At 33.4% G+C, this 109,640-nt stretch overlaps 14 protein-coding genes, 1 non-coding gene and 1 pseudogene across 20 annotated transcripts; 10 read left to right on the forward strand and 6 right to left on the reverse strand.

Moving 5' to 3' along the window:
- The first annotated feature begins 6,101 nt into the window (after positions 1–6,101).
- LOC144548226 (U1 spliceosomal RNA) lies at positions 6,102–6,261 on the forward strand. The gene has a single exon (XR_013509297.1). It is a non-coding gene; the product is annotated as a U1 spliceosomal RNA (small nuclear RNA).
- Positions 6,262–8,582: 2,321 nt separating this feature from the next.
- On the forward strand, positions 8,583–25,099 carry HOT5 (GroES-like zinc-binding dehydrogenase family protein). 2 transcript variants are annotated; one of them, XM_078296687.1, is made up of 10 exons: positions 8,583–8,723; positions 8,837–8,973; positions 9,823–9,869; positions 10,964–11,289; positions 11,628–11,710; positions 11,789–11,864; positions 12,177–12,334; positions 12,683–12,844; positions 13,447–13,539; positions 25,012–25,099. In XM_078296687.1, exons 1-10 carry the CDS (start codon positions 8,690–8,692, stop codon positions 25,033–25,035), a joined length of 1,140 nt encoding a protein of 379 aa, XP_078152813.1. In that variant the 5' UTR covers positions 8,583–8,689; the 3' UTR covers positions 25,036–25,099. The 2 variants fall into 2 exon arrangements, with proteins under 2 accessions (XP_078152813.1, XP_078152812.1); XM_078296686.1 differs by lacking the exon at positions 25,012–25,099 and having other exon boundaries at positions 13,447–13,775.
- A 4,096-nt stretch (positions 25,100–29,195) lies between these two features.
- Positions 29,196–31,092, forward strand: LOC144547926 (uncharacterized). Its single transcript, XM_078296614.1, has 2 exons — positions 29,196–29,782; positions 29,997–31,092. The coding sequence occupies exons 1-2, from the start codon at positions 29,269–29,271 to the stop codon at positions 30,869–30,871; spliced, it is 1,389 nt and encodes a 462-aa protein (XP_078152740.1). The 5' UTR covers positions 29,196–29,268; the 3' UTR covers positions 30,872–31,092.
- Positions 31,093–37,653: 6,561 nt separating this feature from the next.
- LOC144547770 (putative F-box protein PP2-B12) lies at positions 37,654–39,846 on the forward strand. Its single transcript, XM_078296465.1, has 3 exons — positions 37,654–38,014; positions 38,117–38,238; positions 39,372–39,846. Exons 1-3 carry the CDS (start codon positions 37,751–37,753, stop codon positions 39,844–39,846), a joined length of 861 nt encoding a protein of 286 aa, XP_078152591.1. The 5' UTR covers positions 37,654–37,750.
- A 425-nt stretch (positions 39,847–40,271) lies between these two features.
- On the reverse strand, positions 40,272–42,789 carry LOC144547971 (uncharacterized). Its single transcript, XM_078296657.1, has 2 exons — positions 42,528–42,789; positions 40,272–40,728 (listed from the first exon to the last, which is right to left on the reverse strand). The coding sequence occupies exons 1-2, from the start codon at positions 42,758–42,760 to the stop codon at positions 40,383–40,385; spliced, it is 579 nt and encodes a 192-aa protein (XP_078152783.1). The 5' UTR covers positions 42,761–42,789; the 3' UTR covers positions 40,272–40,382.
- Positions 42,790–47,462: 4,673 nt separating this feature from the next.
- LOC144547975 (diphthamide synthesis DPH2 family protein) lies at positions 47,463–50,324 on the reverse strand. 2 transcript variants are annotated; one of them, XR_013509193.1, is made up of 3 exons: positions 48,930–50,324; positions 48,201–48,359; positions 47,463–47,671 (listed from the first exon to the last, which is right to left on the reverse strand). XR_013509193.1 is itself a non-coding variant. In XM_078296660.1 (2 exons), the coding sequence occupies exons 1-2, from the start codon at positions 50,269–50,271 to the stop codon at positions 48,331–48,333; spliced, it is 1,371 nt and encodes a 456-aa protein (XP_078152786.1). In that variant the 5' UTR covers positions 50,272–50,319; the 3' UTR covers positions 48,006–48,330. The 2 variants fall into 2 exon arrangements, 1 of the variants encoding a protein (XP_078152786.1); XM_078296660.1 differs by lacking the exon at positions 47,463–47,671 and having other exon boundaries at positions 48,006–48,359; positions 48,930–50,319.
- Positions 50,325–51,259: 935 nt separating this feature from the next.
- Positions 51,260–57,251, forward strand: LOC144548000 (Peptidase S41 family protein). 3 transcript variants are annotated; one of them, XM_078296688.1, is made up of 13 exons: positions 51,260–51,501; positions 51,926–52,268; positions 52,828–52,977; positions 53,451–53,533; positions 53,916–54,124; positions 54,798–54,866; positions 55,055–55,173; positions 55,539–55,614; positions 55,721–55,762; positions 55,906–56,014; positions 56,227–56,324; positions 56,435–56,528; positions 56,935–57,251. In XM_078296688.1, exons 1-13 carry the CDS (start codon positions 51,376–51,378, stop codon positions 57,061–57,063), a joined length of 1,647 nt encoding a protein of 548 aa, XP_078152814.1. In that variant the 5' UTR covers positions 51,260–51,375; the 3' UTR covers positions 57,064–57,251. The 3 variants fall into 3 exon arrangements, with proteins under 3 accessions (XP_078152814.1, XP_078152815.1, XP_078152816.1); XM_078296689.1 differs by lacking the exon at positions 56,935–57,251 and adding an exon at positions 56,639–56,739 and having other exon boundaries at positions 51,264–51,501; positions 56,435–56,550; XM_078296690.1 differs by lacking the exon at positions 51,260–51,501 and having other exon boundaries at positions 52,161–52,282; positions 56,935–57,182.
- Positions 57,252–57,307: 56 nt separating this feature from the next.
- LOC144548002 (Nucleic acid-binding, OB-fold-like protein) lies at positions 57,308–59,499 on the reverse strand. The gene is made up of 7 exons (XM_078296691.1): positions 59,275–59,499; positions 59,090–59,164; positions 58,852–58,940; positions 58,656–58,740; positions 58,437–58,518; positions 58,193–58,316; positions 57,308–57,501 (listed from the first exon to the last, which is right to left on the reverse strand). The coding sequence occupies exons 1-6, from the start codon at positions 59,461–59,463 to the stop codon at positions 58,228–58,230; spliced, it is 609 nt and encodes a 202-aa protein (XP_078152817.1). The 5' UTR covers positions 59,464–59,499; the 3' UTR covers positions 57,308–57,501; positions 58,193–58,227.
- Positions 59,500–60,564: 1,065 nt separating this feature from the next.
- LOC144547703 (large ribosomal subunit protein eL21z/eL21y) lies at positions 60,565–62,052 on the forward strand. The gene is made up of 2 exons (XM_078296407.1): positions 60,565–60,888; positions 61,601–62,052. Exons 1-2 carry the CDS (start codon positions 60,652–60,654, stop codon positions 61,856–61,858), a joined length of 495 nt encoding a protein of 164 aa, XP_078152533.1. The 5' UTR covers positions 60,565–60,651; the 3' UTR covers positions 61,859–62,052.
- Positions 62,053–63,226: 1,174 nt separating this feature from the next.
- On the forward strand, positions 63,227–67,047 carry LOC144547970 (glutamate receptor 2.2-like). The gene is made up of 5 exons (XM_078296656.1): positions 63,227–63,551; positions 63,708–64,975; positions 65,146–65,467; positions 65,985–66,349; positions 66,602–67,047. The coding sequence occupies exons 1-5, from the start codon at positions 63,314–63,316 to the stop codon at positions 66,968–66,970; spliced, it is 2,562 nt and encodes an 853-aa protein (XP_078152782.1). The 5' UTR covers positions 63,227–63,313; the 3' UTR covers positions 66,971–67,047.
- A 1,112-nt stretch (positions 67,048–68,159) lies between these two features.
- LOC144547771 (receptor-like serine/threonine-protein kinase ALE2) lies at positions 68,160–68,807 on the reverse strand. Its single transcript, XM_078296466.1, has one exon. It carries the CDS (start codon positions 68,805–68,807, stop codon positions 68,160–68,162), a length of 648 nt encoding a protein of 215 aa, XP_078152592.1.
- A 330-nt stretch (positions 68,808–69,137) lies between these two features.
- Positions 69,138–70,533, forward strand: LOC144547772 (large ribosomal subunit protein eL21z/eL21y pseudogene; annotated as a pseudogene). The gene is made up of 2 exons (XR_013509148.1): positions 69,138–69,341; positions 70,075–70,533. The product of XR_013509148.1 is annotated as a large ribosomal subunit protein eL21z/eL21y pseudogene (transcript).
- Positions 70,534–71,893: 1,360 nt separating this feature from the next.
- LOC144547701 (glutamate receptor 2.7-like) lies at positions 71,894–75,345 on the forward strand. The gene is made up of 5 exons (XM_078296405.1): positions 71,894–72,264; positions 72,396–73,666; positions 73,788–74,109; positions 74,219–74,583; positions 74,803–75,345. Exons 1-5 carry the CDS (start codon positions 72,027–72,029, stop codon positions 75,166–75,168), a joined length of 2,562 nt encoding a protein of 853 aa, XP_078152531.1. The 5' UTR covers positions 71,894–72,026; the 3' UTR covers positions 75,169–75,345.
- A 468-nt stretch (positions 75,346–75,813) lies between these two features.
- ALE2 (Protein kinase superfamily protein) lies at positions 75,814–81,948 on the reverse strand. Its single transcript, XM_078296406.1, has 8 exons — positions 81,445–81,948; positions 80,443–80,586; positions 80,268–80,354; positions 79,334–79,720; positions 78,600–78,881; positions 77,780–78,169; positions 77,245–77,485; positions 75,814–76,787 (listed from the first exon to the last, which is right to left on the reverse strand). The coding sequence occupies exons 1-8, from the start codon at positions 81,500–81,502 to the stop codon at positions 76,118–76,120; spliced, it is 2,259 nt and encodes a 752-aa protein (XP_078152532.1). The 5' UTR covers positions 81,503–81,948; the 3' UTR covers positions 75,814–76,117.
- Positions 81,949–98,340: 16,392 nt separating this feature from the next.
- On the forward strand, positions 98,341–100,457 carry LOC144548153 (putative disease resistance protein At1g59780). Its single transcript, XM_078296854.1, has 2 exons — positions 98,341–98,966; positions 99,240–100,457. The coding sequence occupies exons 1-2, from the start codon at positions 98,431–98,433 to the stop codon at positions 100,390–100,392; spliced, it is 1,689 nt and encodes a 562-aa protein (XP_078152980.1). The 5' UTR covers positions 98,341–98,430; the 3' UTR covers positions 100,393–100,457.
- Positions 100,458–101,566: 1,109 nt separating this feature from the next.
- On the reverse strand, positions 101,567–104,153 carry LOC144547773 (uncharacterized). The gene is made up of 2 exons (XM_078296467.1): positions 104,004–104,153; positions 101,567–102,295 (listed from the first exon to the last, which is right to left on the reverse strand). The coding sequence occupies exons 1-2, from the start codon at positions 104,106–104,108 to the stop codon at positions 102,035–102,037; spliced, it is 366 nt and encodes a 121-aa protein (XP_078152593.1). The 5' UTR covers positions 104,109–104,153; the 3' UTR covers positions 101,567–102,034.
- Between the last annotated feature and the right edge of the window lie 5,487 nt (positions 104,154–109,640).

Below are 109,640 nucleotides of genomic sequence, written 5' to 3' on the forward strand. Positions count from 1 at the left end.
ATAAAATTCTCACCAATTTAGAAATGAAAGAATTGCAAAAAATATTTGTGCGTCGCCTTTCCACACAAAGAATATTAATTTGGATGATTTGTAGATTAAATTTTTACCTAAAAATGAAAGATGCCTACTTCTTTTTCTTTTCTTTTTATATGTGCGCACACATCGTATAATAATTTTAATAGCTTTTCATAAAAAAAATAATTTGCACGACTGTAGATCAAACTTTCTGAATTCCATTTAACAAGTTAAAAATCTTAATAAAATTTTCAGAAAATTCAGATAAATAATTTAAAAATAGGAGAATCGCAAAAAAAATCCACGCATCGCCGATGCCACACGAAAAACGTAAGATCAAATATTTACCTTAAAATGAAATATGCTTACTTCCTTTTCTTGCCACTTGATTTACTCTCCACTCCTAGAGAGGTTTCTTTAGGGTTTGCTCCAAATTTATGAAATTAGAAGAATGGAGGAGGAAAGGAGAGAAGAGAAATAACGGTGAATGAAAGATAATTAGAGATTAGAAAAACTATTCATTTCTCCTCATTTTTCCCCCTTTTCCTCCTCTGCATTTTTTTCTCTTCTAATTAAGTTTGTTTGATGGGGGGGGGGGGGATGTTATTTTTTATTTTGTAACTGAAAGTAATATTTGATAAAGCCAATTACTTATAGAATAAGCTTCAAAATACAAGCAATATCTCACAATTTATCAGTGGACTAATATACAACGGATACAAAATTCATTCATGGGTTGCTAGCCGTTGGATTGTCACATATTTAATAATATCATATTTGATATAATAAAATTGAAAATCAACAATTGTGTGTAACATCGGACGGCTAAAAAATTATCCAACCATTAAGTGGTCAAGGAGGTTTCTTTTCTTATTTAATACTACATAATTAATGGCATTAAATAAACTAATTCATAACATTTATATTTGTTCAAAATTTGAAATAGGCATCATTGACTACGACACTAAATAAATATGCTCAGTGGATATGTTAATTAAAATTTTGAAATATTATATATATATATTTTTTGAAATATCATTCACCTTTTATTAAGAGATTAATTTCCACTTTGTTCATGGCTTCTTCAATTTTTATGGTGGGTAAATATTACTTCGTTAAATTAAAAAATATATATTTAATAGTACAAGAATGCATCTACCTTTAGTATTTGTAATTTAAAAACACAACAAACAAATTTTCATGAGCTCGTTACTAATTGAGATTTCATTAATTTGCCACACATTATTGTATCTTTCTTTCATGTGAACATCATAAATAAATCCTTTTGCAAAAAAAAAAAAAAATAAATCACGAGTTTAAACAAAACTGAAAATTAAAGAAAGTTTGACCACGTAACATTTTATGTGGAATATTCTTTTTTGGTCTTGACTTATTTCGTTCTTGTTTGTGTGAACTTTGTTCAAACAAATATATGGGCTTTACACTTGTAGCATCTCCTATGTTCTTGTTTTCACTGGTCTGGCAGCGGCCCAATAAAAGTTGAGCGGCCCAAAAAGAGGAACCCAAGTAGTCCTCCCAGCAGCGCAACCGGATCTTGCTATACAGCAAAAGCTGCTTAGTCCCACAACGAGCTAAGAAAGCGCTGGAACAGCAGAAGAGGCTATAAAATTGGCGGGAGGTGTAGCGTGTGAAAGCATTTACCTGAACGGGAGTCCAATGTATACATCTCAATATGCAAGTATATCGGTCTTGTTCAATTTTCTTATTTGTTCATTTCAAAACACATTTATTCAATTACACAATTTATGTCATGCTCAATACATTTTATTCATACAAGTCTATTGGTCAATATATGAATTCTATTATTTCATGCAATTGATTTATGTCTACTCAAGTTGTACAAATGGTTCAAAAACAATATGCATAAATCTAACTAATGTCATAATAATAAACAATTGTATGACAATAGACAAGTAAAATAGTTTTATAAAGTTTAGAAAACTCCCACACGTTACTTCCAGTGTTGTAAAATACGCGGGGAAGAACCGCATAAAAAATAATTATGCGGACTGCATATGCGGTCCACATTGAAAACATACTAAAAAATAATTTTACCAGATTCTAAAATTTCTTAATTCAAATAATTTTATTTATAAAAAAATGATCTGATATCCATTGATAAAACAGATCCAATCAAATTGCAAAGACTCATCCGGATGGAGACATCCAGTCAAGTGATCTGTGAAAGGAACCTCCCAGCTTATTTTATAGAGTCCTAAGCGTCTTCATATATTTAATTTGATGCTGTGGGACTAAAGAAAAACAAGTTCGGACGCTTTTGAGCTGTCGCTGGCTCGCTGTGCAAACTCACTTTATTTCATTTAATGAGATGCATGCGTAGCTTTGATCATGGGCCAGTACATGAGATTTTGGGCCGAAATTTACTTTGAGATACAGACTCGTATATATTTGCATTAATTAAAAATAAAAGCCCTTTGTTAAGTCCAGCTTATTTATTATTTGATTTTGGGCTGTATGTTTTCTTTGTTTTATTATATTGTGAGTATTATATCTTATTTTATTTGATCGTTTCTTTTAAAATCCGCATATATAAGTCCACATAAAAATCCGCATATGCGGCCGTATACCGTATATGCGGTATGCGGTGGTCTTCCGCATACCTTCCGCATACCGCATTTTACAACACTGGTTACTTCAGTTGATTATTGTTCGTTTCTTTCGTGTTTTGCTCTTCAAAACTTGAATATAAATTTCCTCAACAATAATCTAATTAATATTGCTTCTAACTTGTTACACAAATGCGTTTAAGGATATACTGTAAAAATCTACTAAAGAATAAGGACTTGAAAGATTAGCCACATACATTGACTGTAACCTAACTTTCTTGGAACAAAAATGTACAACCAAAATCATTAAAGGTTGTTTGCAACCGAACTATAATAGTGGACATGAGGAGGGTTCAAATGCATCCAAATTTTTGTGCACCCAAATGCATCATATCTTTCAAATTTTTTTTCTCTGTTTTCAAAGTTCAAATAGTCAATCCGAACGTTAGATGCGATCTATATATTTAGATGTGTTTGGAGACCAAATTTTACATTTTTTGGAATTTGTTTATTATTTATTAAACCACTTTGAGAATCGTTGATCCAATGATCCAGAAAATGTAAAATCAGCGATTTTCAAAGTGACTTAATAAATAGTAAACAAATTTCAAAAAATATAAAATTTGGTCTCCAAAGACATCTTAATATATAGATCGCATCTAATGGTTCGGATTGACTATTTGGACTTTGAAAACGGAGAAAAATGATTTGAAAGATAAGATGTATTTAGGTGCACAAAAATTTGAATGCATTTGAACCCTCCTCTAATGGACATATTACCTTTTTATATAATTAATCCTTTTGATGAATATTCACTTTAGTTATAAACACTTTAAACTTGTGAATGGTTTTTCTATATAAAATATTTACTAGAGAAATTCGAATACGAGAATTTAATTAATTGATGAATCAAAACCTAAATAATATTTTTACTATTCGGAAATATCAATGTACATTTAAATAATATTTTTATTATTCGGAATAACTAGAATATATAGCTGCTATTCTTTATTCCTTGTGAATATTTTTACTATTCGGAAAGTATGAAGAGAGAGAGAGGAAAATGTTTTCTTCTCGAATTTCCGCCAACATAGTCCTAAAATGATAAAATTGACATCATTTTTATTATCTCCACGTCGTGACAATTCGTTTGAGACCCTACTTACATATATTTCTTCTTAATTAGCACATTGTTAGCACTATTATTTATTGGTCACAGCTATTCACTATTCTAGTTGTATAATCCAAACAATATTTTTACTAATCCGAATAGCAACAATTTCACATTAATCTAAAAATCACTATTTTTTCTCTATTCTCATTCACTATTTTCAAATTTTACTATTCTAGCTTTCATCCAAACCTATTAATAAGTTAGCAACCTATCCTAATAAGTTAGCAAGCATGAGTTGATTGCCAACCTTTGCGCAAAAGATCCATATTAAAATTTAGAATGGTCGATTGCAACCCGAGCAAAAGGGAGATAATTCGAATAATGACTATTTATATATAGTTGTAGTTTCTCATTTAAAATAATTTATTAAATTATATTACATGACTTACAGAGAATCAGAGACACTAATTAAATTAAGAAATGAGACTTTTAAATATTATTTGAATAACATTATAAAGAATACAGTATAAATTGAAGAGACTATAACAGATATCATTTTAGAGATACAAATAACTTAGTAATGTCATTAATTAATTGATAAGAAAATATGTCACAACTAATGAATCATAAGTAGTAGTAGTAGTAATAATAATAATAATAATAATAATAATAATAATAATAATAATAATAATAATAATAATAATAATAATAATAATAATAAACGTTACAGCATTTTAATATTTTAATGTTAAAATACACTTACACTATGTGAGTATATAGATTTATATTGTATATATATTAGAGTTTTTTTATTATTTTTTTGTAAGTGAGATAAGACTAATTAGACAGTATAGTAATTCAATCAATCACAACTCTTTTCATACACTAAACATAGTCATAAAAATTGAACATATGAAAATAAATTAACGTTAGATATATAGTTAGGTTTAGAAATTTCTTCCAACCAATGAAACTAATTCACCTAATATTGAAATAGATACTGAGTAATAAAATAATGACTTATTAGATGAAAGACTTAATGTTAAAATAACACTTTAAAGTATTGGTTTCAATGTTACCTTTGTTTTCTGAACGGTGTGAAAAGAGAGGGAGACAAGCTCTTCTAAACCTAGAGAGAGAGAGAGATCAGATGGAGGATATAAATCACAGGATGTGAAGCATATTTAGATATATTTCCTAGCTAGAAGAATTTCTATAATTTGATTGATGTATTTGGAGGAAAAAGAGACCAGGTTCAACTGGAACTAAATTGTATACTCCAAGAAAGGCAATGGAATAATTGCAATTGACTTAAAATGGGTTTACATTGCATTCACCTTTTGTTAAGAGATTAATTTCCATTTTCTTCGGGGCTTCTTCAAACTACAATTTGAATATTAGGGTGCTAACATAGATCATCTCTAAATAAATACTAGTAATCGTGTCCGTGCATAGCAACGGGAGAAAATTATATAGTAGAAATCATTAAGTTCCTTAATAAGGAGGAGAGATAATTTAAATCAAATTTGTAGTGAAAAATAGTTAAATACTATATTTATCTACAAGATAACACATGTGAACTCTAGTGTAGTGGTAAGAATTTTGGTACCAACAGAACCCAACTGGGTTTGACTCCCGCCTTTAGCAGAAAAAAAAAGAAAAAGGGTGCGCGGTGCACATGCTCGGTCCGCAGGTGACGTGCATGGTCCAGAGGCGTGTTCCACGGGTGCGGCGCGCGGTCTACGGACACTGGGATCATATGCGGCGCGACCAGTGCATACTTAAGTGTTGAAGCTCATAATTTAGAAAATTCATCTATATGCGATCTGGAAATTCAACGGCTGAGCATCATTCCGAACAAAAAAAAAGTAAATCAGAACCCTTGCAGGATCTAGACATTAAGCTCCTTAATAAGGAGGAGAGATTATTGTCTTTTTAGTGGTTTTTTTTATTGTTCACAAAAATATTGATTTTTTTTAGATTACACGTGATGAACATGTTAAAATAAAAATACCAATAAACTCTAATATATATGATGAAAATTCCAAAAATCATGGGGAATAATTTTGTTTTAAAAAAATTGTACAGTATGAATCCTTGTTAAAACAAAAAAGTATTGTCCAGTATTAATCCTTCCTCAGAAAATATATGTATGGAATTTACATTTGTTGCATCTTTGATATCATCCATATCAAAAGTTGGGCTGAGATGGGAGAAGCCCAATAAAAAATGACGGCCCAAAAAAAGGAACCCAAGTAGTCCCTTGCAGCAACAGCATCCGGATCTTACTATACAGCATCGGCTGCTTAGTCCCACAACAAGATAAGAAAGCGCTGGAACAGCAGGTGAGGCTATAAAAGAAGCGGGAGGTGTAGCGTTTTAAATTACTTACCTGGACGGGGTCTATGAACGATCAATAAGGTTCATGGCCTAGATCAGTGGCCTCCATTGCACTTTGGAGGAGTGCTGGTCTACCTTCTCCCCAAGAGGGAGAGTGGACGTCGTAATTTGTGATAGAGGGGGTACGCGTTCGCGCGGCCCCTGCCAACGCTTTGAACTCCAAATTTTTTTTATTTTCTTTCTTATTTACTGCAGAGCCAATTTAGTAAAATTAGTTTCACGTTCATTGTTTACTACTACGATATTCGTCTTTTGTTTTTTATTTTTTAAAATATCTAAAGATATATAAGAGTTTAAATCTCTAGAAATAAAAAAAAATCAATTAAAATAGGGACGATATATATTTTGTTCATCATCTTCATAATTTACAGTCATTAATATATGTAATTTTTTGATGAGAAATATCAAATATAGAAAAAGAAAAAGAATGTGCTGAGTTGGGTTTTCAACGTGTAAGAGTGAAATATTTTATTATCCCATTAAAGAGCAAACAATACAGATTGATTAATTAATAAAAAAAATGTGATACTCATTCACTTAATATATTACTTTGGACGGATCTGCTCATTCTCTTAATTAGTAAAAAATGTAATACTTATCCACTTAATATATTAAAAATCGGACATGTTTCGATTCCCATCTCAAAAGAATCTCATCATCAGCCTTACTTCACCATTTGAATTTGAATCCGAGTCAATACAACCCAAATTTATACAACACGGAATTTTTAAAAATTTGTGTCAATATATAACAACGGATCAGATTCAAACTCAAAGAATGAGGTCCTTAGTCGAAATGAATCCATCTCAAATGGCTTCTAAAAATGCCCTTGCAGGGGGCTCACCATGTGACCATTATGATCTTTTGGTGCCTATGATTAATGTCTAAGTGGTACCAACCTTATTATTCGAATATTTATTTTCCTTATCTTCGAATAGTCAGCGGTGTCAATAATTTTTTTTTATTTGTTTTAGCGTGCATCGTATGGGATATATAACTTTTTTTTCTTATAATGGATAAAAAAATACTCATGAACTTATCAAATAAGAGTATAAGACTACAAATAATAATTATTTTGGAGTCCGGTTAGTATGACATTGGTGTCATATGACACTAACTCCAAAATTTATCAGATAGATTTCAAACGAAAAATCTAAACCGTTCAAACTGATTTACTATATGAGTGATGCATTTACATGATAATTTTATATATTTTTTATTTATTTTAGTATTAAATCAAGCGGTCAAAAATGTTAAAAAATGAATGCATTAAAATTAACTTCAAAACTCTCACATTTAACCGTTTGACTTGATACTCAAAAAATTATAAATTTTGCATGTAAATGCACAAGTAATGAGGTAGATTGGTTTGAATTATTCGTTTGAAGTCGATTCAATAGATTTGAAGTTAGTGTTATATAGACTAAAATGACACTGATGTCATATCCAGACTCATTATTTAATACCTGTTATTTTAGAAAATAAATGATTGATAAATATAAAATCATTGATAATAATATTTTACTTACAATTATAACTTTATGTTTTTTTTATCATTACACATGATATTGATTTGTGCAATATTTTTATATAAAATTTTCAGTTAGTAATTTATGACAAGATTAATTATACAATGTTTTATAGTCCTATTTATTAATAATTTAAAGTAATATACTTTTTATTATTTTTTTAGTTAGATATAGATTATATAAACATTCAATTTATTTGATAATTATCAATTATTTATCCATTGTAATTGTAATAATAAAACTTATGCTCAAATAATAATAGAATATGAATTAAATTTATTTTAAACATATAAAAATACAAAAGTATGTCTACTTGAACCTCCACAATATTAACTTAATTTTTAACTTTTACAATTTCGTTGTTAATTTGGGAGAAAAATACAAGAAAAAAAAAAAATATTCTGGTGAAACACAAAATTGTCCGATCTAAATCGGACGGATATCTGAAATCACCGCACCGCCTCCTGAGGAAATTCAGATCCAGTGCACTACCTGACAGAGTAGAATGAGATCTGAGTCGTCAGTTTTAATCCAGTACGAATCTCAAAACAGACCGAATTCCAATCGCTCGGCATCGGACCTTCTCTGAATTCGAATGAGATAGGAGTAGGTCCGATGGGCCTTGGACCTACTTTTAGGTCCAATTAGCTCCAACACCGTACGATTAATATTAAGATCTGTGCTCACGGCAATTGATATATACACGCACATAGGTTAATGCAGAGAGCACGAATCTGGAGGATACGGATTCTCAGTGATTTGAGTCCACATTCTCTGCAGTAAGGCACCGTTCGAATTTAGATCTGGACCGTCTAATTAGAATCCGGGCTAATCCAGCCAACACCTGTCATGCACTGCTATATAATATTCGTGCGGATTTAAATTTAACGGACGAGATATAAACTCAAAATTTGAGTTAAAACAGAGGATCGAATTCACCTGAACTCCATTATTACAGTTCGATAGATCAGCTGTCTATTTATCTTCTCTTGCTCCTCATCCTATCCATCCATTCAATCACTCGTTCATCTCTCCTTCCTCTAATGGCGACTCAGGGTCAGGTTATCACTTGCAAAGGTAAATGCCTCGCCTCGCCACCTTGAAATCGATCCATTTCTTGTGCTTATCTCTCCTTTTTCTCTTCGATTTTCTGATATTTCTGGTGCTTTTATTGTGGTTTTGATCTGAAGCTGCGGTGGCATGGGAAGCGAACAAGCCACTGGTGATAGAGGATGTACAGGTGGCGCCACCTCAGGCTGGGGAGGTGAGAGTAAAGATCCTCTTCACTGCGCTTTGCCACACCGACGCCTACACCTGGAGCGGAAAGGTTTTCGTTCTAACTAATCTGTTTTTCTCACACTTTCCTTGTTAGATTAGATCTCTCTTTGAGTCCTTCTTATATATTCCTGGATTTATTTGTGCATTTTTCTCGTTGATTCGAGTTTAGTAAATTAGTATCAGTCTCTAGAGCTATTTATTTATGAAATCAGCAATTTATACAGTGGCTACTTACAGTGATTTTGTTAAATTCTTTTTAGTCAGATTTTAAGTTAGTCGTGAGCGTAGTAACTTTAGGAAATACATGGATTTTATTTGAGCAAGGAATTCCATTTTTCCATTTTTTCATTGTCAATTTGATTTTAATGTTCTGAAAATTGTGTTTTGACTTTCAACAATACTTCAGCCTGCGACCTATCTGACTAATATTTTTAATAATTAAGGTAGTTTCTAAAAGATGGATTTATTAGTGTTGGTATAACGTAGGACTACTTAATTTGAATAATCACTGGGTTCCGCTGAGAGAAAATGACATCTGAATGCATGTGATGAAGCAAATGTTTTATGTTTTTTTTAATCAACAAGTGATTCTGGTTTCTGGAATTTATTTTTGTAGTTAGGTCAACTATAGCTGACTGATGCATTCTTGAGGCCTTTTAAGTTTGAACATTTTACCTATATATAATACTGAACACTAGGTCAAAGATGAAGCCATGATTCCCTATCCATGGCCTGTATAGTAAATGTGTTCATTAAATCCAATATATATTTTTTCTATGCTGTTTTAATAGCACATTAGACTTTGTATCTTCATTGTCTTTCTGAGTGTTTGTATATATTGTATTTCTCTTTAGCTCTCTACCTTTCACTTTTGTTAAACTAATTATTGTAATTGCAGGATCCAGAGGGACTTTTCCCATGCATTCTTGGTCATGAGGCTGCTGGGTGAGCACAGTTGCCTTCTCTTAAGTTTGTTAGAAAATAATCAGCACAATTTTGGCTGAGCCAGACTAATTTCATAGAAAACTGATTCACTACCAAGACATATTAGCCTCTTTAAGGTTTCTGTGGATAGTCCAAAGTAGTTTGTCTTGGCAATCATTAACAGCCCCAATTAGCCCAATATAACCATTATAAAATGGTAAGCTGACACTTGCATCTCAAATTGAAACTATTTTTAGTTTGTATTTGATGGGTGCCACTATAAAACCTCAATCTATCATGTTGTACTGCAGTTGAATGAGAATATACCTACAAATGTGTGTCACAAGTTGTATTAACACATGCTGAAGCAAATGAATTGGGTCCATAGATGAACTCTCGAGGTAATAATAGACTGCATGGAAAGTGGGTTAGAGCCTTAGAGATCCCCTTTTGTTGTGTCATCTGTCTTTCAGTCCTTCTATTGGTGTAATATTAGAGACTATTTCCAATGGGGTAACTAGTTGTTGGGCTGAATGAAATAAAGGTTTCTTTTTCAAGTTTAAACAAAATAAAATAAAAAGAAATTGTTTACTGTTAATCAGTCTATATGAATGTGGCCTGACTGGTTTGAAAAGCTAAAACTACAATCTGAGATAGTGATGGATTTGAGAAAAACCAAGTGTTACTTTAAAAAAGGGGAGATGCCAATTCAATAATAGTTACTATACTGGTATATGTTGAGCCCCTTTTTCAAAAGGAACATATACTGAGCTCCTATTTTTCTAAAACTACCTATAAGTTATACACCAAGTACTTAGTTTTCGTAAAGAAATATCCAAATTGCCCTTCTCTTCTGTATGATTTTTGTGCTTAGAAACAATGAGGGAAGGGTAGTTTTGGTACAACAATCAGATGCAGAGGTGATTAAATGTGATACTTTGCTGTGTTTTATAGGGATATATGTGCTATTTTACTATTTTGTATGTTTTGTGGGGTCTACATTATATCTCTTGTTTTGAAGGAGCAATACAACTTTAGGATCTTGAATGGGTGAAAATGGGCTTTAGTTACCCTTATTTCTTTTCACTTTCTCTAAATTAATGCAACTTGTGCAGTGTTGTGGAGAGTGTTGGTGAGGGTGTAACTGAGGTCCACCCTGGCGACCATGTCATACCATGCTACCAAGCAGAGTGCAGGGAGTGCAAGTTCTGCAAGTCGGGGAAGACGAATCTCTGTGGCAAGGTCCGTGCAGCCACTGGTGTAGGAGTTATGATGAACGACCGCAAGAGTCGGTTCTCCGTTAATGGAAAGCCCATATACCATTTCATGGGCACCTCTACCTTCAGCCAGTACACAGTTGTGCATGATGTTAGTGTTGCTAAGATAAATCCTCAAGCACCTCTTGAAAAAGTTTGCTTGCTCGGCTGCGGTGTTCCAACAGGTACTATTTAAAGTAGTATGATAATATCTATTAACTAAATTTTTTTACAAAGCTTGATCCTCAGTCAAATGCTACTTGTTAGTTGATATTTTGTGGCAGTTAAATGATATAATTGAAATTCTGAACATGCAGAATAATAAAAGCTAGAGTTAGATAACTCTTTATTGTGTTATTAACTTATTATTACCTATTAACTAATCATAGTACCTTACCATGATTTAGTTCTTTATTGGTAAAGTTCTTTTTTTTCTTAATTTTAGCAAGAGGTTTGTTTTAAATTAAAATGAAAAAAGAAGAGGCTATATTCTCTTTGTAAACATTTTGTGGCTTTACTTTAGGCCTTGGAGCTGTGTGGAATACAGCTAAAGTGGAGGAAGGCTCAATAGTGGCAGTTTTTGGCCTTGGTACTGTGGGACTAGCGGTTAGTTGCTCACTGAACAAGATTTATAAACGTGATGATTAGTCCTTTTCTCTTTGTAAAATTACAATTTTTTTGTAGGTTGCCGAGGGAGCCAAAACCGCAGGGGCTTCTCGAATTATTGGAATAGACATTGACAGCAAGAAGTTTGATGTTGGTAAATATCTCGTTCATTTTGCCTCTTTTTGTCCCTTTTTTGTTTCCTCTTACGGATGACAACATTCGTACATTGGTTTTGATGAGGTGCTTGACAATGTATAGGTAGTATTTATGTTTGGACCGTGCTTATTCATCTTTTATATTGTTGGTTTTTTCTTCATCCGATTAATCCTGAAAGACAGTTGTCATTAATGCAAAATCTTATATCTGTACTTGCAATTATGTTTTTGTTCCTTGAATCATAATCACCCTGAAATTTTATATGAAGATAATGGTTTTCACTCCTGCTTGCATAAATTTTGATTTTCAGCAAAGAATTTTGGAGTGACTGAATTTATTAACCCAAAAGATCATGACAAACCAATACAACAAGTGATTGTTGACCAAACCGATGGAGGCGTGGATTACAGTTTTGAGTGCATTGGAAATGTTTCTGTTATGCGTGCTGCTTTGGAGTGTTGCCACAAGGTACACATCTTTTCTCAGATGTTTCAATATATGCTCATGCAGTTTGGAATCTCAACATTTTCTTGTCATGGGAAGATAAAATGGGAAACCATCTCTATCTAAATATGACATTTTAGTTCAATTCGAGCTTGAGGAATTTTTTTACCATTGCACTAATATAACAACCAAATATGGCATGTAAATGCGCCAAAAGATTTTGGATGCTATTATGGTTTTAATCCTCATAGATTTGTGTCTATATATGCAAGTTTGGGTAAAAGAAAACTAAATATACTTAAAATGTGCAACTCTGGGTGAAACTTTGTGCTCTGTTATTAAGCCTTTTAATAAATATGCTTTGTTTAACAGGGGTGGGGCACATCTGTGATAGTGGGAGTAGCGGCTTCAGGGCAGGAGATAAGCACTCGCCCATTCCAACTTGTCACCGGAAGAGTCTGGAAGGGTACCGCTTTTGGTGGCTTCAAGAGCCGATCTCAGGTTCCATGGCTCGTTGACAAGTACATGAACAAGGTACTGCTATAATATGTGAATTTGGGTGAGGCTATGATACCATGCATAGCTCTGATTGGTCCGTACTATGGATCAATATCTTCATTTTTAAAGTTCCAATTAGTTGATCTGAACCTTTCAACATGATCTCCATATGTACATGTACTTGCAGACTAAATTTTACATTTTTTTAGAATTTGTTTACTATATTTAGATAGGTAGAACTACTTTTCAAAGGTCTAGAATTTTTAGATCAAGTGATTTTCTTCCTATCTAAAAAAATGGTTAAAAATGTAAAATTCGATCTACAAATACATTTTCATATGGAGATCATGTTGAATGATGAAGATCGACTGTTTGGACTTTGAAAACAAAGATATTGATCCATATTACATATCATTCCGCGCTATGTATAGTACCATGGCCTCATTATGTGAATTATATATCAACAATCAGATTTTTATCCTCTTTCTCTAGTAAACTCCTATTATTTTGTGTGATAAAATTTAGTAGGCTAGCCTCCTGCAAAAAAAATATATATATCAGAAGTTAAATGTTGTTTATCTATCAATGTACCAGATGCTTAGTATAAGCTCTAAAATTTTGATTATAAATTATTGCAGGAAATTAAGGTGGATGAGTACATCACACACAGTCTGACACTTGCTGAGATTAACAAGGCGTTCGATCTGATGCATGAAGGTGGCTGCCTTCGCTGTGTGCTCTCTGTGCATGAATAAATTAAATAGTCTGTAGTAAGTTGTTTTTTTATGTGGTGTGTTTTTGTTATTGTGTGTGTCCTGTTTTTACTTTTTGTTTTTCCTTGTCTTGGAGAAAAGGGCTTCAATAAAGCCATTTTGTGCTATCCTGCTCTTGGTCTCCTTGTTTTGTTGTGGTATTGTTAAAAGCCAGTTGAGTATTTGCTAGATATATCAATGGTTGCTGGATGCAATGCATTGTTCAGAAGTTATTTTATTGATTGTTAGGGTAGTGATACAAGTTACCGTTTGTCTGGTACGCACTTGCCAATGAGAAAGGGGTGAGAATCTGCTGCGATCCTACAGGATCGCAGGGTCCTGCGATTCCAATTTTAACCCTTCCTTCATTTATTACAGTGTGAGAATCTTAAAATCTCACACTTAAAAAGAGAGTTTTTGTGCACGAATCTCAAAAAATATAAGCGGTTGAGATTAGAATCGTAGGAACCCTGTAGGATCGCAGGCAGCAGATTTATTTCCATGAGAAAGGACCATATTTGTTTCCGAATTTTTTATTAATAGAAAAAAAACAATTTTTTTTAAAAAAAACTGCACTTTCAGAAAATCATTTTTCATAGGAAGACAAACAAAAATAAATTAATAAAAAATGGGACGCTGTTAACCGTAGCTTCTGGAAATGGGCAGTAAAAAAAGCCATTATTGTTTAGTCCAGGGTCTTGAAGCTGTTCATGATAAATTCCTCCTTGCATGGCATTTGGGAAAAGAAAATAAGAAAGTTAGAACATTTTAGGAAAAAGTTAGAACATTTTATGATAATAAAATTCCCCCTTGAAGAGAAAAAAAAAACAATACTTGAAATTTTTTGGACCATTCATTTGTTGATGATCGGAAATTCTACGTTAAATTTAATGAAACATTATTATCGGAAGGTAGAATTAACAAATAACATCGAATTGATATTTCTCTTTTCGCTGTTCTATATCAGACTTGTATAGTTGTATTTACAAGATCGTATCAGATAAAACTTCTGATAAATATAAAAAATGACAACACAACCAAAAGGCAAATAAAATATGCTAAAGTTGTTTCGGCCGAAAATGATTTTGTTTTATTTTTCTTTCTTAATTCATACCATTCTTTGGGTAATTGTGTGATTAACTCGGAGATATGTAAGAGAGAAATATGTATGTTGGGAATTCTGTTGAATTATTTTTGAAAACTCGATTTCTATATTTGTATTATTCTATAATCAGTCTTTTTTAATAATTTTTTAATAATAGAAATTATTAAAAACTGACGTAAAAAAATATGAAAGAGTACTTCAATTGTTATATTTGTAGAAAGATCGAAAACAATGGTAACGATCCAAAATACATTTTATCTTCTCTTTTCTCTCTCTCTTATTTACACCAAAATACAATAATTTTTCTATGTTTCTTAATGTGAAACCGAGGTAAAATCCTTTAGGTATAGAATTGCATTTGTTTTTACATTGCGTAGCATGTGGGTCCCACTCCAAAGATGTGGAGCCCAACAAAAATAAGATAAACTGGAGAAAACAAAATAGCTGTATTTTGGATTGGAATCAATGCATTCAATCTTTCTACTAATTAATATAAGAATTGAAGTACTATTTTATTTTTTCTATATTTGTTTTTAATAATTTCTATGAATAAAAAGTTCTCGTCTTTTCTCATTATTTTTCTGCACCAACAAAAATTCAACACAAAATCTCCATTCTTTTTCATTTGCAGCTTTGTACTATTTTTGTTGAATATATAAATTTAACTAGTTATTTGTATTTATCTGGCAAATCCAAGTTGTCAGGATTCATAAGGTCATGCGCATACGCATTAGACTTGTTAATAATTGGACCGCAACAATTGCGTATTAAATGAAGAAAGGAGGTGCCGTCTCCTGAAACAATTAAATGTAAAAGTGATTAATATCTCTAACATGAAGAGAGGAGAGAGAAACAGAGAGGGAGAGGGAGAGCGGTATAGAGAACTACAAATCCAATTTCAAAATAAAACATCAGATCTCTTCATTTATTCTTACCTATAATGCCAACTATGATGCAAAAGCGAGCTGAAATCATAGTGTGCCACGGTGAGAAAGAAAGTCGAAGAAGATGAATGAGTAGAGAAGAGAAGCTAAGTAGTCAAAAAGAGTGACAAAAGATTCTTTGTACAGAAGAATTCATCTGCATGGCTACAAGAATTCATATCCCCTCAGTTACCTGACTAATTACAATTAAATAGGACGGACGAAGATTTTAATTTTCAACTTGGCACGAATCTAAAAGCACAAATAATACTGCCCCCTCCATCACCCCGAAGATATTAAATCTGGGCCGTCCGCTTCAATTTTGTTGAGTCAGGTACTTAGGAGGATACGAATCCGCTCTGTAGCGCTGCAGATTGAAATAAATTTGTTGTTATTCATTGGATTTAATAGGAAACTTGTTATTCCAATCTCAACCATTCAAAAAGATGAAAATTATATTTTTCATACGCATTGAACTTGTTAATAATTGGACCGCAACAATTGCTTTCAGCGCATCTAATTTCAATTCGAAGGTAAACTTGCATCTCTACCTTATGTTCATCTTCTCCTTACAAATCGTGTGAGATCGACAATTGTAAAATCATATCAGTGCAAATTTTAAGGACAAAATAGTTTATATGTACCTAAATTATTAGATTTTACTTTTCAATGGTAATGGCTGTTGTTTAAATGTACTGTAGTGACCGGATTTAGCTGATCTATTCAAACACACGACTGAATAATACACATTAGTCAAAAGTCAAAATCTTCCAATAGTTGAAAATGAATATTGATAAAAATATTAAAATTATATGGCACTTGTGAATTTTAATCATGTTAACTCAAACACAGCCATCGACCTGATTAGTAAAATCTGGAATGCAAATTTTAAACCTTGTTTTGTCATGCTTAGTTTAATTTGGGTACAAAAGAAAAACACTTGGCTTATTTATAAACATGTTATATACAAAATATTTTGTAAAAATAACTAGGCAAATCACAGTGCCATGTAACAAAATTTTCCATATAACATAAAAGAAATATAATTGAAGTATAAGAAATTTAACCAAAACAACAATAGTATTTGCAAATCAACAAAAAAAAATTTGTACTCTTTAATATTTTGACTAAGTAATATTTTCCTAATTTCAGTTTGAACCTTCTTCAATTCATTTTTTCATTTTTCTCAGAAAAATTAATTGGTAGATCGACCAATTATTTTCTAAACATGTCAGCATGTACCTATAAGTTAAGTATATGCAATGAAATTATTATAAATAAATAAAAAAATAAATCTAAATTTGATAAATAAAATAATTACCTCTAAAGACATTCAGGGTGATGTTACACTTTTTACTAGGAATCATATTTTGAAACTTAATTTTCTAGTTGATTTTCCTCGAATATCTTATTATTTATTAGTTTATCATTAACATTGCAATAAGCACTAATTAATCTAAAACATTTCAATGACATTATACATAGTTCACAGACGGAAATGAGTTAACTATATATATTTATAGCTATATTTAGTGATTAATAGATGTCCACCATACATAAATACATACATTTCTCATGTCCTGCAACTTTTGTGTGAAGTTGTAACATGTAAAAAAGTAGCTAACATGCAATTTATGCTCAGAAATTATTTTTCAAAAAGTAAGTTACATAAATAATTCTTAAATTATCATTATGCATCAATTTTGATCCCTGAAAATTTTAAATTTCTTATATTTCTTTATAATTTGTAGATGCGTAGTAAATGGGTTGTATCATTAATAGTATGGGCGTTGAATGATCAAATAATATGATTTTAGTAAATATATAATAAGGTTTAGGATCTCTTGTCAATGGTATATCTTGACAATTCTAATAACGCTTTTCCAAATTGTATAAAAAATATAAATAAAAATAAGTACACATATTGTTTTCTTAAGATTGATTGTATGTCAATTTTTATCAATTTAGATATTATATGATATTTTATCAAATGCTGTTTAATATGGACTATTACAAATTTCATATTTAAATTTGATGAACGAAAAAAGATGTGTTTAATATCATCATTTTTCATGTATATAATATTATGAAGGATAATTTATTCAACTTGTCAGATTTCAAGATTATAAAATATTTTTATGATTGTCAAGATTGTTAAACTAATTTGTTGTTAATGGATTCAATCCCCTAAAATAATGTGGTTACTAAAAGTAAGTGTTCATATTTTCAATATAGACATTAAATTTGTATGCTTATCAACCTGTTGAGGGATAAACGGAAATTTTATTATGCGCATCAAATAAATTTTATATCTTATACAGGTGTATATTTATTAGAAAATAATAAAAAGGTACTCTCAATTCAGATACCAAGAATAAACAGAAGTAATTAAGATGTGCATACAAAGCATAAATGTCATGCGAATACAAACTCCGAATGAGATAAAAAGAGAAAATACGAAGTAAATTGTATGTGAAAAATTCTTTGTTGTATTTACAAGGGTATTAAATAGTTGGATAGCTTGATTCATAACTTTTACTAAAAAATAAAAAATTTGTATGTGGTGAAAACATTGTATTCGCATGAGATATGTCAATGAACAAAAAAAAGTTATTTAAAACTGATATCTTTATTATCTAAGGGCTTTGGACAAAGTCTCATCCAAAATCAAGTTTAAATGTCCGATTTGTATTGAAATTCATGCAAACATATTTACAACTTAATAAATTTAAATGACTCATTGAATTTAAATGTATGTATGAATTTTGATGCAGAACGATAAATCTAGCTTTGGATAAGACTTTGTGCAAAACCATTTGAACAAAACCCCCACACAATGTTTATAGACTTTTGAGGTTTTGTTCATTGCTGAAAATTTATTTCTTAATTTATATATAATACATTTTATTTTGCATCATAAATATCATTGTTTTATAAAAAAAAAAGTTCCACATATTATATGAATCATGATAATATCTCACTTATTTTTATCAAATTGGACGCTGTAAGCTACACCTTTACCTTCTTGAGTGGCATGCGGCAAAGTTAGTCTCAAATACCAATTAAGATTTTGCTCACATGATCAAATTGGTTTGTACCTTAACAATATAGTTGGTCAAGTTTTCTTCACTCTATAAAATCTATTTTAGTACATTTACCCTTAATTTGTTCATATTTAAGTAGCGATAGTAAGCTTTATAATCTAGTACATTTACACTTAATAGAGTGCTTTCTCATATAATCTATTTTAGTCCATATGATATTCAAGGCTAACAATATTCACTATGCAAAAACTTATAATTATTTAGATGATCGATAAAACATAATTGCTTTAACATTAACAACTGACAATCAACCACCATTGTGTCTTTCAAATACAAAAAAATACTGACAATAAAAAATCACACTTCAAAATTTGGACGATGGAAAAAAAATTAGAAGACATTAATTAATGGCTGAAAGTTTTATGGAACTATTTATGCTAATCTATATTATTGGGTTTGGGTCTAGCTCAGTAAAAAAGTCGGATCCATTTTTTTTTTTTTTTTTTTTTTTTTTTTTTTTTCCAGAAGTAGGCAATTACAGATTGCCTTCGCCCCTGAACGCCACCTCTCTTAATTATCCTTCATTCCTCTCCACCCCACTCTCGCTTCCTCAATCTAGAATGAGACATAGAGTGTCTTGACTATTAATGAGCATGCATGGTGGAAGGATATAAATTAGAAAGGGGTAGTGGTGCGGTTTTGCAGGTTTTGACCGGTCAAAATTATGACAGGAGATAGATAGGGTTCAAATTGTCTAAAGTAATTTTAATTTAATTGTTGAGTTTGTTAAAAATCGAATTGAGCAGAGAAAATGTGCTTAATAGAAATTTACGGAGTAATTTTAATATAAAGAGGAACTTTAAGATTCGTGCTAATTTGTTACGTTAGAGAATTTGAATTCAGAAAGATAAGAGTCGGTGTTGGAAGAAAAAAAGAGACCGGGTGAAAGGAGTGCGTATCCTCTGAGATATCTCAATTTTTGCGTGACCGACGTGTCCGGTGTCTATTCGGAGACCAGGTAGGGGTCAGTATCATGTGTGCTTTGAGATTTGTGCAGAAGTATTTAAACGGTTGAGATTTTCCAAAAACTCACGCAAAGTTTTGAGATATTTCAGAGGATATGAATTCGGGTGAAAGAGGATTGTGCTGGATATGTAAAAGCAAGAAAGAATCTAATCTAATAATGGACTCTTTTTTAATTTAACTTAGCCATTTTCATTTTTAAACTAAATCAAAATTTTATATTAATTTAATCTTTTTCTTAAATAAAAAAATACTTAAAACTAAGTTCTCTAATAATAAAATTACTACAATACATTCAACACAATCACTATAATCACGAAAACTGTGACATGCTCACGAGCCAACTCTTTAAATCTGCCCACTTATTCATCCTTTTCACTGTCTTCTTCATTTATGCCCTAACTCAAAATTGTGGTTTAATTCTTTTGTACCAATTCAGAAAAACTTTATTCTAATGACAACCACTGTGGCATGCATATAAGAAAAATTATGTATTGTCATGTTTGTTATGTAATAAAATGTGTTCACACTATTTATTAAAAAAAATATGTGTAAATGTGATTTTTGAGGTTGACCCAAAATTAATTATTGCTGAAATAGTTGTTTTGAAATTAAATTTTGACTATTAATGATCAATTTGCAATTTATTTTTTCTAACTTGATTTTCCTCAAATATCTTATTATTTATTAATTTATTATTAACTAAGCACACCAACCAATTAAAACATATCATTGCCATGTATAGTCCTCCGATGGAAATGAGTGAAGTATATTTATAGTTACTAATAGCTATTATAAATAAATGTCCACCATATATAAATACATACATTTCTCGTGTTATGGGAACGGTTGTGTGAAGTTGTGTCATGTCAAAAGTATAGCTAACATGCAATTTATGCTCAGAAAATATTTATCAAAGTAAAAAAAGTAAATTATATAAATAATTCATAAATCATATTATTATGCCTCAATTTTGGTCCCTAAAATATCAAAGTTTCTGCTAATTAATTAAGAAAATATTGGACTTGTACTAAATGCGGTCATTTTTATTAATACCCTAAATAAAAGAAAATTTTAAAAATGCCTCCGCATTATGAATTTTTTTAAAAATGCTTCGACCGCTGGGCCCACGGGCGGCCCAATCCCCATAGCAGACCGCCTGGGGGCCGGGCGGTCCTCTTTTTTTTTTTTCTTTTTTTTTAGAGATCTTAATATTTTTTATTAAAATAATTTTGTGAATAAAAAGTTTTCTTGTTTAGAGTGTATGTCAAAAAATAAGACATTTGATATATTTATGAAGTGATGTAACTCTTTATAACTTTAAAGATAACACTGATTAAGGACTTGACCTTGATTCAAAAAAATTCAAGCTCTGACAACTTGTTGATATTCTTCTCCTTATTTCTGGTACTAAAACAGTAGTTTAGAGCTACTAAAATATGTACAAATCTCAAATTAGATCTCTGTCCATGCACAAAGCACCATAGATTGACCTCTGGTATGGTACCTGTTGTACTAAGGGGCACCGCTAATTAGCTCGAAAACTGAAATTAAATTGCAATTGAAAGTAAATAGATGAGTTTAGAGAAATTTGACACGCGGGATGATAACGGAGTTCGGCAAAACAAAGGCCTACGTCTCCGGGGCGTCGCAACCTCTTTCTAGGTGCGCCTTTCTATTACCCAATATGAAAGGATTACAATTGTGAACCGTGAGCCCTTACAAAACGGGAAGTCACGGCCAACGAGAGATGAGCGCCGGCGAGCCCTTACAACCAAGGGAAGTCACACGAGCAACTCGAGGTTTGAGCCGGCGAGCCCTTACAAACAAGGGAAGTCACACAAGCTACTCACGAACAAGAGAAACACTCAATAGATCACTCTAACCTAATCTAATTAGAGATTAGTGAAGTGGGTTTGAGGTTGTTTGAGATTGATTGAGAGATATTGAAGTTTTAAGCTCAATCAACAATAGTGGAACCAAGCTCTCAGAAAATCGCATCTTTTGCAATTAGGGACGGCTAGGTTAAATTGAGAAGAAAGCCCAATTAACTATTTATAGAGTCAGCTCAAAAACGAGCTAATTGGGCTAAAACGTTACAACATTTTCAGAAAACGTTACAATGTTTTCCTTTTAGGTTTTCAATTTCCTGACAGCTCAGCTAATTGTTCATAAACGTTACAACGTTTTAGAAACGTTACATAACGTTTTGTTCTGTAAAATCTTGATAAAAACAGGAATTGTTTGAAGCTTAGATTTAATTAAAACGTTACAACGTTTTATGAAAACGTTACAACGTTTTCAATTTGAATTTAGCATTGATACAGACAATCCTGAAACGTTACAACGTTTAAGTTGTTTTGTACACCTGTGCTTCAGCTGGTTTGACAATCCTAAAACGTTATAACGTTTTGTAAAAACGTTACAACGTTTTAAGTTGTTTCTGAGTTTTAATCAAGCTTTTACTTCAGTGTTTTTGAACGAATTAAAACGTTACAACGTTTGATAAATGTTACCAACGTTTTACTTCTATAAAAACAGCCTCAAACTTCTGATTTTACAATTCGCATTCTTGATAAAAGTCTTCATGATTTCTTCAGTCCAAGCATATTATATTGCAATTCCAACTCTTCTTGGACCTACATTATCTCAAAATAGAAGAAATCGTAAAATTCAATAGTTGTATGTTTTTGCAAATTAGTCAAATAGACGTAAAAAATTATTGTACGAACAACAGTACCAAGTCCAAACTCAGCAGCCAAGCACTGGGCAAAGGCCATTGGTATAGTGCAATGCACTAAAAACATCAAAAGTGATACAGCAAGTCTGGACTTGGTACAGGGACCAAACTACAAAAGTGATTACACCAGCATGTAGAGCATATAAAAATACATAGAATTGACACAAATTTCAATTTATTTGGATTTTTTTACAATTAGTTATGAATTTCCAAAGTTTAGCTTTCGAAAAAACTTTAAACAACCATAACTTTGGCTAGGAAAGTCGGATTTCCGCTTATAACCACTTTTTGGAAGGGGGGGGACGAGACGGATCCGAATATCGCCCGGGGGTCACCCCCGGGCATCCAAAGCATCACAATTTTAAAAAAACGTTTTTTAGTGCCTCAAAAATTCAGTTTAAGTTTTTTTGTGGAGATTTTGTATGAAACTTTGCAGTCGTGTTCTATTATGTGAAGACTGCATGTTAGGTAATTTTCATGATTTTTGAAAATATTTTGCTATATTAACCACAGCTGCAAAGTTGCTACAATATGCACTCCTTTATCAGTTCGGTCAATTAATTGCACGAGAGCCGATATCTCTTGATCTGTTTGGAGATTTTGTATGAAACTTTGCAGTCATGTTCTATGATGTTAAGACTGCATGTCAGTCAATTTTCATGATTTTTAGAGAGGTACAAAGTTGGACTCAGAATGAAACTATGACTTGTCAACACATACAAATAAATTTCATACAAAGCTCAAAATAAAAATTATTCACAAAATAAAGTTCATCTAATTAAATAAGTTCTCAACACATTGAAATAGTTCTCACAAATGGTCAAGTCCTTAATTAGTGTTATCTTTAGACTTGTGATATCCAACTGACAAATCAAATCAAAGTTATAAAAAGTTACGACATCAATTAGTGTTATCTTTAAACAAGAAAACTTTTTCTTCACAAAATTATTTTAATAAAAAAAATTAAGATCTCTATAAATAAAAAAAGAGGACTGCCCGGCCCCCAGGTGGTCTGGTCCCTAGTGGACCACCAGTGGGGAGGGGGGGGGGTGCAGTCTGCTATGGGGAATGGGCCGCCCGTGAGCCCAGCGGTCGGGGCATTTTTAAAATTTTCTTTTTTATAGAGTATTAATAAAAATGGCCGTACTAAATGGGTTGTGCCATTTATTGACTTAATGCTATGTCCAATAGAACTACATCTATATTTTTGAATGTGAACAAAATTCAAATGAGATTCTATGCAGGCCCGGCCCTGGTCTAAGGTACCTAGGATCATGACTCCGAGCCCCAAAAGTCAGGGGTCAAAAAAAAAAAAGTTTGTATAAGATAAAAAAATAAAAAATTATGTCGTCTCTTTCAAGCTTTCTCACCGCTTTCTCTGTGTGAAACAAGAAAATAAAATAAAACCTAACTCCCGTGTCCGGCCTCCTCTGTGTGAAACGAGAAAAAAAGAAGAAATCTGAAGTAAGAAACAAGGCGTTCGACCTGATGCATGAAGGTGGCCTTCAGGGCCAGTCCTGAAGATTTTGAGGCCCGGGGCGGGAAATTTTTTTACATCTTTTATGTACATTTTTTTTTAATATGTCAATAGATCATACAAAATAGGGGGACATAAAACCAATATCTCTCAAAGTTTTTTTTATTTTCAGACATATTTGTTGTTTATTGATTTATCTCATCTTCATTTTTCTCATTTTAGTTTTCAGATATATTATTTTTTATTTCTTCATGCATTTCACTTTTAACTTGGTTTTCCAAATACTCATTTTGTATTTCAATTTTTTTCCAAAGCTTTTGAATATAACTTTTTTGATGTTTTTTTTTCTTCCTCTCTTTTTTTGTTTATTTTTTTGCTACCTAATGCATATTTTAAGGAAATATTATTTTAAATTAAAAATAAAACAAAGTAATAGAAGGATAAAACCTGAAGCAGATGACTAGATGCATCGCTGAGTTGCCGGTAGTCAAATCCAGAGGCTGCGATCGACACCTCGTCTGACCTAGTCTGTATTGATGTGTCACTGTGTCGGCCTCACTCTAACCAGATGCCGTCTCCGCCTCGCACTCACTATCACAGAATAAAATTATGACTCGTTAGAAGATCTAAGTTTTTTAATTTCTTTCTTCCTCAATTTATCGTTTGTCGATTTACATAGAAGAAACCGTTTTTTAATTTATTTCTTAGAAACGACAGACTAGATTTCTAATTTCTCTCAATCCCTGGATTCCTCGTTTTCTAATTTTTTTTAATTTCCCTCAATCTCTCCTAATTTCTTTCTTAGAAACGGCAAACTAGGTTTTTGAATATTTTTTCTTCCTTCTCGTTTGTCGTTTTACAGAGAAAAATGGTTTTTTTTTGTTTGGACCCTGTTGAATGTGAACCGCTGGGCCCTGTTGAATGTTATTTGATTCTCAATTCCCTCAATCACTTGACGTGGGATCTCTGTATTAGGTTTAATGAAGGACCAATCTTCATGGGCCAACGACATGAACAACAATTGTTTGGGCCCTGTTGGTTTTTAACATATATAATTTTTTTGGGGGCCCTTTTGGTTGTTGGGGCCCAGGGCCATCGCCCTGGTAGCCCTGGGTTAGGGCCGGGCCTGGCTGCCTTGTTGTGTGCTCTCTGTGCATGAATAAAATAGTCTGTAGTAAGATGTTTTTTTATGTGGTGTGTTTTTGTTATTGTGAGTGTCCTGTTTTTGTTATTGTGATATCATGTTCGTCCTCACTGACGTCATTTGAGTTGGTCAAACATCTCTATAGAATCTCCAAGATGTATCGTGAATTGAAACAAGCAGAAACCCACGATAAATTTCTCACGGCGATCGTAGATGCCATGAAACTAAAATTTTTAAAATATTAGGAAGGTATACCCCTCCTGGCTATTATCGCAAGCTGCCTCAACCCGGCATACAAGAAGTATTATACGATCAGAATGGTTGGAGCGTACAAAGAGAATCTACGTTTAAACACAACCGGGGTGGAGGCATACGTAGATTCGAAGTTCGCTGAGATGTTTAACTTATACAACTCAAGAACGGGTGACAACCAAAACCCGTCTTCGTCCCGTGCCGCCCCTAGGTATGAATATAATATTAGTGTTTGGATAATGGGCAGGGCACGGGCGGGCTGAGTATATCCGGGGTCGGGCACGGGTAGGCACGGGCACGGGCACGACGGGTATACGGGTACCACGAGTCGGGCATGACGGATTTTGTTTTTCAAAAACCCTGCCCTGCCCGTCTAATACCCGTGCCCGTTGTACCCGCGGGGGGCAGGGTAGGCCTGTCCGGGTAGGGGGCGGTCCGATCCGGTTTTTGTTTCTGTTTTTTTTATGGTGTTGTACGAATATTATTACGTGTTTATAATTCGACTTTTAAAATATGAATAGTTCAATATCAAATAGTGTATATATATAAATAAAATTTGTAACTTATATATAAAAATTATTCGTGCGAAAAATTTGTATATTTATTTGGCTAAGAACAAATTTATTTATTTATTTCTTTACACGTGTTTATAATTTATTTATATCTCGAAATTTTTAGTTTACATTTTAAATTGATAATATATTTTCTAAATGTTCATTTTAAATTGATAATATATTTTTTAAACGTTCATTTATTTTAATAGGTTAAATAAAATATAAATCAATCAAAAATATATTAAAAAAAACAGAATTTAAAAAACAGAAATTAAAAAACAGAATTTAAAAAACAGAAATTAAAAAACAGAAATATAAAAAAGAAATAAAAATATAATTTAAAGAACAAAAATTAAAAACAAAAATTAAAAAACAAAAATTAAAAAACAAAAATAAAAATATAACTTAAAAAACAGAAAATTAAAAAACAAAAATTAAAACAAAAATTAAAAAATAGAATTTAAAAAAAAGAATTTAAAAAACGGAAATTAAAAAACAGAATTAAAAAAAACAGAAATTAAAAAACAGAAATAAAAACAGAATTTAAAAAACAGAATTTAAAAAATAGAAATTCAAATTTTAAACGGGTAACGGGTAGGGTACACGGGTACGGGCACTGGCACGGGTTCACGGGTTCCCGGTCCGGTCCGGTCCAGGCGGGCACGGGTTCACGGCAGTCCGGGTACACGCGAGTTTTTGCCCAAAAAATTGGATCCGGCCTGTTTCATACCTGTACCCGTGTACCCATTTACCTGTGAATACCTTAGCTCGAGCACGGGTACCCCGGGCAGCGGGCACGGTCAAGGCACGGGCGAGCAGCCCCCAGCGGGTTTGATCCAAACACTATATAATATACATGTGTTTTAATCTTTATTATTTATAATATCTACATTATTTGTCCACTAATTTTTTTTTATTTTTTAATAGTTCCACTTCAAGGAGCACTAGCAGTGGTGGATTATTAGCAGATTTCCAGTTGGAGAGTCAATCGCACACAACCTCAAACGAGTTATTGAGCTATATGTCGATGCTCAATGAAAATGAAGACGTTGACATCATGGCGTGGTGGAAGAGGAATCAAAGGTCCTATCCAATGCTAGCGATGATGGCCCGCGACGTATTTGCCGTACCGTGTCAACCGTCATTTCTGAAAGTTGCTTTAGTTCGACGAACATGATCCTCTCCGATAAACACAGTGAGTTGGGTGCACATGTTTTTGAGAGACTTGTGTGCTTGAAAGATTTGATTGAGGCTGACGAGCGCAAGCAACATCGAGATCAACAAGCATCATCATATGGAGTCGATACTGAAGAAAGCGGCACTGAGCAGCAGCCTGAGGCTAATTCGGATTCAGACGGTGCGAAAGGAGCGAACAATGGTATATGAATCTAAACTACTAGATAGGTAGTGCTGGTATAAATTTCTAACCTCTTTTAATCTTCATGGTTATTTTTTAACTTATAATTTCTAAACATTTCAATTAGTTTTTAAATTATTCATTTTAAAGAAGAATTACTAACAAAAAAAAAAGTTAGAACTCCGCCTATGTTATTTTACATAGCCGGTCCCAAGCCCGGAATAAAGGAGGAGGGTAACTTTTATTTTTTAATCTATTATTTTAAAATAATTCATATTTATTTTTAAAGTAATTGATTTAATAATTTTTTATATATTTTGTTTAACCTATTAAAAATAAATGAACGTTTAGAAAATATATTATCAATTTAAAATGAACATTTAGATATATTATCAATTTAAAATGTAAACTATAAATTTTGAGATATAAATAAATTATGAAACTATATAATTAGAATGAGAATTTGAAAATAAAATAAAATGACTCATGTAAAGAAATAAATAAATAGATTTGTACTTAGCCGAATAAATATACAAATTTTCGCACGAATAATTTTTATATATAAGTTACAAATTTTATTTATTTAGGAATTATAAAGATGTGACTTGTTAATTTTATGTATATATATACACTATGAGATGGGCTATGGTGCATTGCAATGTATAGCTTTCTTTGTACTTTGGACTATAAATCACGTGATTCAAAGTCCAAATAACCGATCCAAACCGTTCATCTTGTTGTCCATATTAATATGTGTTTGGAGACCAAATTTTATATTTTTTGGAATTTTTTTACTATTTTTTTAGATTTATTGAAAATCACTGTTTTTTATGGTCCAAATTTGTCTGAAAACAACGATTTTCAATAAATCTAAAACAATAGTAAAAAAATTCTAAAAAAATGTAAACTTTGGTCTCCAAACACATATTAATATGGACAACAAGATGAACGGTTTGGATCGGTTATTTGAGCTTTGAATCACGTGATTTATAGTTCAATGTACAAAGAAAGTTATACATTGCAATGCACCATAGCCCATCCTTATACACTATTTCATATCGAACTATTCAGATTTAAAAAGTCGAATTATAAACACGTAATAATATTCGTACGACACTGTACAAAAAAAAAACAGAAAAAAAGGGAAAAAAAAGAAAAAAAAAGAAAAAAAACAAACAAAAAAAGAAAAAAAAACCGAAAAAACCGGACCGCCCCTACCCGAGGTACCCGGCGCCCGTACCCGAGGGACCCGGCCCTAGAACCCGAGACGGGCACGAGTATGAAACAAATAAAATAGAGTTTTTGAAAAAAAACCCATCTACCTGTACCCGTCGTCAGGGGCGGATCTATTGTAGCACAGGGGGGGTCAGCGGCCCCCCGCTGGATTTTCAAAAATAGTGCTAAAAAATCTGCTTTTCGGACCTCTGCCCCTCCCTGGAATTCAAATTGCCTCCCTGTAGCCCATTCTGGATTTTTAGTAGACGGAACGGAGCCCATATAAACTCTGAGCGAAACAAATTAGCAGAGCCCAAATAGGCGCTGATCCCAAATAACGACAATTAGTTGAACCAAAATGTTTTTATTTATTTATTTATTTTTTGAATTCAAAGGCAGAGGCTGCCAAGTTGAACCAAAATGTTGATTTCAAATTCCCTATAAATGTTGAATTGTTGATTTTTTTAAGTAATTTAGGATTTTTATTATATTGATTGGTATTTTTTTTGTTATGTTGAATTGTACCCGATAAGCTATTGGGTTTGAACCCGATAAGCTATTTGCATCCGATTATTGCCCCGCCCTGACAAAAATCCTGCTGCCCGTCGTACCTGAGTACCCGTCTCATACTCATACCCGTCACGAGTTTACCCGTGCCCGGTCCGAGATACCCGAGAGCAAATCACTGTCCACAACCAACGCGCAAGGAAACACTGTATAAAGCACCCCGCTGGCCCGCTAATCCACTACAATTCTGTATTTAAAAAAAAATCCACTACAATTCTTCACCAACGCGCAAGGATGTCAAAGGCTGAAGATAAAGGCGACGACAAGGCATTTTACGTGAAGGGGGAGTCATCAAGAGGCCAATCTAATGGCTACCCAAGAGGCAGAGGTAGAAGAAGAAATAATTCGAGAAGAGGCAGCCACAATCCCAGCAGAGGACGGGCTAATTCCAGCAGAGGAGGCAGACGCCGAGGTAGAAGCAATCATGCAAATTCATACGACGATTCACCTACGGGCTTTTCCTCAAAAAAAAAAAAGAATCTCATCAATGGCAGAATCGGCACCGTGCATCAACGACATCCTCTCAGACGATGAGCTGTTCATGATACTATCCAAGCTCGAGTTACAGGGGGAGAAGGAGTGTTGCAGGCTCGTGTGCAAGCGCTGGTGTAAGGTACAAAGCGCACAGCGGCGCCGCCTCTGCGCCCCTCCGGGACCCGACAGGCTCCGCCACCTTCTCGCACGTTTTACCGGTCTCATCGAGCTTGATTTGTCCCAGTCAGTTACCAGACCCTTCTATCGGGACTTCACGGATTCGGATCTAGATTTGATTGTTTACGCACTTCCAGGGTTGCGGGTTCTCAATTTGAAGAATTGTAGATGTTAGTAATTTCTCTGACACAGTTGAAAATTACTAATCTGCTCCCTTTGACTTTGTTTTGTGACCTTGTGCTTGATTGAAAGCTGTTTGACAGTGGGATTTATCGACTCTTACATTGATCTGTCAGATGGTCATTTATATATTAATTTAAGTGTTGGTGTTTAGAAGAATAAAAGATTTGCCCCTAATTTGTAATTTTGTCTTTGCTTTTGTAGCCATCTCAGATACCAGATTGGATGCAATAGGCGTCAGCTTCCCTTTGCTTGAATCCCTTGACGTGTCTCATTGTAGAAATTTAACTGACAAGGGCTTCACGGCAGTTGTATCAGGTTGCCTTAATTTGAAAAGGCTTCACCTTACTCGTTGCAGATTAGTTACAGATTCTCTATTACGAACTCTCTCAAACTGTTCAAAGCTAGAAGAACTAGGCCTTGCATCTTGCCCCAAAATAACTGACTCAGGCCTCTGCCACCTGTCGGAGGGAGCCCGCCGTATTAAAACTATAGATTTAAGCAAGTGTACCATTGTTAGTGACTTAGGGATTGGCAAAATTATAAGCTCCTCTGGTGAGTCTTTGTTGTCAATTAAGTTATTGGACTGCTTTAATGTTACTGATGTAACTGCTTTTGCTGTGGCCAAGTCGTGTCCTAATCTAGAAATCCTAGTACTCGGTGGCTGTTGTGATATTACTGACCAATCGTTGAATGCCATTGTATATAGTTGTGGTAAAAATTTAAGGAGCTTGAGGCTTGATGGCTGTGAGAAGTTAACTGACCTTTCTTTGAAGTCAGTGATATCTAACTGTGAGAACCTTGTAGCTCTTGATATTGGATCTTGTGATAAGGTAACTGATGAAACATTTTGGACTCTGACTGAGAATCAGTTTGATTCAAAATTGAGGGTCATGAAGGCAACCCATGTGGGTTTTACTGAATCGGGGGTTCGCATTATATCAAAGTTTTGCAAAGATATGGAGTACGTTGATCTTAGGTCATGCTCAGATGTCTCCGAGTGGTTTCCAAGTGGTTGTAGTGTGAATTTTGGTAATAGCTTGTCAATGCAAGAAATGGTGGTTGAGCAGTATTTCTAGAAAGAGCAGCAACCAGATCAACATGAAACTTACATATGGTATGTTCATTGTACTTCTCAATCTAAAACATCTGTTGTATTAGATGTAATAATGCATGTTTATTTGTATGTGTCGTGTATTATGGTTGTTGTATTTGATAAAGCTAGATTTTAATAATCATAGCAGATTGCTGTTGTTTGGAAGGTCATATATATTTCATGTTGTGTGTTATGTATTATGTATTCCCTTGTTGTATCAACTAGCTTTGTTTTTTTTTTTTTTTTTTTTTATAATAAAGCACTTGTAACATTTGTAGCGTATGATTTATTGGTTCCAATTGGAAACTGCTACAGAATTCTGCATGAGGCATTTGTACTTAATTATACTTGGTATAGCTGCAGTGACAATTTTAAGCTATCTAGTGCTATGATATTTCGAGAGAAAACTAAAATTTGACGGTGTTGCTCTTCGTAGGGGCACCCGCGATGGGGTAATGACTGGAATGCTGTGTCACTAAATGTAGTTTTTATTGAAATGGAATTCCTATAATGGCCTTGAAAGGCTGTTACAAACTGGGACTGGTGTTGATCTGTAGTTCTGTACTGGACATGACTCGTGTAATCAGCTGGTTTAACCTGTAGTCTGTAGCATTCCATACAAGGTGTACAAATTGCGAATTGGGATTCAGTGCAATACCGGACCGTATAGAATATGATCTAAGTCGTCTGTGTTAATATAGTACGAATTTCAAAATGAATTTTTTTTTTTTATTTCAAATAGACAAAATTAATTTTGACTCTAAATTGGACGGGAAGTAAACAATTGTAGATAACATGCAAAATGATGTTTTCCTATCTTTGTCAACCATCGCTGCAATCCAAAACGAATCAACATGAAAATATCGTGATGATCAAAATAATTACTCCTAATTGACCAAAACACTATTTTCTAAATATGTTTGATGATCAAACAATAACAGACAGCAATATGCTACTTCTAAAAATCTAATAAATAAAGCACACCAGATAATTAATTTTTAAATCAAATCAAATTTTGAAATGTGAACTTTCTTATGCCAAAAACCCTCGTGTAAAACTATTGTGGGTTTTTAAGAAAATTATAAAGGAAAATAAAAATTGTCTACTTGTAAAATTAATTTGATACGATTTGGAATTTGCAGAGTTGCAGTCAAGTCAGTGGGTTCAATTAAAAGGACAATTGGAGTTCTTGTTAGTTATTAACACTTTATATGAAGAGAGACAACAGTATATTGCTATGGCTGAGCAATTGATATTTCAGGATTGATTAATTGGTTTTAGGAAAATATAAAAATATATACAATTTAATTCAGAATTGATCAGATTACACTTTCATTGATTAAGTAATCCTTCAGATCGAATGGAAGCAAATAATTCAAGAAGAGAAACATAAAACAATTTTGGCTACTGTAAGGCAAACAAAATATGCTAAAGTTGTTTCGGCTGAAAATGATTTTGTTTTAATTTTCTTAATTTCTTAATTCATACCATTCTTTGGGTAATTGTGTAATTTACTTTGAGATGTGTAAGAGAGAAAGATTTATGTTGGGAATTCTGTTGAATTATATTTGAAAACTCTGATTTTTATATTTTTATTATTCTATACTCAAGTCTTTTCTCATTCTTTTTTCTGCACCAACAAAAATTCAGCTCAAAATCTCCATTCTTTTTCATTTGCAACTTTGTACTATTTTTGTTGAATATATAAATTTGATCAGTTATTTGTATTTATCTAGTAGTTTCAAGTTGTCAGTATTTAGAAGATCATGCAAGAATGAAAATTATATTTTTCATACACATTATCTGTTACGCAGTTCATCTTCTACTTACAGATTGTGTGAAATCGGCAATTGTAAAATCATATTGGTGCAAATTTAGCACAAAATAGTTGATCTGTATCTAAATTATTGGATTTTACTTTTCAATGGCAATGGCTGTTGTTTAAATGTATTGTGGTGACCGGAATTTAGCTGATCTATTCAAATACATGACTAAATAATACACATTACTCAAAAACTTCCAATAGTTGAAAGTGAATATTGATAAAAATATTTAAATTATATGACACTTGTAAATTTTAATAATGTTGACACAAACACAGTCATGGACTTGATCAGTAAAATCTAGAATGCAAATTTTAAACCTTCATTTTTCATGCTTAGTTTAATTTGGGTACAATAGAAAAACACTTGGCTTATTTATAAACATGTTATATAAAATATATTTTCTAAAAATAACTAGGCAAATCACTGTGCCATCCAAAATTTTCCATATAACATAAAAAATTATAATTGAAGTATAAGAAATTTAACCAAAACAACAATAGTATTTGCAAAATAAACAAAAAAAAATATTCCACTCTTTATATTTTGACTAAATAATATTTTTCCTAATTTCAGCTTGGACTCTCTTCAGTTCATTTCCTTAGAAAAAAGGAATTGGTAACTGAATTGTTTTCCAAACGACTCAGCTTGTACCTATAGGTAAAGTATATGCAATGCAATTATTATCAAGAAATAAAAAAATAAATCTTAATTTGATAAATGAAATAATTACCTCCGAAGATAATAAGGCTAGTGTTACACTTTTTATCAAGAATTAAAATTTGAAGCTTAATTTTCTAGTTGATTTTCCTCGAATATCTTATTATTTATTAGTTTATAATTAACATTGCAATAAGCACTAATTAATCTAAAACATTTCAATGACATTATACATAGTTCACCGATGAAAATGATTTAACTATATATATTTATAGTTACTATTAGTGATTAATATATGTCCACCATACATAAATACATACATTTCTCATGTCCTGCAACTTTTGTGTGAAGTTGTAACATGTAAAAGGTAGTTAATTAACATGCATTTTATGCTCAGAAATTATCAAAAAGTAAGTTACATAAGTAATTCTTAAATTATCATTATGCCTCAATTTTCATCCCTGAAAATTGGAAGATTCTTATGTTTTTTTATAATTGTAGACGCGCAGTAAATGGGTTGTATCATTAATAGTATGGGCGTTGAATGATCAAATAATATGATTTTAGTAGATATCATATAAGGGTTAGGATCTCTTGACAACGCTTTTCCATATCGTATTAAAATATATATATATATATATATATATATATAGAGGTGGGCTACGGTGAGTTGCGAAGTAAAACGCGTTTCTACTTCACGCCGTATTTTTATTTTGAAAGTCCAAATGACCGATCCGAACCGTTAGATGTTTAATCCATATTGAAATGTGCTTGGAGACCAAATTTTACATTTTTTGGAATTTTTTTTACTATTTATTAAGCATTTTTGAAAATTGCTGTTTTGCTGTGAACAGTAAAAAACAGTAAAATTTTCTGGACCATCAGATCAGCGACTTTCAAAATTACTTAATAAATAGTAAAAAAATTCAAAAAAATGTAAAATTTGGTCTCCAAGCCCATTTCAATATGGAGAACAAGATGAATGGTTCGGATCGACATTTTGAACTTTAAAATCGCAAAATATGAGTGTGAAGTAAAATAGTCGCTTTACTTCGCAACTCACTGTAACCACCTCATATATATATATATAAAGCATGTACACATAATGTTTTTCTTAAGAGTCAATTTTCATCAATTTAGATATTATTTGATATTTCATCAAATGCTGTTTAATATGACCTATTACAAATTTCATATTTAAATTTGATGAACGTACGATAAAAGATGTGATGAATATCATCGTTTTTCATGTATATAATATGTATGAAGGATAAAGTTTATTCAACTTGTCATAATTCAAGATTATAAAATATTTTTATGATTGTCAAAATTGTTAAAATAATTTGTTGTCAATAGATTCAATCCCCTAAAATAATGTGGTTACTAAAAGTAAGTGTTCATATTTTCAATATAATAAACATTAAATTTGTACGCATATCAACCTGTTGAGGGATAAAATACAAACTCCATAGAAGATAAAAAGAGAAAATACAAAGTAAATTGTATTCGAATGAGATATATATGCAATGAACAAAAAAAAAGTTATTTAAAACTGAGCTATTTATTATCTAAGTGTTTATCGAGTTTTGAGGTTTAATTTTATTTCTTAATTTATATAATAAATTTTCTTTTGTATCATAAATTTCATTGTTTTGTAAAAAAAAAAAAAAAGAAGTTCCACATATTATATGAATCACGATAGTATCTCAACTTATAGTTATCAAATTGGACGCTGTAAGTCTCAAATACAATTAAGGTTGTGCTCACATATGATCATATTGGTTTGTAAGTTAACAATATAGTTGGTCAAGTTTTCTTCACTCTCTAAAATCTATTTTAGTACCCTTAACTTGTTCATATTTAAGTAGCGATAGCAAGCTTTATAATCTATTTTAGTACATTTACACTTAATAGAGTGCTTTCTCATATAGTATAATGGAATATGTGTCAATATGATATTCGAGTCGATCATCATTTATGTTTTGTTAAAACCCCACCAAAACAAAAGCAAATGTGAGGGAATCTAACAAAAAGCACACAAAGCTATAATTTACAAAGATAGTTAATTCTTTATTTAATCTGTACAAAGAGAAAATAGGTGAAACCTATTAATTGTTACTGTTCAATCCTTGCTAGATTGACAATACAACGAATCTCAAGATTAAGTCCTATTCACACAAACTAGCAAGTGAAATCATCATTTATGTTCAAATTTGCATAATCTCTGTGTAAGCTTGCCAGTAAACCACGACTTAATTTGGTTAATTTATTACATGCATTTATAGAGTATGTTTTACTTTTGCCAACTCATTACTTATTATTTCAAAATTTAAATTTAAAAATTAATAAGAATTTTATTTATCAAATTTTTTATTTTAAAATTTTCCTCAAATATCTTATGGTTTATTAATTTATCGTTGACAAATAGAAACATAATTCTGTTAGTAATAATCCGAAAATTTTCATTGGCACTATAATTCTCCAATCGAAATGAGTTGCATGTATATATAGCTATTATTAGTTATTAATAAATGTCCTTCATACATAAATACACACATTTCTCATGTTCCGAGAACATTTGTGTGAATTTGTGACATGTCAAAATTCAAAAGTAGCTACTCAGACATTAATTATCAAAAAGTAAATTACATAATAATTCTTAAATTGTCATTCTTTCTTTAAAATTTGTTGACTCATACCAAATTAAATGGGTTGTATCATTACTGTCTGGCACGCACTTGCCAATGAGAAATGACCATATTTGTTTCCGAATTTTTTATTAATAGAAATAAAAAAAAAAACAATTTTTTTTTTAAAAAACTGCACTTTCAGTAAATAAAACATTTTTCAGAAAATAAACAAAAATAAATAAATAAAAAATGGGGAAAAGAATAAGAAACAGAAAAATGTACCACAAAAATTGATTATTGGAAATTTTAACAATACTTGAAATTTTTTTGACAATTCATTTGTTGATGATCAGAAATTCTACGTTAATTTAATGAAACATTTTTATCGGAAGGGTAGAATAAACATATAACATCGAACATGATCTCAATTTTTATATTGCGCCAACTTAATACCACAACCTCTTTATAAAAGAAGAGGAAAATTATTTAACAATTTTTTTATTTTGTTGGTCTTGGCGATTATTAAGATAAAATTCAAATTTGAAATCCAACAATATAGTCACGATTTACAGTATTTTCAAATCAAGTTTATAAAATATAATGAGATTTCATCTATGTTTCACGTGCATCAAGTGGTTTTAAACTTTAACGGTCGACCTTGATACATCATTAAATGGTGCACACATTCTATTAAATTTAATTATTTGGCTACTTTTATTTGATTGTTTTTTTTTTTAAATATATTAATGAAAATTGTCAAAATGATCACTATCGAGGGATCCATCCTCATGAAGGGCGTGTTCAGCCGAATCACTGTTCACGTGGGAAAAAAAAAATTCAGTTGAACTGAATTTTTTTTTTCCCACGGAAACAATGTTTTTCAGTTCAATTCCCGTGCCCGTGCCCGTGCCCGTGTCCATTCCCATTTGTTGGCCGAACAGGCCCGAAAAGAACGGTTGTTAAAAGCCCAAATGAGGATTTTTCAAACAATATGTAGGTGCAGTGCACACAGATGCTTCTTGAGCATACCTTTTAGTCTCCTTATAAAATAAAATTATATCAATTATTTATTTAGTTCTTTCAATCTCAATTTTCTAGTTCAATCCTGTGGACTTCATTGACACTTCACACAATTATCATTTTTTTCATGAAAGTTTCCGTCTTTTTTTTATTTAAAACCCAAACTTGCATACTCTATATATTGAAATCCATTTGATATATTGTCTTCTCTTCTATTTACCTCAAATCACAATTCAATTCCATATTTCCATCCATGAACTTTTGTGCCTTGTCAATCCAGTTGGGCCATTTTCAAAAGGTTACTTCGATCATATACTATTATTATATGGGCTAAAAAATTAATTTACATCTATATGGACTGAAAGAAAGATACCTCAATTGCTTAATCTCTATTTTCCTCTCATGGTCTAAAAGCAAAACAGTAACATCCACCAAATATAGAAAGTATATTTAATTTTGTCATTACACAGCCATTAACTGCAATCATTAATTCCATATTTTTTACCATTTCAGAATTAGATTTGCACTCCAATAATAAATTTCTATATATGTTATTATTCCACAAATAGATTTACACAAGTCAATTTTATCATTCCACAAATAGATTTGCAGATTATAAATATAATGCTTTAAACTCTCCGGAAACAAATACACATAATCAATTTCAAGTTTTCAACCATAACCAATCTTCAAACAAGAAGTTTTCAGCCATAATCAAACAAGAGACAAATGGAAGGTTTCATTAATTATCTTCCGGAGGGCTGTCTTTATGAAGTGATTCGTCGCACCTCACCGGATACTGCTCACAATTTTTCGCTCACCTCCACTAGCTGCCGATCAATGGCGGACTCCGACTTCTTGTGGAAAAATTTTCTCCCATCAGATTATGCCACCATTCTATCTCGGACCGTTGATCCGGTCGTGTTCAACTCTAAGAAGGATCTCTTCTTCCAGCTTTCCAACCGCCATGTGCTCATCAATGGAGGCAAAATGGTATTTTTATTTGATTTTCTTTGACATGCGAAAATTAATATATACTTGTCAAATATGTGGTTTCTAATGAAATAATGATTGATTGCTTACTTTTGTCCGTAGAGTTTTGGACTCGATAGAGGCAATGGAGCCAAATGTTACATGCTATCGACAAGCATGTTAGACATAGATTTTGCTGATGCTCCTCATTTTTATTGGAGGCGCATATCTGTTGACAACTCAAGGTATAATTTTATTTGAATATGGCAAAGTAGTTTTTCTTTTTGTGAAGAAGAAAGAAAGGTATATCATTTATAGAATTTATCTTATTGGAGAAGTCATTTTTAACAACTTTTAAGTTGCATGAATTTAGTGCACTAAGTTAGAAATTATAAATAATCTTCTAATTAAATTCGTAAATATAGTATGACATATTTCGAAAGTTTATTAGGGATTTATTTGGATATTATAAAGTTTACGAATTTATTCGGGTATACTTCCAATCCGGGTAATTATATAAGGTTTGCGAATTCATTTATAAAATTTGTAAAATCCGCTAATATGATGAATATCGGATCTGTAGGATTTTGAACTTCTTTAATTCGTAACATATATTATTGTATTAGTATAAATATAAACTAAGTTTTTTGGAAATAGTCGAAATGATGGGGATTAAAGTTACACTTGTTATTTGATATTGTAATATCACATTATATTCGATAGTAATTAAAAAAAAAAGATTTCTCATCAATTTGACAAAATAAAACCACTTTATTTTTCCTTTTTTTCACAGTAGCACAAAATTATTTTCTGATAGTAATCTAAGACTTGAAAATGATAAATTACATAAGTCTTGTTTTAAATCAAAATATCATATCACAGACATTCATAATAATATAGTAATTAAAATATATGGTTTGCAGACAATATCTTTAAATTATTTAGTTCTAAATTTTTTTTATGTCAAATTTTGCTCACATCACTTTACTTTTTTTTGGAATTTTTTTACTCTTTTAGATTTATTGAAAATCATTGTTTTTCAGACAAATCTAGACCATAAAAAAAGCGATTTTCAATAAATCTAAAAAATAGTAAAATTTGGTCTCCAAACAAATATTAATATGGAGAATAAGATGAACGGTTTGGATCAGTTATTTGGACTTTGAATCCGGTGATTTATAGCCCAATATACAAAAATGACTATACATTGCAATATACCGTAGCCCATCTCTCTCTCTCTATATATATATATATATAGTTTTTCAATATTGTTTTTGTTAAAAAAATTTCTTACTAGTAAATTTGGTCTAATGATGCAAATTCATAAATATTTAACTTTATTTAATTATGCATGAAATTAACTCAATTGAATAAATAGGTTCTCTGAGGTGATGGAGCCAATGTTCCACTGTCAGTTAGGCATTCGTGGTAAGATTGATTGCAAAGCACTTTCTCCAAAAACAAAATATGCTGCATATTTAGTGTATAAGCTCACTGAAATATTGGATGGCCAATATTATCGCCATCCAATTGGTCAGATAAAGCAACGCACGTTTGTGACCGTTGGAAAAAATATTACTAAAAACACAGTATATCTCGAGCCGGATTATGGAAAATATGTGAGTAAAATATTTAATGAATGGAAGATCGCATATGAGAATCCGGAATTTGACATAATGGGAACAATATCGGCTAAGGAAAGAGCTGACGGATGGATGGAAGTGGAATTAGGAGAATTTTATCTTGAAAAAGATGAAGATGGAGAAGTCCAGATTAAATTGAAAGAGAATGATGCGCAGGGATTAAAATCTGGAATAGTAATACAAGGAATCGATATCCGACCGAAGTATTAGAAATTTTATATTTATAATTTTGTGTTGTTCTTAGTATTATTATTATTATTAATAATAATTATTAATTTTATATTTTTAATCTTGTGTTGTCGTGAGTTTGAGACATTGATATTTATATCAAAGCATACTTTAATAAATATGAATGTACTTCTCTTCCAAAGTTAGTATATATGGAATTATTTTCAATTGGTGAACTTTACCCAGTTGATTTCCTGTTCTCTTTAAGTTTAGAGTCTGACAAGTAGAAGACCAGAGAGTGTTTTATGATGTATACAGTCTCCACCACCACCTAAGTAAAGTAACATGGAAATTAATGTTTTAAATTTCAATATGAGTCACACCCAAACCCAATCCACCATACAAATTAAGTTCTATGGCTTTTGGCTTTTGGCTTTTACAGAACCAACATGATTGGTATTCACATTAATGACAATTTATTTTCTTTATTTACTCATCAAACAAAGATTTATAAACATATATTATTACAATATACAGTAGATCATTAAAGAAGAACAAGCAGAACAAGAGTCAGTTCTTCAAATTTTCCTCGGCATAGACCTGCGTGGTGGTCTATTCATCGGTATGTATGATTTTGAGTTCGGAATGACCTTTGTTCTTGATGACTTATCAAAACGCTTACTTGGCTTGTTTTCATAGTAGCCATTGCGTGCTTCTCTTAAACTGGGTTGACTGGCTTCAGGCAGTACTGGATCAAATGCTTCATGGAAACTTAAAACACTCAAATGTTCAAGAGGATTGATGAGATCATTATCAGGTAAATTCAATTGGATCGGAGGGTAGTGCAATGTTTCAAAGGACCAAAACACGTCATACCATGGGTCATTGTTCCATATGTTCAGATGCTCATGTACTCTTTTTTCCCTGAATGTTGTAAGAATATGACAAGTGCAGTAAAGAAGGGAAAAATAACATATAATTAGTTGCAAGTAACAATATAACTATAAGATATATATATCCCTTATTCAAAGTGAAGGCAATAAGATATCACAAAATTGTGTGATTGAGATTTGAGAGCATCAGATTAGATTTTGTTTTGCTCTTCTTCTTCTTCTTCTTTTTTTTTTTTTAGGGATAATTTCTCATGTACCCTTAAAGAGTTCTTCAATTTCCTATTTACCATTGAAGTCTTTATAATATCTAATAAATCCCTCAACTTTGTTAATCATTTTCTATTTACCCTAGAATTAATTATTCATTGTCAGACTTTATCTTTTCCCATTATATCCTTGTTCTTTCTAAACTCTTTCCCAAAAATGAAATGAAGCATGCTCATGCTTCGAACAAAACCAAGCATGATGCTTAATTAAAAAAACTAAAAAGTTCACTACAAAATCAATACCACATGCCCTGTTGGAATAGGCACAGCAGGATATTTATGAAAGAGGGAACTGAATTAGAGCATATCTAATACAGCCTCGTATAAAAGAGGGAACCAAATGAAGTTCACTTTTATTTGAACTATTTTGCTCAACGAATGCACTGAACAGAGTTGTGTTAAGACGACATTATAGCGCAATTGTGGTAATAATACCGAATAGAGTTTTGTGAGATAGATTCCCATCCTATTATGTTAAAATCACTTAATTCTAGCATCAGAAAATAATCAGGGCAATTAAATTTTTGTTCTCATTTCTATCAACTTGGCAACTAGCTACCAGTGAAGGTTTTTATAGGAACATAAAAGAATTTGAAATCTACAAAGCAAATACAAGCAAAATTTAACAAAGTAAAACTAACCTTTTAATTATACAGTTCTAAGCATGAATCTTACTAAATAGAGAAAAGATTAATCACCTCACAAATTGTAGCACGTCATAGTAGAAGCATGCTTGTGGGTGTTGAATTGAGTGGCATTCAAATAATTTATTTCATTTAGTGTGTTTATCAGGAACTGGTGATGGGCTTTTTAATTTGGATCGCTATATAATGTTGTTATTGTTTTTGCGCTAAATGTGTCCAAATCAAATCAAAGAGATGGATGTATAGGGATGAGCAGGAGGAGGAAAACAAGGAACGAAAAGGAAAAATTACAGAGAGCACGTGAAAACAAAGAGACTGATAATTCAGCTCCCTCTTAAATAAGAAAGATGGGATCACTCTAATTCAGTTCCCTTATAAATATCCTGCTGCGCCTCTTCAGTTTGATTTTGTTTGAATCATGAACCATGCTTGATTTGATGTTTTGGGAAAGAGTTGAGGAAGAACGAGGGTATAATGGGAAAAGATAAAGTCATACATACAATGAATAATTAATTACAGGGGTAAATAGAAAAGAGTTAACAGAGTTAAGGATTTATTAGATATAATAAAAGACTACAAGGGTAAATAAGAGAAATTTACCCCTTTTTTTTAATGGTTCTGAATTTTTTCTACAATAGTGAATAATGATCCCCTCCTGTGAGCAACACAGGTGAGCTCACTCTAGGGTTTACCTATATGTAGTTGACAAGTTCCCTCTGATACCTAGACCTTCAAGATTTGTCGAGATTAGTGTGCACACACTTCTCTAAACATTTAGATGAATGGATCAGAATTGAATCAGATTGTTCAAGTATTGGTCAAAATTTATCTAAGACTAAGAGAGTTCAGACTCGTTCTTAAATAATTCCTCTCTACAATGAACTTGCAATGAAAATGAAAGAAAGAATGAAAGAACTTACTTATGCTTTCTCCTATAGAGGGCTTTTGAAGGAACTTGAAAAAAAGAGAAGAATGAGGGGAATGAGGGGAAATCACGAGAAAGGAGGGGGGCCCACAAAGCAGGATCCTGCGTCAACTGATCAAAGTGGCTGTTTACAATTGCAAGGGAGCAGAGATCAGTGTGGTCCAATCGTTCTTCTTCAGTGCCGATTTGCAAGATCTTGTGCCAAATATCATCTGGTAGGGACGCCATTTTTGGTCTCTCAGAGGTCGGTGAAAACTGAGAAGCGATCTTCTCTATACAAAATTACAAATTCAAGGAAAAAGAAATAAAAAGCTGGGACTGTTGAAATGGTGAACAGGGGATCCAATTCAATATTGGGCTTCAAACTTGACTTTGACACTGGGCCGGGCCGAGATGTGGTTATTATGTTTTTCTCTTATTTTTCCTGAAAGTAAATGCAACTTGAGATATTTTGTCAAATGAGTTCATTCGATTATTGGCAAAAAAAGGGCAAACTCGATCCATTCCTGAAATAAATTCGGTACAAAATATGGGAACAAAAAGTCGTAACTAGAAAAACAGACTGCAATATACTATTGTCATATGCGGTATACATTTGAAATATGAATAATATGAAGAAAGTTTTAGTTTTTTTTTTTTAAAATATATAAAGTAATAGTAGAGAGTGATAGTTTATAAATAATCTACAATGGTTCAGAGTATCAATTTCATTTGTTTTTTTGGGTAGCAATTGGGATAAAGAAATCATATTACGATACTTGCACGAAAGGAGAAAGAAAGATAGCAACTTGGTAAACTGTATGCTATTCGGCGTGTTTTTTTTTTTTTTTATCTCCCATAAAATTAGGTAAACTTTTGAAAATTGGTTGTAGAGTTACTTTTTTATTAACAAACAGGATTAGAATTTTCATTTTTTTCCCCTTTTCTTTGATGGTTTAACCCCCTTTAATTATTCACTTATTCATAAGAAATCGTTAATTAGGAACTCTGTTACGTCTTAAGTTGCTTTTGGTATCCATTTTTGAATTGCTTTAGCTGCTGGACCAATTCCAGATGCTTGATTAGTACTAAAAATTAATTAATCTGACACACAAGAATGGTATGACAGAATCTTACTTCAGTAACCTTGACACCATGCAAACAATTTAATTTTGTAACCTTGAGACAGTGCAAACAATTCATCAAGTGAAGGGAAACAAATCTGACTTTTTTTTTCCTTTCCAAAATTTAAGGAATTATTTTATTGATTGGTCAATAAAGCAAAGGAATTCACCACACATCTGGAAAAATTCAAACTTCATTATTAATTAATCATAGAAATCAAAGAACACCGTTAAACACTACTTTGTTCACCCAAAATATTATTTATTATTACACAAAATAGTAAAAATAAACAACTGAACTGGTACAGGTATAAACCGAGCAAGTACACTTCTTGAATTATGACTACAAATTAACGAAAACTAGTAATGAATGTTTCTCTTCTCTGAGCAACTAATCTGTTGTCTCTCACACATCATACAGCCCACAAAAACATAATGTGCAGCAGACTACAATACACAAAGTATTAAAATTACAGAACAATTAAAAACATAAGACTTCAGATCTTCCGTGGCATTGCCTGGCGTCGAGGCTTATTCAATGGTACATAATACCTTGAATTGGGGATGGCTTTAGGCTTTGGTCCTATGTTGCAGCTCCTTTTGAATTCATGTTCAAGGCGTACAGTACTTTGATCGGTGGTGCATTCTTCCATAGGATTTCCAGGTCCTGTAGAATCGGGGATGTTCATACTCGTTTCGCTGAAGTGATGACTGTATACATGAATTATGTTGAACAGACATTCACTAGGATCGAATGGTTCGCGTAGAAGTCGATTGAGGAGATAGATTATTCGGGCTGACCGATATAAATTTCTTCTCTGTGGCAAGGAAGAAAAGCGCATGTATTGTAAGATAGATTCAGTAGCCAAAAAGTTGATTCAAGCATCTGGTTATTGTCAAATGTATTGCATATTGATTATTTGATTAATTAACATGTCGAGCGTTTTTCTGAAATAACCATTTTATTGACATTTTTCTGAAATATTACTACATATTTATTTTTTTATTTTTAATAAATGGTAAAATGGATATTTTGAGTTTGAAAGGGTGAATAAGTAACTTCAAAGTTTCTCAATATATAGTATGCATGAAATTACCCCTAAAAAGAAACTATTAAACATGTTGATAGTATGAATATAATTTAATTAAATTTTGAAAATGGTATAAGGCTTTGGTTCTCTATTTATGACACCTTTCAAACTAAATCTTTGATTTTGATTGATGATGTTTAGCCAAACTGAGGAAAGCAAAAATCTAATTGATTAACGATAACTTACAGAAGAACGCCGAGCTTTAGCTACCGCCATTTGTTTTTCTCTGCACACGTCAGAAAAGAGTAGTGCATTAGAAATATAGAAGAAGATTTATTACAATGAAAATTAAACTATAAATTAGAATAGAATTAATATATGAACTTACTCAAACTTGTTGCGATACAATGATTTGGAAGGGGGCTCAGAAGGTGGATAATGTGATGAAGGGAAATCATGAGAGAGGAGGGTGGCCCACAAACTAGGATGGCTTGACATTTGATGAAATTCAGAATTCACCATGGCAAGATTACAGAGATCTCTATGATCCAATCGGCGTGTCTCGGTTCCAAGTTCAATTACTCGAATCCACACATCATCTGGGAGACTTGACATGATTAAGTAGCTCTGAGAGAAAGATATGTTGCAGGGAAGTATGGAAGAAAGAAAGGTTGAGATTGAGAATATATAGAGAAATTACAAGGATATATACTGCCTTCTAAATTGGGCACTTCTAAGTAAGTTCTATTATATTGAAAGAATAATTTACTTATTTAATGTCTCTGTTGTTTATTAAAAAGAGTATGTCAGAATTTGGTTATAAAGATTTCATGCACCATGCCATATTTTTGGCAATTTCACAGCTATAAATGGAATTAATCTTCAAAAATATAGTTTGGCAGTTTCAAAGTTATTTATGTAAATGTCAAATATGTCGGGAAGGCCTAAATATATCGGCGTTTATATTTATCGAATCAGGTCATCTTTTAATTGTAGTTTTAGATTGATTGGATCAAATTTAAATTAGGATGACTACTTTTTAAGTTTATCGAATCAGGTCGGAAATATGTTGAATTTAGATTAATTTGTTTTAGAACTTTGTACTGTGGGCTGTCGGATCGAGATAAATTAAATCTTATGCTAAACTCTGATCTTTGAGGGTCATATATATAATTAACGGTCCACGAACATATTTTGAGAAGTTCAGACTGCATTCTTTTATATAATTTAATTCCATTTTGTAGATCATATATAATTTCTTAAAATCTTCTTCAAGAAAATTAAATAAAAATATGAATATCATATAAAAAATTTCGCATCATATAAAATTTCTCGAATTCTTCTTTAATAAGAACTTAATATCTCTTGAAATCTTCTTCAGGAAGACCTTCTTAATATATTTTTAAAATTTTCTTCGAGAAGATTAAATTATTGAGAAAAAAAACTATTTCAGCAAATGAATATCTAAATAGAGTGATTATTGATTTCTAGATTATTACATACTAATACGTGCAGCCACTACTCCACGGATCTCCTCTTCACGCACACCGCCATCTCACTTCTCCGACTCACCTCCTCCAATTACCGGCAGATCTAAACAAGGATTTATTTGGTACTCTCATTCAGTGTTATTTTCAGGTGACTAGAAAATTATTATTTCAATTAGTGATAGTTCCAGTAGTGCATAATTCCCAAGTATTTTGATTAGAATAATATTAACAAGGATTTGTTTGATGCTCCATTCAATTTGATTGAAAACCCATTGGTATTTTCTTGAAAATACAAACAACGGTGCATAGTTTCAAAAGTACATAAAGATAGAAAGATAATAAAAAAACCATAAATCTAACTAAGCAAATACATGATGCAAGAAAATAAAAAGCATCTTTGTTTTTTAGCTATAGGTACAAGGCATTCTGCTCTGTTGCCTCACTGAGAGTGATGCTCAATTTTATTCGTGATATGCATTGTGTGATACACATGCATTGAAATTCTGACCCGTAGTTCTAACCTAATTCGCCAATTTGTAGAGAGATGGGTAGCATTTGAAGAAGAAGAAACAAAGTACTGGACCCTCTGTTTAAAAATAAAGGGTATAATGGTCATTTTAAATTTTAAAATAATTAAATAAAAAGGAAAATAAATAAATGGAGATAGAAGAAAGAGTTTTTAATTTGCATAGGGATATTGGATATTATAGTATTTTGATAGGAAAATTGGCTATTTCAAATATTTAGATGGGTACACCTGAAATTTTCTCTATTTTTAAATACTAAATTTGTTATTGTTAACTTTCTTTTAGAGCTATGTAGGTTCAGTGAGACTTTCAAACAATAGAAATCAAATATGAATAGAAATTAATTTTATAAAATTTCTTTGTTGCAAATGAGGATCAATTTTAATGCTTTTGTTATTACAACAAAGGATTAGTAACCTATTATTTTAAAAAAAATACAACAAACAATTTTCCCTATACATCCGGATTTCGAATCCATTTTCTTTTAACTACATAATTAACGAGTCTAGCTGAAGACAACTATTAATTACTTCAATGTGTTTTGACTTGATAAAACGTGTGTGGTGAATATCAGTAGCGGTATTAAATTGATCTACACAAATATATATAGAGAGAGGGTTCAAATGCATCCAAATGCATCCTATCTTTCAAATCTTTTTTCTCCGTTTTCAAAGTCTAAATAGTCAATTGGATCACAATTCGGCTGTTCTCATTCTAAGAAATACTTCTCTATGTAGTACTTGCACTTAATTACTGCCAATCTGGCACTTTAATAGTTCCAAATTGGTCCTTGTGTCTATGCAGTGAAAATAGCAAGTCTAGATACTTTAACATGTAGAGTTTACTTTAATAGTTTACTTTGAATCGACCATTATTAGTTCGTGATACATTAAACCGACTAATTGCTCGAAATACATTGAAAAGAAACGCACAAATACTATCGCTTCGCCTCCTAAAACATCTCAGTACCTTTCTGGAGACCCAAAATCTGCATTTAAATTTCACATATGAAATCATTGAAATGTAAAAGTAAACAAGCACTGCTTCGTACCAATTTTCCCAGTTACCAAGTCAGGTACCTAACTGTACCAATTAGCTTGCTTCAGTATGAGTCAATTTATCAATTCCAATCTACACCCTTATGCTCACTGATTTTTTTTTTAAAGAGAACAATAAGTAGCCTGTTTCAATTCTCTTCCCCCCTTAGATTATAATCATTATTAAAAGGAGATTTCCTTCCAACCCCTCACAGTTCCTCTCTTATTTCTACTGTCAGACTCCAGTGCCGCCTCCATTGTCAAATTTAAACCAACAAAAAGCAAAAAAATCAGCACCGTAAAATTTAATCCAAAAATAAATACAAAATGAGGCTTTTCTTGTATACATGCTAAACACAAAGTATACAAATGACGTGGAAAATATCTTGTAAAGCATAAAAATGACACAAGAAGGACAAGAAAAGATTGACAAGGGAGGATTTCCGAAATTTTCTGTTCTTCCAAAGGCACTTTAGATACCTTCTGAGGTTTTGACAGCCTATTTCAAGCTGCAGCTTTTACAAAAGACTTTGACAGCCTATTTCATTTGAAATATGACATCTTAGAACAAGGCTACTGAGCAAGTCTCAGTTCTGCACTCTACAGCCAATCATTGCTTCAGTTGCACATTCCCAAAACCTAATAAAAATGTAAATTGGAATATACATCAAACAAAGAAAAATTCTTCAAGTTTCTTAAAAATTTAGCAATCAAACAGAGAAAAATTCTCTTCCAACTTTTTTTACACATACATTAAAATTTTGCAATCAGTTCAAATAATTCAACAACTAAAGGTGGCAAAAATTATAATTTTATGCTCGGAACATATAGGAACCTAATTTCAACTGCCATTATAGTTGGAAACCAAATGTTTGTACCATCAACTTGCTGAGATAATGACTGAAACTCTTAAAAATTATTTATTACATAAGTATAAAAATAAGGACTGTCAGGTCATGCCAGCATGTGTTTTCTTTTTTAAAGAATGGAAGCCGTGCATAGGCACCTGTAATCCTGACTTATTTCCTTAAATGGTTTAGGTTCTTCCTAAATTGCACATCTACCTATGAAATAAATCAGGGGTGCAAATTAACAAACTATGACAAAATACTGATACTGTAATAATGCTAACTTGGTACTATCCTGGCCAGGTCCTGTAAATAGCAAAACAAAGACTTTACAAATAAGAATATGTATAAATTAGCTTACCAACTCTTCGTACAGCCTTATTCCTCTCTCCAGCTGAAGCTTTCTTCTTCATATAACAACTATTCCACTCCCCACCATCTTGAGAGTAGTAATCCATAGGGTATTCCTGATTCACATCCTCACAATTGCACCCAGTACAACCACTGGTTACACAACTGCCCAAATCCTTCTCCCACCAACCCTTTACATACCCTAAAGCCACATCAAACTCAAATGTAGTCAACATAGGTCTCTTAAACCCCTCACCCCAATCAATTGAAAGCCTTGGGCAGGCGATTTGTACCCATGCATCAACGGAATCACCAAAAAGCTCCATTCTTTGAGGAGAAAGCTCTGACATAAGAACAATTGTGTAGTCAAAACCCTTCTCTTCCATGTGATCCAAAACCCTATCTAAGACCTTGACACTTCCTTGCCTACCTAATGTACCCAGTATGACACCCCAATTTTTTGCCTTCCTGGCCTTCAATATTGCATCCTTTCGTGCCTTTTTCATGCCGACATGATCGTACTCCTCCAGAACCAGCACTCCCAAGAAAGGGTCATACCTGAATGCCTTGATTTTAGGGTTTGCAATCATGAATGCCTCAAGATGAAACCTCCCGTCTGCCACAAAAATCACTGCTTCGACATTCTTTGATTGGGGTATGGTTGGTGCAGTACAGCCAAGCACTTCACCTGGAGAGAGTGGCTTAGCTTGCGGCACATGAATTTGATCATACCCATTTGACACTAAAATTTCACGAGCCGAGTGCACAGCTGAAACAAACTGTATTGTCCCAGCCAGAGCAATGGGTGTAGATGTGTCCGGAAATGTATTTCGTACCGATTCAGCCAATCTGGAAGCATCCACCCGTATATCAACAAACACATACAATACAGGAAGCAGCGAAGCCGTCACTGGTACAAGGCAACTATGGCCATAATGTACCAGCAAATCAGCCGAGAGGGAAGCCGCGGCAATATCAGAAAGACAGCACGCACCATAAGTGGGATCCGCTAGGATAAATACAGAGGGATTGGAAGGGGCGAAGGAGGAGATGATGTCAGCAAGAGGCAAGGAGAACATGAGGAGGCCATCGGGAAGCTGAAGCGCGACCCGCTTCGCAGAGGCGGTCGAGATGCGATGTAGGGTTTTGTGTACCTCGAAATCGTACGAAGAGGGAAGGAGAGAGATGGCGGCGTTGAGGGCTGGGTTGGAGAGGAGAGAAGAAGGGATCTGCGTGTGGATGAAACGCTTCGGTGTAGGTTTCGGTTTAGGGTTAGGGTTTGTGAGATTGCTGGAGATGGCAAGAGCAGAGCTGGAAGTGGAGGTGGAGGCCTCTTCCTCTTGTTTCGCCATTCTTTCCTTCACTTGTTTGTGAAATTTTTAGGGTTAAAACAGTTCTAGCACCAGAGGCCAAAACTGCTAAAGCAGGCTTGGGTCGACTAGACTTCAGTTGCTACCAGTTATGCGATCTGGACCGTCTGATTATAATTGCACAGATCTCAAAGAATCTCTGAAAAACCACAGTGACGCGTGCATTTTGAATATTGACACCAATATTAAAGCGGCTCCATTCCACCTCGGGTCGGATTGATTCGGATTCTGATCAGACGGTTTAGATCTAAAACAAAATTTGTGTTACTTCAAGGTTTTCGAACTCAATTATGTTGGACTAGAGTAGAAAAAAAAAGTGTCATGATTAACACACTATAATTTTAGTCTCGTGCTGTGCCGTGTCGTGATCAAAATGTCAAGGGGTGGTCACGATACGCAAATAATCACACATTATCTAAATGTATCGTGATCTTGTGTAACTCATGTGACCATTTGATCATAATTTATATTAGTTTATTGAAGATTCACCATTTGATTTAGATATAACGGTTCTAATTATACATGATTCACGTGACCACGTGCCGTGATTAGATTTTTCGTGTGACATTCCGTGCCGTACTAAATTTTTAAATGATAATCATAGTACTCGAATAGTCACAGCATAAGACACGCGAGTCACAGCACATAAACGACACGCATATTGTGTCGTTCCGTGCTGGAACCATACCCTTCCGTGACGGAACTGGTTCCGTCGTGCTATTTTTTCCGCTCTAGGTTGGACTGCATGGACTAATTAATCGGATCTGATTTGGCAAAGTGCATTTTTGGTCCAGTAGAGAAAGCCCAATATGCCTCTTCTTGGGCTAATTTGGGCCTATTTCTCCTGTCATTTTCATTGACCTATCCAATACTTTCAGAGTCACTTTACAACACATGGCCGGATTAACGCCAGGTAAGCTGCCACGTAAGCCTGAAAAGCACTAAAAGTTCTCGCTTTATGTACAGAGAGAAAGCTGAGGCGAGAAATGCGAAGGGGCCATTATCCATTCTTTCCCCGCTATATAAAATTGGCGGGGTTCTCTTCTCTACAATTGGTGTCTCCTTGGCTTCTCTCACTGGTCTGGAATGGAGACAGCGGCTTCGAGCTTAGCTCTACGCCCCCTATTCTTCTCCCCCTTCTCTTCTTCCCAAAAGAAAAACCCTAGTTTCAGTCTTCTATTCATTCATCGATGCACAGTCAGCTGTAGTCAGGTATTGATTTCATCGTTTTTGCTTCAATTACTGCCTATTTGATGGATTGGTTATCTCTAATGCTTTTTTCTTGCTCTTCTTTTGTTGCTCGGTTGAAGAATTTGTACTGTTCTTACAGTATTCGTGTAAATTCCGTTGCATCTTCATTTGTTCTCTTGAATCTTTGGTTATCAGATGTATATTAACACATAATTGTACCATAAAAGGAACCATAAACATGTAGTTCTGGTAATCTATTTTGGTACAAATGCAAACTGTTTTGGTACTTTAGGAGCACCAGTTGCTCTGGTAATCGGTTAGTGCTCATTAGTGCTTTCTTGTGATGTACTTTTATGTTGGCATTTAATTTTTTCCTATGAAATTTAAATGGAAATTTACTATTATACTTCTTATTGATTCCTTCAAATTTTATTCGGATATACAGGTAGCAAGGATATATGTTACCCATCTCAGCTCACCTTTACAATATATGGGGAAATCCAATACAACTCCAAAAACAAGATGTCATGTATTTGAGAAAAATCATACTAGTCAAGGTTCATGCAATTCATCTTTCCGAGCAATGAACCCGCTGGAGATCATATTCTTTCACTACAATTTAAATTTCAAGAGATTCCAGTCAAATCTCATTCAAAAGGCTAGGGTTCTTAAAGCAGCAGGCTGTCGAGGCAAGTTGAAACAAAAAGCATTGGTTGGTTTTGTTCGCATGGTTGTGGGATTGGTTTTTGTAATGGCAATCTCTTTCACAGTCAACACGGCACCTTCATGTATGTACTAATTGGTAAATTCATTTAATTGTTTTTGCAGCAGACCTATTAGCCTATTTAGAACTGGCAAATAACATTTTGAGATATTTTCAAAAACATGCAACTTGATAGCTAGCCTAAGCCATTATTTATGCCCCAAAAACTTCAATGTGAGTTAATGAGTCTGGTCTCTTGAGATATCGGAGAATTTATCTTCTTTATTTAAAAGGGCAGTTATTTTGAAGTCCGGATAGAGCTGACATCAAGTTAAGCATATTTAGCTTCTAGATTGCATATAGTTATGAAAATCCCAAGGTAAATGTTGAGTCATCTGTAGTGATTTATACTCGGTGTGTACTCTGCAAATATGGAAAAGTTCTGGGGTAAAGAGCGAAAGACCATCTCTTATGGTGGTTTTCTGATACTTTTACACTTATGCTTTAAAGTCTGTTTATTTTCTGCAAACCAAGACTGGTTACGGACAGGTGTTATTTAACATATCTCATACATTTTAGTAGTACAAGGGTGTGCTTGTCAGAAGTCCTAGTAATTGCAATTCTGTACTTTCCGATTGAAACAGATGCTCTGACAGAGGAGAACCTTCTTTTCTTGGAGGCATGGAGAGTAGTAGACCGTGCCTATTATGATAAATCATTCAATGGTCAAAGTTGGTTCAGATACCGAGAAACTGCACTAAAAAATGAACCCATGAATACACGTGAAGAGACATGTACTATTCTATTCTTAATATTAAGGATTTATTTGTTGCTTTTCTAGTTCTTAAAAATATGCATGCTTGGTTGGTTTGATATCTGGAACCAGTAAACTTTTGCTTTCTTGACACCAGCAAAAAATAATTTCCATTAAGGTATACGTAAGGACTAACTAGAACACTATTAGAATCGAGTTGTTGTATTATTTGATGATGTAATCTAGGTTTTTATTATTATGTTTTTCAGCCTCATACACCTTTGGTTTAAAATAGTTCTTTCGTTTCAATTTCTGAACACCATTAAAAGAAAGAGACTTCTTGACATGAATCTGGTAGGTATTTTGTTATCTCAAATCACAAAATTAGATTTCCATCCATAATTTTCATCATGTCTAGGGTTAATAACAGCCATAGAAGAAATCGACTATCCGTTGCCTTCATTTTTTTATGATGATTTTACTAGAACTAAGCTGCAATTACCTTTATTTCAGATGCTGCAATAAAAAAGATGCTTTCAACCTTAGATGATCCTTTCACTCGTTTTCTAGAGCCAGACAAATTCAAGAACTTGCGGGTGTGGTTCCTTTACTATTATTTTATCTAATCTTTTTTTTAAATATGGCCTGAAAGAATTTTAATACTTCCTTAGTACAATATCTAGTGACTAGTGCAGCCCTGCTAAACATGGGATAGGTTGCACGTCACATTTTCTTAAAAAGTGCAAAAAATACCTGCTGCTCCTATTAACCTTGAGGGATTACCTTGGAGGAGCAATTCAGATGCCATAGACATGATGGGTTAATGTGTCATTTTGAGCCTTGTAGTGCATGCATTGAATCTCTCGTGCAGGGGTGAATGTATCATTTTGAGCCTTGTAGTGCATACATGAAAATATTCCCAAACTTCTATTAGGTAGCAAACACTTTTAAACTTGAAATTAATTTGTTTGAAGGCAGTCTGGCACTAAAGCGGCCATTACAGGGGTAGGATTGTCATTTGCATACCCGAGGGTGCTTGATGGGCCAGACCAGGGTTTTGTGGTTGTGTCATCAAACCCTGATGGGCCTGCTGACAAGGCTGGTATAGCTGCTGGAGATATTATTTTGGCCATAGATGATGTATCTACTAAAAACATGGACATATATGATGCAGCCGATCGGTTACAGTAAGTAGTTGCTCTCATTTTACAGCAAATTGTGTTTACCGGAAAGTAGATTGTCAATAGTAGGCAGTGTTATCATAATTGTTGTTATCAGGTACAGATTCAGAAGTTAATATACCTAACTGAACCAGGCTCAGCTGAAAATTTAAATGGTTGCTGCTGGTTATAGCATCTACATTCATGAAATTATACTGAAATTAGAATAGAAATAACTAAAATTAATTTAAATTAATTTAAAGTTAATTTAAAAAACACTGCACTCAGGGGCAATTAATTCTGATTGATTTTAGCATTCATAAATTGAAATAGAAATTCTCATACATCCAGAAATCAATTTCTGGGATGTATGAGCAAATAAGAATTGGTATTTTTTGCCTTTGAAAGCAATTTCTTTAAAATCTTTCTATTTTTGAAATTATCATACCTCCCTGTAATTGCAAATTGAAATTGCCACCTAGGATTTGAAATTGGAATGAAGTTACCAACGTAGATGCTTGCAGTAAACTGCAAATGTTCCTGGCACGTGTTGCCAGGTTAAATAAACTAACCGGGTGGTATGGCTTTTTGTTGCAACTCTAGTAAGGCTTTTTTACTACTGTCCACTAGTCAATCTATTGTTGAACCCAGTAAAGGATCTTCCAAGTTTCCGTTGATTTATCATGAAATTTTGCAACAGAGGCAAAGAAGGAAGCTCGGTAGATTTAACGATTCGCAAAGGATCTGACATTAAGCATGTCACTGTAAAGTAATTTTCTTTCTCTTAAGCTTGAATGTAAATAGTTTTTAGTTTTAAGAGTTGTTGGTTTATGGCTCACCAACTTTTTCCAATTCCCTTTTGGTCTCTTAAGCTTGAATGTAAATAGTTTTTAGTTTAGGAGTTGTTACTTTTTATGTACTTCTTATTATCAATATTTGCATATACTTTTCACATAGGAGGGAGACGGTTACTCGAAACCCAGTGAAGTCAACTCTGTGTGAGATACCTGGTGCTGGCAAGGAAAGCTCAAGGGTTGGATATATTAAACTAACTACTTTTAACCAAAATGCCTCAGGTTTGTTTTGTTGCTGTTTTGTTGCATGCAAAAAATGGCCAGATATATGTACTGAGTTGTATTAATTGTATGCTGTCTCACTTCTCAGTAAAGCTTCAATTTTACACATACAAGCTTACATTTGCACCTCAAAATATTCTTTATCTTACATATATGCCTCAATTCACCCTCAACTTCAACAAAAGATGATCCAGGAAATCAGACAACGGTGAAAACAATTGAAAGACCAATAGTCTCATGTGATAGATTTTGTATAAATTATTGTATTGTATTTTTTTTTTTTTTCAGATGCAACTTGGGAATGGGTCAAAAACTTTTGATCCTTTGCAAACTAACTAACTTTATTTCAAAATGACTCCCTTCAGCTGCTGTTAGGGAAGCTATTGATAAACTAAGGAATGACAATGTGAAAGCTTTTATTCTGGATTTGAGGAATAACAGGTAAAGAATTTTTCATGATACCTCCAAGTAATTTAAAACAATTGAAATGATTGACTGGAAGGCTGCAAACCTTTTGGACATGATGGAATATTGTTTGGTGATGCAGTGGTGGCCTCTTTCCTCAAGGAATTGAAATTGCTAAGATCTGGTAAGACTCTCTCTCTCTCTCATACCATAGTTTGAGCCAATGTAGTGATATTATTTCTCATGCAAGTTTTGGAAACTTTGTTATGGTTTTCTTTTTCTTTTTCATTGAACAATTGGAATATGCTGATGACATCCTTTTTGTAGGTTAGAGAAAGGAGTCATAGTCTATATATGTGACAGCCGTGGGGTCCGTGACATATATGAGGCTGATGGAGGCAATACTGTTGCTGCTTCAGAACCATTAGTTGTGCTGGTATTGTTCTCTTAATACCCATCTTAAGTCTTATTTGCAACTTCCTCCCCTCAATGTTCCTATGATCCTCTATCAAATAATGTTTAGTTGACATTTTATGGAATTGTTGGATCATGCTAAACTAGCACAAATTTTAAGTACTGGCACAATGTTTAATGTATGATTATTTTATGCATAACTGAAATAGCATAAATGCTATTTGGAATTAATAGGTTAACAAAGGAACTGCAAGTGCAAGCGAGATACTTGCCGGAGCACTGAAGGACAATAAAAGAGCTGTGCTGTATGGTGAACCAACTTTCGGAAAAGGGTCTCTCTCTCTCTCTCTCTCTCTCTCTCACACACACACACACACGCAAATTTGAAGGTAATGTATCAGAAAGGGTGAAGATCTGACGCCATGCGTATCATTTTTAACAGGAAGATTCAGTCAGTTTTCGAGCTGTCCGATGGATCAGGGTTAGCAGTTACTGTGGCTCGCTATGAGACCCCTGCCCACACTGATATCGATAAGGTTAGCAGTGTAATTTATCCAAGTTGTCACTTGATGCAACTGAAAATATTGATTGGTCAACAAGCCATCCACTTGTGCAATTTATTGGTTATTTCTCTATATCAGTACAGACTGGCCACAATGCTGGAAGAGTTTTTCTCGCATTTTTTCGGCCATATTTTTTTTTTTTTTTAATGTTCGAACTGGGATCCCTTAAATTCCTGAAATCAACTGGTAAACAAAAGAACTATATGAAATAAGCAAATGAAAATAAAACTGTAGTACAAGACTGGAACAAAGTGTAATGGCATGCCTAGAGTTCCTAATTAAGTCTTATTTGCTGGATAATTAGCAAAAAGAATTTGATATTGTATGATTTTGGGGTATATGCCATGTCACCTTTTGACTTGTGTATAACTCGTGATAGGTTGGAATAATACCCGATCACCCCCTCCCAATGCCATTTCCAATGGATGAAGAAGGGTTTTGTGGCTGCCTAAGAGATCTCACCGCCCCTTGCAATCTCAATCCTGCACAGCTATTTGCGAAATTATAACATGTGCTGGATCCATTCATTGAATTTAAGTTCTTTTTCATCCTTCATGTATTTATTTCTTATTGGGGTTAAGTTATCTTTTGATTAATTAATTGAAAGAAGTTTGTTGCTAATATCAATATGAATGTTTGTTCTACAAGATTACTGATGCTCAAAGTTATAAATTTAAATAACAGCTTTATGCAAAACTGGATGGTATTTTGAGAAGAAAATGCAAGTTAAAAAAAAAATAACAACAAAGATGTACGGCCGAAAAAAGGCTTCTAATTAAGATAGTAAGATATTGTCTAATACAAGACAACAACAGTTACAAATATAAGTAAGAAGCCATCCTCTCTGATACAAAAATCATGACTCAAAAGTCACAAAGGTAAATCTTTGAGCATGTGAGAGCACTCCAAGCTTGCCGAGTCAAAAGGGTAGTACATCAGAATATTTCTGCAAAAAAACAGCCAATAGCCACATAATAAGTCAGCAAAACAAGCTTGCAATTACCAGAACATCAAATATTTCTGCATAAATGCATATTTTTCTTGGATCCAAAAACACTTGGTCTACATCAGAACAACAAATGAACACAGAAAGGCATTATTTGTTGAGTAGAACTAGGGTGTTCTTAAGTTCACCAAGCCTCTTGGTAGGCTTGGTGAACACTAATCTAAAACCCATCGAGTCGGTTTCAAACGATGAATCCGAACTGTTGAAAACCGCCTACCTTACGAGTGATGTAACATGTAAAAAAATTAATTTTGAAATTAATTTTGCAGAGAGTCAAGTGGTCAAAAAAGGTTCAAAAAATAAATGCATTAAAATTAATTTATTAACCTTCTAATTTTAACCGCTTGACTTTATATTAAATTAATTTGAATGTTTAAAATTTTCACATGTAGACACATCACTCCTAAGGTAGGCGGATTTCAACGGTTCGGATTCGTCATTTGAAGCCGATTCGATAGGTTTTAGACTTGAGTTCACCAAAGAGCTAGATGAACTTAAGAACGCCCTAGTTTTACTCTTATTTGTTAATGAATATTGAACAGTTTTAAAAGCTCACATGAACTAATGAGATACATGTGAAAACATCAAACAACACTGGACTACAAAGTTATAATATTAAAAATTCACATACCTGGTTTTTAAATTCCAACTTCCTAATGAAGGAAATTAATCAACCTTAGCTACCTTCCTCTGCTCTATTTGTCCTGTCAGTGGGCACTGCATCTCTGTCCAACTGATAGGCACCATTGTACCACCTAACACAATAATTAAATAGATAACAACATATAAGCATAGATCAATGGATAACAAACAAACATATAATCTTTTCTTTTCAAACTTTTTTCTCATCCAGTAACTGTAATCATTCTTATTACCAGAAATGCTCTGGGCAGAGACAACTCCAAGTTCATTCTTGGCCGTAGAAAGGTAATATGCTCTTGCATCACCCAGAGATAGCTTAATACAATAGTCAAGTCCAGCAATTCTTCTCAAAATCATCCAATTGAAATTGTTCGTAATATAAAAAATGTCAACAGTAATTGCAAAACCACGAAAATGGACAAAAATAATGTCAAAGTTTTCTGTAAGGATACAACCAGAGCTCTGACAATATCACCGGGCCGAAAAGACTGGTACATGTCTACCTTGTCAATTTCAGTTGCACGTACATCTTGTTGCCTAGCATAATACCAAAATTTATAAATTAAACAAACCATTGTGTGATTTTCATAAGCAAAGAAGCCATGACATAACTTGAAAACAAGAAGGTTACCAAATGGGTTAGTGTACCTTATAATGCCAGAGAATTTTTCCTTCACTGCTTTGGAATCAACACACATTATATCAACTGATGCGTTCCTTGCCATTACTTTTGTTACCTGTGAGCAAACATTGAGATTTCAGCACCAGTATTTACCAGAAAAAGTTTCCAGTTCCAACCACATCAACAAATAAACACTACTTCATATACTATTTTATTGCTTCAATTAAAAACACAACTCAAAAGGAGAGATCAAGAAGTGCTTACACGAGCAATGACAATCGATCCAGGCTGAGGAACCGCGCCATGAGCTTTATGCCCCACGACCTCTATAGTCGATCTCTGTAAACGACGCAAAATCGCACTTAAACGGAGTCGCATAAACCCAAACCCCTAAACCCTAAACCTCACACACAATGAAAAGCAAAAAGAAAAGGAAATCGAGCACTGACATTATCGGAGGATCCAGGAGAAGGAGGTGTGATTTTGCGCCGCCCGGTGAGGGAAGCGAGAACGGAGCGACCGTTGCTGACATAAGCACCCTTTCCGGCGACGAACTGACTCGCTTCGCCTAGAAACTCTCCCGGAGTGACCAACTCATCCGCTTCTTCTCCGGCGCCGTCTATCATCATCCCTACCATGTCAGTAGCGGCGCGTTGAGACTTGAGTTTGGTGTTTATGTGTTGTAAGAATGTATCGAGGGAATGTGGGGAGGGTGTGTATCCTCTGAGGTATTTCATACTATGCGTGACCCACGTGTCCGGTGTCTATTCGGGGATAGAACGGGGGCCAGTATTGTTTGAGGTTCGAGATTCGTGCAGAATGTATTTGAACGGTTTAGAGTTTTCTAAAATCACGTAAAATATGAGATATCTCAGAGGATGTGAATTATGTGTTCGGAACTGATTTGGTTTTTAGTTTCTAGTGTCTAATAACCCGGATTCATAAACAAGTTGCCACTATGAGTTTATAAAAAAAAAAAAAAAAAAAAATAGAGGAGTTAATAATAACATTAACGGAGGTTAAATTTTTCTATTTTTTATGTCTTTATAATATCTCTAATTTTCATTTTAAATTTATATGTCAAAATATAACAGTTAGAAATAATATATATTGTTTTTTCTATATGCACGTATGATATTATTATTTTTCGATTTCGTCTTTTTATGAACTAATGAGTTAAAAAATCAATGTTCATAAATTATTCACATCATGTATTTTTGCAAGTTTTTGATACCAATCAAAATAATGTCGAGATGTCATCATATTTTATGTATTAAGAAAATAATATGTATAATATCCTGAGAATTTTATTTTAACATTTGAAGTTTTAAATTTTAAGTTATTACAGTTTTAAATATAAAGACATAACTAAGACAGAGAAGATAATAGAGGTAATAGTGATATGATTAACATAATTTTAATTCGAAATAGAACTAGTTTCATGCGGTATTCACTATTCCTATTTTTGAAAAAAATTCAAAGGGTACTTAAAATATTAATCACAAACATTTTGATGAAAAAAAATGCTTTCTGGGACTATAGTTAGATTTTTTTTTTTTTTTTTAACTTTAGCATAGTATTTTATTAATAAACTATAGTTAGAAGAGTTCAATCTTGTGCACAGCCTTATACTGGTTTCATTAAAGCCCAATAAGGCCCAACGAATAAAAGCCCGTTTATGGCCCGGATATACAAACAAATCCGAAACAGGGGCAATCTGGTCCTTTCACAAAAACCACACCTCAATAAGGTCATTCATTCCTCTCGATTCCAAACCCTAGCCGCAGCACCCAGCCAAAGAGAAACCCTACACTTAGAGCGCCACCATGCCAGCTGGACACGGTCTGAGGTGCCGCACGAGGGATTCCTTCTCTCGTCCGTTTAGGAAGAAGGGGTACATCGCTCTCACCACCTACCTTCGCACATACAAGATCGGCGACTATGTCGACATCAAGGTAAATGGTGCTGTGCACAAGGGTATGCCTCACAAGTTCTACCATGGCCGCACTGGTCGCGTCTGGAATGTCACCAAGCGCGCCATCGGTGTTGAGATCAACAAACAGGTAATAGCCATGGCCGCACTGTTCTTTTTCGTTTTCAAAGTTTTTTTTGTCTTTGGCTTACAGGTTAGGTACTGTCGTTTATAGAATGATGTAGATCGAATCTAGTCATTGACAATTGTCGATATTGAGGCTTGTATAATGTTGGTACTAGATTATAAATATAGGTGAAAATGTAGAACAGGTTAGAAGGCTTGTATAATGTTGATCTCTCATTTTCATGGCATGCTTGAGGGTGGAATGAAGGATATTGTTGGTTTAAATTGGTGTTCCCGTTTTCAATTCTATGGAGATTTTCAATTTGGTACTAAATCTCTGGATACAATTACGTGTCACAAGACCTGTTTAATGTATTTTATTTGGTTTTAGTTGTAATATTTTTTTGGTTATCAGAGCTGTATTTTACTTTTATATCACTGTGATATTGGCATCTGAAAATATTGACGGGGTTTACTAAACCAGAGATAGTGTTTTAATGTATGAAGTGTATAGTTTTGCGGTTCTTTGTATCCCCCCTCCCACAAAAAATGCAGATGGTAGCCCAACCAAGTACTATTTAGTATGGTGCAAATTAGACCTTTAGCTCGTCAACAAAATGAATTTTTTTAGATATTTGTTGACATGTCTGATGAATCAAAACTCCTAAGTTGCCTATATTGTCCTACATAAGTACCCAAAAATTGAGTATAATTTTTTTTTCTACATAACAAAACAGGTGAGAAACAAGATTTTGAAGAAGAGGATCCACGTGCGGGTGGAGCATGTGATGCCATCTCGGTGCAACGAGGAATTCAAGCTGAGGAAGAAGAAGAATGATGAGCTGAAGTCAGCAGCCAAGGCACGTGGTGAGATCATCTCCACCAAGCGCAAGCCTGAGGGACCCAAACCCGGGTTCATGGTGGAGGGCCATACCTTGGAAACCGTCACACCCATCCCGTATGATGTGGTGAACGACCTCAAGGGAGGTTACTGAGCTCCTCTCTTTGTTTTAGGTTTTGTGGAGTCGGTGATTAATTACTTAAAAGAGGGAGACTTTCTAGTGTTTTTGGATATTTTGGTAGGTTCGAGTTTAAGATATGGTTGTTATAATTTTGACATGTTTTGTTCATGTTATGTGGTTGTTAGAATTGAGTGTTGAGATCAATCTATTCTCTTTGAATTATCAAATGATTCCATTGTTAGCTTTACAATTGTGCGGCATGAACCACTTCCTGGTGTGGATCTCACTACGTGTCCCAGGCATAATTTTGATCCAAAAGACTGAAACGCTATTTCTTAGTGTTGAATCTTTCCAAGTTTGGTAGCAGTCATAGTCACAAGATTCGCGAATTAAATTCGAATAATTTGTTTTTTTGTGATGTTGAATGGAACGCTGAAATATTCGGTTGACCGAACTTTAACCGAATTAAATCTGAATAATTCGTGAATTTTACAAGTTTTTTTCAAAACAATACTCTTTGGTTTTTTTTTTTCTATTGCAGTACTGAGATATGAATTATTTCTAAATCGCAAATTTTTAACCTCGTCAGATTGAATCCGAATAATTCATTTATCACTATGGATTGCATGTGTAATTTGGAGTCCGCATGCTCTGCATTATTGCACCGTTTGAGTTTTAGCTCTGAACCGTCCGATAATCCGGTCTATGACAAGAATGCATGGGGTCCTTTAATATTCATGTTGATTTAAATCGGACGGACCAGATCTAAATTCAAAATTTGAGTGAACAGGTTTAATGTAAGATCATCTAGATCGAAATGTGCCCATCACAACTTCGACTAAATGACACTTCAACTTCCCTTTGCAATATTTCATCCAAAGCAAACCTAAGTTACTACACAAATTAATGCATTTTTATTTGACTTCTTGAGCAAAAAGTGGACTATTTGACTTTTCCTGAGTAGTCTCTTGAAATGTAAACTATTCATCCCTAATTCCTGAAGTCTCGAAGCTTGACATATCTGAGGAAAAGCCCTGACCCATTCTTCTTCTCATACAAACAACCAATTAATACTGGCAGGAGATGTTGACATACAGTTTTGTCCATACTTAATTTTCCACTACACAAATTACCTAGTCATAGTAGTCGACTAGTATACGATCTTAATTGGTTGTTAATTTGACTGACTGGTTCTTGTAATTTTCTTAATTTTTCCATTCTTAATTTTCCACTACACAAATTACCTAGTCATAGTATTCAAAATCAACAGTCCATTTCTTAATTTGACTGACTGGTTCTTGTAATTTTCTGAGAAATTATGCTCAGCCTCTAGCTCCTCAAAACAGAATCCATGATTTTAATTGTCAAGGGCATATTTTTAAAATTATCTCTTATAAATTATCAAGTATAGCTACTAAGTCTCCTTGTTGATCTTACACCAATTCAGTAACTAATTAATCACTACATTGTAAGTTCAATCTCTGAAAAATGGGACCAAGTAAGTGTCCATTTTTCCTCTTCCTCTTGCTTTTGGTAGCTTTGGTTGTTAGAAGAACAGTGCTTGGTCTTTCGATCGGAGCGGTCTTGGATACCAACTCCAGGATTGGGAGGGAGCAAAAGATTGCAATCGAGGTTGCGACAAGAAGGTTCAACGCCTCGTCTCAGCCCGTTCTCCTTACCATTTCTGAACTCAAAAGCACCGATACTCTACAAGCGAGTTATGATGGTAAATAGTCGTGAAATCTTAAGCTTTCTTAAAGTAGTTGTTACTTAAGGTTCTACTTAAAATATAATTTTGGTTATCATATCATATCAATTAATGTTTGGGTACTGCTCTTTGGGTTATAAGGGTTATGACTTGTGAGCTTTTGTTGCATTACAGCTCAATTTTTAATTCAACAAGGAGCAGAAGTGATGGTATCAACAGCGACATGGCCACAAGTACTTTCCATCTCAGGCATCAGCAAAGGAACAAACATCCCCACCGTCTCGCTAACACCATCTACTGTTTTACCGACACCTTTGTTGGTTCAGATGTCATATTCAGATAATGCTCTGGTTAAGTGTTTGGCTAGATTTGTTGCATCCTACAACTGGCGACGAGTAATTATAGTGTATGAAGATGATGATTATGGAACTGTATCAGGCACCTCACTACTACTTGCACTTGAGCTGCAGAAAGTCGGGATCCAGCTCGACTATTCTGCAGTGTTCCCACCCATGGACTCCATTTCAGATAAAAAAAGCATTGTTCGAGCGGAACTGAATCGAATGGGCAAACATCTTTCAACCGTTTACATCGTCCTTAGAAGCTCTGAGAATCTCACGGTAACTCTGTTTCAAGAGGCAACAGCATTGGGCATGATGGAGCAAGGTTCATCGTGGATATGCGGCCCTGATGTAGCGACTCTCCTTGATTCAACCCTCAACTCTTCCTTTATCTTGAACCACATGCAAGGTGTAATAGCTTTCAAGCCATACGTCAATCAATCCACAAGCGAGTACACCATGTTCTATTCTGATTTCCAGAAAGCTTTTAAAGATGAGTATGAGAAGATTGGCGAGATGGACTTCAGTCCCGGAGTATTTGCTGCACGAGCATATGATGCGGTACAAGCAATTACTTTAGCTGCAAATAAAACCAAGGTAAATAACAAATCTTTGGTGGATAACTTGCTCTCGATCAATTTCACGGGGTTAAGTGGAAATGTTTGGCCAATTATCGGGAATGTAGAAGAGGCTGGTGATTATTCGGCTTTCCGAGTAGTTAATGTAGTTGGCAAGAGTTATAAAGAAATTGGATTTTGGTTAGATGGGTTCGGATTTTATAAAAACGAGTCACAGCTGAATTCACAGGGATCAACATTATTACAACTGAATGTTGTTTTTTGGCCCGGAGAAACACAAATAACCCCTGGGGGATTGAAGAGACTGAAAATAGGAGTACCAGAAAAGCCAAGATGGGATGGATTTGTCGAAGTGAAATATGATAATGGAACAAGAAATTTGAAATCAGTCCATGGATTTTGCATCGATGTGTTCACTGCAGCCATAAACCGGTCGAACTCCCACATCCTGTTTGAGTTTGTTCCTTTTAAGATTGGAGACAATTTTACCTATGATTCTCTTGTCGAACAAGTATACTTGAAGGTATCTCATGCCACTCATTTTCTTAATTTATCATATAATTATCATGCTTGATTGTATTTACGCTGTTCATCTTGGTATGTAATACTGTGTTTTATTTGAACTTTTAATCGTGTTCATTAAGTGTAATATATACATAAGATTTGAGAAAAAAGTTGTTTATATTCACACAGAATATTGATATTGCCGTTGGTGACCTGACAACAACAAGTTTTCGATCAGAGAAGGTATCATTCACGAAGTCATTTGTAACATCGGGCTTTGCAATGATTATTCCAATGAAGCACGACAATGTCAGCATGATGCTAACGAAACCATTCACCCCCTTACTCTGGATTACCATCTTTACCTTGTTGTTCTACAACTTTGGTGCTGTTTGGTACCTCGAGCGGAATCACAAGAAGGCCGATGAAGATTTCCATGGCCCGTGGTACAGGCAGCTCAGCGCGACATTTTGGATAATCGGCAATACTATCTTCCAGAACTACGGTGACAGTGAGTGCTATTCCACCTAAATTTACTTCATGTTATATTGTATATTCAGGAGAGTAGAACTAGGTGTTCTTAAGTTCACTAAGCCCCTTGGTGAACTCAAGTCTAAAACCCATCAAATCGGCTTTAAATGATGAATCCGAACCGTTGAAACCCACCTACCTTACGAGTGATGCGTCTACATTTGAAAATTTTAAACATTCAAATTAATTTAGTATAAAGTCAAGTAGTCAAAAAAGTTCAAAAAATGAATGCATTAAAATTAATTTATTAATTTTCTAATTTTGACCGATTGACTTTATATTAAATTAATTTGAATGTTTAAAATTTTCACATGTAGACGCATAACTCGTAAGGTAAGCAGGTTTCAATGGTTCGGATTCGTCATTTAAAGCCTGATTTAACGGTTGAGTTCACCAAGGAGCTTGCTTTACAAAATGTTCAACTTTCGATATGATATATCCAACAATTGTCAAACTGCTACAATTTGTATATAAATATATGTATACTTCTAAAACAGAGGTCGGCAATTTCTATACGAAGACTCTGATCATTTCATGGCTGTTGGTTGTTTTAATTGTGAGCAATTGCTTCACCGCAAATTTGAGCTCAATTCTCGTGACGGAGAAGATTAAGCCAGTCGTAGATAAATCGATAGCTGGGTGTTCTAAATCTTCATTTCTCATCAGTTATCTCGAAAACGTGCTCAATTATAAAGCTGAAAATATTGTGCGGATGAGAGGCCCAGACGATTATCTAGTTGCATTTCAAAAAAAAACTATAACAGTTGCATACCTTGAGTCGCCCTATGTTCGAGTTTTTTTATCAAAGCACAATGACTATGCTGTCTATGGAGAAACACAGATGCTCTCAGGTTTTGCTTTTGTAAGTACATATGTTCTTTTTGTTTTATCAGTTTTTAATTTGTTTGTTGTCTTGCAACGAACATCATCGATCCTGAACAGAATCAGTTTTTATTAGGCTTAAATTTTGAGTGTGAAAACTGTATCATAAAAGTATTTAAATCATTTCTAGATAGATTGAATCAGTACCAAAATAATTGGATTAAATAATGTATCCATGCAGAGTCAAATGTCAGGAGATGTCCTAATTTTCTTACATATAATTATTGATTAGGCTCTACAGAAAGGTGATCCGATGACAGCTGATCTTTCGAAAGCAATACTGACATTAGCAGAAGATGGCACCATCAAGCAACTAGAGAGCAAATGGTTTGATGTTTCCTTGTCTAATTTTGGGACCGCAACGAACAGTACTGTAGAGCGGCAGAGCTTGGGACTTGATGTGTTTTGGAGCCTTTTTGTCTTCAGCTTTGGAGTCTCATTGATTATTTTGGCAATTTTTGTGATTCAAAACCGTGCAACTACATGTAAAAAAAAGAAAGAGAAAAAAAAGGTTGCTTCATGTTTGGAAGAGGGTGAGATAGTTCCAGTTTCTCAAATTGAAGAAGAGCCTGTCAGGCTTGATGTGCACAATATGCCATAGCGATTGAAGGTGCTACGTATAGATAATATTTGTATTCATATGTGCACACATCTTTGATTTTCTTTTTTTCTTTTGTTTGATGACCTCACAAACTGGCCAGTGTAAAAAAGTAGTAGTATTGTACCAATTTTCTATTTGTTAAAAGGAAACGGTACCATACCGAAAGTTGTACCAATTTTGTATATATCGAAAGTTGAACCATTTTCTTACCTTGATGTATTATTTTCTTTTGGTGAAACCACAATGGTGACATTACCACCTTCAAGTTTAATCTTTTCTTCTTTTAGATTATTGGAACTGATGGCACTGTTAGGGATTTAACGAAACAGCAAAAGGAGCAAGGATATTTGATTTGCAAAGATTATCTTATAAGTATTCTGAAATTTCTTAGAAAGGACCATTTTAACCTTCCCCTCCAATCCAAAACTGGAAAATCGCTTATCTTCCCTGTCGTAATAAATATATCCTTGGTTTTGGACTCTATCATCAATGGCAACCCTCAGGGGTAGAGGAATAATAAAAGGTGTGTATTTGTTTGCCTCCGATCTACCAGCAAATCTTAGTATATTTTTTAGTGGCTAACTGTGCATCTGTGCCTGGCATTCCAATGGATAACGGATATCAATGTTTTAGCCACCTTTGATCTTAAGCTAACAACAGTGCTCTCAACTCAGACTTGCTGTGGTATATAATATTCTATATTGAATCATGCAAACATAGCTACTTCAGGTAAATATTTTGAAATGAACTGGAACAAGATGTAATATTATTTTACATTGCAATCACTGTGTACCAACTCAGAAGAAAGGAAAGGGGAAAAAGGGCAAAAATACTGCTTGAAAATTAGCAACACAAGAATCAAACATGGAAAAGAATCCACCTAGTCAATGCTATTAAGCCATTTATCATCACGGCACAAGAGGCATGTGCCGAATATCCTCTAAAATAATCCTGAATTACAGATCAGATGCATGAGAAATGAATCATAAAATTGCAAAAAAAAAATTAGACGACCAACACCACCCCCAACATTACCAAAGGGTAGATGGTGGCAAACCAAACTATATCAAAAACACATTACACAGCAGACCCATAACACCCCTACTGACCTGTACAGCTAAGAAAGAAAAAAAGAAATCGGTAACAACAGCAACAAAGTCAATTTGACTTGACCAACACTAAAACTCAACTAAAGCCCAATATCCCTTGATTGTGCTTTTGGTAGACATGCATGCTCACTAAGACTCCCTCTCAATCTATAAAAAGATGCAAACCTCTTTTTTTTGGTCCTTAACGGACCGGATCTATTATTCATTGACTCAACCCGATTGCCACCTATGGAGGCTGCTGAGTGGGGTCTCTCCAACATCCCCTCCATTCCACCTGAGCTATAATCCATGGTAATAAATGGGGAATTATGACCATTCCACCAACCTCCTTCAGAGAACTCACCCCGACTACAGTCATAATCAGCATTAGAAGAAGACTCTCTGTGGCTATACAAATCGTCACACGCTTCATCCACATCATTGTACACGAGCTTTAAAGCTTGTACAACCTCACCCATGAAGGATCGTTGAGATGGCTCAATGTGCACGCACATTGAGGCAATGGATTCCACCTTTGCGACATTGTCAAAGTCATAGTTGCCGTGCAAAGCTGGATCTACGAGTTTTTCTAGACCTTCACGGGTTCCAAGTAGGGGACGAGCCCACGTGACCAGGTTTTCCGGGCCTTGAGATTGTGACATGTAAACAGGTTTACGCCCAGATAAGAGCTCCAGGAGAACTACACCATAGCTGTAAACATCACTCTTTACAAGGAGGTGTCCCGTCATTGCATATTCTGGGGCCTCATAGCTGTATTATTGTAGAAGGCAGTGATTAAGTATATAATAGGTCAAAATTAAAGGCAAAACTGCAATTTGGTCAATCTCATGTCTGCTAATGCTATTCCAAATACTTGTGGTTTTCTTTAGTGTGGTTATTAGCTAGAACTTGACATTTGCTTGGTACAGATGCATTAGAAAGTAAAGTATATTTAACTGACCAACCTAACCAATTCAGTATTGGACCCCCATGATTACCATCCTTGGATATGAGTATCAACCAAGCACCAATGATGGTTTAAGTAAATAATAAATGACAAAGATAACACAAGACATGCAATGCAGCAATACAAACAAGAGTTTAGGAAGAAGGGGTACATCGCTCTCACCACCTACCTCCGCACATATAAGATCGGAGACTATGTCGACATCAAGGTAAATGGTGCTGTGCACAAGGGTATGCCTCACAAGTTCTACCATGGCCACACTGGTCACATCTGGAATGTCACCAAGCGCGCCATCGGTGTTGAGATAAACAAACAGGTAATAGCCATGGCCGCACTGTTCTTATTCTTTTTCAAAGTTTGTTTTTGTCTTTGGCTTACAGGTTAGGTACTGTCATTTATAGAATGATGTAGATCGAATTTAGTAATTGAGAATTGTCGATATGGAGGCTTGTATAATGTTGGTACTAGATTATAAATATAGGTGAAAATGTAGAACAGGTTAGAAGGCTTGTATAATGTTGATATCTCATTTTCATGATATGCTTGCGGTTGAAAAGAAGGATATTGTTGGTTTAAATTGGTGTTCCTGTTTTCAATTCCATGGAGATTTTCAATTTGGTACTAAATCTCTGGATAAAATTACGTGTCACAAGACCTGTTTAATGTATTTTATTTGGTTAAAGTTGTAATATTTTTTTGGTTATCAGAGCTGTATTTTACTTGTATATCACTGTGATATTGGCATCTGAAAATACTGACGGGGTTTACTAAACCAGAGATAGTGTTTTAATGTATGAAGTGTATAGTTTTGGGGTTCTTTGTAACCCCCTTCCCACAAAAAATGCAGATGGTAGCCCAACCAAGTAATTAGTATGGTGCAAATTAGACCTCCCTCTTTAACTCATTAACAAAATGAATTTTTTTAGATATTTGTTGACATGTCTGATGAATCAAAATTCTCAAGTTGATTCTGCATCTTTAGTTGCCTATATTGTTCTACATAAGTACCCAAAAATTGAATATAACTTTTTTTCTACATAACAAAACAGGTGCGAAACAAGATTTTGAAGAAGAGGATCCACGTGCGGGTGGAGCACGTGATGCCATCTCGGTGCAACGAGGAATTCAAGCTGAGGAAGAAGAAGAATGACGAGCTGAAGTCGGCAGCCAAGGCACGTGGTGAGATCATCTCCACCAAGCGCAAGCCTGAGGGACCCAAACCCGGGTTCATGGTGGAGGGCCATACCTTGGAAACTGTCACACCCATCCCGTATGATGTGGTGAACGACCTCAAGGGAGGTTACTGAGCACCTCTCTTTGTTTTAGGTTTTGTGGAGTCAGTGATTAATTACTTTGATAAAAGAGGGAGACTTTCTAGTGTTTTTGGATATTTTGGTAGGTTTAAGTTTAAGATATGGTTCTTGTTATAATTTTGACATGTTTTGTTCATGTTATGTGGTTGTTAGAATTGAGTGTTGAGATCAATCTATTCTCTTTGAATTATCAAATGATTCCATTGTTAGCTTTACAATGGTGTGAGATGAACCATTCCCTGGTGCAGATTTCATTAGTGTCCTATCACAACTGGTTTAATCTAAGATCGTCTAAATTTAAATTGCCCATCACAACTGTGACTTGGTTTGAAATGGCTCTGCTGTCAAGCTGCCTCTACAATAAATGGGAAATAAATCTGCTGTTATTACAAAGGAATAACAAGTTTTTCCTTGTTATTCTGATCCCAACTGTTGATTTCTGTTGAGATTTGTGCAAATAATAACTTTATTTGAGATTCGTGCAAAAACTTTTAACTGTTAGGATCGGAATTTGGGAATAACAGCAGATTTATTTCCAACAAGTGACATTTCAAAGTTTTGTTGTTTTCATTTTTGCTGTAGGATAATATATCACATCATTACAAACAAACAAAAAATGGAATTGTTTAACCCTTAAAGATGAAACGAAGATTTTTTTTAAAAAAAAAAAAATTAAACTGATATAGAACTTGAAATTGGCATATGCACATTAAAAAAATTAGAAACATTATATATTGTTAATTTTTTTTGACAAATAATAAATTTTACAAAAATAATATACAAAAGTATTGAATAAATTTGCAATCGAAAGCTTTTATCATGTATATTTTGCACGCAAAAATTACAAATGAAAATTGATAATTTTGAGTGTCAGAACTCAGAGGAAATAAAAACAGTATTACAAGACTTTAAAAAAAAAATGCAAAGAATCCAAAACCTTGCGTGATGGTTGGGGTTAATACCGAGATCCATTATGTGAATGGTAGAAATTCACACGTTGATTTTTTTTTTTTGTGACATTTTTTATTCTTTTATAATATGGGTTATGAAAAATAAATATGATCTTTGAGTTGGTTTTGCACAAAAGTAGACTATTTTGTAATTTTGTAATAAATGCATTTGTATATTTGACTTCTTAAGTAGAAAATGGACTATTTGACTTTTCCTGAGCAGTGTCAAAGATGTTGACAACCCCATGAGATTTTTTCTCTTCAACTCTGAGACTGTTGAAAAGTAAAGTATTCATCCCTAATTCCTGAACAGTCTCAAAACTTGACATATCTGAGGAAAAGCCCTCCAATCTTCTTTCTTTTCATACTAACAACCAACTAATATTATATTGGCAGTATTAATTCCAGATTCCTTCAAGTCAACAGTCCATTTCTTGATTTGACTGACTTGTTCCTGTAATTTTCTGGGAAATTATGCTCCTCCAAGTCGATGGTTTTGTTTTTTAGAGAAATTGCTTTGCATTTTTCAAAATCCAGATGGCATGGTCAAAACAGAATCCATGATTTTAATTGTCAAGGGCATATTTTTAAAATTATCTTTGTGCTTTATAGTCAACACGTTTTAATTAATTAATTACCTCTTATAAATCATGAAGTATAGCTACTAAGTCTCCTTGTTGATCTTACACCAATTCAGTAACCAATTAATCACTACATTGTAAGTTCAATCTCTGAAAAATGGGACCAAGTAAGTGTCCATTTTTCCTCTTCCTCTTGCTTTTGGTAGCTTTGGTTGTTAGAAGTACAGTCCTTGGTCTTTCGATCGGAGCGGTCTTGGATACTAACTCCAGGATTGGGAGGGAGCAAAAGATTGCAATCGAGGTTGCGACAAGAAGGTTCAACGCCTCGTCTCAGCCCATTCTCCTTACCATTTCTGAACTCAAAAGCACCGATACTCTACAAGCCAGTTATGATGGTAAAATAGTCGTGAAATCTTAAGCTTTCTTAAAGTAGTTGTTACTTAAGGTTTTATCATATCAATTAATGTTTGGGTACTGTTCTTTGGATTACAAGGCTTATGACTTATGAGTTTTTGTTGCATTGCAGCTCAGTTTTTAATTCAACAAGGAGCAGAAGTGATGGTATCAACAGCAACATGGCCACAAGTACTTGCCATCTCAGGCATCAGCAAAGGAACAAACATCCCCGCCATCTCGCTAACACCATCTACTGTTTTACCGACACCTTTGTTGGTTCAGATGTCATATTCAGATAATGCTCTGGTTAAGTGTTTGGCTAGATTTGTTGCATCCTACAACTGGCGACGAGTAATTATAGTGTATGAAGATGATGATTATGGAACTGTATCAGGCACCTCATTACTACTTACGCTTGAGCTGCAGAAAGTCGGAATCCAGCTCGACTATTCTGCAGTGTTCCCACCCATGGACTCCATTTCGGATAAAAAAAGCATTGTTCGAGCGGAACTGAATCGAATGAGCAAACATCTTTCAACCGTTTACATCGTCCTTAGAAGCTCTGAGAATCTCACGGTAACTCTGTTTCAAGAGGCAACGGCATTGGGCATGATGGAGCAAGGTTCATCGTGGATATGCGGCCCTGATGTAGCTACTCTCCTTGATTCAACCCTCAGCTCTTCCTTTATCTTGAACCACATGCAAGGTGTAATAGCTGTCAAGCCATACGTCAATCAATCCACGAGCGAGTACACCATGTTCTATTCTGATTTCCAGAAAGCTTTTAAAGATGAGTATGAGAAGATTGGCGAGATGGTCTTCAGTCCCGGAGTATTTGCTGCACGAGCATATGATGCGGTACAAGCAATTACTTTAGCTGCAAATAAAACCAGGGTAAATAACAAATCTTTGGTGGATAACTTGCTCTCGATCAATTTCACGGGGTTAAGTGGAAATGTTTGGCCAATTATCGGGAATGTAGAAGTGGCCGGTGATTATTCGGCTTTCCGAGTAATTAATGTAGTTGGGAAGAGTTATAAAGAAATTGGACTTTGGTTAGATGGGTTCGGATTTTATAACAACGAGTCACAGCTGAATTCACAGGGATCAACATTATTACAACAACTGGATGTTGTTTTTTGGCCCGGAGGAACACGAAAAACCCCCGGGGGATTGAAGAGACTGAAAATAGGAGTACCAGAAAAATCGATATGGGATGGATATGTCAAAGTGGAATATGATAATAGAACGGGAAATTTGAAATCAGTCAGCGGATTTTGCATCGATGTGTTCACTGCAGCTGTAAACCGGTTGAACTCCCTCATCCTGTTTGAGTTTGTTCCTTTTAAGCTTGAAGGCAATTTTACCTATGATTATCTTGTCGAGCAAGTATACTTGAAGGTATCTCATCCCACTCATTTTCTTAATTATCATGCTAGATTGTTTTTACACTTTTAATCATGTTCATTAAGTGTAATATATACACAAGATTTGAGAAAAAAAGTTGTTTATATTCACACAGAATATTGATATTGCCGTTGGTGACCTGACAACAACAAGTTTTCGATCCGAGAAGGTATCATTCACGCAGTCATTTGTAACATCGGGCCTTGCCATGATTATTCCAATGAAGCACGACAATGTCAGCATGATGCTAACGAAACCATTCACCCCTTTACTCTGGATTACCATGTTTACCTTGCTGTTCTACAACTTTGGTGCTATTTGGTACCTCGAGCGGAATCACAAGAAGGCCGATGAAGATTTCCATGGCCCGTGGTACAGGCAGCTCGGTGCGACATTTTGGATAATCGGAAATACTATCTTCCAGAACCACGGTGACAGTAAGTGTTATTCCACGAAAATTTGCTTCCTGTTATACAGTATATTCAGGAGATAAATAGGTTTCTCTACATTGCTTTTATGATATATCTGACATTACTTCTAAAACAGAGGTCGGCAATTTCTATACGAAGACTGTGATCATTTCATGGCTGTTGGTTGTCTTAATTGTGAGCAATTGCTTCACCGCAAATTTGAGCTCAATTCTTGTGACTGAGAAGCTTAAGCCAGTCGTAGATAAATCAATAGCTGGGTGTGCTGGATCTTCATTTCTCATCAGTTATCTCGAAAACGTGCTCAATTATAAACCTGAAAACATTGTGCGGATGAGAGGCCCAGACGATTATCTAGTTGCATTTCAAAAAAAAACTATAACAGTTGCATACCTTGAGTCGCCGTATGTTCGAGTTTTTTTATCAAAGCACAATGACTATGCTGTCTATGGAGAAACACACATGCTCTCAGGTTTTGCTTTTGTAAGTACATATGTTCTTTTTGTTTTATCAGTTTTTAATTTGTTTGTTGTCTTGCAACGAACATCATCGATCCTGAACAGAATCAGTTTTTATTGGGCTTAAATTTTGAGTGTGAAAACTGTATCATAAAAGTATTTAAATCATTTGTAGAGAGATTGATCAGTACCAAAATAATTGGATTAAATTGTCCTAATTTTCTTACATATTATTATTGATTAGGCTCTACAGAAAGGTGATCCAATTACAGCTGATTTTTCGAAAGAAATACTGGCATTAGCACAAGATGGCACCATCAAGCAACTAGAGAGCAAATGGTTTAATGTTTCCTTGTCTAATTTTGGGACCACAACGAACAGTGTAGAGCGGCAGAGCTTGGGACTTGATGTGTTTTGGAGTCTCTTTGTCTTTAGCTTTGGAGCCTCATTGATTATTTTGGCAATTTTTGTGATTCAAAACCGTGCAACTACTCGTAAGAAAATGAAAGAGCAAAAAAAGGTTGCTCCAAGTTTGGTAGAGGAAGAAATAGTTCCAGTTTCTCGAATTGAAGAAGAGTATGTCAGGCTTGATGTGCACAATATACCATAGCGATTGAAGGTGCTACATGTAGATAATATTTGTATTCATATATGCACACATCTTTGATTTTCTTTCTTTCTTTTGTTTGATGACCCCACAAACTGGCTAGTAAAGTAAAAAAGTACCGTTGTACCAATTTTCTATTTGTTACAAGGAAACAGTACCATATCGAAAGTTGTACCATTTTGTATATATGAAATACGTCATTTCGTGACAAAGATGCAAAGTTAGCCGTTATCCATTCGAGTGCCAGGCACAAAGATGCAAAGTTAGCCACTAAAAAATATACTAAGATTTGCTGGTAGATTGGAGGCAAACAAATGGATAACAGATCAATGTTTGCGGGTAGATTTGCTGGTAGATCTGTGCCTGGCACTCCAATGGATAACAGATATCAATGTTTTACCCACCTTTGATCTTATGCTAACAACAGTGCTATCAAGTCAGACTTGCTGTGGTATATAATATTCTATATTGAATCACGTAAACATAGCTACTTCAGAATATTTGAAATGAACTGGAACAAGATGTAATATTATTTTACATTTCAATCACTGTGTACCAACTCAGAAGAAAGGAAAATGGAAAAAGAGAGCAAATTACTGCTTGAAAATTAGCAACACAAGAATCAAACAAGGAAAAGAATCCACCTAGTCAATGCTATTAAGCCATTTATCATCACGGCACAAGAGGCATGTGCCAAATATCCTCTAAAATAATCCTGAATTACAGATCAGATGCATGAGAAATGAACCATAAAATTGCAAAAAAAAAATTAGACGACCAACACCACCCCCAACATTACCAAAGGGTAGATGATGGCAAACCAAACTATACCAAAAACACATTACACAGCAGACCCATAACACCCCTACTGACCTGTACAGCTAAGAAAGAAAAAAAGAAATCGTAACAACAGCAACAAAGTCAATTTGACTTGACCAACACTAAAACTCAACTAAAGCCCAATATCCCTTGATTGTGCTTTTGGTAGACATGCATGCTCACTAAGACTCCCTCTCAATCTATAAAAAGACGCAAACCTCTTTTTTTTGGTCCTTAACGGACCGGATCTATTATTCATTGACTCAACCCGATTGCCACCTATGGAGGCTGCTGAGTGGGGTCTCTCCAACATCCCCTCCATTCCACCTGAGCTATAATCCATAGTAATAAATGGGGAATTATGACCATTCCACCAACCTCCTTCAGAGAACTCACCCCGACTACAGTCATAATCAGCATTAGAAGAAGACTCTCTGTGGCTGTACAAATCGTCACACGCTTCATCCACATCATTGTACACGAGCTTCAAAGCTTGTACAACCTCACCCATGAAGGGTCGTTGAGATGGCTCGATGTGCACGCACATTGAGGCGATGGATGCCACCTTTGCGACATTGTCGAAGTCATAGTTCCCGTGCAAAGCTGGGTCTACAAGTTTTTCTAGACTTTCACGGGTTCCAAGTAGGGGACGAGCCCACGTGACCAGGTTTTCCGGGCCTTGAGATTGTGACATGTAAACAGGTTTACGCCCTGATAAGAGCTCCAGGAGAACTACACCATAGCTGTAAACATCACTCTTTACAAGGAGGTGTCCCGTCATTGCATATTCTGGGGCCACATAGCTGTATTACGGTAGAAGGCAAAAATTATGAATATGCCAAGTCAAAAGTAAAGGGAAGACTGCAATTTGTCAATCTCATGTCTGCTAATGCTATCCAAATACTTGTGTTTTTCTTCAGTGGTTATTAGCTGGAACTTGACATGTGCTCCACAACCAATCTTACTTGACATTTGCTTGGTACTGATGCATTAGAAAGTATATTTAACTAAACAACCTAACCAATTCAGTATTGGACCCCCATGATTACCATCCTTGGATATGAGTATCAACCAAACACCAATGATAGTAAATAATAAATGACAAAGATAACACAAGACATGCAATGCAGCAATACAAACAAGAGTTGATAATTACAGTACATAACCAGTACTTGCCATAACCATCCAGTATGCAACTATGCAAATCTTATAAATTTAAAGAAGCAAAGTATGGAAGACTGAGGAGAGAAGAAAACATACCCAAAAGTGCCCATAACACGGGTGGAAATATGGTCGAGGCCTTCTGTTGCCTCCCTGGCAAGGCCAAAATCAGTGACCTTCGGGGTGAAATCCTCCTCCAAGAGGATGTTGCTCGCCTTGAAATCGCGGTGTATTACACGTGGATTTGCATCCTCGTGGAGGTATGCAAGCCCTCTCGCAGCACCTAAGGCCACTTTCATCCTTATGTCCCAGTTTAATACCCCTTTATGCTTATCAACCCCTGCTTGATACATTCCAGTATGAAGTTTTGGTTCATGGATAGTGTACTTATGGGAAGTGTTGTAGTACCATTATTGGATCTCATTTTTTTGTCTGTGGGCCAATGTGCTGGTGGATGAATCTAAAGGTATGATATGTTCAGGCCACAAGAAGTACAAAATGGAGGTTGAAACTACTACAAGAATGGTCATTTAAATTAAACGAGATAGATGTAAAGTTGTAAACATTACTGACCGAAACAATAACAGAACTTTATGTGGGTATAGACATAGATTACTCAAATGATAACACGTACCGTGGAGATGAGACTCCACACTTCCATTGCGCACCACCTCATACACCAAGCACCTCTTATTCCCTTCGATGCATATTCCAATCAACTTCACAAGATTCTTGTGGTGCAATCGGCTGAGCATTTCCACTTCAGCAATGAACTCACGGTCCCCACTCCTATCCTCCCTAGTAAGAAGCTTCACTGCAACTTCAGTCCCTGACTCCAGGGTTCCCTGATAGACCCGTCCGAACCCACCTTCGCCCAGAACCCGTTTGGAGCTGAAGCCTTCGGTGGCCTTGCTGAGTTCATCCAGGGAGAATGCTTTTACTGATGGGGGATATGTTGCCATTGCTGAGGCAGCTGAGACAGAGGAACTTCCAATACTAGTGGACAGTGTTGATGGCCTCATTCCTAACACATTATGATATAAATCTAATCAGCATCATCTCTTTATTGAGTTACTAGAAAATAAAATGATACAATAGGGTTTTCATACAAAGAATTAACTAAAACATGCACTTCTGCAACTGAGCCTCCTAAAACAAAATTTCTTCTATCAGCCATCTGATATGTACTTTTCCATTAGCCCTAATTAGCTGAAGCCTAATTTATTTATCCTGAACTTCTCTAATTGTTATTGTATACAGACCACTGTTTCATTTGTTTCTAGCAAATACTATTGGAAATTAGAAATAGGTTTTATTTTCTAAAAAAAAATCAAGCTGGCAATTACTGAAATCCTTCAATCTCCCGTTCATTTCCACTCTAACTTACTATATAAAGGTCAAATTGTTCAACTACAAAATTCCAGTCACTGAAAACTGTAATAGGTTGTTCTTACCAGATCTTTTGGTGGGAGGCATTGTAGTTGCAGGGCCTACAGAACCTCTCCCAAGTTGTCTGAGATTGCGCCACCTCAGCACGAAAACGACCACACCAATGCTGACTAACAGAAGCAAGCATGAAGAAACTATTATCACGGCAATTATCCATGTGTTCAGTTTCTGGGATTTGGAAGTATCCCCAACGTCTGCTGTAAGTGGCCTCTGGTTAATGCCTCTGCTGCTGGTGGGACCCGCTCCTATGGATGGCTCTGATAAACTTGGTGGAGATGATGGAAGTCCTGTCATGACAAAAATAGATGTTATCCTGAGGAATCCATATGCATTATTTCCACAAGTTCATTTACATCTAAGCTTCCTTTAATCTGATATAATATTAGATTAGCACTTTGAAACCTATCAAAAATAGGTCTCCAATTTATTTGTAGCTTGTAAAATATTCAATTGTTAAATTAAGCTACACTATCACATTACCCACTCCAACAGACACATCAATCATTACTATGCTGAATGAATCATTTGTGAGGATAACAGTACCAGAATATGCTGGGTAAAATTTTGTGTTGACATCATAAACAACAATCTTTGCTCAAAATATGCACAATCATATTAAGAAACAATTCAAGATAATATATCACTATATATTCTTACAAAACAACTGAAGAAACCTGAACAAGTGCACAACATATCTCTCCAGAATACCAGAAAAATGGCAAGGATTAAAAAGACATACCTGGGTACTCAACCGAAGCCACTGCATAATCCCCAAAAACAGAAGAAGAAATGGAAACCCGCTTCTGCCAAACCCTATCATAGATCAACAATGCCGTAGTGTCATCAAATTTCTCCCTTAAAGGCACCAAGTAAATAGTGACTCTTGTTTTCTGTTGGTTGTCAACACTTGGCACAGCGGCCATAATTTTGACCTGGCTCTGTTTCAGGAAGGTTCCAGAAGCAACCTCAACCTCCAGCTCGGCAATATGCATGAATAGAAGGTATGGCGCCACATCAAGGTCCATCGTGACTTTCATTGGGAAGACACAACCACAGGGAGAGCCAATTGGGGTCGCTGTTAGGGGCTCTGAACATATGATTTCATCACAACCGGCTGGGGAGGAAACTGAAATTTTATTAAATTAAATGCAGATAATTAGGACAAAAAAATAAGAATAAAGCATACCGAAATTACCCCTGACATACCATTTCTCTCTCAATACACTTCATTTTTGGTCTAGTATCTTCTTCACTCATCATGGTCAATATGCATGTTAAAATATTGTATAGAGTTTGGGATGTGGCTGGAATTTTCTATTCTTGCAGTCAGCATCTATTCAAAGATACTTCTGGCATGCAACTCAAGCAGTTTCATCTAGTTTACCTAAAAATGGAAATATCGCATGTATATGAAGCATCAGACGTGCTTCTCAAAACATGCAACATCTAAAATTAACTTTTTCTAAAAGTTAAGTTTGATTGTTAAGGGTTTTGCCAGGGGTTAGCATCTGGGAGTTAACTCCGATTGTTAAAGGCTTTGCAAGGGATCAGAATGTGGATGTTAACTTTGATCGTTCAAAGTTTTGCAAGGAAGCAGGTAACTCACATTATTTAAGAAGGGTATACAATTTCCAATTCTAAACACTCAAATGAAAAAATATCTATCTTCAGACCTTGAGGGGGAGGAAAAGGAGTATCAGCGTGAGGAGGTACTCTTTTATGGTGCTTTGGCTGAGGATGAGGAGGATTCGTGGCAAAACCTAAAGAGGAGATTGCCAAGCCATTATAAAGATTATTCCATGAAAAAAGTGAAAGGAAGAATGATGTTTTGCAAGGCATCTGAAATACCAGGAGAAGCTGGTGGTTGTGAAATTGGAGAAAACTGTGGTGCAATTGTTGGTGCAGAAGGAGCTGCTTTAGGTGGCCACAATGGGCTTGAAGCTGCAAATGGTGCACTGGAGGGACTTGAAGCTTGGAAAAAAGGTATCCTCGCTGAAAATTAAACAAAATTAAATATTTAGGTGTGTAAATAGCCAGAATAATTTGTGGTAATTGCAAATGCACTCATATGTATCTGTGCTATCTCTTCGTGTCTGTGTGCATGTGTGTGTGTGTCACAGAAAGAGGCATGACTAAAGATAGATAACAAGAGAATGCCATGATCAACCAAATGTTATTACCATAATCTGCACAACAGAACAGTATTTTAATATTTAATTTCTACATCATCAAATTATACCCTGCAAAATGCAACTAATCATTTATCAAGCCTGGGATCAAGACAAGGCATTCATTATATTTGTTGATTAAAACTGTATTAGCTCAATTAGTGCCATTCCAATTTTCAAATTAAGTAATGGATAAAGCAGATTAGGTCTTTGTAGTTAGTAAACATCACAAGTCTCTTTGCCAATAGGAATTGCCGCTTCAGCAACATCACCTCTCAGGTACACACCAACTGGATACAAGATGAGCTTTTCCCTAATGATTGAAACAGACTTACTAGAATTGCATATGTGCAAAAACTGCATCCCGATCAAGTAGAATTAAGTTGATCAGCTCTTCAAGAATCAATGTAGTGAGATCTCTTAATTATGAATCGGCCATATTTTACTTTACTGATTCTATTCTCTCAAGAAAAATCTAAAATTAGAGAAATTAGTAAAAGGACGTGGAAATTGTATATAAAATTCAGTCTCTATAAAAGCCTTTCTGGTAAAAACAATCATATCATATTTTTATGCAATGCTCGGTTAGTATATTCACACAGATCCCAAAAAAACTCCAATTCACACGGATACCGCTTCTAGATTGGAAATTCAGATAATACAAGAGAGAAACAAGTAGTACCTAAGCAAAGAGAGCTCAAATGAAGAACCGTAAAAAGAGTGACAGCAACTCCGCTCATCTTGCAAGTTCAAATTCAAGCAAATCGCAAAGAAACCATCACAAGAACCACCGATCGAGCTCCATCTACCTCGGAATTGGACAATCAGACTCGCACACCACCCCTCCCGTGCCACATTGTAACGCCAGGTGAAACCCTAGATCCAACGGCGTACCAAAACAGGAAACTCTCTCTTCCTTTCTTCCCAGAATAAGCTCGGTTCATGCGCAAGCGGTGAGAAAGAAAGAGAGAGAGGAATGTACTGGAGACGAGAGACTAGATTGAATTTTTACTTCTTCTCTCTTAGCTTCGGTTTAGAGATCTCCCTCTCTGTCGCTCACTGTACCTCTCTCTCTCTCTCTCTCTCTCTCTCTCTACGCCTCGTTCGCTCGCTCGCTCAGGGACAGTTTTAATTCGTGTGTGCATTTATTGCGTCTCTAATTGTGGGTTTAGAGAGTGTGTTAAGCTTCAGGGGTTTCTCTCTGTTTTACATTTCTTTATTTGTTTCAAATCCCGAAGAGGGAAACTATGCGTTTTACAACCTCCGGTAATCGTAAAATGGAGACATCCATTGATGATGTTTTCTGTTGTATTAAGAGAAACTTTACAGGTGACAGTGATGAATGACTGGAGATGATTATTACTGAGCCAGTGTTAAACTAACGGGATGATTGCGTGGTGTCTGGTTAATTGGTTTTCTGTGGTGCTGGAAACCTGGATGGCTGGATAGGTAGACTTTTGGCATCACTGCCTGTATTTGTTATATATAATTTTGTCTCTTTTGTTACTTCTGTATTTGTTTTACTTTTTCCATATATATGAGTTTCTTCTTTTTCTGGTGTTCTTTTTCCATGTATGATTGGTGTTAGATCGAACCGAATTAGCCAAACCAAAATTTTAATTTGGTTTCAAAAATAGAACCAAACCAAATCGATTTAGCATTGTAACCGAATCGAATCGAACCAAAGTTTTATTTTGGTTTACTCAGTTCAAACCGAAACATATTATTTTTTTATTTAAAGCAATTGATTTATAATAAACCGAAGTATATTAAGAAATAAATCAGAATATTAAGAAATAAACTGAGATATTAAGAAAAAAACATAAGTATTTAAAGCAATTGATTAAGAAATAAACCGAGACAGTCTGGATCAAATTCATAATATATAAAAGTTCGATCGGTTCGGTTATTTTGGTTTTAAAAAACTTCAAACCGAACCGAACCGAAGTTATAATTTCATTTTAAAAACTAGACCGAACCAAACCATTAAACCGAAAAAAATGGAACCATTTGATCCAAACTAATTCAGTTCGATTCAAAACCGAATAAACCGGACCAAATGAACACCCCTATGTATGATTTACAATAGGTAACTTCAAATTTATCTCGCAAATTTGAAGTTCAAAATCTTATCATACTAACTTTAATTATTTTTAAATCTTTTTTTATATTTTTTTCAAATTTTTGAAAAATGGACCTAAAATAGTACTAAGCAAGAATATTTGCATATCAAATATGACCATCCTTTAAAAATCCAAAAAAAAATTTAAAAAAGTTATCAAAATAGTTAAATTTAATATCTTACAAAATTTTAATAATACACATAGAGAGTTAGAGACTCTTTATTCGACCATTTGAAATGATTTCAAATATCCTTCTAATATAAATTGTCAACAACATATCTCTTTGACATATTATACTAAATTTGATTTATATGTGTATATTTTTCCAAAAAAAATTTAGAATAATTATATCGTTCACTTCACTCCTGTTCTCTCATTTATTCTCACACACTCTCTCTCAATATTACCTTCCTTAACTGTCATTTATCCCCGCATTAAATACTGTCATTTAATAACAATTCTCTCATTAATTACACTGTTCTCTAATAACAATCCCAGCATTAATTATACTGTCCTTTAATAACAATCACCGCTAATAAATATTTATCTGTTTATTGATGTTCAAGAAATTTATCATTATCTCTGACATGATGATATTTTGATTTAATTAAACATTGCTTACTAACAAGTTCAAAAACAAAGTTCAAAAAAGTATTTATCATTGTTTCTGACAAGTATTTATCATTAATTATGAGAAGTATTTATCGTTGTCTCTGACATGATGATACATTGATTTGATTAAATATCACTTATTGACAAGTTCAAAAAAGTATTTATCATTATTTTTGACAAATATTTATCACTATATCTGAGAAATATTTATCCATGTAACATAAAATATTCATCTAATCTATTTAAGTCACAGATGTTAAACTGAAAGTTGCAAATTAATTTTTATCAACTTTAAATTGCAATTTTCAGTAAAATATATATATGTCAAAGACAATGATAAATACTTTATATTACATGGATAAATATTTTATGTTATAAGGATAAATATTTCTCAGATATAATTACAATTTCTAGTAAAATACATGTACGTCAAAGACAATGATAAATACTTCTCAGATATAATGATAAATACTTTTTTGAACTTTGTTCTTGAACTTGTCAATAAGTAATGTTTAATGAAATCAAAGTATTATCATGTCAGGGGCAATGATAAATACTTCTGAGACATAATGATAAATACTTGTCAGAACAATGGTAAATACATTATTGCACATCAATAAACAGATAAATAATTGTTAGCGGGGATTGTTATTAAAAGACAGTATAATTAATGCGAGGATTGTTACTAGAAGACAGTATAATTAATGCGATGGTTGCTATTAAAATGGCAATATAATTAATGCGGAGATTGTTATTAAATGATAGTAATAAATGTGGGGATAAGTGAAAATTCTTAGTGGAATTAATGGGAGGATAAAAAACAGTTAAAGAAGTTAATTTAGAAAAAAAGAGTGAAGAAATAAATGAAGAAACAAAAATGAGAAAAATAATATAATTATTCTATTCCATTTTAACCAAATTCTTGATGTTTTCTTTTTATCTATCCATTGAGCATTCACTGGGAACTGGAGAGGTAAGATGCATCGGAGCGCGTGTACGTCCATTTTGGACCCTACCTCGTCCCAGTGCTTGTTTCAGTGTGGCATTCAAGTACATTTATCTGTGTAGTGAGTCGTCTTTAAACATTTATTTCTTAGCAAGCGAATCTCCCTAACACGGAATTAAAAAAAATAAAAGCCACAGAGGATCCCATACGGTGTTTCCGACTTGGACATCCTGTTCTGTTTTGTAGCATTATTATATGGAGCTGTCAGTTTCCAATAATTTTTTAATGCAACTAAGTGATATAAAATTCTTTTTAATTAAAAACTGGGTTATCATTTATCATAGTACAGCTTTTGTTTGGTGTGTGTCTAATTTGGTCAAAAGGAGACCGTTGAAGCAAATCAAGATGACAAGGCCAGGTTCAATTCTTGTTAGTGGGCGAATTAATGAAGCGGTGATTAATGAACCCGATCCAATAGTGAGGTTCTTTTCAATTTTTAACAGCTGCAATTTTTTAAGAAGTCTCGTTAGTATGATATTGGTGTTACATAACACTAACTTTAAAATTGTCTGAATAGACTTCAAACGACTAATTTAAACCGTTCAAATAAATTTACTTTATAAGTGATGCGTTTACATGCAATTTTTTATATTTTTGAGTTAATTTAGTATCAAATCAAGCGGTAAAAATATTGAAAAATGAATGTATTAAAATTAACTTCAAAACTCACACATTTGACTGCTTGAGTTGATACCAAATAAATTAAAAAAATTATAAATTTTACATGTAAATGCACAACTAATGAAGTAGATTGGTTTGAACGGTTTGGATTCACCGTTTAATGTCGATTCGATTAGTTTTGGAGTTGATGTCATATAGACTGAAATAACACTGATGTTATACTAGTCAGACTCTTTTTTAAGTGGGCGGCATACAAAATTTTCGAATAATTTTCGTGTTGTATTTGTCCTAATTTATTCTATATTATTTTTAGAATAAATTTTGACAGAGGTTATTAAACTTTGTCTTTTATTATAAATTAGTCATTGAAGTTTAATTTCTTCCTATGTAGCTATTGAATTTTTTTTGTCCTAAAAATTGACTATAAACTTGTGCAATGAAAAAATTTAGTGACTTTCCGCAAAATTTATCTTTATTTTATTATATAAATACCATATTATCTTTTAAATTTGAGAAAAAAATAACGCTTGTGAAGCCTCAATTTATATATTTTTTAGAGTAAGGCAGGTCAGTTCATAATGAGGAATAAAATATTTTTTAACAACTAACTTTCTACTCAATTTTAAGCATAAAATAATTATCATATTGAGTAGGAAAAATCAGTGTTCTAAATAGCGTGATATAACAACGCAATATTAGAGGAGTTTTGAAATTTTTTAAAGAGGATGATTCAAATACCTCATACACATTTATATTTCATTACTTTATAGCTTCTACCAAGGATTTAAAAAAAAATTATATTTCATTGGACCTCATATTCTATATCTCTGTTTTAAAAGTTCAAACTGTTGATCCAAATTGCTCAACATAATCTCCATATTAAAATTTGTTTTGAGATCAAATTTTATATTTTTTAAGATAAGTACAATATTATTGTTTCCGGACCATCCAAAAATAATAATTTTGTATCTATCTAAAAAAATAGTAATCTTCAAAAATAATGTTAATATGGATATCATATTGAGCGATTTGGATGTTTGAACTTAGAAGATATATATATGTATAATATGAGGCACGATGAATCATGCGATATTAGAACCTCATTTTTAAATTCGAACGATACCGATTTGAAGGTAGAGATCCGAATCCATTGTGTTTCTCTCTTTTTATCCTTTCCAAAAGTCTTCATTTGTTTCAAAACTAAAAATCAAATGCAGATTAAATCAGACAGCCCTGCTATCCCAAACAACTCAAAAAGTCTGTTCCTTACAAACATGGCCCCATATGCATTTTTCTTCGTTTTTGGGTGCTGCTTTTTTTACTGTAGATCATGTATTTTTTTGCACATAAAATTTATTACCGGGCCTTCCCCGAATTAAATTAAATTGGGCCACGTTCTGCTACTATTTATTCCAACTATTCAGCCCACCAGGCCCAATATGAAACAACCAAAATCGATCTTTGCGTAATACAGCGCTTCTCAAGCCCAAATTTCATATGTACGTTTCAAATAGTCAGAATTCATAATTCCAAAATTTGAAAATAGTCCCTTTATATAAAACATCACTTTATAAAAATTTGAAGAATGAAAGTTCTAATAGTTAATCAAAAAATGTCTATGGATTGGAATTTTTGACATTTCCATCCTAAATGCCAAAGCATAATTAGAATTTGATAATCCAATGCATTACAAATTTTAAAATCTCTTGCACTATGCTTATATATATATATATATATATATATATATATATATATATATATATATATATATATAAAATCTTGCACTATGCTTCTTTTGGGGAAGTGAATTTGTCATAAGTTCGCACTGTGTTTTTTATCACTTTTTTCTTGTTGAGAATCTAGAAAAAGTCTAGTGAGTTGGAGATGATTTAAACATAATTATTATTTTTCTATGGATACAATTCATTTTGTATACAATTTTGATCATATTGTCGGCATCCCATGACCCTCAAGAAAAAAGAAAAGCGATAAAAAAAATAAATTGATTTTCTATACAATTAGCATCAACCGAACAAACCGAACCGATAAAAAAAAAAAATTGAGTTTTGATTTTTTGAGATTAAATTCCTCTATTCGGTTCAACTGAACAAACCGAAGTTTAGTTTAGTTTTAGTTCAGTTCGGCATTTTAATTTGGTCGGTTCGGTTAGATTTTAATTGGTTTGGTTTTAGTTCGGTTTGACAAATAATTTAGTTCAGTTTAAATCGAACCGACCCTTTGAACACCCCTAGGAGGGAGCCGGCTAGGTTGCTACATCTCCCTTTTTTTTCTCTCTGGGCAAAAGAGCGAAATTTTCCACGGCTAGGGTTCTTCCATTTTTCATTTCTTCCTATTAATAATGACACAACTGTAATAGTTAATTATCACACAGTGATATGACGTAATACCATGAATATATGAAGTCGACGAAAGTAACATTCTCTAAATTATATATTGTCTCCATGCATTGTAAAAAATAATCATTGGTACTTTGGTAGTGCATCATGAATCACCAACATCTCTCTCCTTCACCATGAGCTTTAAAAATTATCACGCTATCAAAATTAGCAATATGGTATCTACCCTTTGTGTATACAATCCTTTTTTTTCTCAGTACATTGTTAAACAAATCAAAAGGAAAAGGAAATGAAGGACATACATACACTGCTTTTAATAATATCTTTTTCTTTTGCAAGATTACTACCAAGTGACTAGCTAAACTATCTTTTTTCTTTTGCAAGACATACACTGCTTTTAATAATATCTTTTTCTTTTAATAAAATGTTTACTTCTCCAAAATAAAGTGGTTCACTTCTCCAAAATAAGCGCAAGTTTGTAAAAACGAGTAAAAATCACCTAATTAAAAAAAAAGATGAAATTAGTTAAAGCAAAAACCTATTATGACCCGCATGGTGTCTTATATATGGGCTTGAATTATTTTTAACAAATAAAATATTATATTTTAATAAAAAAGGGTTGATTATTTTTGTTCCCTCTTCTCATGAATCCAGATGTATTTCAATAAAAGGCGTTCAATGTCTGAGACGTCACAAAAAATCTTAAAATAATACAACACTTTTCTCGTTCTTATGCAGAAATTAATTTACATTCCACTTATTATTATATTGTATTATTTTTCATTGTACATATCTTTAGTATTTGAGAAAAAAATATTTACTGCATGATTCTGTTAAAGAAACTGTTAAATATAATTTAATTTTAATATATATTTATATATATTTAAGTGAAATCTGAAAAACAAATATATAAATTAGAGTGAGTCTATGGTACTATGCATATCACGGGTTGTTACCGTGCTACGGCTCTATATTCGAGTTTTTAAATCTTAACGGTCGATCCGAGCCGTTCATCTTGTTCTCCATATAAATATGTGTTTGGAGTTTTTGAAATTTTTTTACTATTTTTTTAGATATTTAGAAAATCACTTGATCTGAAAATTCTGGACCATCCAAAAACAGTGATTTTCAATAAATCTAAAAAAATAGTAAAAAAATTTCAAAAAATGTAAAATTTGGTCTCCAAACACATATGAATATGGAGAACAAGATGAACGGTTCGGATCAACCGTTAAGATTTAAAAACTCGAAAATAGAGCCGTAGCACGGTGCCAAATCGTAATATGCATAGTACCATAGACTCACTCTATAAATTATACTGTCATTGCAGTATTCGTATGGAAGAAAGTTTTAAATGGACTGGGAATTAGTTTGAGCCGTTCTTTTGAAAGGGGAATTGAATGGTTTGAACTGAAATTGGGTCTGAACCCTTGGTCCAAAATTTGTTAATATCTACTTTTCTAAACTTCAGAAATTGGTACCATTATCTAGTAGAACAAATCATAAAATTAATGTTTCTTCTTTTTTTGGTCAGAATATGGCGTTTGCACAAAAGATTGTTGTTCTTTAAATGATATACGAGCAAAAATATATTTATTGGAAAAAAGTTTAATAATATGATCAAAAATCAAATTATATATTCATGTTTTTAATTAATTCAGCCTCAGTTAATTTCATGCAATATCTAAAGCTCAAGTATTTTCTCCAAACATCATTAACATCTTGTAAGTTTTAGAAACTGTCTCATAATTTTTGAAAAGCGCATGTGATAGATGTAAATGGTTTCTTAGTAAAAGAGGAAGTTGTAACAAGTCAGTGTCTAAAAGTGCTAGGAGTAACATGCAAAGGTCAAGTAAAATTGCTACCAATAAAGGACAAGAGAATAATTGCTTTCTGCAGTTAAATATGTGTATCCTCAATTCCTCATGTTGGCATTTCTTTATTCCTAATTAATCTTAGAGACTATCCAAAGTATATATCTTACTTTGCACACACTCTTTGAATATCAGTAGTTTTAGTTTAATCAGAAAATTAGTGTACCGGATACATTAGCTATTTCGAATGATGTAGATAAGCTTATTTATAAATGACAAATTATTAGGTATTATTGTGAAAACACTGTCAACCAACCTTATCTGTTTGGGAGAGATGATCTATGCTTATATATAGTTTGCACTCTGCTTATTTTGGGAAGTGAATTTGTTATAATTTTACACTGTGCTTTTTATCACCTTTACAAAGGAAAAAATGTATTATTTGGAACGATGGCAAATCAGATAAGTTTTTTCCAACATCTTACTTTTTCAATAAATAAATTTATGTCTAAATGAAGTATAAAATAAAAGGAGTTAAATTAAGTAATTACTTAATCCTCCTTAAATTTAAATAGCAACCAATAATGACTATGTTCCATCATATATTTTTTATTTTTTTGAAAAAGATTTCCTATCATATTTTTACATATATATAGTCTTGTTTTTAAATGGACACATTGTAACCAATCATGACCATGCAATTTAATTAGCAATCAATCATGATTCAAGACAATTGATCTTATATAAGCAGCAAGCTAGTTGTGCATCGGGAAAAGATAAAGGTAATCGAGTCATGATAATACAAAACAAAGTTAAGATCTATCAAATTCTTTGAGATTTCAGACAGAGAAAAAGAAAAAGAAAAAGAACAGGTTACCTGTCCCGACTGTAGCGGTGTAGCCTCATAAGTTATCTCTTGGGTCTTCAGGACAAACGATCCATGAAAAAAGAAAAACGAGGGATCACAGAAATGTATGATGACGTCTCAGGATCAAATACAAAAAAATTTATTTAGAAATAAAAAAATTAAACCTTTGAAAAAAATAAAAATAAAAACTTTTTGCTTTAAAAAATAGAATGAATCGCATCAATGCTGCCACATCAAACTGTGTAACTTCTGCATCAAAATAATTAAAATTTGTTCTAATTATTGATATAATTAATTAATAAATGTTATAGATTATAATTGCTTTTTTGTCTAGAGTTTTCTTATTTATACTATCAATAATGTACATATTATTTTTGTTAAAATCATATTGTTACATATATTGAAATTTTCATTAATAACTTGTACTAATCGGGCTCAATTAGAAGTTGTTTAAGACCACAAGATGCAGAAATTCCAATCTGGATCCCTCTAATTAATTGTTATATAATTATATATGTTGCTCCTCTTATATGTGTAACAATTTCAATTTGGCTCAAAGGCAGAGGATCAATATGTTAATTATTTCTTTTCGTTATATCCTTTTATTTATATATTATAGCATGCATAATTGTTGTTTTGTATGGTCTGGATCTATGTCTGTATTTGCTTTATTCATGAAGATAATGACAAAATTGCTACCATGTTTGTATTTACTTCAAAGCCAGCAAATCTGTCACCATCCATGTTTTGCAAAGGACTAGCAAAATTGCTACTAACAAAGATGAGAGAATAAGTGTTTTCTCATGTGTTGGTCTTTCTTTCTTTATTCCTCAATTCCTCATGTGTTGGTCTTTTCTTTATTCCAAAAGTTAAACCTCATCCAAAGTATCTCATCACTTTGCTGAAAAACTGTGTCAATGTACCCCTATATATATACCTCCTCCCCATTCCCTTAATTTGTTACCATCTTCTTCCTTTCTCTTCTCCTGCCAAGTGCATCAGAACAAACCTCCTGTCTACAAAGAGCAACAGTACTGGGTAAGCGGCTCTTGTCACCTCTCTCTATGTTGTTTTCAAACTATATTCTTAAATCAGATGTACATGCTCAATTTATTGTGACCAAGGCTTGTTAGTCTCATACCCTTTAATTAGGCTCCTGCCCCTTGAAAATAATGACTTCTTGAAAATCCAATGCCTGTTGACTTAAACCTTTCTTCCATTGCCCATGTATAGTTACGTTAGGCAGCTGCCCATTGATATCTACAAAATCCATTGTCTTCTCAACTTCACCTTTCTTACGCAGCCTATATATATATAAAGATGATGTAAGTCACCATGTTAGGCTCAATCCTGATTTTAGGTTTTATGGTTTTTCTGATTTTGCTACAAAATTTGGAATCTAATGCTGAATTTCCTCTCCTTTGACAGTCTAGTACGGAAGTCGCCACTAGTAAACATCTGATTTTCAGTTGTGTACTTGAGCCTCTCCCTGTCTTTATCTGCACAAAGGTATATTACATTTTTTTTAATAACTACGTACTTGACTGTTAATACATATGTTATAGTACAGTTGTTGTTTATTAATTCAATTGATCTCCATAACAGGAAACTAGGATAAGAATTCTTCTGACATATCTGCATTTTGTATCTTTCTCTTTCTACACGTGTCGAGGTATCCTGTAATCTTTTTTTATTTCAAAAAATTATATTATGAAATCTGATGTGCAAACTCAATTTATATTCACAAATATAATGTAGGTGTTCAATTTATTATATGTAGATATGTATATAAAATATTTTATATAATTACATTTTTTTTTGTTAATCATGATATATAGTATTAATTTTTCAATAGCTTTATAGTTAGACACCAGAAACTCAAATTTTCTTGTGAATTTACTTGAAGCTGATATATTACAAAAAAGAGTTATATTGTATGATATCAACCATGTTTTATTTTTGTTGAATATCTGCTTTGTATTTTCTTTACTTTATTATATAGTATGCACTATGATTTCTTTTTACACTTTATCACAATTATCACCGTCCAACAAATTAAGCAGAGTATTGACACACAATGAAATTTTGAATTTAGAGGAAAAAGAAAGCTAGACAGAAAAAATGAAGGAATATTGACATACAATGAAATTTTGTGTTCACAGGAATTTCGGAATAAGTTATTCGGACAATTTGTTTGTAAAAAATGACAATAAGTTTTTAGAAACACAAAAAAAATAATAGAGTTACTTTGGGAAGCATCTTACCAGAATTAGAAAATTAGTGTACGGGATACATCCCTGTCAATTATCATTTTCTGTTTGAGAGAGATGATCCATCCTTATATGTATACAATTTTTTTTTTTTAAAAAAAAAATCTTAGCAGTTGCTGCTAAGTGTTATATATAAGTTTGCACTCTGCTTATTTTGGAAAGTGAACTTTTTATCACCTTTTACTTGTTCTGAATTGCTAGAAAGTATAGTGTGTTGGAGATGACTAACTTCACGTAAATGCTTATTGTTTTCTCTTTTGTTCAAATAAATATTTTATATCTAGTTAGTTAGGAGTAATTTTGCAAAAGAAAAAAAAAAGTAGTATATGGATCGATGGCATATCAGATTTAAAAAAAAAAAAAAAACTAGAAACGGAAGTATAAATGGCTTGGTAAAGCAATTTTACTAAGAATATTAAGAGCACAAAACGCTGAAGCGTTCACTCTTTGAATATATCCTCATGTGGTGACATACAAAAAGCAAAATCTTGATCTTTATTTTTTTTACTAAACTTAGACACTATCCAAAGTATCTCACTTTGCTGAAGAGTTAACTCTTTCAATCTCCATAATTTTAGTTTTCAGGATTGCTGTTTTGAATATAGGAGAGGTTATTTGCAAATATAAATTAGTGGGTATTAATCTGAAAAACTGTCAATATACCATTCTGTTTGGGAGAGAGTACTCATAGGACTAGTAAAAAGGTGAAGAGTGATAGATGATCTATTCCTATATATATATATATATATATATATACTTCCTCCTCCTTCTGTCAGTTACCATCTCCTTCCTCTCACTTCTCTTGCATCAGAACAAACCTCCTGTCCTGAAAGATCAACTACCGGTAAGCAGTTAATGTCATCTCTCTCTAGGTTTCGCAAAACTATATCCGGAAATATGATGTACATGCTCAACTTATCATGACTTAGACAACCTAGGCTCATCAGGCCGATTAGGAAATTTCAGCTTTCTTGCATAGGCCATGTATAAGAGAGCTATAGGATATGAGATTAGACTCGTAGCCTTTAGGCTCATGTCCCTTGAAATCATGGGTTCTAGAAAATCCAACGACTTCTCAAAATCTAGTGTCTTCTCAACTTCACCTTTCTTGCACAACCCATCTATAAAGGTGCAGTAGGTTATAATGTTAGGCTCAATCATGATTTTAGAGTTTATGGTTTAACAGATTTTTCTAAAAAAGTTGGAATCTAATATCAAATTTCCTCTCCTTTGCCAGTTTAGTAAGAAAGTCGCCAACAATAAACCTCTGATTTTAAGTTTGTGCTTGAACCTCTCCCTGCATTTATTTATCTATATAGAGGTATATTACTATTTTTTTATAACTACTTGAATAATAATATGTATGTTATCCAGTTGTTGTTTTACTAATTCAATTGTTCTTAATAATAGAAACCAGGAAAAGATTTCTGCTCACATATCTGCATTCTGTGCCTTACTCTTTCTACACGTGTCGAGGTATCCCTCTCCTCTTTTTTCTTTTTTTTTTATATCACAAAATTATATTCTAATCTGATGTGCAAGCTCAATTTATATAATTACAATTAATTTGTTAATCCTGATATATAGTTTAAATTTTTTCAATAGCTTTGTATAGTTAGACACTAGGACCTCAAATTTTATCGTGAATTTTACTTGAAGCTGGTATATTACAAAAACAAAATGGTATTATATGAACCATATTTTATTTTTGCTGATCATCTGCTTGTATTTCCTTTACTTTTTTGTATAGTATGCACTATGATTTCTTTTTACACATTATCTCAATTATCACTGCTCAAGCAAAGTGAGGCATTCTGCCACTTTATTCCTTTTAGACCCTACCAAAATTAGTACGGTATCATATATTACAAGCTTAGGTCCAAGCAAAGCGAACCATGTTTTAGTTTTATCTGAAGATTAGTATGATATTGCTGCTTAGAATGATGTAGAGGAGATTATTTAAAAATGACAATTACATGGTAATCATCTGAAAAACTATCAATCGACCTTTGAAAATTGCATTGATAATAATTTGTACATGTTTTAAATATATTTTTTAAGATAAAATGTCAGTTTCGACGATTTCAACATTTTAAATGTTTCTAGAATTAAACGAAAAATCTAATAGGCATGTAATTTGTTTTAAATGCTTTACCAGAGCTTGTATTTGAAAAAAAAATGATACATACTTCTGCAATTTCTCTAATAATTATTTATGTAAGTATTAGATAAAATATGATGCATGACTAACAATTTTGTTAAAATTTCTTAGTTAATGAGATAATAACAATTATCACGTGACAATTTGACTATATGGTTGTCTAAGAGAAACTAAACAACATGCATGACATGGAACTTGTCTATACGGTGTATTGGTGGAACTTTTTTTAGAAACCATAAATAAGAAAAATATTTTACAATGCTTTGGTTTTTACAGAAATCATAAGAACCGAGATGCAATTTCGGTCCAAATTTTTTTTTGAGACCGAAATGTCATTTTAGTCCGAGGTGTTTTCACAAGTTTTACCATCATTTTTTTAAGGAAATATGTGAAAATGGCTAGGCCTGAAATGACATTTCGGTCTAGAAAAAAAATTCGGACTGAAATAGCATCTCGGTTCTTATGATTTTTGTAAAAACTAAAGCAATCAATTAAGTTGGTTTGATAAATTTTCATTTTTTATTTATGGCTTCTAAAAAGAATCTCCGCATGCATGACATGGGAATTTGTCTATACGGTGTATTGGTGTGTCGATAACCAATCATGTATTATTATACCATGTGTTGCGTCCAAAAATTAATATGGGAGATTGAAATTTGAGTAAAGTATACTAGATAGAACAAGTTGTTCCAACGGTTCGTTTATGTTTTGTTACAATAAGAGTAGATAATTCTCTTTGGTCTACTCAAAATGATAATTTTTGGAAAAAAAAAATATTGTTTTTTAGTTTATTATTATATTATCTTTTAATTGACATATTTGATTTGTGACATTATATTTTATACTTGAAAAAAATTGATTTAGGCGTCTAGTTTATTAAGATATATTAAAACTTATTAATAATAAGAGTTTGGAGCAATATATATGTAAAAGATCTACGAACGTATATAGCTAACTCAGCTATATATATAAAAATGCATTAAAAAAAACTTAGATGAAATTATTTTGATAAGCCTTTATGATAAATGTCATAGATGTAATTGGTTTCTTAATAGGGGAGAAATTAAGTTGTAACGAACTAGAGTGTCTTAGTGCTAGGCAGTTACCTCTGAAGTTCTAACTAAATTATACAAATTATAATTTATTAAAAAATAATAATATAGATCTAGTTTATCTTAATTTGCCGACTGGATTCTTAACTGCAAGCCTAATATATATTTGGATATTTAAGAATCTTTTCGTTTTGTATGGCTTTTCCTATTCACAACAGAAAACAAATAAATAGTATTTTGTAAAATAATATGTGTACATATATACTCAATGCGACATATTTTGTAACCATAATTTAAAAAGGAAACGTACTGATAAGCACCGATAGAAACAAGAGCTGAACTCCAGTTGAGAAGAGCTTTCCCATTCATTGTAATTGTTTAGCTTGAAAGATATATACATCAAAACATCAATCGAAATAGACAAGAAAATATTAAAGCAATATTAATTGATGACCATGCAACTACTGGAAGGCGCACAAAGAATATGCATTTCCTACTAAGAAGTTACAAGGACAAGAGAATAATTATTTTCTAGCTGTTACCTATATATATATCCTATATCAAAATAGACTCATATCCATAATTAGGCTCATGGCCCTTCAAAATAATTGCTTTCTAAAAATGTATTGTCTTATGAACTTCACCTTTCTTGCAAAGCCCATCTATAAGGTTTTGTAGGTCATGATGTCAGGCTCAATTCCGATTTTAGGGTTGATGGATTTTCTGATTTTGCTAAAAAAATTTGAATTTAATGCCAAATTTGCTCTCCTTTGCCAGTTTCGTACAAAGCTCCTGATTTCCAGTTGGTTATTTGAGCCTCTCCTTGCCTGTCTTTATCTACAGAGGTATATTACTATTTTTTTTATTTAATAATTACTTGACAAATAATATATATGTTATCTAGTTGTTGTTTATTAATTCAATTGCCTTTAAAAATTTGAATCCAGGATACAATTTTTGCTCACATATCTGCATTCTGTGCCTTATTCTTTCTACACCTGTCGAGGTATTCCTCTCATCTTTCTTTAGTTCACAAAACTATATTCTGAAATCTAATGTGAATGATCAATTTATATCGCATAACTAGAGTAGATGCATAATTTATTATATGGATATATATATGTGTATACTTGGTACATATCTTTTGTTAATCTTGATATGTAGTATTAATTTTTCCATGGTTTATTTTTGCTGATCATCTGCATTGTATTTTCTATACTTTATTGTATACAATACACTATGTTTTCTTTTCTATACTTCATCTCAATTATCACCGTCAGAGCAAAGCGAGGCATTCATGTAGTTTATTCCTAAGCTTAGACACCACCGAAAATATCTCACGATTCACTCTTTGAATCTCCATAGTTTTAGTTTAATCTGAAAATTAGTATGGAATAACTGTTTTCAATGAAGTACATGAGCTTATTTATGAATGACAATTATTGGGTATTAATTTGAAAAATTGTCAATCGACCTTTTTGATTGTTTAATCACTTGAATGACTCCACAACTAGAAAATATTCTATTATGCAGTCAAAATGCTATATTGAAACTAATTTTGGAGTACAAATTTATATATACTTTTAAAATTACTCTAATAATAATTTTACATGATTTAGATATTATTTGGAGCACAGCTGTTAGTATTGATGATGTCATAATTTTCAATGTGTCCATAATTATACGAAAAATCTTATAGCCATTAAATTGTTTTAAAAGCATTCCTGTAGCTTTTATTTGAATAAAAATTGATAAATTCGATCTTCCGAAAATTTCTCTAATAATTATTTTTGTAAGTATTATATAATCTCTGTATTTAATTTGATACATTTAAAGAGAAAGTAGTATGCATTAAATACAGCTTTTGTGGAGACATCTCATTTTATTAACTGACCTCATTTTGTGCTTAAAACTTCCGTCCGTGGATCGTATTCTATGTTTTTGTTCATGTATTGAATGATCGATGCATATCATTTTGTTTCTCAAGTTCAATCATTTTATGAATCGTTTGAATTGAGGACTCTAATTGTAAAATCCCTAATTAAAGTATGGTAATAAAGGTAATAATTTTAAATTGTTCTTAACCTTAGTAATTAGTATGGAAAAATAATTTACGTACTATTACAAATTTAGCGTGATAATTAGTAAGGAACAGTAATTAGTGCGGTGTATTTATAGTACTTTTTATTTAATGTTTTATTTTGCATTGCAGATTTGCAATTGCTGGGTGGAGCATGCAGTTGAATTAGATTTGAGGGTGTATTATGCACGATCAAACAGCTGTTTTAATTAACCAAACAAGGATAGCAAGAGAGAGGGAGGAAATTATTTTTGGTTGATTTTGAGAAAGTAGAAACAGAGATGGATGCCGTACTTTGCATGTCTGGTATGCTATCAGACACAGGAAAACTATTTGATTTGCCATCCAACAATCTATGGGGACTTCGGGAATACATGAAGAGCCCATATTTCAAGGAACTCACTGTGGATGAACAGCAGGGTATAATTATGATTGTGCGAGAAACAACCCCAAAAGTTGGAAAGTTAATAGGTGAGTTTGTTGGACAAGCTAGAAAGGAGTCCTCTAGCTCACAGAATGATTTGGCGAAAGAATATAGGGAGAAAATCGAAAATTTAATCAAAGATTTAATGGACAAAATCAGGTACCTGATGAGTTACTCAAAGTTTTTTGAAAACAGAGAAGAAATTTTAGAAACGATTGAAAACGGGCTCAACAAGTGGGATACAATAATACAGAATAATAAAGTAAAAAACATTGAAAACATGCTTCTTGAGGAAGCGGATATTTCAAACGGCATAACACTGAATATGGACGAGACGGAAGCACTCTTCTGGAAGAAAGCTTTTCCAGATCTTTTTAGCATGCAGAATGATCATAAAAGGCACACGTTCTATTACAAGTTAGAAATGGAACTGGGAAATATCACGACTTATATTCGTGGGGCATGTCAAAAACAACCTTTGGCTCTTCTCCTTATAGGGGGGCTCCTTTCGCTCAAACCAATGGCCAACAACATTTGGAACATGGTGAAAAATGATCTGGGCGAGATCAAAGGGCCTGATGAGATGAAGGTGATTACAACCGATCATATGGGGCAAATTTTTACCTACTGCTATAATGATTTACCTTACTATCTTCAGCCGTGTTTTCTTTATTTTGCATGTTACCCTATTGGTTTCGAGATTCCAGCAACTTCTCTAACTCAGATGTGGATTGCTGAAGAATTTGTAGAAGAAGAGGATAAACAGACGTCCCTAGAGTCAACTGCAAATAAGTACCTCGACGAACTTGTTCAAAGGTATTCTCAATATTTCAAGAAATTAAAATTCAGTCTTATAATTAAAATTAGTAATAGGATGGTTGCTATTTCAAACATTAGGTTGCGGTTTCCTAAAAAGAGGTCATCAATAAAAATTAAATTTGTCTGTTTTATTACAATAAGAGTAGATAATTATCTTTGGTCTACTTGATAATAAAAGCATTATTTTTTTTATTTTTTTTGTAAATTGAGAAATTTTGTTCTTTTATGAAAATCTATTTGATGTTTAATTATTTTCCTTGTTGCGTGCAGGTCGTTGGTTTTTGTTTCCAAGAGATCAATCGTTGGCACAATAAAAAGTTGTCGATTACCTCGTTCTATTCATGAATTTGCCATCCAACAATCATCCATGGAAGGGTTTTCGGTTGTCAATCCAAATCAGAGAGAAATTGAATCCCGGTTCCGTTTAGCAATCTATCAAGACAATGAGAACCAATACACGGAGGTGAATCATATACGTTCTTTTCTAGCTTTTAATTGTGATAGAATTGTTCTTGGAAGTGCCATGCTCCTCAAAGTGTTGGCACTGAGAAACTCTACAATCCTAGTAACAACATTACCGGATATGATTTACCTACGGTATCTGAGCTTGAGGGGTAGTAACATAACTAAGCTTCCTGAAAATATAGGAGACATGGAAAATCTTCAAACATTAGATGTTAGAGATACAAGCATAGATACCCTACCTGAATCTCTATGGAATATCAAAACACTTCGCCATGTTTATGTTAATCCAAGCCACCAAATTAAAGGCCCACCCGCTGAAACACATATAGACAACCTACATACCCTGAAAACAGTTGCAGCTCATGAGTCGTGGCTAAAAGAGTTTCCCCACTTCCTGATTCATCTTAGAAAATTAGCATTTTCAAATTGGGACAATGTAGATTGGAAATTTATTTCTAACCTATTGAGTCACATGGATAATCTGATCTCGATGGCAATTATGGGTAACATTATACCATCAGAGGCTCTTGACATAAGGGCATTTTCAAATCTCGAGATGGTGAAATCAGCTAAACTAGAGGGAGAATGGATTTGTAGGAAACTTCTCATAGATAATGTTAAATTTCCACCAAATCTTACAAAGCTCACCCTAACCAAATCTGGTTTGAAGGGAGACCCCATGCCGACGCTAGAGAGGCTACAAGCACTGAAAGTTCTGAGTTTACAAGATGACGCATACATAGGTAACCAAATGGTTTGCTCTGCAAATGGGTTTCCACAGTTGCAATTCTTAAAATTGGAGAAATTGAAGAACTTGGAGAATTGGGAGGTGAAACCGGCCGCTATGTCACAACTTATCACATTGCATGTTGTTCAATGCCAAAAACTCATCAGCAACCATCCTGATCTAGGCAACCATCCTAATCTAAACCATGTTACTGACAAAGTTATAGATTGAAATGCTGCTTTTAGTCTCTTCGTTTTATTCAATTTGACTTTTAAATTTTTTTTTTTTTGGGGGTATGTGAGTCCGTCGTTTTTTATGTTCATGTTTCAATGTGTGTTGTGTTTTTTTATATTCCTCATGTTGATGTTATATTGAGTAAACAAATAGATTTTGTGTTCCCAATTAAATCAAATAATATATTTACTCATTTAAAATTTTCTTTTGATTCTAAAATAGTGTCATGATTTACTGGTTAGCGTAACAAAATTTGCAAAAAATTTAAATACATTTCTATACAAAAAAAAAAAAAAAACAAATTAGACAGATTAAAGGATAATCCTTGAAACTTTCCCAAAGTTTGTTTTTCTTTGAAGCGTTCTGATGGGCATCGGAACATATTGGGAAGCATTTTGATATTCGTCAAGATTTGTGCGTACTTGATCCACGCAAATCTTGACATGGATCGAACATCTGCAACCCAATCTGAGAAATAGTTGAGGAATAAATAGTTTGGCTACTTTATTCGGCTTTTTTCTTTTCTTTTTTTTGGCACCACTCAATGAGTATTTGAATAAAGGAAAATTTCTGTCTGAATCATGGGATGGAATGCTATGCAATGTTTGCTTCTGCAAGGCCAAATTATAAGCGTCTCAAATTAAGAATACTTGCATAATTATAAAAATACAACACTAATAATCAACAAACTATTTTACACTAAAACAAATCCATAAAAGCTATCAATTATCCATGATTTGTAGAAAAAAAATATATAAACCATAACTAGAACAACATGCTAAAAGGCACAGATGGTTTTACATGCCCTAAGCGGCCCCGCGATCTCGATCTTCTTGACATAACCCCAGTGATTTCTGCGCATTTGCAATCCCCTCCTCATCTGAGAAATGTAAATTGCACAACAGCTGAATTAAAAAAATGCCACACAATACATTTGTTATAAAGTTGGAAGAGATAATTCCTCCCTTTCATGAAGTATACAAATTCAAGTATGTACTCACATGTATCTCTCAACAATGTGAAGTATAATAACAATACCAGTAACATTTAAGCATGCTAAGGAATTCCTCAAATTTAGAGATCGTTGATCTGCAACAATTACCTGACAGCCTGATTACTCAAATTCGTATAATTTTCATAACAATAGCTTAAAATGTGAAGAAGCCCAAAATGTTTATACTAAGAAGCCTAAAATGTGAAGGGTTGATATCCACTAACAATAGCTTAAATTGGCAACTCTTTTTCAATTCAACTCAAAAAGATTTTTATATATTGGAAAAATTTAGAGACATGTTGTTAGCCTTCTAGACTGGTTTGTGCATTAAATCAAATGTTGGCAACTCTTTTTCAATTCAATTTTGATGAATTTGAATGTTATTTGGCATTAAATCAAATGTTGTCAAGTCATTTGACAAATGGTGAAACTTGCATCAAATTTCATCATTTTTCATGTGCATGGTGTGCAAAAAGTATAGATTATATTTCAATTACCGGATTTCAAAATTACAAATCATTGTAGATAATTGCAAGAATTGTCCAATTAATCTGTTGTCAATAAACCAAACCAAATCTGCTGTCAATTCATTTTCAGGTCAGGTCATGTCGGTAAATTTACAAACCAATTGAAACCAATTTAGAATTACAAAGAGATACCGATGCGCAAGAAGAAGTTGATGTGGCGGGAAACATTATATGCCATGACAGGTGGCAGGGGCTTCACCAGCTTATCCACAGTAAAAACCCGTCCCAAAACTGCTTTCCACAAAACATCACCAGTTAGTGTACCAGTAACCAAATAAAAGGCCACAACAAACCATAAATTAAACAAAAAAATCAATAATAAATAAAGAGGGAATTTCATGTATCCCCCTAAAAACCTTGAAATTACGTATTTCCCCCTCTAAAATTCATTATATCATATTTACCCTTCTAAAGTTCAACAACTCACAAATTTACCCAATTTACTGATTTTTCTAATAAAACTCATTTTAAATAAATAAATTACCCATTTTATCCTTTCTCCTTTACTTTTGGGCCATTATTGAATGTTATAATTCGTGCCATTGCCTTCAGTTAGATTAAAATTTTGTCGTCAACTAAAGATACCTCCCTCAATCTCCTTCCTTCTATTGAACGAACCAGACTCTCTGCCTCTCTCTCCCTCCCTCCCTCCCTCCCTCCCATCTGTCCACATTTCTAACTTCCATGTCCTCATTGGTTTTTTTACTTGGTTTTTCAAGGTCATCCATGTTTTTCATGGTAGTAGAGCAGATATCCATATATCTTCTTAATTTTTCTTTTTACGATCTCAATTGCTGTGATTCTTGCTTCTATTTTCAATTTTTAAAGCTTGTTTATCAATATCTCTTGTTATTGATAACATATTTCATTTCTCAGCCCGAGCCAAGTCCGTGCCTATTTTTTTTTCTTAGCAGTTTTTTAATTAAAGATTTCCAGTGCAGTTCCTCCAGACAACATCAGATCACATAAACGTACAGAAAGTACCTTACTATATTTTAGATTTCACAATTTGTTCCTTAGCAGATTGTGAACCGCACCAGAAAGCACGAATAGCTCTAATACTAATCAGTACTGGTGCTATAAAGTGCAACAAATTAAGAACAATGTTTAAACAAGGACAATGCATAAAGAGTGGAACTTTTAGAAAACATTGTGAGATCCAAGCCCGATATCTGTAAAAAAAAGCCACTCATCCCTTAAGTGGTATTGATTTTGAAAAGGAGTATATGAATCAGACTAAAAGTTTGATGAAAGGACACTACATAGTGGAATTGTCTCTATTGCATTTAGTTTTCTCACACTGCACCACTGGTACAAATAAATTCTTATGTGCAATCCCATACTGAAATTGATGCTCAAATTAAAGAATTTCATCTTCATAACTTCCTCATCTTTTCTTTCTAGTTCATACCCCTTAATTCAAGATTACTGTTATATTTTATTGTTTGGTACTTGGTTTATCCTTAATGAGGGAGACAAAAATCCATTTTAGTGTTTGGTACATTTAATCAGGTTCTAAGAGGTACAAATTGTTACATTAATATCTATATACCTGGAAATAATTACACCAAGATGTTGCCAGAAATATTTAAGCAGGTCTATTATTTGAAAAAAAAAAAATCCTCGTCTTTTCTCAGACTATGACAATTTGTAAAAGTCAGATAACAGTTTGTAAAAACCACAATTTGTAAAATTGTAGTCTAAAACAAAATTAGCTTTAACAATGTATGTGTGAAAGTGTTCATACAAGAATTGAATTAAGAATTTTAGTGGGAGAAATACGTAATTTCAAGATTTTTGAGGGGGATATATGAAATTCCCCCATAAATAAATGCCAGTAAATGAGTACTGGCATTGTACTGGTTTCAGGGCCATGCTCTCCCAATTCCCTCCATTTACCTCCAAATATTAAGCGGTAAGAAATTGTAGTGGATGGATATAGAAATTGTAGTGGATGGATATACCTGCATATTGCGTTGGAAACTGTAGCGAAGTGCAGGGTCAAAAACGGGCTCGTCATCGTTGAAATCCGAACCCGATTTCTTTGCGGATTTCTTAGCGGGCACGTGCAAGGTGGGGTCGGATCAGGGTTGCCTGGTGATCTTCATCTTTGCATCCTCGAATATGTCGGATTCATCTTCGTCGACTCCGCACCATGGCGCTGACGACATCAACTCTTTCTTCTTCCCCATGCCGACAAAATGCGAGAGAGATAATGGAATAGTATCCTCTGCGGAGCTTTTAATCTTAAGTGTGGAGTAAGGGTTTCCTCCACAACTAAACACGGCCTTTATATTAGACAAAGAATTTAACCACGCAGATGGGACCCACTTTTCAGTATGATAAAATTGGCTTCCCGCTAATTCTCAAACAACCCCATGGAACAAAAATCTTTGATATATAAGACAAAAAATAATTTACCTCTTACAAATGTCAAGACCGGCCTAGACCGCTGCCACTATAGCCTCGATCGGTTGCCTCCGCTTTGCGTATGCGCAAACTTCATAAAAGTATGTGGTATATCTTGCGGGCTTATCCCACAACTTGTATCTTTGACCTCGAGAAAAAAGCCAACAGAATTCATTCTAAAATTGTTATTTTAAGCAATATTATCATGGTACCTCAATAATCTCGGTACATGGAACCTCAATCATACAAGTGTGTTAGTTAGTCGGTATACACTGCGTACCAACAAAAGTGGTGATTCCTCGTTAAAATCTGACCCTTCGGTAGAGTGCTCACTGAAACTGGTAAATTTTAACCTAACCAGACTGCCCTAAACCAGAAATGAAGAGACCTCATAACTAGAGGAATTCATATCACCTGAGGTTACAGAAAGTTTGAGGTCTTTTGATTCTACAGCAGTGTTATGATCTACAGGTTAGCATAGTAATAGTGTTATGATTTACAGGCTATCAATCATCCATGATTTTAAGGCCTAAAAACTATAAACCATAAATAGAACCAAATGCTAAAAGGCATAGTTGGTTCTAAATTCGCTAACGGACCTTACGATCCTGGCCCGGCATGAATTACGAAGGAATCTTCTTGTTTAAAAGGACAATTGTCAAATAAGCCCTTTAAAATTTGAGCAATCATCATCAGCAACGTCATCCTTGGATATTCACCTAAGAACCCTGGCGACTTTAATAATTTATAGATCAGTACTAAACTATATTTGCTAATAAACCCATATAAAATTCAATAATCACAAATTCACACCTTCTAAATTTACGCATAGGACCCTAGAAATCTGGAAAGCTTATAATTAAGCCATTTTTTACCTTTTGAACTAAAATCAAGTCAAAACGATCTCGAATATGGTTGAACCCTTTCGACCCATGTTGGTACCTACTCGAACTGATCCATATATAGTCGGTCCCACCAATATGTAAGATCTACATGTATGGATAATGAGGGTGTATATATAAATTTCTATTGGTTATTTTCATTTTGTTAGATCACTTGACCAATTAATATGAAAGATCACGTGGCATGCAGCAACCAGCTTGCATTTTAAGTTTTCAAGTTTCTTGATTAGCGTTGTGTTTTACAATCTTTATTGGGCCTTGATTCTGAGTGAGGCCACTGGCCCACTATCGAATAAGAGAGAAGGGATTCATATTATTTTTTGAGTTCTTAATTTGTGCAAGAAAATGTGACATCAGACTTGAGATTACGTAATTATTATTCGAGGTAACATAAATTTGAGTTTGAAATTATAGCATCCGATGAGAATGAGGGTCAGAATTGGTGCGAGTAAATCTAACGAACAGATCTGATCCACACTCAAACTTTGAGTTACCTTAGAGAATGTGACTAAAAATTACACCATAAAATAAATTGCAACAAAGCTTTATACCATTAGAAAATTCCACCATAAAATAAATTTGGGACATATTTAATTAGATACATATTATTGTTATTATTATTGTTATTATTAATAATATTATATAAATAATTAGGAATACATCTACAGTTTCATGCCAGGTATTTGACAAAATGGACACATATGTAGACCAAACTTGGGAAGGCTTTATTTTTAAATAATGAAATTTTGTTCTCTCTCTAAGCTTTATCTACATAGTTACGAGACTTCTCATAGTGCAATATTGGTGCAATTGATATGCATGTTGATCTGAAGATTAATATTTTTGTTTTTGTTACACTTTTCTCATATTTAACATCTAAAACTAGGATCACAGCCTCCAAATATTTTCCAAAATTACATTACCAAAAACTAATTACTAGACTGAGTGAGCCGCGTGGCCATAGATCCACTTCGGCTTAGTGAAGGAAAGGAAGTGTTGATAATGCCTGCTAATGAGTCAACCAAACTAGGTCTCATTTGGTGTAATTTAGGCCCACTAAAACCCAATATATAGCTCCCAAATCAATGGGCTTCAATGGGCCATATTTTTAACAAACAACAACCATCCAACCGCTCCAGTTATTCAATATTGGTACAGTATATCTACTATTTGATCTGCTCAGGTTACTCATTATTGGGACTAATTACAATCTTTCATATGTTTAATATAAAAAGGTGATCTTTAATTCACATTGTATTGGTGAGTTTCAATCTATGAAAATCATTATAGTCTATATGAAAAGGTGATTTCATTCACATGAAGAATGTAAAAAAATTTAGAATATTTTAAGAGATTGTAAAAAAATAATACTAGCCAACAAAATATTAAATTAAAGAAATACTTCAAAATATTTGAACATTATTTCAACAAATTAATATTCTTTATTGTAGGAGAATATCTCGTAATTATAAAAAAGTAATCAAATGAGTATTCAGTCAATATATTCACTCGTAAAAATATTTGAAAATTATTTCAACAAACATTCTTATTACACATTGTTGGTGCCACTTTCACATAATAGTAGATATGAAATCTGTTCAAAGTAACTAATTGAAATAAGCAAATATTATTATGTTAAATTGCAAAGAGAAAAATGGACATTGTTAAATTGACATTGTTAAAAGAAAAAAAAAGGGAAAAAAGGGACATTGTTAAATTGCAATAACATAGTTTCAACATTGCTCCTTTGTGCAACTTTAAAGCAAGCCTCAAACTGTACTTAAATGTCAAAAGAAAAAAAAAGGGTGATATTAGTGATTGAGAGAGAAATGATTAATAAATTACCCTTTGAATAACTTCATCCAGTTGATTTTATCTTTAAGAGCGAAAGCAAAAGGAAAAGAGAAAGAGAAAACGAAAGCGAAAGTGAAAGGGAATCTTTGGTTGCTGATGGTTCAATTGGGAGTTGTCGAGTCGCACAAGATGCAACAATTCCAATCTGGATCCGTCTAACTAATTGGTATATTATTATATATGTTGCTGCTCTTTTATGTCTAACAATTCCAATCCGGCTCAAATGCAGCGGATCAATATGTCAGATATTTCTTTTCGCTATATCGTTTTATTTATATATTATAACATGCATGATTGTTGTTTTGTATGGACTGGATTATCTTTATTTTTTGTGTGTGTAAAAATAGGGATCTATGTCGCTATATGCTTTATTCATGAAGACAAGTCCAAAACATTCAGGTTTTGAAATAAAACCTGCTTACAAAATATGACAAATATTGCTCAAGACATTTGAGCTAAATTAAGATGCAGTAAAAACCAAAACAAAGGAAATAAAATATAGTACCAGAAAACTTGAAAGCCAACGGAAACCAGTAAAAACCAGATACCTAAAAAGCTGCCAAAGGGCAGTAGGAAAACCAGGAACTTAGATAGTTTCTCAGTAAAGCAAAGCAAAATTTATGGACTCTTTTAATTAGAGTGTTACGGTCATTTTAGTAAACTTGTATTTTGTTTTAATTTATCAATATATGTGTTTAATGAGCAAAAAGTGGTAAGAAGAATGCCCCTGCATCTGCATTAAGTGTAATTAATGGCAGGGCATTCCAGACTGGGTACGCTAAAATATTTCCAGCGTTATACTATTATTAAACACATTAAAACAAGGGAAAGAGGTACCAAAAATGTCTTCCAGAGAGAAATTCACACATTTTTTTTATTCGACAAAAAAAAACAGTAAAATTAATTTGAGATATATTTGTATCATCCCAATTTTCTAATATTGAAAAATTAATTTGTATTGAAGTAAAATTCGTACAATGAGTATATGATCATGCATCAAGAGAAAAGTTACCCTGTAATGGTTACACATGATCATGATATATTGACGTTAGACCATCCATCATGCATATATATATTGACTTATAGCATGCATGAACTCACCGTATGTGTACATTACATACCCTTAATTCCTTATATTTAGCATGCATGAATTCATTCTCTAAATTAACTCTAGCTAAAGTAACTTAAAAATTATATATATTTATATTAATTAGTTCCTCGATTCTTGAGAGACGCCGCTCACACTTCTCGAAAATTAAAGGTTATGATATGCTATAGCCTTCCAAGTATGTGGCATTAAATTACAATAAAAACTTTCCCCACCCAAATTCCAATCAATTAAAATATGCATTAAATTAACCTTCAAAAAAAAAAAATACATTAAATTTGAACTTGCTATAGATGAATTCTCTGTCTGACTTTAATATTTGTTATAGTACTTGGAATAATTCTTGCAGAGCACATGGATTGCCGGGCTTTTGCTTGTACCCAAACGGCCTCTACTTTTATATATGTTGAACATTATAAAAAAAATATAAACAACACATGCACAAAATTTCTCCACATCTAAAAGTCCATACAGGTTTTGTACAAACTACTTTTTTCTTTTGTAATGTCCGATCATTTTGAAACAACTAGGACACTTTTTTAACAGCGTTAATTCTAGTTTTTTTATATTTCTTTAAATAACTGATGCACATATAATATAGCGAAGACGTCGAATGATATGAAATTGAAATAACATGTCGAACTTTATTTTAGAATTATTTTCATACTATAATATAGGGTGGAAATTAACAAAAATGTATATATAATATTATTTTGGACTGTACGATGGATGTCTACTCACCAAATAATTACAAGATCCTTAAAATTAAGCATCTAATCAATATGTAATAACTACAAATATATATATAGGCCCTGTTCGACTATCACTGTGTTCATGGGAAAAAAAAATTCACTCAGAGTAAATTTTTTTTTTCCACACGCACAGTGTTTTGGTCATTCAAATTGAATCTGAATTCAAGTTCATTCTCGTTCCCGCCTGGCAGCCGAACAGGTCCATAATGTCTTTGAGCTTTGAATTCATACCACTTTGATCTTTGAGCATTGAATTCATATATTTTTTTTCTTAAATCTTAACACTTATTGATAGACAAGTTATAATGTCTCCACGCATTGTAAAAAATAAACATATATTGATAGTGCATTATGAATTACCAATTGGTTTAATAATCACCGAGCTCAAAATAAAAGAAATCAGAAATAGCACAACATATTCACCTACATCATCTCTCTGCTTCCCCATGAGCAATTATTTTAAAAATCACACTATGAATATCAGCAATTTGGCATCTATCCTTTTTTAATTACCATCCTTTAATTTCTAATTAATAATCTCAGTACATTGTTAACATAAATTAAAAGGACAAAGAAATGAAGGACATACACTGCTTTTAATAATACCTTTTTCTTTTCCAAGATTACTCCTAAGTAATTTGAGATAAATGTTTATTTGAACAAAAGAGAAAAACAAAAGAATAAACGACGTGAAATGAT

Source organism: Carex rostrata, chromosome 32 (assembly GCF_964058835.1).
Source record: "Carex rostrata chromosome 32, lpCarRost1.2, whole genome shotgun sequence".
Taxonomy (NCBI): Eukaryota; Viridiplantae; Streptophyta; class Magnoliopsida; order Poales; family Cyperaceae; genus Carex; species Carex rostrata.

What these genes read in the sequence shown, in the direction of transcription:
- LOC144547771 (XM_078296466.1), bottom strand. Translation starts at nt 68,807, where the DNA reads ATGACGGGACACCTCCTTGTAAAGAGTGATGTTTACAGCTATGGTGTA.
- LOC144547703 (XM_078296407.1), top strand. Translation starts at nt 60,652, where the DNA reads ATGCCAGCTGGACACGGTCTGAGGTGCCGCACGAGGGATTCCTTCTCT. An exon ending in GTGTTGAGATCAACAAACAG is followed by an intron (nt 60,889 to 61,600) that starts GTAATAGCCATG and finishes ATAACAAAACAG; the next exon opens with GTGAGAAACAAGATTTTGAA.
- LOC144547701 (XM_078296405.1), top strand. Translation starts at nt 72,027, where the DNA reads ATGGGACCAAGTAAGTGTCCATTTTTCCTCTTCCTCTTGCTTTTGGTA. An exon ending in CTTCCAGAACCACGGTGACA is followed by an intron (nt 74,110 to 74,218) that starts GTAAGTGTTATT and finishes CTTCTAAAACAG; the next exon opens with AGGTCGGCAATTTCTATACG. An exon ending in TGCTCTCAGGTTTTGCTTTT is followed by an intron (nt 74,584 to 74,802) that starts GTAAGTACATAT and finishes ATTATTGATTAG; the next exon opens with GCTCTACAGAAAGGTGATCC.
- LOC144547970 (XM_078296656.1), top strand. Translation starts at nt 63,314, where the DNA reads ATGGGACCAAGTAAGTGTCCATTTTTCCTCTTCCTCTTGCTTTTGGTA. An exon ending in TCTACAAGCGAGTTATGATG is followed by an intron (nt 63,552 to 63,707) that starts GTAAATAGTCGT and finishes GTTGCATTACAG; the next exon opens with CTCAATTTTTAATTCAACAA. An exon ending in TGCTCTCAGGTTTTGCTTTT is followed by an intron (nt 66,350 to 66,601) that starts GTAAGTACATAT and finishes ATTATTGATTAG; the next exon opens with GCTCTACAGAAAGGTGATCC.
- LOC144547770 (XM_078296465.1), top strand. Translation starts at nt 37,751, where the DNA reads ATGGAAGGTTTCATTAATTATCTTCCGGAGGGCTGTCTTTATGAAGTG. An exon ending in TCATCAATGGAGGCAAAATG is followed by an intron (nt 38,015 to 38,116) that starts GTATTTTTATTT and finishes TTTTGTCCGTAG; the next exon opens with AGTTTTGGACTCGATAGAGG. An exon ending in ATATCTGTTGACAACTCAAG is followed by an intron (nt 38,239 to 39,371) that starts GTATAATTTTAT and finishes TTGAATAAATAG; the next exon opens with GTTCTCTGAGGTGATGGAGC.
- LOC144547773 (XM_078296467.1), bottom strand. Translation starts at nt 104,108, where the DNA reads ATGGGGAAGAAGAAAGAGTTGATGTCGTCAGCGCCATGGTGCGGAGTC. An exon ending in TGAAGATCACCAGGCAACCC is followed by an intron (nt 102,296 to 104,003) that starts TGATCCGACCCC and finishes AATGAATTTTAG; the next exon opens with AGGGGGAAATACGTAATTTC.
- LOC144548002 (XM_078296691.1), bottom strand. Translation starts at nt 59,463, where the DNA reads ATGGTAGGGATGATGATAGACGGCGCCGGAGAAGAAGCGGATGAGTTG. An exon ending in CTCCTGGATCCTCCGATAAT is followed by an intron (nt 59,165 to 59,274) that starts GTCAGTGCTCGA and finishes CGTCGTTTACAG; the next exon opens with AGATCGACTATAGAGGTCGT. An exon ending in AAATTCTCTGGCATTATAAG is followed by an intron (nt 58,741 to 58,851) that starts GTACACTAACCC and finishes GTATTATGCTAG; the next exon opens with GCAACAAGATGTACGTGCAA.
- LOC144547975 (XM_078296660.1), bottom strand. Translation starts at nt 50,271, where the DNA reads ATGGCGAAACAAGAGGAAGAGGCCTCCACCTCCACTTCCAGCTCTGCT. An exon ending in TAAGGCTGTACGAAGAGTTG is followed by an intron (nt 48,360 to 48,929) that starts GTAAGCTAATTT and finishes CATTTTTATTAG; the next exon opens with GTTTTGGGAATGTGCAACTG.
- HOT5 (XM_078296687.1), top strand. Translation starts at nt 8,690, where the DNA reads ATGGCGACTCAGGGTCAGGTTATCACTTGCAAAG. An exon ending in CAGCAAGAAGTTTGATGTTG is followed by an intron (nt 11,865 to 12,176) that starts GTAAATATCTCG and finishes TTTGATTTTCAG; the next exon opens with CAAAGAATTTTGGAGTGACT. An exon ending in CTTTGGAGTGTTGCCACAAG is followed by an intron (nt 12,335 to 12,682) that starts GTACACATCTTT and finishes TTTGTTTAACAG; the next exon opens with GGGTGGGGCACATCTGTGAT.
- ALE2 (XM_078296406.1), bottom strand. Translation starts at nt 81,502, where the DNA reads ATGAGCGGAGTTGCTGTCACTCTTTTTACGGTTCTTCATTTGAGCTCT. An exon ending in TCCTTTTCCTCCCCCTCAAG is followed by an intron (nt 79,721 to 80,267) that starts GTCTGAAGATAG and finishes ATAAAATTTCAG; the next exon opens with TTTCCTCCCCAGCCGGTTGT. An exon ending in GGCTTCGGTTGAGTACCCAG is followed by an intron (nt 78,882 to 79,333) that starts GTATGTCTTTTT and finishes TTGTCATGACAG; the next exon opens with GACTTCCATCATCTCCACCA.
- LOC144548000 (XM_078296688.1), top strand. Translation starts at nt 51,376, where the DNA reads ATGGAGACAGCGGCTTCGAGCTTAGCTCTACGCCCCCTATTCTTCTCC. An exon ending in ATTAAGCATGTCACTGTAAA is followed by an intron (nt 54,867 to 55,054) that starts GTAATTTTCTTT and finishes CTTTTCACATAG; the next exon opens with GAGGGAGACGGTTACTCGAA. An exon ending in CCCACACTGATATCGATAAG is followed by an intron (nt 56,529 to 56,934) that starts GTTAGCAGTGTA and finishes AACTCGTGATAG; the next exon opens with GTTGGAATAATACCCGATCA.
- LOC144547971 (XM_078296657.1), bottom strand. Translation starts at nt 42,760, where the DNA reads ATGGCGTCCCTACCAGATGATATTTGGCACAAGATCTTGCAAATCGGC. An exon ending in CTCTATAGGAGAAAGCATAA is followed by an intron (nt 40,729 to 42,527) that starts GTAAGTTCTTTC and finishes TACAACATTCAG; the next exon opens with GGAAAAAAGAGTACATGAGC.
- LOC144548153 (XM_078296854.1), top strand. Translation starts at nt 98,431, where the DNA reads ATGCTTCTTGAGGAAGCGGATATTTCAAACGGCATAACACTGAATATG. An exon ending in CTCGACGAACTTGTTCAAAG is followed by an intron (nt 98,967 to 99,239) that starts GTATTCTCAATA and finishes TGTTGCGTGCAG; the next exon opens with GTCGTTGGTTTTTGTTTCCA.
- LOC144547926 (XM_078296614.1), top strand. Translation starts at nt 29,269, where the DNA reads ATGGCTACCCAAGAGGCAGAGGTAGAAGAAGAAATAATTCGAGAAGAG. An exon ending in CAATTTGAAGAATTGTAGAT is followed by an intron (nt 29,783 to 29,996) that starts GTTAGTAATTTC and finishes TTGCTTTTGTAG; the next exon opens with CCATCTCAGATACCAGATTG.